The sequence below is a fragment of the Amphiura filiformis genome, chromosome 18 (assembly GCF_039555335.1).
Source record: "Amphiura filiformis chromosome 18, Afil_fr2py, whole genome shotgun sequence".
Taxonomy (NCBI): Eukaryota; Metazoa; Echinodermata; class Ophiuroidea; order Amphilepidida; family Amphiuridae; genus Amphiura; species Amphiura filiformis.
Genome location: NC_092645.1, coordinates 44,355,587 through 44,499,765, shown reverse-complemented (window position 1 = coordinate 44,499,765; position 144,179 = coordinate 44,355,587).

Here is a 144,179-nt window from a genome sequence, read left to right as displayed (position 1 = left end):
CGGTCCTGCTCTGACAATTGAGAACAAAATATGATTTTGGAGTGGTGCTGAGCGGTAAGAGTGGCTCTCAGAGTCATGCCGCTGCCGCTCAGCGGTGTGCCGCTCCGCTTGCAGTGCAAGCGGCATGATGAAGCGTCACGCCGCTCAGCGGCAAGCAGCCGAAAGTATGAAACCAGCATAAGTATTAACATACCATCTCAACTACTAAGCTAAGTGTGAACATACCATCTCAACCACTAAGCTAAGTGTGAACATACCATCATACATAATAGGAAATCTCATCTAACCACAAGCAAGGTTCAATTTAATGTGTACATATTTCCAGCAGGAATGTTTTATGACATTTTTTTTTTCATTTGAAGTAAGAATCAATTTTCAAAATGTTCTCATAATCTCTGGCGGGTATCTGCTTAAAGTGATGTCAATGACAGTCGGAAAGAAGGATGGAGAAATCGGATTAGGGAATTGAATCTTGTATCACATGAAATTGGTGCGCGGCATTGCTTGTAATACAACTGCCAGGCCATGTTTAATGCTCTGCGTGCTAGCCAAGCGCTTCAACGGAAAAAGTTGAAATTTTGAAATATTTTCTCAAAATATTAAGGGCTATCTTAAAAACTACTGGACCAATACTAGGCTTGTTTGTACTCATTTTAATGCATTTTTCATGCTTATTCCAAATATGGTCATGACAATTTACATTTCTGAAATTTTTGAATTTGAAATTTTTTTTGAAACTTGTCGTCTGCAGTCGACACCCGCATGAAGAGAGTTAAGATGTATTGGGCTATTCCATTTAAAATCCACACTTCTGTGGAAGATTTTGGAAATATCTTCCACAGGGGAGTATGAATTTCAAATGGAATAAGCACATTAGGTAGTTCCATTTGAAACTCACCCTCCCTCTGTGGAAGATTCAAGTTGAATCTTTCTCAGAGGGGGTATGAAGTTCAAAAGGAGATGCCTAATGTGCTAATTCCATTTGAAATTCATACTCCCCCTGTGGAAGATATTTCCAAAATCTTCCACACAGGGGGAGTGTTGATTTTATATGGCAAAGCCCAATTTAGTAGCTAGTCGGAGCGTGAGTCCTGTGGGCTCTAGTTATTGATAATAAACCACATTATGAAAGAGAGACGATTGCTTCATATGAAAGGAAATTGGAGATATATTTTTTTATTCCATGTTGTCATGGATGATCAAGTTAATAGAATATGTGTGATCCGATCAAGCAAAATCAGTTGGAACTCAGAAATATTAAAGTTTCAGTTTCTTATAGGATAATAAAAAACATTTACAAAGCTGCATTTTACAGAAAACTGCATTAAAATTGAACAAACAGTTCCAAAGACAGGAGGAAATATTTCCTTTGATTGGCTATATCTCAAAATCAATATTTCTGAGTTCCGACTTTATTTATTGCCAAACAATATTGCAAAATATTAATGCTCTGCGTGTTAGCCACAGGCTTCAACATAAAAAGTTTTGAGTTCTCAAAATATCAAGAGTTATCTTAAGAACCACTGAACCAATGCTAGGCTTGCTTGTACTCATTTTAATGCATTTTTCATGCTGATTCCAAATATGGTCATGAATATTTAGAGTTCTGAAATTTTTGAATTAAAAAAAAAATTGAAACTTGTCGTCTGCAGTCGACACCCACGTGGAGTGGGTTAAAAGATACTTTGCAAACAGAAAACAAACATTAAGATATATTTTTGCATGTCTTGGTTTTGTTTAATGAATAGGATACAGTTTGCTTATTGATAAACAGTGCTCCGACATTGTGTAAATAAATACAAAAATAATAAAGATAAATATAATACAAAAATAAATACAAAAATAATAAAGATCAATATTCTGAGTGAGTTTTCATTTTGCTTGTGTGAATTAGTTTAAAAGTTTCAAATAATAAAAATTTTGCATTTGTCTGGAAAATATTGAAATTGATTGATGGATTGATTTTATTGAATTTGATCAATAATCAACATTTAATTATACAGAAATAACAAAATAAATAAAATACAATTTTGATATAACATAATACAATTTTAAAGCTAACAAGAGCATTTGAAACAGTGAGTTGATAAGAACCGGGATAACTCATGAAGGCCATGTTACAGGCTTATTTCCAATGAAATGTCATATTTTGAATTCATATCGTAATGAATGAATGCGATTTGTGTGATCCAATCATATTTTATTAGGCTTATTTGTAAAGTGAAGCACAATTAAGTTATTGATATCTTATTAAATGACGGCGTTGTTTGATATAGTACAATAATACGCTTTATATAATAACCTCGTTATGGAGTATTATGCGCTTGAACAATTTCTGTGTACACTGGCAGCCGGATATGGACATTGCTTTCCAATCAGATGATTAAGACATATTTTTGTTATGTCTTGTTTTTGTTAATGTAGATATTGATAATATTGGTTGAAGAGAGCATGTGGGAAGGGAGAAGAGTTTTTTATTGCTCCTTTATGTGAAAAAATTATGTGCAAGAAACAGCCCCTAATTCATACCTTATAGTGTCAGAATCTATAACCTGTAATGGCTTCTTGAAAAGTGGGCACTTAAATATGAAATGGATGTAGGTGTAGGGTTGCACTTTCTCAGTAAGTGGTGTGCGGTGAGAGCAACACGGGGGGCACTTCAATATGAAATGGATGTAGGTGCAGGGTTGCACTTTCTCAGTAAATGGTGTGCGGTGAGAGCAATACGGGGGGGCACTTAAATATGAAATGGATGTAGGTGTAGGGTTGCACTTTCTCAGTAAGTGGTGTGCTGTGAGAGCAATACCGTGGGGGGGGGCACTTCAATATGAAATGGATGTAGGTGCAGGGTTGCACTTTCTCTGTAAATGGTGTGTGGTGAGAGCAATATGGGGGGGGCACTTAAATATGAAATGGATGTAGGTGCAGGGTTGCACTTTCTCAGTAAATGGTGTGCGGTGAGAGCAATACTGGGGGGGCACTTAAATATGAAATGGATGTAGGTGTAGGGTTGCACTTTCTCAGTAAATGGTGTGCGTGTGAGAGCAATCACGGGTGGGGGGGCACGTCAATATGAAATGGATGTAGGTGTAGGGTTGCACTTTCTCAGTAAATGGTGTGCGGTGAGAGCAATACGGGGAGGGGGCACTTAAATATGAAATGGATGTAGGTGTAGGGTTGCACTTTCACAGTAAATGGTGTGCGGTGAGAGCAATACCGGTGGGGGGCACTTCAATATGAAATGGATGTAGGTGCAGGGTTGCACTTTCTCAGTAAATGGTGTGCGGTGAGAGCAATATGGGGGGGGCACTTAAATATGAAATGGATGTAGGTGTAGGGTTGCACTTTCACAGTAAATGGTGTGCGGTGAGAGCAATACCGGTGGGGGGGGCACTTAAATATGAAATGGATGTAGTTGTAGGGTTGCACTTTCTCAGTAAATGGTGTGTGGTGAGAGCACACGGGGGGCACTTTCACAGTAAATGGTGTGCGGTGAGAGCAATACCGGGGGGGGGGGCACTTCAATATGAAATGGATGTAGGTGCAGGGTTGCACTTTCTCAGTAAATGGTGTGCGGTGAGAGCAATACAGGGGGGGGCACTTAAATATGAAATGGATGTAGGTGTAGGGTTGCACTTTCTCAGTACGTGGTGTGCGGTGAGAGCAATACCAGGGGTACTTCAATATGATATGGATGCAAGTTTAGGGTTGCACTTTCTCAGTTAGTGGTGTGCGGTGAGAGCTAAATATGAAAAACTTGTGTTCATTGGTTGAGAGCATGATTTTTGGCATTTGGTGAGAGCAAAATGTAAAAAATATGGGTCACTGGATGAGAGACTGTTTGGACTTTTGGCGATTGGGTGAGAATATGACCTTTTTTTTTTAAATGGGATCTTTGAGTGAAAGCCAAAACACACAGAAACATTGAACATCAAATTTCTAGTTCTAAGTGGCTTTGTTATTTCAAAATAAGTAACAAAATAAGTTATAAATGAAAGTTGCCGTTCAAGTTAAGAAATAAAGGTCTTTGGGTGACAGATCGAATTGAAAAAACAAGGGATCTTTGGGTGAAACAAGGGGTCTTTGGGTGACAGATCATGTGTTAAAAAAATATGGGGTCTTTGGGTGACAACAATGCTAAAACAGCCGTACATACATACTACCTCCAAAGTGGGAGTGCCCACAGAATATGCACCTTTAAGGTATGAAATGTTGAAATAGGGCGATGCTGGAAGGGTGAATATTTAACTCAAGTGTAACTAACTCGTAATGAAATAGGGCATTGCTGTAAGGGTGACTTAGTAACTGGCATGTAACCAGTGATGCCAACGCCGCGCCTTAGGCGCACAATTGGGCTACTTGGCAATCACTTGCCGCTACTCAAAAAAGCATGCTGCTACTTGTCTTAAATTGGGCTACTTTTGCCATTCTCAGGCCGCGTCAGTAATTTGATATATTTTCCTTTCAATTTAGCCGATTGTGTCTCTGAAGCTCCAAATTGCAATTACAATGGGTTTTGTGTCCATTTATTGATTGGTCAGTAACTTCCCAGCAAGTACCAGAAGTTTCAAAGTCAAGTGCTTTTCCGCCCAATTGGGTGTTTTGCGTTATAAATTTGGGTCAATCCGCCCAAATATCCGGTATTGGGCGCTTTTTTGGAAGCTTAAAAATTTGGGCGACTTGAGAATCCTTTACCGCGGCCTGGCGAGTCAATGCGCCGCGCCTTGACGCTGAAAAGGTTTGGCAACACTGCGTGTAACTAATGTATGAGACTACTTATCAATACCCTGCCTGACTTAAGAAGGAATATATACATATTGCACATATTAATATCTGGAATTGACACAGTGACAGCTTCTTTGGCTTATCACTGGTATTAGGCTAATGAAATGAAATGATTAGTTTCCCGTCACATTTTTTTCAGTGAAATATGAGGTCATGATTTCATTGTTCTGTCATTATTTTGGAAAATTTCATTATTGTCAAAACTTTCATTTACATGGCTATTTACCTATATTGTTGATGAAAGACCATCTCAAAACAGGTATTAATGCTTAGATTTGATTTGTATTACTTTTTTTTCCAAATATTTAAAAAAAAAAAATGGTACAATTTGCTTTACAATATGAAATGCACATGACATATGGGAAACAAACTTGTTTTTAAAAGCCTAAGGCCTGAGTACATAAACTCCTCAACAAAAGTTTGGAAAGTTTTTTCAAGCATCTGTATCTCAAATTATTTGTGACATACCGTAAAACCCCGTCTACAAGGATATACCCAAGAAACGCCCTCGATAAAATTGGTTGCTTGTTGTATTTGGAGTTTGAGCAAATATATACTGGCACTGGGTGGCTATGCATTCCATATAAGTATGTTGTAACACCAATCAATTGTATTGACATAATAACGACTGTTTCAGTATATCAGGATCGATAGCTCAATTGATAGAGCGTCAGACTTTGGAACTGAAGACATGCTGAAGAGAGCATGGTCCGGGCACCGGTTCCGCTTTTTTTCATTCTCGTTTAATTTTAACTTTTGACATGTTCTTTTATCTTTCTTCAAATCTACCTTTCTACTTTTAATTTTAGGTGCGTTTTTTTTTTTTTTTTTAATAGTTTTTTTATAGTTTTTTTAGTAATTTTGTGGTTTTATAGAAACTAGTAAAAGCATTTATTCTAAATAATAGCGAAACCCACGGTTAGACAGATGTGATGTAACTACTTGTCTGTCCTCGTCTTTGCAATAAAAACCTATGATGCACCTTTGTGCCATCCCAAGGGTGCGTTTTTTTTGGCTTAAGCACGATTTTGTTTCTACTTGAAATGAAATCAAAATAAATATTGTTCTGTTGCCACAATTGCAGTTTTTTCAATAAAAAAAAATAGATGAGGAATTATAATTATTCCATATTTGAATCTATTGTCCCATCAAGAATAGAGTGTCTTCAAAACTTCAATCAATTCATCTGACAAAAGAAACTATCCTGGTCATTCAATTTTGTTTCGCTTGCACCTGTTATATCACAGGCGTTGGTAGAGAAGGCACACTTCTCTTGTCTTCACCGAAGTAGTGATGTAAACAGTAAACACTAACATGATTAATTACCATAGCTAGCAATGGACATACACTATTTTTTGTTCCACTTGAACCCATACTATAGGCTATTCGCTGTCGATGTGACGTAATTAATCGGATTAACTACCATAGCAATTGATGAATACAAGTTCGAATATATAGCCCTGCACTTCATCGTTCACGTGGCACCTATGCATTAAACCATAGTTGTCAAAGAAATGCTAATCACTCGCCATGTAAGATTAGTATTTATGAAAAGAGTGGTATTCAATCTATGTTTGGTGACATACGCGGGTGATTAGTGCAATCTGCTTGATGGTAGTTATTGCGATTATTACGTCACTCGACAGCTTAATTGTAGTATAGACGAATCCAACAAGCCAAGTGATGGTCAGAATTTATTCAACGGCCATTATACGCTGGTGAAGTTGCGAATTAATCGGATTAATTACCATAGCAATAGGTGAAAACAATTTTGAACATATCGCTGCGCTACAAGCAGGTTACACTCATCACCTGTACTGTGTATGTCTGCAATCATAGATTGAATACAATACTGGTCTTTTCAAAGATCTTACAGGTGCAGCATGATATGGTTCAATGAAGAGGTACCGCCTGAACGTATCAGTGTATAACGCGGTATATTCAAAAATTGTGTTCACCTATTGCTATGGTAGTTAATCCGATTATTACGTAACTTCGCCAGCGTATTGGAATAAAACGGGAGGATGTGAGTTCATAAGGGCAATGTCGGGGATAGGTCACAATCGATGTGGAGAGATGAGAGGTCCGACCATGGACCAACAGCCATAGCGATTCAACTAATTCCAGCGGACGGTCTGTGGCTAGTAAGGAATCGTCTTTGACCACATGCGCAGATCTGTCTCGTCAGGAAGATATTTAATATCCCGAATTTATAATAGGCCTATGCCTACCAGTTCCATCGTATAACCGATCTGCTAGAGAATATTTGTTACCATGTTTAATAAATTCAGTATTTATCGTATAATAAAATGTAGCCAAATGTATATTATGTGTCACACGGTTTTCTGCTGAACCACTAGCAGGCTATGTTACCACATCTATGACAATGACAAAGGTGAATTTTGATGATTTTTACGATCGTCCGGATGAGCAAATCACTGAATGGGTCTTTAGTTCCTCCTCTCCTTATCCTGCCAATATTATATGAATCAAAGAAAAATAAAGAAAAATAAAATTAAACAAGAAAAAAAAGACAAAGAAAAGAAACAATAAAAGAAAAAACAATAGAATAAATTAAACTAAATATGAAAAAAAAAATGATCACGAAAGGAGTCTTTAGAAAATGCAAGAAAATATAAATGAAAAGTTTGAACAATATTTTGTTTATAAAAGTTTGTGTGACCGTGATGAGGCTCGAACTCACCATCTTCCGATCTAAAGAACCAAAGTCTTATGCCTTGCCAAGTGAGCTATGCAAGTGAGATGCGAAATAAAGATAAAATAATACATTGTATACCTGCTTGTGTCGGTAAATGATTTGCTCAAATTCCATAATGATATAATATTGTGGAGGGCGCTAGCGTGAAATATGCTATCATCACAGTCGCTTCTATTCCTTATAGACGGGTTTCTACGGTATTCATATTGTCTTGAGACATCAGGAAAACACAACAAAGCAAAGATTTAGACTCAGCATTGCCCCAACGATCATGAGGACCATTTAATAAGAGCTTATTATCTATACAACAATTGTATAGATATAAATATGATTAAGATAAATAATGATACAATTTCATAGCCATAAACATAAATTGAGATATTTAACGACAGCAAGCATTTTCAAATTATTTATCTTGCAACAAATTATTTAAATACGAATATTATTGGAAAAATGTGTACAAGCCAACCAACCATATAGAATGGACACACAAAAGTTGACTTCTGTATCACATTTAACCAAAATAATTTATATTAAGCCAAAACAGATCTTTGGATCAACCGAGAGGATTGGATTGAAAACCACATTTTAAATGCAATTAAATTTAATTAATTAAATAATTAGGCATCTCCAAAAGAAGAAATAATGCCAGCCCACATAATGAACATTAATTAGTATAATTAAGATATAAATAAGGCAAAATAATCCGCTGCCAAATACATCAAGTCACTATAGATACTCCAAACTCTAAAACTCTGAAACTCCATACAAAGCGCAGTAGAAAGTGGAGACAATCTACCTTACAAGTCTCATCAGGTATTGACCAGACTCCATACAAAGACTCCATACAAAGCGCAGAGAAAGTGGAGACAATCTACCTACAAGTCTCATCAGGTATTGATCAGACTCCATACAAAGCATTCATTCCCATTAAAAGCGCAGTAGAAAGTGGAGACAATCTACCTACAAGTCTCATCAGGTATTGACCAGACTCCATACAAGTCCATACAAAGCGCAGTAGAAAGTGGAGACAATCTACAGACAAGATTCTTCAGGATTTGAAGAAACTCCATACAAAGCAATCATTTCCCTTTAAAAGCGCAGTAGAAAGTGGAGACAATCTACCTTACAATTCTCATCAGGTATTGACCAGACTCCATACAAAGACTCCATATAAAGACTCCATACAAAGCGCAGTAGAAAGTGGAGACAATCTACCTACAAGTCTCATCAGGTATTGACCAGACTCCATACAAAGCATTCATTTCCCATTAAAAGCGCAGTAGAAAGTGGAGACAATCTACCTACGAGATTCCTCAGGATTTGAAGAAACTCCATACAAAGCATTCATTTCCCATTAAAAGCACAGTAGAAAGTGGAGACAATCTACCTTACAAGTCTCATCAGGTATTGACCAGACTCCATACAAAGACTCCATACAAAGACTCCATACAAAGCGCAGGAGAAAGTGGAGACAATCTACCTACAAGTCTCATCAGGTATTGACCAGACTCCATACAAAGCATTCATTTCCCATTAAAAGCGCAGTAGAAAGTGGAGACAATCTACCGACAAGTCTTGTCAGGTATTGACCAGACTCCATACAAGTCCATACAAAGCGCAGTAGAAAGTGGAGGCAATCTACCTACGAGATTCCTCAGGATTTGAAGAAACTCCATACAAAGCATTCATTCCCATTAAAAGCGCAGTAGAAAGTGGAGACAATCTACCGACAAGTCTCGGCAGGTATTGACCAGACTCCATACAAGTCCATACAAAGTGCAGTAGAAAGTGGAGACAATCTACAGACAAGATTCTTCAGGATTTGAAGAACCTCCATATATATCATACATATACATCATTAGCCCTCATACAGAGAGACTATACAACACATTTATCTAACGTATCTAAAGCGTGAGAGCGGGGAGTAATTTGACAAAATTGTATTGAAGCATCTATGACATTTTGACTTAACTGAAATGCCCTTCCCAACAATGGGAGGGAGGGTGGGATTTTTGGTCCTGCCTGATCGAATGGAGAAATGCAAGTGCATCACAAGAAAAGTATGGCCACAACAAAGGAATGGAAAATAGAACGGGAGACCTGATTGGTTGAATACCACTAAAGTGACAACTGAGTGATCAAAAATTGGTCTTGTTGCTAAACAACAATAACAACCTTAAACTATGATCTGAATCAATAGCTTGAAAGCTTGAAGGTAGGCCAGCAACTCTGAAGTGGGCTTGAGTGGACTCAAGTGGAAATTGGGGGGATAAGCCTCTGCACCCAGATGCACATGATTGCCCAAGAGCCCCTGATGCTAAGACAATCTAGTTTTTAAAAGATTTGCAACTTTTAAAAACGGAATTGTGTTGCATATCAATGGATAGCTACAATCCTCCCCTTTACAATGACACCCCATTTGAAACAATAACATTTTTCACGGCCGAGTATACACCTTGTGAATGTAGTGGGGTCTCAAACAGAATTTGCCAAATTTTTAAAGCCAAATTTTTGGAAGGTCATTTCGGGGTCATCCGTGGTCACCAAGGGGTCATCTGAGGTCAAATTAATAAAATTGGTCATATGGGCATGAAACTTGGTGGGTACAGTCAACATTTACAGCGTGTTTATACTGCGCGTACGGCTTTTTGACACGCTATTTTCCGGGCACAAAATACCGATCATAATCCACCACCGTTACCCAGCTTGTTTCTACTGAGACCAGAAAGCTGTGTCTCGCACGATGCACGGCATTTTTTCCTGTAAACCGGAAGGACGGAAAACAGATTTGACGGTTGTATCCTAAATTTAAATGTCCACGCATGGCAGCTCATGGCATATGACCTACAATCACAATAGTGTTTTCAGTAAAATCCAAATTGCATTAATTTACCAGTGGATCTAGTAATTGGCTATTATGATAATTAATTTACAGCCAGAATATAACCAACTCATTAACTATAAAGAAGTAGGCCTAGACTATATCCATTTTACTTCATCAAGTTCATGCGAGTCACACATGTGGCCAGTGTATATAATATCAGAAAGAAGGAACCTACTACATTATAGGCCTAGGCCTCTACTGTACAAGTAGAATATAAATCGCGTTATTTTTGCAACACGCATGACCTCGACCCGGCAACCGATGACACGGCTCGTTTTCTACTGCGCGGATTACACGCTTTGATTCGGCATGATCCACCTCAAGAGGTGGATCACGAAAAGGCGAGCACATGACCCGGCATGACACGGCAACCGATTACCCAGATCATTTCTACTGGGCTTGTTACCCGCCATGACCCGGCACGGCACGGCATGACACGGAATTTGGCCCTCAGTAGAAACACGCAGTTAGAGCCACATTTTTGGAAGGTCATTTTGGAGTCATCTATGGAATTCCCTGTACACTATTTCAACCTTATTTATGTGACTATTATTTTTGCCCATATTTTGTATGTTTGTTTGTTTACCACTCAGTTGACTTTTAGCATTATAAGATTTGTACACATTTAAATCGCCCATGGTGGAGGCATCCCATTCGACGCCTTGCGTCGAAAACCGCGACATTTCTAGTTTTAAGTTGAAGTTAAGATAAAATTGATTAGTTTCCATGCAGACAAACAAGTTACTTGTTCCATTGAACATGCATCTTTAATGGTTTGTTGTCTTATTTTGAATATTGCAAGGAATCCAAGCAACCTGAATTGGAGTTGGGACTAGTTTTAAGTTGAAGTTAAGATAAAGTTGTTTAGTTTCCGTGCAGACAAACAAGTAACTTGTTTCATTGAACATGCATCTTTAATGGTTCACCTTCTTATTTTGAATATTGTACGGGATCCAAACAACTTGAATTGTGTGATTCTCATGCATCATTACCAATACAGCTGACATGGCTAAGTAAAACTATACTATGATCAGCTCGTAATAGGCGAAAACTATTCAGTTTTTGTTACTGTGCGAATCGATAAAGTTCCAACTTACGCTCGCGTAAATTCACAAAAGCACGCGTCAGTCCGGAAATAAGCAAAGTGCAGTTCGCGTATGTGCTGCGCCCAGCTGTGTGTACGCCATTTTATATCAATCCATGATGTTATGAGTCCCGCCTGTTACGAGCTGATCAGAGTATAGAGCAGAATTTTAATTGAAAAATAAGTAAATAGCAAGTTGTCGTGCAGACAGGTAATATACTTGTTCGAGTGAACATGTATATATTAATGGTTTACCACCATGACTTTATGAATATTAAATGGAATTCAATCGACCAAAATTGTGTGTTACTTGCGCATCATCAGCAATACTGAGTTCACTGCTAAGTAGAACTAGAGCGAAAGTTTTAAGGCCAGAAATATATTGTTTGATAACTTTGATTGGCCTTATCCGGCGGACCCAAATCTTGAAAATCTGGAAACATGTTTTTTTTTTTTACTGTACTAAAGAATACCGACACTAATTTTGGAAATTCCAGAAAAAAATTTTCTTAAAAAATATATTGATATCATGAAAAGTTTTTAAACAGTTTCTTCACACTTCTAAACGTTTTAAAGAATATTAATATGAAGTGGAATACAGTAGAGAAATTTTCCAAGTCACACCGTTTTGGGCTATTTATTAAGCTAATTAGGCATATTTGTGTTTTGGCTATGACCTTTAATAAAAATAATTACACAAAACAAAACAAACACAAAAACCTACCCATTGGAGGGGATCTGTGAACAACCAAGCAATTTGTTGGCGTAATTTAAATAAAGCTAGAGCGGTTACAGCACCATAGCTGAACCATGGGGATTTGGCAGTATATTGTGGTATATGTATATATCACCCCTTTATAACCCCTTAATGCCCTTAAATGAATATTAAAATATTTTAAACATGTTTAGAATGTCATAAAGATCATTGCATTTAAATATCAGCTCAATTGGAGCATTTTTAGTTAAAATGACCTTTTTTTTTTTTTTTTACCCCTGTGACCCCTTGGATGACCTCTGACTTTACTTCTTTCTCTTTTATTTGACACCACTTGGGGGTTCATACCTTTGTGGCATTTAAAGATATGTCCATTTCAGACCAAATGGTTGGTAAGTAAGTAACATACACTCATAGGCTGATACCATTTCATGGTTTAGCAAAAATAGAAGGAATTAAGAACAAGTTGTCGTGCAGACAGGCAATTTCCATGTTCAATCGAACATGTATATTTTACTGGTTTACGTAAGCAGATTCCAAGTGACTTAAATTTTTTATGTAGTGCACCATCAGGCTGTTCCAGTTGAAATTCATAACCCCCTGTTGAAGACATGACCTTAATCTTCCACACAGGGAGTGTGAATTTCAAATGGGGTTACCTGAATGGGTGATTCCATTTGAAATCTACACCGCCTGTGTGGGAGATTAAGGTCATGTCTTCCATAGGGGGTGTATGGATTTCAACTGGAACTGCATATTCACAATACTGTTTTCACCTCTAAGCAAACTAAAGTGTGTCTCACGTCAAGTTTCAAATCTCAAAACTAATCTTGCGGGCATCCATACGCATAGAAAGGCATCCATACCAGTGGTGTAAATTTCTTTTTGACATTGGAGGGGATGGGGTTGGAAAAAATTTCTTTAAATATAGTGAATCCGGCTCCTTTTGGCAACAGAATAAGTTTATGGTACAAATGCATGTGAAGCACGCAAAAAAAAGGGCTTTGGAGGCTAATATGGCTAAATATGAGGTTGATTTGGTCAGAAACCCACATACAGGCACCAACATTGTGGGGATGATTGTATGGACCACCCCCTGGCAAAATATTGGGGGGATTTATCCCCCCATCCCCCGGGATCTACGCCTATAATCCATATGCTGACGACACAACCATGTAAACGTACCAATTTGTGACGTCATCAAGATCGGTCACAAAGATTGCTGATAGCATCTAGAAACACTACCACTCACCAAACCAGAGTGAACAAGATTCCTGGAATCAAAATATTTCTAGTGAGTATCTAATTTAGTTATTTTGGATCTGATTTGAGAACATTTGCTTACCAGTGACTTTTATGAATGATCCTGATGAATCTGTTCAGAACAGCAATTTGAATCTGCCACTGAGAAATCCAACATGGCGTCACTCTCAACTTGAGCCAGACACGCTATAGTATATAGAGCAGAGTTTTAATTAAACAAATAAATGAATTAATGAAAAGTAAGCTGGCGTGCAGACAGACAGTCGTGTTAGTGGTCTTTAAACTGGTTTTGAGACAAATTATTACAAGCATTCAAAGAATTTATAGATTGTGCCATGTTAAGGGATGGGGTATGAACGTTTGGACAGTATTTATTGTGGGACATTAGAGCACATCAGACATATCGAATTGCATTCTGAATACGAACAATGTCCTTCTGATATCAAATAATTTTGATTTTTTGAAATTCGCAATGTAATACACATTTTATGGCAAATAATTAAAAATTGATATTTTTAATATTTAACAGTACTCAAAGTAAACTTTATAAATCTGTTGATTTATACTTAAAGTGTATGAAGGTGGGATGAAAAGCCGACGATCAATTGAAAATTTTGACCTTTCGTATTGAAGATACGGATTTTTTCCCCAAAACACCAAAAAAAATAGGTCTTTTTGGGAAAAAAATCCATATCTTCAATATGAAAGGTCAAAATTTTCAATTGATCGTCGGCTTTTCATTCCACCTACATACACATTAAGTATAAATCAACAGATTTAAAAGTTTACTTTGAGTCCTTTTAAATATCAAAAATGTGAAAAATATCAAATTTTAATAATTTGTCATAAAATTTGTATTATATCGTGAATTTCAAAAAATGAAAATTATTTGATATCAGCAAGACATTCTTTGTATTCAGAATGCAATTCGATATGTCTGCTATGCTCTCATGTCCCACAAAAAATACTGTCGAAACGCTCAAAACGCTCATTCCAGATCCCTTAATGGACCATAAGCGGGGACCATAAGCAATACTGTCTTCACCTCTAAGCTGAACTAGAGCTGAGTTTTAATTAAAAAAGAAATAAGAAGTAAGTTACTCTGCAGACAAATTATAACATGGAAATTTTAATGGATTTGTGTCTGGTTTTGATTAGAATTATGCAGACTTCGAGCCCCTGTAATTGTGTTGTGTTCGAACATATTAGTCGCACTGATACTACCTCGAAAACAAATGTAGAGCACAGGTTTAAAGGGGCATTTTTTTGATCCACAGCCTCACCCCACCCACTTTTCTCAAAAAAGGTTTAGATTTTTATACCACTGCACTGGAAACCCCTGGCTACATAATGTACAAAAACTTTCTTGCAGATTAATTTGTTTGGCAAAAATATCATCAGAATTGATTTGTGTTTTGGTTAACACTTAACAGAACAAAATTACAACACAGTGGCTTACGGAGCAGTTACACATAATCATGCATAACTCTGAAATGCAAAATCAGAATCAACTGACATTTTGGGAATAAGTTTTTTGTGGATATCCACTAAAAGTGTCATAAAAAAGGATGCTAGAATAACAATATACTCCTTTAATTGAAAACTAATTAAAAGTTGTTTTGCAGACAGACAAACTATATGTATTCAGTTGAACTTGTATATTTTATAGTAATGGTTTTGATTATTTCCCTGTTTTGAGCAATGTTAACTCTCCATGCGAGCGTCGACTACAGATGACAAATAAAAATTCAAGAATTTCAGAATTATAAATTTGTATGACTTTCATGTTTGGATTGATTGAATCAGCATGAAAAATCCATTAAAATGAGTACAAACAAGCCTAGTATTGCACTGTTAAAATAAAATTAAACAAGTTGTTTAAAATTTTAAACAACCACAAGTTACCAGGTGAATCGCTCAATAGTTGTTTAAAATTAAACAACTCAAAATTGTTTAATTATTAAACAGTTTGTTGTTTAAAATGTTGACCAAGATTTAAACAACTGTTGTTTAGTGGTATAATTAAACAACTTAGTTGTGTAAGCCTAGATTAAACAACAGTGTTTAATTGTAAACGGTTGTTTAAGAAGGTTGTTTAAAAATATGTTTTTATTCACTGAATGTTGTTTACGTTTTATCAAACATTTTACTTGTATGTGTACACGTTTTACATTGAAATTGTTCGCTATTCTATGTATACATGCTGCTGCTAAAACTGAATGTGATTTTGTGATCTGTGTGGTAAAAAAACTGAGCATAATATTGCTGATGTAACCTATAAGCTTACCTGTACAAGCATACTGTATCTTACAACACAGTAAGCTTACAGGCATAGTATCAATTTTTTTAACCACATGTGGATCACAAAATTGCTTCCAGTTTGTGCACAGCAAACATTTACATAAATAGAGAGCGATACAGGCCTAAAACTTGTACACTTGCTGTATAAAGTTCAATAAAATTCCTTCGCTTCTCTCCACACATGCATGCTTGTCAAAGCGGCCATCTTGGATTATGCAAATAATATTAAACAACTCGATGTTTAAAATGCCGATTTGGCGGTAAATTAGCATTTTTTAAACAACTCTGTTTAAATTGATTATTTTGCCTTTTCATTTGTTGTTGTTTAAAACAATCAAGCTCCAATTTTTTGATTTTGAACAACTCTGTTTACTTTTCTGAACAACATTCTTTTAAACAGCAAAATTTTAAACAGTGTTCTAACGGTGTGGTTCAGTGGTTCTTAAGATAGCTCTTGATATTTTGAGAAAATATATCAAAACTTGGGACTTTTTTTTTTTTTTTCCTATGGCTAGCACACAGAGCATTGGGCTATTCCATTTAAAATCCACACTACCCCTGTGGAAGATTTGAGAAATATCTTCCACAGGGGGAGTATGAATTTCAAATGGAATGAACACATTTGGCAGCTCCATTTGTATTTCATACACACTCTGAGAAAGATACAACCTAAATCGTCAACAGAGGGAGGATAAGTTTTGGAATTAATACTCCCCTGTGGAAGACATTTCCAAATTCTTCCACAGGGGTAGTTTGGATTTTAAATGGAATAGCCCATTAAGCTGATTCCAAGTAACCTAAATTTGTTGGTGTCAAGATCAGGGTTTTAATTGAAACAACTAAAGTGAGTTACTCTGCAGACAAATTACAAAATATGAATTTTAATGGAGTCATGTCTGGTTTTTATTCGAATTTTGCAGAATACTTTGCTTCAAGTGGCTGTAATTGTGTTATGTTAGAACACATAAGCAATACTATAGTCTTTATTGAAGAGATTCATCAGGATTGTCTATATAAATTATTACTAGAGTTCTCATAACAAATCCAGGTACTCACAATTAGTAGTGACGTTTCGCAACCTTACTGGCTGGTTGCTTCTTCTTGACTGAGCTGTATCCAGTACTAGCACTTGGCCGTCTTAGCTGTAGTGTTGCCAGTTGATTTTTCTTGGATAAGCTGATTGTATGCATGACTGAGAAAATAAGCTGCGCCCCCTCATTGTTCATAGCTTGCTCGTTGCCCCTCCTGATCCAGATTGACTCTCTTATCCATCTTGGGAACTTATCACTTTCTCGATGAAGAATTTTGGCCCCCTCCCAGTCTATGATGTGGTTGTGCTCTGCGATGTGATCTGAAATGGCAGACTTGTGTTGTTCTGAAACCGATGATAACCGAGCAGCTCTGGTACATGTCCTTTGACTGATTTTATCTGATTCTTTCTGATGTTCTTTCATTCTTGTTCCAAACTGTCTTCCTGTTTCCCCAACATAAGTGTGGGTGCAGTTGCGACAAGGAATTTCATACACACACCCTGATGTTTCACTTATGTCCCTTTTATCTTTAGGGTGAACTAACATGTTCCTCAGTGTGGTGTGTGGCTTCACTGCTGCAGAGACACTGTGTTTCTTAAGAATCCGCTGAACTTTCTCTGAGACACCCTGCACATATGGTATAACTACCATACCCCGAGATTTTGTATCGTCCGAGTTCTTCTTAGGTTTGGACTTAACGGTTTTGTTGGTGCGCTGCTGTTTGACTCTCTCAAACGACCAGTCTGGATAACCACATTTGCTGAGTGCCTGCTTGATGTGTTCCTCCTCTTTGGATCAGGAGGCGCAACGAGCAACGAGGAGGCGTAACGAGCAAGCTATGAACAATGAGGGGGGCGCAGCTTATTTTCTCACAGTCATGCATACAATCAGCTTATCCAAGAAAAATCAACTGGCAACACTACAGCTAAGACAGCAAGTGCTAGTACTGGATACAGCTCAGTCAAGAAGAAGCAACCAGCCAGTAATGTTGCGAAACGTCACTACTAATTGTGAGTACCTGGATTTGTTATGAGAACTCTAGTAATAATACTATAGTCTGACCAGTGGCGTAGCCAGTGACGGGGGGCCAGGGGGCCGGTGCCCCCTCGCTCATAGTGGCCGTTGGTTCATGTAAGGCCGTCGGTAGACCGAAGGCTTTGGTGAAAAACAAATTGGGTGAACAAATTGACTATTTTTTACCGTGCTTAAGGGATCCAAAATGAGCGTTTATTGCATTTCGACAGTATTTTTTGTGGGACATGAGAGCACCTCAGACCTATCGAATTGTATTCTGAATCTGAAGCATGTCTTTCTGATATCAAATAATTTTCATTTTTTAAAATCACAATATAATACAAATTTTATGACAAATTATAAAAATTTGATATTTTTCAAATTTTTGATATATAACAGTCCTCGAAAGTAAATTATATAAATCTAATGATATATTCTTAAAGTGTATGTAGCAGGAGGAAAAGCCGACGGTCAATTGAAAATTTTGACCTTTCATATTGAAGATATGGATTTTTTCCCAAAAAGACCTAAATTTTTTTTGTGTTTTGGGAAAAAAATCCATATCTTCAATCTGAAAAGGTCAAAATTTTCAATTGATCGTCGGCTTTTCATCCCACCTACATACACTTTAAGTATAAATCATCAGATTTATAAAGTTTACTTCAAGTACTGTTAAATATCAAAAATATCAATTTTAATGATTTGCCATAAAATGTGTATTAAATTGCAATTTCAAAAATCAAAATTATTTGATATCAGAATGACATTCTTCGTATTCAGAATTAAATTCGATATGTCTGCTGTGCTCTAATGTCCCAAAATAAATACTGTCCAAACGTTCATACCCCAGCCCTTAAAAGAAAAAAGGTCAAAATTGTAACAAAAAATGTTAAATTGTTCATCAATTGGTTTTAGGTTCGTAGTGCCTATTCTGGCGGTCCAACATCTGGGCTATCTCTAGTCTCGCACCTTGGTCTGGGGCGGACATTTTAAAAATGAATTTAGAAGAGCAGCAACGACATCACTTGCATTACATTCCAGATGTTAAATCTGCATCATATGCAAAATTTGAGGAAATTCGTACGAGTCCGTTTTATTTTAGGGCCATTTGTCTATAACTGGTCTTTACATGTAACCCTATGGAGAGAGTGCCCGTTGAGGGCGCTATAACCCCCATTTTAGGAACAAAACTGTGATTTTAAAAAAACGGACTCGTGCGAATTTTCTAAAATTTTCAGAGTATGTAGTATGAACACGTAGAAATATAATCAAGTAGTTGCCTTACCTGCTCTTCTCCTAAAAAATAAAAAGTCCTATACCTCAATGATAATGAAACCTAGGTGCGGGCCCAAACTGCATGTGGCTCACGGTTTGTTATGAACAACAGAAACCGGCTGTGAAGGAGGCTACATAGCGATGTTGTTGGAGTGACATTCAATTTCGGAAAAAGCGACACTTTCGACCATGGAATTTAATTTTAAGTTTGTCAGTATATAAACGGTAAATCAAGTAAGTTTCTTCCACTCTGAAGACTTAGAAACGGTTGTTTCACTGACTATTTGCGATCGAAATTTACATAACACCAATGACAGAAATCATCAACAAAAATCAAATCTTGTTTTCACTCGACCGTGAGTCGCATCATCAACCGGAAGTGACGTGGCACGGACCGACAGAATAATCTTTTTTTTTTATTTATTTATTTTTTGCTCTTCACTTTTTCAAACCATCGAAAAAAAAATAGGGGTCTACAATTCTAAAAATATTTCCATCGGTACATTTACAAGTTGTGCCCCTCCGGTTTCGAAATCCTCGCTTCACGCCGCTGAGTCTGACCAGTATAAGGTGAAATATGACCCCATTAATTAACCTTTGCTATCTCATACACTCTGTCCGAAGTCATGTTCAATCTTTCTCTAAATGATCTCGAGCAACTAATGTATGTTCTACCATAAGTTGGTAACATGACTTTTGCCCCATTTGTATACAATCCAGGCAATTTGGTGAAGGTCATGTTCCCCTTATACTAAACAGACCATAGTCTACTTCTAAACAAAACCAGAGAAGGAATTTCCAAAAAATTCGGTATACGGGTAACATTTAAACCTACACAGACACTGCGCCAATTTTTAGTGGCGCTAAAAGACAAAACTGAGAAAAAGGACGTAACTGGTCCAGTGTACTTGATTCCATGCCAGGGGCAGACTACAAGAGCCACCTGCAAAGAATCGTACATTGGAGAGACTGAACGTTCTCTCAAGACCAGATTTCTCGAACACAGATGTCCTAGCATAACTTCGTCTGAGGTTTCCAAACATATCCACATAGAGTCACCGGGCCATCACGTCGACCTGGACAAAGTCCAAATCTTGGATAGGGAACCTCGCTGGTTTGAGAGAGGAGTCAAGGAGGCCATCCACATCAGGGCCAACCAACCATCTCTGCACAAAGACAGAGGGCGCTACAAGTTACCAAAGGTCTACGACCCGGTCATTACGTCACACTTCAAGAGCCTAGTGCACGATCGGGTCATTCCGCTGACGAAGGCTGTAGTAGCAACAGCTGAAAATTACAGAAGTAAGCTTCTCTGCAAACAAGTGACAAAATGTCAATTAAATGAAACTAAGGCAGAGTTGTAATTGAAAAATAACAAACAAGTTGTCGTGCAGACGGACATGTTCAAGTGATCATGTATATTTTAATGGTTTGTTTTTCTGTTGCCAGAAGTGGTATTACAAGGATTTCAAGTGATCTTAATTGTGTGTTTATGGCAGTCTTTTGCTCTGATTGAAGTAAGCACCCTGTTAACCCTAACCGTACCAAACATCAAAAAACATCAATTCAGAAAGTGTAGGCACAAGCAGGTATCCCATGTGATGCTATTGCGTCATCATGCGAACAGTCATATGGCGACGGTAAGCTTGGCCGGGCAAGCTACACCCCCGTGGCAAGGTAGGCCTGTGCACGGGCGTGGCACCCGAAGAGTGTGGGGTTCAAAACTGCACCCGAGAAAATAAGTTTTCTGTTCTTCTTTCTTTCTTTTCTCCTTCTTTCCTTCCCCCTTGCCAAAAAGCAACTGGGGCGTTAGGGCTAATTAGCAACATTCGCTGTGCTTTGTGTTCCACTCAAGAGTAATACTCTGTGTTGACCAGCGCTTTGTCGTGTAATTGTCTGCTAACTTTAACAAAATTAGATCAGGATTCTAATTGAAAAATAAATAAAAGTTACTGTGCAGACCGACATTTATCTATACATTCAGGCGAACAAATGTGAAAGGTTCACTGCTTTGACTTGAGGAATATTAAGCCAATTCCAAATTATCTAAATTGTATGTATCATTAACAACACAGCTGCCAACTTTTAACAAAACTAGATCAGAATTTTAATTTAAAAAAAGAAAGAAAAAAAGCAATTGGCGTGCAGACAGGCAATTGTAAATTCAATTGAACATGTATATATTAACTCTCTGCACGCGGGTGTCGACTGCAGATGACATGTTTCAGAAATTTTTTAAAAATTCAAAAATTTCAGAAATTTAAATTTTCATGACCATATTTGGAATCAGCATGAAAAATGCATTAAAATGAGTACAAACAAGCCTAGTATTGGTTCAGTAGTTCTTAAGATAGCTCTTGATATTTTGAGAAAATATTTCAAAACTTCAACTTTTACCGTTGAAGCTTATGGCTAGCACGCAGAGTATTAATGGTTTGTTTCCTTGACTTACAGATTATTGAATGGAATTGAAGCGACCCAAATAAGGTAGTGCTAGTGCATCTTCATCAATACAGCTGCCATGCACCACCTCTAAGCAAAACAAGAACTTTTAACTAGAATATTAAGCTGATTCTTAATGATCTAAATCGGATGATGTTTGTGCATCATTAACAACACAGCTGACACCTTTAACAAAAATAGATCAGAATTTTAATTGAAAAATAAATAAAAGTTAGTTACTGTGCACACCAACAATTTACATGTTCAGGGGAACAAATGTGAAAGGTTCTCTGCCTTGACTTGAGGAATATTAAGCCAATTCCAAGTGATCTAAATTGTGTGCATCATTAACAACAAAGCTGCTTACTTAAGCGGGTACTACACCCCTGCCCAATTTTGTGCCTATTTTTGCATTTTTCTCAAAAACTATAGCTCATTGGTGACAAGTAAGATATGTATATTATAGGGGCAAGGATTACAACTACTGCACTGGAAATTTTATTTCAGCACAGACAACAGTTGTGGAGTTACAGTCAAAAATGAGGGAAAACCAATATTTGACCAATAAATCAATCAATAAATGCAGTAGTTGTAGTCCTTGCTCCTATAATATACATATCTGACTTGTCACCAATGTGCTATAATTTTTGAGAAAAATGCAAAAATAGGAACAAAATTGGCCAGGGGTGTAGTACCCCCTTAAACAAAACTAGATCAGGATTTTAATTTAGAAAAAAAAAGCAAGTTGCCATGTAGACAGGTAATATACACATTTAATTGAACATGTATATATTAATGGTTCGTTTCCTTGACTTATGGATTATTGAATAAAATACAAAGCGACCCAAATAGGGCAGTGCTAGTGCATTTGTTACATTAGACCTTATTAAACTAGAATTTTAAGCTGATTCCTAATGATCTAAATTGTGTGCATCATTAACAGCACAGCTGCTAACAAAACTCGATCAGAATTTTAATTGAAAAATAAATAAAAAGTTTGTTTCTTGACATGAGGAATATAAAGCCAATTCCAAGCGATCTAAATTTGGTGCTGCATCATTAACAATTCAGCTGCCACGTGTAACAAAACCAGATCAGAATTTTAATTTAAACAAACAAAAAATAAGACTAAAAAGCATGCTGCTGTGTAGATAGGCAATATACACATCAATTGAAAATGTATAAATGGTTTGTTTCTTTGACTTAAGGGATGTAGAATGAGCATTTCAACAGTATGTTTTGTGGGACATGAGAGCACATCAGACATATCAAATTGCATTCTGAATATGCAGAAAGTCCTTCTGATATCAAATAATTTCATTTTTTGAAATTCGGGATATAATACAAATTTTATGATAAAATTTGATATTTTGTAAATTTTTGATATATAACAGTCCTAAAAGTAAACTTTAAAAATCTAATGATATGTTCTTAAAGTGTATGTAGCTGGGAGGAAAAGCCGACGATCAATTGAAAATGTTGACCTTTCATATTGAAGATATACATTTTTTCCCAAAAGACCTAATTTTTTTGGGTGTTTTTGGGAAAAAATCCATATCTTCCAAACGAAAGGTCAACATTTTCAATTGATCATCTGCTTTTCTTCCCAGCTGCATACACTTTAAGTACATATCATCAGATTTATAAAATTTACTTCGAGGACTGTTAAATATCAAAAATATCAATTTTTAATTTATATTTACCATAAAATGTGTATTACATTGCAAATTTCAAAAAATTATTTGATATCAGAAAGACATTCGTCATATTCAGAATGCAATTCGATGTCTCTGGTGTGCTCTCATTCCCCACAAAAAATACTGTCCAAACGCTCATACCCCATCCCTTAAGGATTATTGAACAGAATTCAAGCGACCCAAATATTGGTTACCAATACAGCTGCCATGCACCACCTCTAAGCAAAACTAGAACTTAACTACAGGGTGTCCCAAAAAAAAGAGGCCCCACATTGCACCCTCTTTTTCTCCTATTTCTGAAAAGTTGATCAAATATATTTTGGTATGTAAAGAAACCTTAAATCGTTAGCTTTAATAAACCAAAACAATTATTTCAATCGGCTCATAACTTTTGAAGATGTGTCCTTTTAAAGAAATGTATCCGTTTTTTTCTTTGAGGAGGAGGTTTGGCTACTTCAAATATTGAAAGGTGCATATGCCATGCATGAATATAAAACATTCCTCGATGATAACTTTATAAAATAACAACTTTATTTTAGGGAATGGGCTTTACAGGTGGGCTTATGGGTTATGGATTTTGTTAAGTGTCATTAATTTGGACGAAATTGATGTGGGGTGGGACTTCTTTTCCTATACTTATGTTTTTCTCGTTTCTTGCTTTCTTTTTATTGACAACATAAGTCATTTCTCTTTTTGGAATAAAAGGTAGCCCTGAAAAGGGCTGTTTAGTTTGTCTTTGGTTCTTTTGAAGTGAGTTTACGGTGCTGCTCTGCCCTCTACCTGGTTGCCTCCATGGCGAATACAGGTTTCAGCCCTAGTTCTCATTGCATTAATTTGCGTTATGCATCATCCTTGTGCGCCGGATACTTATGTAATGCAGCAGAAATACGGGTTGCGAAGATGTTTGAAGCTATGGTGATCCTCGCTTATAGTGAATGCTTTCCCAAGCCTAATGCTATTATCTATCCATGTCATTAACCGTGTGTTTCGTTTAAATCTTTGATGTAGCCAAACCTCATCCGTGGACAGAGTGAAAAACGGGTACATTTCTTAAAGAGGGCATATCTTCAAAAATTGTGAGCGGATTGAAAGAATTGTTTTGGTTTATTAAAGCTAACGACTTAAGGTTTCTTTACATACCAAAATATATTTGATCAACTTTTCAGAAATAGGAGAAAAAGAGGGCGCAATGTGGGGCCTCTTTTTTTTTGGACACCCTGTAGAATATTAAGCCAATTCCAAGTGATCTAAATTGGGTTATGCTTGTGCATCAATAACAAAACTGAAAAATAAAGAAAAGTTGATTACAGTGCAGACCGACAATCTGTATGTTCAAGCGAACAAATTTGAATGGTTCACTGCCTTGACTTGAGGAATATTAAGCCAATTCCAAGTGATCTCAATTTTGTGTGCATCATTAACGACACAGCTGCTTACTTAAACAAAACTAGATCAGAATTTTAATTTAAACAAACAAAAAAAAAGGATAAAAAGCAAGTTGTCGTGCAGACAGGCAATACACACATTCAATTAAACATATATATTTGAATGGTTTGTTTCCTTGACTTGAGGATTATTGGACAGTGGCGTAGCCCCCCTTTCGTCATGGCCGTCGGTTCATGTAAGGTCGCTATTGTCGGTAGACGGAAGGTATTAGTGAAAAAAAAATTAGGTTAACAATAGACTATTTTTCACCCAGGGTGACAGAAAAAAGGGTAGAAATGTAAAAAATTATGAAAAATTGTGAATTATACATAAAAATTATGTGTTTTTATGTTAGTAGCGCCTATTACCCTTTTTTTTTTTTTTTTTGCTCTTCACTTTTTCAAACCATGCAAAAAAATTTTGGGTCAACAAATCACAACTTCCATCGGTAAAAAATATTTCCGTCGGTACATTTACAAGTTGTGCTCCCTCGGTTCCAAAATCCTGGCTATGCCACTGTTATTGGATAGAATACAAAGTGACCTGTATAGGATAGTGCTATTCCAATTGAAATCCATACACCCCCATCATCATAAACCACCATCAATAAAGTTTCTCCAAGTAGGTCTCTCTTTCGAAAGTTCAGTCGCTTTCTTTATAATGGTTAAGTTTATTCTTCTTTGATTTCTTTCAGCTCTTTTTGAATTGCTGATATCCACATAGTTTTTGGTTTCCCTCTTGGTCGTTTTACGTGTCGTTTGTATTCTTGAAGAGCTTGCTTTGCTGGGGTATCATCAGATAGTCTCAGGAGGTGTGATAACCAAAGGAGCAGCCTCTTCTTGATTTTATTACTCCACTTTGTTTCCTTGGTTTTCTCGTAAATTTCTTGATTTGAGGTTATCTTTGGAAGGCATGACCTTAAAATCTCCCACATAGGAGGTGTAGCTTTCAAATGGAGTCACTGATTCTGAGGTAACTCCATTTAAAATGCACACTCCCTCTTGGCAAAAGTGACTATCCCAGGAATGTTTTTTTGAGTAAAAAAAATGTACCTATCTTGTAAAATATATCTTCTTATTGCCTGTTAATCCAAAAATAAATGTTTGGGACTTTTGGTTGTTTTTGCTAAAACTTGATACATTTACTAACCGGTGTATTTCATGGACTACTATACACGCACAGAAGCAGTATGTACGTCCAAGCCTGGGTCACAGAGGTCAAAGGTTTATATGAATAGACCTAGTGTCTTCAAACAGAGGTGTAATATGCGATGCAGGTGACAAATTGTATCATGCTAGTGCATCAACAACACTGCTCTCACCTTGTAAACAAAAGTAGAGAAGACTTAATGTTCTGCATGCTAGCCAAAGCCTTCAACATAAAAAGTCCAAATTCTGAGACATTTTATCAAAATATCAAGAGCCATGTCAAGAATCTTTGAAACAATACTAGGCTTGTTTGTACTCATTTCAATGCATTTTTCATGCTGATTCCAAATATGTTCATGAAAATGTACACATCTGAAATTTTTGGAATAAAAAATAAATATTGAAACTTGTCGTCTTGGAGAGAGTTAATTAAGAATAACATAGGTGAAGGGTTCCCTCTTAAACCATACTGAGACACATTCAATTATACTTCAGATACATTAGACAGAATAACAACTCATCTGTAATAACATGTCTAATGTTTGTTAGTTTAAGGGCTGGGGTATGAACGTTTGAACAGTATTTATTGTGGGACATTAGAGCACATCAGACATATCAAATTGCATTCTGAACACAAAGAATGTCCTTCTGATATCAAATAATTTTGATTTTTTGAAATTCTTTCAAATTCGCAATGTAATACACAATTTATGGCAAATCATTAAAAATTGATATTTTTGATATTTAACAGTACTTGAAGTAAACTTTATAAATCTGATGATTGGTACTTAAAGTGTATGTAGGTGGGATGAAAAGCCGACGATCAATTGAAACTTTTGACCTTTCGTATTGAAGATATGGATTTTTTCCCCAAAACACAAAAAAATAGGTCTTTTTGGGAAAAAATCCATATCTTCAATATGAAAGGTTAAAATTTTCAATTGATCGTCGGCTTTTCCTCCCAGCTACATACACTTTAAGAATACATCATTAGATTTATAAAATTTACTTCTTAGGACTGTTATATATCAAAAATGTGAAACATATCAAATTTAATAATTTGTCATAAAATTTGTATTATATTGTAAATTTCAAAAATGAAAATTATTTGATATCAGAAAGACATTCTTCGTATTCAGAATGCAATTCGATATGTCTGAGGTGCTCTCATGTCCCACAAAAAATACTGTCGAAACGCAATAAACGCTCATTTTAGATCCCTTAATACCCAGCTGGAAAAAGAAAACTCTTTGGGGTTCAGGTTGTTACACATAAATGTGTGAGAAGAATCAGAAGTGGGTGTGTACTTCATGTGGTATACAGCATTTTAATGTTGTTGACTGTAGATGATACTTGAATTTGATACCATAGCTCTCTCCTGATAGCATTTTAATTTGGTGATATTTGGTGATTTTATTGTGGTGATATCAAATGTTATATTTTGTAGATATCATTTCACTTTCCTGTGGTGATATCATAGCTGTTTACGGATGAAGGCAGTTTAATTGGGTGATATCATAACCGTTTAAGTTAGTATAACCAGCTATACCTTTTAAGTTGGTATATCATATAGCTGTGTAACTCTCTGTCACATTTTAATTGGTTGACATTAGCTATCTACTGTAGATAGCATTATGGTGGCTATCTTCTGTAGATAGCATTTTAAGTTAGTATGTCATAGCTTAGTACTCTGTCACATTTTAATTGGATGACATAGCTATCTACTGTAGATAGCATTATGGTGGCTATCTTCTGTAGATAGCATTTTAAGTTAGTATATCATAGCTGAGTACTCAGTCACATTTTAATTGGATGACATAGTTATCTACTGTAGATATCAATATGACGCTATCTTCTATAGATAGCATTTTAAGTTAGTATGTCATAGCTGAGTACTCTGTCACATTTTAATTGGATGACATACCTATCTACTGTAGATAGCATTATGATGGCTATCTTCTGTAGATAGCATTTTAAGTTAGTATATCATAGCTGTGTACTCTGTCACATTTTAATTGGTTGACATAGCTATCTACTGTAGATATCAATATGATGGCTATCTTCTGTAGATAGCATTTTAAGTTAGTATATCATAGCTGTGTACTCTGTCACATTTTAATTGGATGACATAGCTATCTACTGTAGATAGCATAGCTAAGTTAGTATATCATAGCTGTGTACTCAGTCACATTTAAATTGGTTGACATAGCTATCTACTCTAGATAGCAATATGATGGCTATCTTCTGTAGATAGCATTTTAAGTTAGTATATCATAGCTGAGTACTCTGTCACATTTTAATTGATTGACATAGCTATCTACTGTAGATAGCATTATGATGGCTATCTTCTGTAGATAGCATTTTAAGTTAGTATGTCATAGCTGAGTACTCTGTGACATTTTAATTGGATGACATAGCTATCTACTGTAGATATCAATATGACGGCTATCTTCTGTAGATAGCATTTTAAGTTAGTATATCATAGCTGTGTACTCAGTCACATTTTAATTGGTTGACATAGCTATCTACTCTAGATAGCATTATGATAGCTATCTTCTGTAGATAGCATTTTAAGTTAGTATATCATAGCTGAGTACTCTGTGACATTTTAATTGGTTGACATAGCTATCTACTGTAGATAGCAATATGATGGCTATCTTCTGTAGATAGCATTTTAAGTTAGTATATCATAGCTGAGTACTCTGTCACATTTTAATTGATTGACATAGCTATCTACTGTAGATAGCATTATGATGGCTATCTTCTGTGGATAGCATTTTAAGTTGATATATCATAGCTGTGTACTCTGTCACATTTTAATTGGTTGACATAGCTATCTACTGTAGATAGCATTATGATGGCTATCTTCTGTGGATAGCATTTTAAGTTAATATATAATAGCTGTGTACTCTGTCACATTTTAATTGGTTGACATAGCTATCTACTGTAGATAGCATTATGATGGCTATCTTCTGTGGATAGCATTTTAAGTTAATATATAATAGCTGTGTACTCTGTCACATTTTAATTGGATGACATAGCTATCTACTGTAGATATCAATATGATGGCTATCTTCTGTAGATAGCATTTTAAGTTAGTATATCATAGCTGTGTACTCAGTCACATTTTAATTGGTTGACATAGCTATCTACTCTAGATAGCATTATGATAGCTATCTTCTGTAGATAGCATTTTAAGTTAGTATATCATAGCTGAGTACTCTGTGACATTTTAATTGGTTGACATAGCTATCTACTGTAGATAGCAATATGATGGCTATCTTCTGTAGATAGCATTTTAAGTTAGTATATCATAGCTGAGTACTCTGTCACATTTTAATTGGTTGACATAGCTATCTACTGTAGATAGCATTATGATGGCTATCTTCTGTAGATAGCATTTTAAGTTGATATATCATAGCTGTGTACTCTGTCACATTTTAATTGGTTGACATAGCTATCTACTGTAGATAGCATTATGATGGCTATCTTCTGTGGATAGCATTTTAAGTTAATATATAATAGCTGTGTACTCTGTCACATTTTAATTGGTTGACATAGCTATCTACTGTAGATAGCATTATGATGGCTATCTTCTGTGGATAGCATTTTAAGTTAATATATATAGCTGTGTACTCTGTCACATTTTAATTGGCCCTATAGATATCAATATGATGGCTATCTTCTGTAGATAGCATTTTAAGTTAGTATATCATAGCTGTGTACTCTGTCACATTTTAATTGGATGACATAGCTATCTACTGTAGATAGCATTATGATGGCTACCGTATCTTCTGTATATAACATTTTAAGTTAGTATATCATAGCTGTGTACTCAGTCACATTTTAATTGGATGACATAGCTATCTACTGTAGATAGCATTATGATGGCTATCTTCTGTAGATAACATTTTAAGTTAGTATATAATAGCTGTGTACTCAGTCACATTTTAATTGGATGACATAGCTATCTACTCTAGATAGCATTATGATAGCTATCTTCTGTAGATAGCATTTTAAGTTAGTATATCATAGCTGAGTACTCTGTGACATTTTAATTGGATGACATAGCTATCTACTGTAGATAGCAATATGATGGCTATCTTCTGTAGATAGCATTTTAAGTTAGTATATCATAGCTGTGTACTCTGTCACATTTTAATTGGATGACATAGCTATCTACTGTAGATAGCATTATGATGGCTACCGTATCTTCTGTATATAACATTTTAAGTTAGTATATCATAGCTGTGTACTCAGTCACATTTTAATTGGATGACATAGCTATCTACTGTAGATAGCATTATGATGGCTATCTTCTGTAGATAACATTTTAAGTTAGTATATCATAGCTGTGTACTCTGTCACATTTTAATTGGTTGACATACCTATCTACTGTAGATATCAATATGACGGCTATCTTCTGTAGATAGCATTTTAAGTTAGTATATCATAGCTGTGTACTCTGTCACATTTTAATTGGATGACATAGCTATCTACTGTAGATAGCATAGCTAAGTTAGTATATCATAGCTGTGTACTCAGTCACATTTTAATTGGTTGACATAGCTATCTACTCTAGATAGCAATATGATGGCTATCTTCTGTAGATAGCATTTTAAGTTAGTATATCATAGCTGAGTACTCTGTCACATTTTAATTGATTGACATAGCTATCTACTGTAGATAGCATTATGATGGCTATCTTCTGTAGATAGCATTTTAAGTTAGTATATCATAGCTGAGTACTCTGTGACATTTTAATTGGATGACATAGCTATCTACTGTAGATAGCAATATGATGGCTATCTTCTGTAGATAGCATTTTAAGTTAGTATATCATAGCTGTGTACTCTGTCACATTTTAATTGGTTGACATGATAGCTATCTACTGCAGATAGCATTATGATGGCTATCTTCTGTAGATAGCATTTTAAGTTAGTATATCATAGCTGTGTTATCTACGTCATAGATTGTGCACAGATTGTGATAAACACGTTTCTTATTGGTTGTTTTAGCCTGTTCGATTTTTGATAAGGGAAAATGTAAAAAATGCTTATTTACAAACTGTGTGTGTTGTAAAATATGAAATATTCTTGAAATGTTTTTAAATTTATGTAATATTAACTATTTGTATAATGGTGGAAATATAATCACTTGGTGAAAGATGTATTATTCCATTCCACTCACCCAATCCATCTTACACCACACGATTATATTTCCACCATCAACTCATAGACAGCTAATATTTGTATACAGACCTCAAAACAATTAAGATACCAGATGACAGATATGTCATAATTGGGCCTAAAAAAAATTGTTTGATTGGCGTAACCCGACCTACCCTAAAATTAGGCCCGACCCTAACTATTTTATTCTTTTTTGCCAAAAAAAATAATAAAATTTGGAAAAACAAATAAAAATAAATAAATTTTTAAAAAAAGGAGAAAAAAAGTTCCAAAGCAAACAAAATTTACAGCTTAAAAAGTAAAAAAAAAAAAAAAAAAAAAATCCTGACCTACCTACCCTAAATTTTTATTTTTTATGTTACGCCAATCAAACAATTTTTTTAGGCCTTAGAACCAGCAGCCAATAGCTGCATCTTTTAACTTGGAATTAAGACCTCATTTGTTGAAATTGGTCAAGAAATAAAGAGACGGTAATCCAAAAACCCAAGGAAGATGCAAATTCTAAAGTTGCAGTTTGCTCCATTACATGCCCTATTGATTTGTAAAGTGTTGTCGAACAAGAGAACTTGCGTCATGCTTTCCATTGATTAGTACATTAAAACTAGCGCTGTGCTTTCCATCAGACTTACTGCAGAAGTGCAGTATAGATAAACATTCTATATTTATTTTTGTCCATTATTAATAGGAAACCTCTAAATAGCCATAGATCTGTTATACCCATTGTATCAACAGGCGTCTGCGATCGGCTCAGGTTGATCTCACGGACATCAACCTTTTAATATTCGTCTTCACATTACAATGTTTATCCATCGTGAATACAAGATGCAATCATGGACAGTTGAGCTGGTCTCAAGGGCCCATCTAGAACATGAGTCGTGCATCGCCATAATTGCATTTTAGAATGAAACCACAGGTATGCTCTGTGCTGGCCATTTATAATAGGCTTCAACATAAAAAGTTTTAAGATTATTTTTTTTTCAAAATATCAAGAGCTATCTTAAGAACCACTGAGCTAATACTAGGCTTGTTTGTACTCATTTTAATGCATTTTTCATGCTGATTCTAAATATGGTCATGAAAAAATATATACAATTTTGAAATTTTCTGAATGTTCAATTTTTAAAACTTGTTGTCTGCGGTCTCAAGGGCCCATCTAGAACATGAGTCGTGCATCGCCATAATTGCATTTTAGAATGAAACCACAGGTATGCTCTGTGCTGGCCATTTATAATAGGCTTCAACATAAAAAGTTTTAAGATTATTTTTTTTTCAAAATATCAAGAGCTATCTTAAGAACCACTGAGCTAATACTAGGCTTGTTTGTACTCATTTTAATGCATTTTTCATGCTGATTCTAAATATGGTCATGAAAAAATATATACAATTTTGAAATTTTCTGAATGTTCAATTTTTAAAAACTTGTTGTCTGCGGTCTCAAGGGCCCATCTAGAACATGAGTCGTGCATCGCCATAATTGCATTTTAGAATGAAACCACAGGTATGCTCTGTGCTGGCCATTTATAATAGGCTTCAACATAAAAAGTTTTAAGATTTTTTTTTTTCAAAATATCAAGAGCTATGTAAAGAACCACTGAGCTAATACTAGGCTTGTTTGTAAAAAATTTAATGCATTTTTCATGCTGATTCTAAATATGGTCATGAAAAAATATATACAATTTTGAAATTTTCTGAATGTTCAATTTTTAAAAACTTGTTGTCTGCGGTCTCAAGGGCCCATCTAGAACATGAGTCGTGCATCGCCATAATTGCATTTTAGAATGAAACCACAGGTATGCTCTGTGCTGGCCATTTATAATAGGCTTCAACATATAAAAAGTTTTAAGATTTTTTTTTTCAAAATATCAAGAGCTATCTTAAGAACCACTGAGCTAATACTAGGCTTGTTTGTACTCATTTTAATGCATTTTTCATGCTGATTCTAAATATGGTCATGAAAAAAAATATACAATTTTGAAATTTTCTGAATGTTCAATTTTTAAAAAACTTGTTGTCTGCAGTCGACACCAGAGTGGGGAGAGTTAAAATTGAAAATTTTGAGGCAGTACTTTTTTTGTGCATCATCACTGTTAAACTGTTTGGTTTTCAGTTCATGATTTTAAAAATTTAATTAAGCTTTAACAGGTTTGTTATAATTATATAGACCTAAAAGAAATACATTTATATGTTATTTTTTTATTAGAAGCTGCTTGGAGTGTGGTGAAAATACAAAAATAGAATTTGTCGTCTGCATCACATACCGGTGTATCACAAAAGGCTGCCTTTTATGATTTTTATTATCATTGTTGTATTTTGTATTGTTATTGTTTATTTCAGCATGCTGCTTTCTTTTATGAATGGGCATGATGTTGTAATATAGTGATAATATCTCAAAATTAATATATAAAGTTAATTTTTACAGTGTATCATATCACAATTAGATGACAATAAAAAAAATCACACAAGGCAGCCTTTTGAGATACGGCAGTATGTGATGTGGATAACGATATGTAGCAGGCAAATTTCCTCTTCTACGGTATTAAATTTTTTCTGTATTTTTAGAAGCAGACAATTGCATATTTCAGAATCGCTATTTTAATTTGGTTTTGTAGTGTATGAAATTCTTAAAAAGATACAAGCAGTTATTGATCACCGCCTGCTATACAGACCTGCTTCATTTGCTTGCCTATATGGTAAAGTGGCAAGTTTTCCGTGATTTAAAACACAGAATTCCGTGATTTTTCGTGCGTGATTTTAAATACTTAATTCCGTGATTTTCCGTGATGTAATTTCAATTCCGTGTTCACATTCGGGGTAAAAAGAAGTTACTTGCATTATCTTTTGAGTTGTTTTAAGCCTGATATTTTCATTATTTTATCCTCACATCTAATTATTTTTTCTTCATTTTTATTTTTCTCAAGGAAAAAAACATGTTTTCCGAGAATTTCTGTGTTTTTGTCCGTTTTTCCGTGACACGGAAAACTTGCCACTCTACTATATGGTAACCAATATGCCCTTACGTGTTCACCTTGGCAATACATACATGCATAAACATACATACAAGCATTTAAATTGCATTGCTCTTTAAAAAAACTGCATATTAAGTACAAGAACAAAGAAAAAACCCAATAAATTAAATACGGTAGAATTCCATTTGCAAACATATATGCCTCAAAATTAGGGTTTTTTTTGGACAAAGAGATAATTATTTGGAGTTTGAGAAACTATATTACTGATACAGGCTGCTGAAAATGTGTATTAGTGTAAGACCAATCTATTGTAATGTTTTGTGGAGGGTGTGTAGGCCTACCTTTTGATTCTTTCATAAAAAACCCCACTCCTTTAGAGCCATGCTTGTAGAAGGATTTCTATGGTTATATGTGAATAGTCAAATTCAGAAACCATGCGTAAAATACAGGAAAAAGCATACTCTATCAAATGATTGGGCTATTCCATTTAAATTCCACACTACCCCTGTGGAAGATTTTGGAAATATCTGCCACAGGGGGAATATGAATTTCAAATGGAATGAGCACATTAGGCAGCTCCATTTGAAACTCACCCTCCCTCTGTAGAAGATTCAGGTTAAATCTTTATCAGAGGATGTAAGAGATTCAAATGGCTGCCATTTGAAATTCATACTCCCCCTGTGGAAGATATTTCCAAAATCTTCCACAGGGGTAGTGTGGATTTTAAATGGAATAGCCCGATTTGACTGCATTTGAAATTGAGAGACATATGCAATGGTTGTTGGAATCTCCTCTGCTTCTAAGTATGGCCATGCCAGCCAGTATTTGCAAGAACTTCACTGGCTCCCTTTGAAGCAGAGCATTTGATATAAAATCTTGCTTTACTTGTTCAAATGTTTCTGCATGGATATGGACCAAATTATCTTGTTGAAGCAATTTCATTGTACAACCAAACCCGACCAGGCTTGCGTTCTTGGAATCATTTTCATTGTACAACCAAACCAGACCAGGCTTGCGTTCTGCAATGGACACTACACGTCTCTCTGTACCAAAATTCAACCCTAAAGGCCTGAAATCAGCTTTCGACAAGAGTTTTTCTCTCACCGCACCTGTACTTTGGAACTCGCTTCCATCTGAACTCCCTTCTGCTGATTCTCTGCCAAGTTTCCAGAAAGGTCTCAAAACCTTGCTATTCCCACAATAATCTGGTTGCCAGGTGGTGTATGACATGCATTCCCTAAATTCAGTAAATTTTCATCGTCAACCGTGTAATTGAATGGGATTATTTTGAAATTTTAAAACGCTTGAAATATCACAAACAAATAGGCCTATGTTGATAAATAATATAAATACAAGCTAAAACCGTTGGGGTTCGATAATGAACCCCACAAAACTAACCGAGTATATGGAAAATGCGATACGGCCGGGCGATTTCACGAGTTGCCGGCTCGATCATGTCATCCGCCGCCTGCTGGTTGCTTTGGTTCAGGTTGCTGTTTTGTTTTGCCTTTCAAATGTTTTGTTTTCCATCTTGGTGCTGTAATCTGCAATGGGCTATCCCATTTGAAATCCACACTACCCTTGTGGAAGATTTTGGGAATATCTTCCACTGAGGGAGTATGTCTTTCAAATGTAATTGGTCATGGTTAATAATTTTGAAACCCATACTCCTCCAAGATTATAGCTTTACCTATATCTCCTCCCTCTGAAGTGAGTATTTTAAATTGAAGCTACTCAATTGTCTATTTTATTCAGAACTCGTACTCTGTGGAAGACTTTAGCTAAATCTTCCACAGGGGTAGTGGTAGTGTGGATTTTAAATGGAATGGCCCGTTTTGTGTATGTATATTTTATGGATGTCATAGACACTTGCAATCAGGGTAATGACTGGCTGTTCATACACCCTGCCCTGGGCATTTAATATGGGAGACCAGTTTCTAAACTGAACACTGAATTATTCATAAGAAGAAAACCTGATTCAATTAAGCATGGGCCACATTGAGCAAGGAAGGAAGGACAGAAATCAAAAGTTGCACTTTTATGATCAATGAACAGGGCATAATTTAGTGATCAGATTTTGCGTAGCAAAAGTGCTATGCAAAATTCTACTTGTATAGCAGTTTCTCAAGTTTGAGTAGCAGATTTAATTCCCTCCCGATTTTAGGAATATTTAAAAAGTTTTCCTAAAAAATATATCTAGAAACACATCGGCAAAATTCAAGAACAAAGATGGCCGTTTTCATAGCGATCCTGTGTGCACACACGGCAAAATACAAGGCAAAATACTGCCAAAATTATGACCCCTGAAGGCAAATAACAAGAAAACATGGTAAATAAGTAACACAAACTTAATTTTGTTGCATGCATATATCAATTTATTAGCTCTTATTGACAACAAGGTGAGTTTATAGTATGTCATGTTTTGTAAGTGGTAAAATTTTGCATCGCAAAATATGCGATGCATCGAAAATAATGAATCGCAAGTGACCTAGATTGAGTAGCAAACTGCGATGCGATACCGACTAAATTATGCCCTGTCAATGAAAGCATGGTGCTAGTTTTAATGTGCTAATCAATGGAAGCACAATGCTAGTTCTCTTGTTTCGAGAACACTGTGTGTACAAATCAATATGGCATGCAATGGAGCAAACAACAACTTTTGAATTTTCATCTTCTTTAGGTTTTAGGATCATTGTGTCTTTATTTCTTGAATGATTTTAATAAATGAGGTGTTAAATCCAAGCTAAATGATGCAGCTATTGGTTGCCGATTCTAATTATGACATATCTGTCTTTGTGTAGGATATACAGTGGTGAACATAACTGGTATCGTAATTCTTTTGCACACTATGTAGTAGGTTATTTTACATTTAGTACTCTAGAAATCTATGCTGTCAGCAAATCTTTGCGAAGACTTGTTCATTTCAGTGCTTTTGAATTGGTCTTACCTCACAATGATTCCAGGCTTTTCCAGTTGAAATCCACACTACCCCTGTGGAAGATTTTGGAAATATCTTCTACAGGGGGATTATCTTTTTCAAATGTAATTAGTCAGAGTTAATCATTTTGAAACTCATACTCCCCCTGTATTATGGGTTTACCTATATCTTCTACAATTGGAGTGAGTATTTCAAATGGAAGTTACCCAATTTTCTATTTTATTCAAAACTCATACTCCCTCTTCATTCTTCATTGAAGAGATTCATGGAAAGCAGATGGATCGGTCAAACTGTTGGTGTACAGAAAGAAAACACACACCGATCAATACCTCAATTTTCAATCCCATCACCCACTTCATCATAAGCTAGGGGTCATCAGAACCCTTTTGGACAGAGCAGATCGCATTGTTACCGAGCAAGAAGACAGAGATAAAGAGGAGGAATACATCAAGCAGGCACTCAGCAAATGTGGTTATCCAGACTGGTCGTTTGAGAGAGTCAAACAGCAGCGCACCAACAAAACCGTTAAGTCCAAACCTAAGAAGAACTCGGACGATACAAAATCTCGAGGTATGGTAGTTATACCATATGTGCAGGGTGTCTCAGAGAAAGTTCAGCGGATTCTTAAGAAACACAGTGTCTCTGCAGCAGTGAAGCCACACACCACACTGAGGAACATGTTAGTTCACCCTAAAGATAAAAGGGACATAAGTGAAACATCAGGGTGTGTGTATGAAATTCCTTGTCGCAACTGCACCCACACTTATGTTGGGGAAACAGGAAGACAGTTTGGAACAAGAATGAAAGAACATCAGAAAGAATCAGATAAAATCAGCCAAAGGGCGTGTACCAGAGCCGCTCGGTTATCATCAGTTTCAGAACAACACAAGTCTGCCATTTCAGATCACGTCGCAGAGCACAACCACATCATAGACTGGGAGGGGGGCCAAAATTCTTCATCGAGAAAGTGATAAGTTCCCAAGATGGATAAGAGAGTCAATCTGGATCAGGAGGCTTAACGAGCAAGCTATGAACAATGAGGGGGCGCAGCTTATTTTCTCAGTCATGCTTACAATCAGCTTATCCAAGAAAAATCAACTGGCAACACTACAGCTAAGACAGCAAGTGCTAGCATTGGATACAGCTCAGTCAAGAAGAAGCAACCAGCCAGTAAGGTTGCGAAACGTCACTACTAATTGTGAGTACCTGGATTTGTTATGAGAACTCTAGTAATAATTCATACTCCCTCTGTGGAAGACTTGAGCTAAATCTTCCACAGGGGTAGTGTGGATTTTAAATGGAATAGCCCATTTCATATAGAAGTAGGACAATATGTGACCATCCAGCACAACTGAGTCCTGAAGTCGCCAATCATCATTTTTGAGATATTCAACCAAAATATTCTGCTTGAAATTAGCTTTATCATGTCTATAGTACTTGACATTTAAGTAGTAAAAATCAATAAAACAGTCAATAAATCCTTTGTTTCCTATTGTTTATTGTTAAGTTCAATGGAGCATATCTCAATAGTGGCACTGGCGACATCCGGGCTCAGTTGTGGTGGATGGTCACATATCTTTATGCTCTGTGTACTAGCCATAGGCTTCACCATGAGAGGTTTTGACTTGTTTGTATTCATTTTAATTCATTTTTCATGAAAATTCCAAATATGGTCATGCAAATGTACAATTCTGAAATATTGATATTTTTAAGAGATTTTGGAACGTGTCATCTGCAGTCAACACCAGTTTGAAGAGGGTTAAAATCTTCTTGGCACTACCTGCCCTCAGTATATACCACCATGATTTCAATTTTCAAATTCAAATTGATTGATCCTATTGAACCAGGTTAGGTAATTGTCCTGTTTAATTCAGTATGTCCACCCTGATGATTTCAATTTCAATTAGAGTTAAAGGACATGTTTTTATTGAGGGTAGGTAAGGCAGGTGGGTGGTTGCAGGGGACACCATTGAACCAGTTTACAACCGTGATGCAAACTGTTGATGGGGACATTGCCACTGGCTTAAGGCATTGTCCTGCTCAAATCTGCATGTCCACCCTAATGACTTCAATTTCAATAGTTGTGTTCACATTTTGAGTTACACCTGGCATAAACCATAGATTTTAAAATCTATGCATAAACTTACGCTGACTTTGATAAAAATTCCACAAATATTTTTTGCTACTCCTACCTCGTGTCCACACATAGCCTATATACTCCTAGCATTACGACCAGTTCCACCAAGCATTCACTTCTGGTCGGCGTAAACATCGGCTCCACTTCCGGTGTTTCCGTGACCTTTTTCAACCACGCGATATGTAATTTCTTAGTTCCAACCAACAAAAGGTCAAACTTACACCGGGTGCTAGGCGTAGCAGCATTCACATTACAACTTTCGCCTGGCGGAGGTTACACCCAGCTTGCTTCTCCTGACGCCGACCATCGTTCACACTGCCACTACTCCTGGCAGCGCCTACCGCTACTCCTAGCAACTTTCGCCGACCATGATCCGACGGGCGTCCGTCCTTCAATGTGAACACAGCTATTTAGAGTTAAAGGACATGTTTTTATTGAGGGCAATATGGTAGGCAGGTATTGTGGGTGGTTGTAGGTGAGATCATTGAACCAGTTTACTACCATGATGCAAACGGTTGATGGGGTCAGTGCCGTCTCAAGATATTGTCTCGGATTCCCGCTCAAATCTGCATACGTGTCCATTGTAATGACTTCAATTTCAATTAAGAGTTGAAGGACACGTTTTTGTTGAAGGCCCTATGTCACATGGGAAAACGTGGTTAATTGACCAAAATTGACAATTGCTGGAAATTACTGGAATTTGCCAGAAATTATGCTAAATTGTGACAGAGCACTATGAATCGCGTTAAATTTTGATAAATCACAGCAAATTGAGGTAAATTTTACAAAATTGTTTCAAATTTTGGTCAAACGCCAAAAATCATCATAAAATCTTATTAAAAAGCTTAAAATCTGCAAAATGGCTGGAAATCACAGTAAATTGCTGAAAATGAAGCTAAATTGTGCTAAATGTTGATCAACCACAGCAAACTGAGGTAAATTTTACAAAATTGTTTCAAATCTTGACCAATCGGCTAAAATTGCCGAAAATCACCAAAAAATTTACTAAAAAGCTTGAATTCCACAAAATGGCGATAAATTTAGCAAAAAATAATGTGCGATTTACCGCCTTTTCCCATGTGACATGTGGCCTTGTTGATATGACGGTAATAAGGTAGGCAGGTATGGTGGGTGGGTGCAGGTGAGGCCATTGAACCAATTTACTACTGTGAATCCGTGATACAAACTCTTGATTGGAACATTGCCACTGGCCTAAGGTATTGCTCCTGCTCAAATCTGCATGTCCATCGTAATTACTTCAATTTCAATTAGACTTAAAGGACATTTCTATGGAACAAGGGATTTGTGCATTTGGTGGATGGGTGATGCGAGGGATGACATTGAACCAGTTTACTACCATGATGCAAACTGTTGATGGGGACATTGCCACTGGCTTAAGGTAATTGTCCTGCTCAAATCTGCATGTCCGTTTGCACAGTATTTTTTGTGGGACATGAGAGCACATCAGACATCAAATTGTATTATGAATACGAGGAATGTCCTTCTGATATCAAATAATTTTAATTTTTTTTTAAATTGGAGATAGAATACAAATTTTATGACAAATTATTAACATTTGATATTTTTTATATTTTTTATATTTAAAAATAAAAAAATGTAGATATTTATATAGCGCTTTATGCTGTAAACAGCCTCAAAGCGCTTTACATTTATTCCGCCGTTATTAGAATATGTCGGAACCATGTTTGCTGCCTACAAATGGCGCAGGGTTCATCAGTACAACGACTGTGACTACCCCTAACAGCTTCCCATTGCACCTGGGTGGGGGTGAAGCAAGCAAGACAAAGCGCCTTGCCCAAGGGCGCAACACGGTGGCGTGACGGGGACTCGAACTCTCGCACGTAAAGCAAGCTCTCAGATTATGAGTCCAAGGCTGTAACCACTGAGCCACCGTGCCCTCAATATTTAACACTCCTCAAAATAAACTTTATAAATCTAATGATATGTACTTAAAATGTATGTAGCTGGGATGAAAAGCCGACGATCAATTGAAATTTTGACCTTTCGTATTGAAGATATGGATTTTTTCCCCACAGCACCAAAAATATTAGGTCTTTGGGGGGAAAATCCATTTTTAATCATTTGCCATAAAATGTGTATAATCGCGAATTTCAAAAAAATTGATATCCAAAGGACATTCTTAGTATTCAGAATGCAATTCGATATGTCTAATGTGCTCTCATGTCCCACAAAAATACTATTCAAACGTTCATACCCCAGCCCTTTTAAATAAGTAGTTATCCTGCTCAAATCTGCATGTCCATCATAATTACTTCAATTTCAATTAAGAGTTAAAGGACATGTTTCTACTGAACAAAGAATTGGTGCATTTGGTGGGTGGGTGATGCGAGGTAATGCAGTCAAACTAGTTTTCCACCATGATGCAAACTGTTAACTGTTGATTGGGACATTGCCACTGGCCTAAGGTATTGTCCAGCTCAAATCTGCATGTCCATCGTAATTACTTCAATTTCAATTAGAGTTATAGGACATGTTTCTACTGAACAAGGGATTAGTGCATTTGATGGGTGGGTGATGGGAGGTGATTCAATCATGATTGGGTCAGTGCCGTCTTAAGGCAGTTGTCCCACTCAAATTGGTATGTCCATCCTAATTCCATCCAATTTGGATTAGAGTTAAACGACATGGTTTTATTAAGGGCTGGGGTATGAGCGTTTGGACAGTATTTATTTTGGGACATTAGAGCACATCAGACATATCGAATTGCATTCTGAATCTGAACAATGTCATTCTGATATCAAATAATTTTGATTTTTGAAATTGCAATTTAATACACATTTTATGGCAAATCATTAAAATTGATATTTTTGATATTTAACAGTACTTGAAGTAAACTTTATAAATCTGATGATTTATACTTAAAGTGTATGTAGGTGGGATAAAAAGCCGACGATCAATTGAAAATTTTGACCTTTCGTATTGAAGATATGGATTTTTTTTCCCAAAACACCAAAAAAATTAGGTCTTTTGGGAAAAAAATCCATATCTTCAATATGAAAGGTCAAAATTTTCAATTGACCGTCGGCTTTTCCTCCCTGCTACATACACTTTAAGAATATGTCATTAGATTTATATAATATACTTCGAGGACTGTTATATATCAAAAATTTGAAAAATATCAATTTTTTATAATTTGTCATAAAATTTGTATCATATTGTGATTTTCAAAAATGAAAATTATTTGATATCAGAAAGACATGCTTCAGTATTCAGAATGCAATTCGATAGGTCTGAGGTGCTCTCATGTCCCACACAAAAAATACTGTCGAAACGCAATAAACGCTCATTCTAGATCCCTTAAGCATAATAGTATTGGCGGTCAATTAATGCTAAGTGGTGTCATTGAACCAGTTTTTTACCAAGATTAGGTCAGTGCTGTTTTCACCGCCTGCTCAAATCAATATATCCATCCCAATTTAATTTCAATTCCAGTCATTGACAAGTTCAACCCTCTATTAAGGTAGTGATGAACAGATCAACATCATTTTGTGGCATCTGCAAGTTATAAATGGTAATGCCCAAGCAGGCCCGTATGCAGGATTTCATTGGGGGTGCTGATTTTGAAAAAAGTGGACTTGTTTCCAAGGGGGGGGGGGGCGATTTTGTGAAAAGTGGACAAAATTTGGACATTTTTTGTTCAAAAAAAGCGTAAAAAACCTGATTTTTTTTGCTCGCTACGCTCGTAAATTCTGAAATTTTTGCACTTTTTGTATACTTTTCCAAATTGGGGGGGTGCATCTTTTCAGAGCCACCAAAACATTTACATTAGCAGATAGACAAGATCTGCTTGTTCTCTATTGGCAAGAGGCAGTCTTCAGTGAACAACTCTTTTCAGAGCCACCAAAACATTTACATTAGCAGATAGACAAGGTCTGCTTGTTCTCTATTGGCAAGAGGCAGTCTTCAATTAATGGCTCTTTTTAGAGCCCACCACTTATTTACTTTTCTTTGCTGATGAGAGGCAGTCTTCATTGAACGAAGGGGCAGTCTACAATGTTATCAACCACCGTGTGAATGTAACTAAAGATACAATTAATGTGATTAATTTTTTATTGCCTTTCTTGAGATTTGGATGATAAAATGAATTTTGGTAAAGGGGCCTTTGCTTTTTTGGTCATTCGCAGGATGTATACCTTCTGGCAGCATGATGTATGTGTTATTATTTTGTAAGGCATTGAGTTAAAATTTGGTCTCTTGTGAACAATTCAAATACAGTTGCAACCCAACTTTGTCATAGCTGCACTATGAATGGGAACCTTAAATAATGCCCTGCATGCTGGCCATCGGCTTCAACATAAGAAACCCAAGTTTTGAGATAATTTCTCAAAATATCAAGAACCACTGAACCAATACTGTGCTTGTTTGTACTCATTTTAATGCATTTTTCATGCTGATTCCAAATATGGTCATGCAAATTTATAATTCTGAATATTTGAAATTAAAAAAGTATTTGAAACTTGTCTGCAATTGACACCCACATGTAGAGAGTAGACTGTGCCATAGTCGAATTTTATTAAAAATAATTATGTTATTATTAGACATGATGAACCAATTTCGTTGAACTCAAAATTATACTGATGATGTTTATTAAAATTAAAGTATTCAATAGTAAAATGGGCATAAAGAGTTAAAAATATCAGATAATTAGTGACAATAAAAGTAACTGAATGCAACATTATCTTGCATAATTATAATGGCTCACTTTAATACTGAACAATTCTGATTTTGGAATCTACCAGTTTATTGATAGCGAACTCCGAAAATCCAACTGTGGACTTTGAATTTTAAGCAGAACTTTACCCCCGGGACTTTGCTCTCTAAAAACACACAGTCAAGCATACTTGTTTATACAGTCCATTAACCACAAGTACTAAGCATGGTATATACAAGACGCGCTAGATGTTTGATGAGAGATTAACGTTCGCGTCAACACAAAAGCGCCGCAAATATCACAGATAGTTGTGTACGGTGTAGTTAATGGTAATGGCGCGGGCCCGGAAGATTTAAACAATAGCGAGATATGGGAGACCAATCACACGGCAGATCCATTTAAAGATGCATTACATCATGGCCAATTTTAGTTAGGCCAGAAATTGGCCTAACTCTCCATAGAGTCCCGTGTTAAAAATCTTAACCACAAGGCAAAGTCAGTAGTCCACTTGGGAAGCTAACAAACAGAGGGAGTGCGGTGACTGAAAAGATCAGATACAGATGTGAGAATCTATCAGTTGCACACAAATCAATATAAATCAGAGTTTTATGCTTAAATGTAATGACCAGAGTATGCAAAATGGCCAAGTGGACTACGGAGAAGTCTAGTGTAGAGAGTAGAGATGTGTAATGGTGGTACATGGGTTGACCTATTTTTGAAAGACACCAATTTCCCATACTTTACAAACTGATTGGCAATGCATAGAGACACCTACATAATGCCCACGTATTGTAAAAGAACTACTTATTAGATTAAATCTAAAAGAATATGTTTCAATTTGATTTGAGAGGTAAAACCCACAGCAGTTGAAGGGAGTACCCCATCATGCATTGCAGTCTATCTGCTTGCTCCATAGCAAATACATACAAAACACAAGCAAGAGCCGCATAAATATTGAGAGCTATGGATAGTTTCACAATAGAGGCCGTCAGCCTTTTCCGCGGGATCCGCCATCTTGTGGGTACTGCCGTTCGTTAGACATTACACCCCTGATCATACGGAAGTCGCAGCGTGTGACGCACCTCTACAGTCAAGCGTCAACGCAGTGATCTTAGCTACCTCTATTAGAGATCATATTTTTTTGAACAAAAGTATAAGCTCCCCTGATATACGGGAGTATAAATTGAAAGTTGAAGTGATGGATTTTGTGTACACTTTCTATAGCATAATGTGCAGTTCTACTGTGGTACCGCATAGCATGATGGGATGCACCTATCAGCTGATGTGGGTAAAATCTGTCAGAAAATAAAATGTATGTCACAGAATTGAAATTGTTGTATAATTTTTGGGTAATTAGATTAAATAAAAATTTTTGGATTTATAAGGACTCAAAGCGCTGTAATTTCGCTGTAATGGTGAATCATCACAATCAGATCACATCAACTAGGTTGCTGCCGAACGGCGCACACCTATCCGCATTTAGATTGTAACATCCCACAATGTCCATGAATGAGGGTTTAAAGGGGCGTTTCGGGATCCATAGCCACATGCCCACCTTTTCTATAAAAAAAAGTTGTGATTTTTGGGAATAAACTTTTTTCGTGGATATCTACTTAAACATACCATAAAAAGAGGATGCTAGAGTCACAAAATACTCCTTTAAGATAAAGATCAAGAAGACGTTTTATGTAGGTTATATCGCTCATTCTACAAAATCCGGTGCCAATAGCCTTTTTTCCATTCTTTGGTCCACAAAAACTTTGTCGAGCATTTAGGGCATCAAATATGTTGTTTTTCTGGTAGAACTCAACGAGATCTACACGGACATATATAGTTTTCCATACTTTAAATGCTTTCTTCAGCCTGATTAACCCTTGCAAAGGCTCAAAAATCGCTAAAAATGCGTTTCCACAGCTCAAGTGTCACATCTAACCCTGAATATTTTCTTTGAATAAATGCGATTTCTTTACATATTTGTTGTTTTTAATTAGATAACGCACCATCATATTGTTTATCAACATTATTTTTTAGTGATTAAAATGTCTTTGTGTAATTCTAAAATAAATTGCACTTTCCACCAAAACGCTGGAAAGAAGTAAAACAGAGGTATCAATGTAATTTGCGGTTTTTGAAAGGAAACACTCATAGGTTTTTTAAAATCACAGTAAAAATCGTGATGCTGTAGCATTTTTGGCATAGAAATGTTGTAAAGATTGAAATTTCGACCGACCATGTTAAGATTGGTGAGCTACGTTACCAGGATTCTATAGTATGCACTTGTATTACATGTACTTCCTAATAATATGTGAAAGCTACCAATGGTCGAACCCCATTTATATTAGAATTAACCGACATAACGGTCTAACGCTCGCAAATCACATTAAAAACATTAAAAACCAGTGAACTACGTTACTGTGAGCTACGTTACACACTCATTTAAGCATCTTCAAAACTTCTATGAAATGGTGAAATCTGTTTTACATTTCACTCAAGTGATCTTTAATTTGCTTTTTATGACCTTGGATTGAGTAAAACCAGCCCATTTTATAGTCGGTAACGTAGCTCACATTACATTGAGTTTTAGTGTTAAAAAACATCATGACTTCCTGAAAGAAAAATATGGAAGTGGTGTTGGCAATTTTTTACATCTGAAAGTAGTGATACATTTACTTTTAAAAAACATAAAAAAGCAGGTCTTTTTGAACAACTTTAATTTTTTCTATTTTTTTAGTGGATTGGCACCAGATTTTGTAGAATGAGCGATATGTTCTTGCAATAATATGTAGGTTAATTTTGTACACATTTCCCACTGCAATAGATATGCCTTTCATTTTATAATCATTGATTGTTTACTTCTGTTTACAATTATTTCAAAGAAGAAAATTGCATCCAAACAGGTGCTTGTCGGCATATCACAAGCAAATTCGTGTTGGGCATGCCATTCCTTTTCTAAAGGAATATTTTTTATGTAGGTTAGGATAATGAAAGCAAATGTTATGTTTAGGGTAACCGCCTTCGTTTAGAAAATCAACTTATTCCAAAATAATAAAAAAAGAACGAATAAAAACAAGATTCTGTCATCAAATTGAACTATAATTGGCCATTACCCCCAAGGTTTGGACCAATAATGTGGACAGCAATTTATGGCCTTTTCCCTAGTAAGAGGCTAGTATAAATACCTGGATGGTGAAAAATATTTTAATACGAATTTGTGAAGGCCCTTCCTTTATAAGTTGGTTCATATGCCTTCAAAAAAGGCCTATGGTTGATTAGGGTTTTGTTTCAACAGAATATGGATGGCATATAGTGTGCCAAGTGTTGATGAAATGCCACCTATTTTGTAAATAATGAAACCCTGCAAAATAATGAGTAATGAAGATTGAAGAAGTTGCCTGATTGTGGTTTGAAAAAAAAATGTTACGCTAAACATAACATTGACTTTCATTGGCCTGTACGTTCTTGCCATAATATATAGGTTAATTAGAAATATATGTATAGGCCTATTTACAAAAATCAATGTACTGGAATGTTCACTATCATGTTATTATTGGCTCAAAGGCTCCAAGATGAAACTTGATATGAGTTCATGATTGATTTTGTGAAATAATTGAAAGATATTGAAATTAAGTCATCATCTTTGTGAAATTGATATGCGCGTTGAGCTCACCTGAAAGCAGATGATTTTCTAACACGGCTTTTGTAGTACTGCTCACATTGTGATTTGTTTGATGCGTGTGGGTATGAGAATGTGTGTCACTTTGATTAAGGGACGCACCATTAGACTTCCGGGGTGAGGAGGAAGTTTAAAAAAACTTCTCCCACTACATGAGCAAAAACAAAAACAAAAAAAAACTTTCCCCACTAACACTAAAAAACTCCCCACCTAAATGTGTATAAATGGCATGAATTTTTTTTTAAATAACTCCTAGGCAACATCCAGTGCAAAAAAAAAATCTTGCCCCTTGAAGTCTAATGGTGCGCCCCTTTAGAGGTTATAAACCATTCAGAAAATTTTGTGTCACAAAGTTGAAATTGCTTTATAATAATTAGGTGAAACATGTTAAATGAGGGGTTGAAGCTAGTACAAGGATCAAAAAACCCTTTTTAGTAAGGGAGCGGTCATTGTGCCTGGGGTGGAGGGATTTTAGGGAAGAATATGAATTTTTTGTGAAATTTTTAATGGAGAAATTTAATAAAATAAGGTGGAAGCGAAGAGGGAACACAAAATATTTTGTTGAAAAAATTTGAATTCCCCCATTCGGAATCCGCCTGTGTAAATAGTGACCATTCCCTTGATATGTGGGTTAATAATATATTGTAAGTTCTAGCCACAATATATAGGCTAAATCACTTTATTTACTAATATTTTATTACCAATATCAATGCAATATAGCATGTTCAATTTCAAGTAAATATTGTCTTAAGCTCTTCAAAGATGAAACTTGGTATGAGTTTCACAAACAGTTTGTTGAATGGATTTTGTAAAAGAATTGAAAGATATTGAAATCAATACCCTTACGGGTGCACAATAATAATAAATTTCCTTTTGTGTACAAAATGGGCTCTATTCAAATTGGCTCTACTATATATTTATTGAATACCTAATTTTTCAGAAAGAGAAAGAACAGGGAAACTGGTGCAAATATCAGCAATTGCATGTCTTTCCTAGTCTGTGTTACAGACCGTGTACCTATATCTCGTGTCAGTCTTTGACAAAGACTAGTCTTTCCAGACCCTGTAAAAGTGGAAATTTTCACGCTACATTTATTTTCGCGCTTTTTGCGTTCCAAGCTGCTACCGCGAAAATAACAACGTGCCAATATATTCCTTTTGTGTATAGGTCAATGTAAGGAAACTTAGAATTGCAAATTTAAGAACAACGGAAACAGTTGTTTTCCTTAGGAAAAAAATTGCGTAAATTTAATCGCGGGAAAGTTTCCACTTTTACAGTAGCTTTATTAGTTCACCCAGCGTTAGTAGCCACCTGTCCACCTGTCATTTTGGATAGGCAGTGTACTCATGGGACAGGCAAGATTAATGCCTGTGACATGCTAACAGTCAAGTTTGCTCAATCGATAAGGCGTTCGACTATGGTGCGAGAGGTTGCGGGTTCAAACCCTGGTGGTGTCTAGTACGCTCTCGTGGAAAAATTGAGTTAGCTTGAAATTCCCCTGGACAAGGAACTGTTAATTTGTCTCGTCAGAACCTGCACGTAAATTCGGGAGCTGATCCTGGTTGCGAAGGTTCTTTGTGAAATGTCTAGATGTCTAGGGTGTGCGCTCTTGAAGCAGCAAAGTCCCTGAATTGCTGTAAAATGGTTTATGGAATGATGTGGGCCGTAGTGGTCAGCGACAACCTGTAAAGTGTGCTGAGGCTTGTGGATCAACGTCTAGGCGTTGTGCCTGTGTGTAGCGCACTATAAATCACTGCGCTTTTTTTTTTTTTAATCCGAAAAATAATATGCTTGTTCAGACGATCGCTTGTAAAGTCCCTTGTAAGTACATTCAAATGTAAACTTACATGTAGTGCCCGTCTAAACGTACTCACATCTTAGCTACATACAAGTTACTTTCGACAATTTTACATGTAAGATATCTTACATGGGCAAAGAACAATGGAAAATGCCATAATTTGCGCGCTACTGCCGGGCAATGATGTCACATGTCAAGTGGTCTATAGAGACGGTAAGACACTGCTTATTTTATTGTCCCCCCAACAATATCGGATTTTTTTTCTGTTTGGTCATTACTATAACAATTATAGTGTAGTTATCATTGATTAGAGCAAATAGAAATGTCAACTCTATTTTGAAAATTGTGGTATAGCGACGTGGTAGCAGATACATGTGTATTGATTTAGTTTCCCACCTGTACAATATAATAATTTACCTGGTGTTGACGCTGTGCACTATCCTGCATATACATATCATTGTATAACCTTTTTACTTTGTTTTTCTTTTCTCTTTCATGTTATTTGCGGACTGCTACTTAGCAGATACATGTGTATTGATTTAGTTTCCCACCTGTACAATATAATAATTTACCTGGTGTTGACGCTGTGCACTATCCTGCATATACATATCATTGTATAACCTTTTTACTTTGTTTTTCTTTTCTCTTTCATGTTATTTGCGGACTGCTACTTAGCAGATGCTTGTGTATTGATTTAGTTTCCCACCTGTACAATATAATAATTTACCTGGTGTTGACGCTGTGCACTATCCTGCATATACATATCATTGTATAACCTTTTTACTTTGTTTTTCTTTTCTCTTTCATGTTATTTGCGGACTGCTACTTAGCAGATACATGTGTATTGATTTAGTTTCCCACCTGTACAATATAATAATTTACCTGGTGTTGACACTGTGCACTATCCTGCATATACATATCATTGTATAACCTTTTTACTTTGTTTTTCTTTTCTCTTTCATGTTATTTGCGGACTGCTACTTTGCAGATACATGTGTATTGATTTAGTTTCCCACCTGTACAATATAATAATTTACCTGGTGTTGATGCTGTGCACTATCCTGCATATACATATCATTGTATAACCTTTTTACTTTGTTTTTCTTTTCTCTATCATGTTATTTGCGGACTGCTACTTTGCAGATACATGTGTATTGATTTAGTTTCCCACCTGTACAATATAATAATTTACCTGGTGTTGATGCTGTGCACTATCCTGCATATACATATCATTGTATAACCTTTTTACTTTGTTTTTCTTTTCTCTTTCATGTTATTTGCGGACTGCTACTTTGCAGATACATGTGTATTGATTTAGTTTCCCACCTGTACAATATAATAATTTACCTGGTGTTGACGCTTGTGCACTATCCTGCATATACATATCATTGTATAACCTTTTTGCTTTGTTTTTTTTTCTCTTTCATGTTATTTATGGACTGCTACTTTGCAGATACATGTGTATTGATTTAGTTTCCCACCTGTACAATATAATAATTTACCTGGTGTTGATGCTGTGCACTATCCTGCATATACATATCATTGTATAACCTTTTTACTTTGTTTTTCTTTACTCTTTCATGTTATTTGCGGACTGCTACTTTGCCGTTACCAACCTTAAATATAAACAGGTAAGCTTTTTGGACATTTTCATTGTGATATTCAATTCAGAAAAGAAAATGGGTTTTAAGGTAGCCCTATCAGATATAGATTTTTTTCTAATTTAAGTATGTAAAAGTCCATGTTCTCCTGATTACAAAACTGAAAATTTTATTTTAATCGGACATTCGGTTCTCGAGATATGGCCTGCCAAAATGGCGCGAAACCAACAAATTGGCAACAACTTTCTTTTTATTTTCTTTATTTTTGGCATGCAGTGTTGCCAGGTAATTTTCTAATTATATATGCATGAATTATGCAAAGTAAAGTTTTCAGATACAATTAGAAGAGGTATGGTACTGAAACTTGGTACATGGGTAGTACACATGTAATGCAACAAACCTACGGTTGCGTTTGGCAAATTTCCATTTGCATAATTAATTAGGGCCCTAATCAACTTATCTAATTAGTGGCCCTAATTAATTATGCAAATTGAAATTTGCCAAACGCAACCATAATTTTGTAGCACCTTGTGTGTACTACCCATGTACCATGCCTCAGTTCCATAGCTCTTTTAATTCTATCTGAAAACTTTACTTTGCATAATTCATGCATATATAATTAGAAAATTACCTGGCAACTGGACTTGTCAAAAATATAGAAAATGAAAAGAAAGTTGTTGCCAATTTGTTGGTTTCGCGCCATTTTGACAGACCATATCTCGAGAAGCGAATGTCCGATTGAAACAAAATTTTCAGTTTTGTAATCTACAATGCAAGAGCTTTAACATATTTAAATTGAAAGAAAATCTAAATTTTTGCATTAGCCGATAGGGCCACCTTAAACACATATTACTTGGATGAATAAAGCTTGGAAAAATTGTCATAAAAATAACCCAATTTTGCCTCACTGTCGCCAAACGTTTGGAAATTTCCCCAAAATTTTGGAGAAAAGTTGTAAAAACTAAGACAATTTGTGTTGCAATTTGGTAGTTCACAGCATCTTGCGAATGGCAGTCAGCTTTAGCAAAAATCGCATTGCTCATTTCATAGCGAGTGTGTAGAAGAATTCAAATATCACAGATATACTTTTGTAGGTCCTGTGGTTCTTGAGTTATGTTGTAGGAAGGCTGAAACACCTGCAACACTTACATAAATGTACATAACTCATTAACAATGATAAATCAAGCAAGGTTTGAAAGTATATGGTTTGTAGAATGAACTTTTGCAAAACATCAAAGTGTTATTTTTCAGTAATATATTGATACAATATAACAATACCTTGTCTACCCTTAAGTACCCCAGACTTAAAATCTAGGGGGTATTTCACTCCCATATCCCCCTTTAGCTATAATGGCCCTGCTCTGAAGATACACTTTATTGCAACATTCTCACCTGTCGTCGCATATCATATTACCAATATGTTACCGATGCTATTTAACAGTCTATTGGCATAAGTCATATCCTCCCAGTCATTATTACTTTCAATCAAGAACATAATAGATAAAGACAACCTGATATGCTATGAATGTATAACACATTATAACATCATCTGTTGCTGTAATGTAATTTGCATTCCTCTATCCTAGTATCGTCATGGTAAGAGATCTAATATATCAAAACATATGATTCAATTTGCTCAATTTATCTTATGAAAACATTGACACATTTTTGAGAAGTTTTCCATTGGCATATATAACCAAATATTCTATCACAAGTAATAAACTGGAAAAATAGCACAAATGGTACCTAATACATGTCTGTGGTCTTTGAAGCAGGCCGTCACTAGACCAGTGGGACTGGGGTGGAAATATTTTTTTTGCAAACTATACAACTCCCTAAGTCATATTACTAAGTTCAATCAAAAACATAATAGAAAACCTAATATGCTATGAATGTACAACGCATTATAGCATCATCTGTTGCTGTAATGTAATTTGTGTTCCCCAATCCTATCATCATAGTAAGAGAGCTAATGGATCAAAACACATGTCATGATTCAATTTACTCAATTTATCTGATGAAAGCAAGAATAACAATATTAATTAGTGGCAAATGGTGGTCGTAGACCACAAACTTAGCTGGGGCATGTTGGTGTTGTGGAGATATCTGACCCCTGCAAATGTTCCCAAAATGTTCCTCTGGTCATAAGGTTTGCATTTGTTGTCACCAAGTTTGAGTCCCATACTCCTTACTCCGGTCACCGACATATTCATAACCCCCCTTCCAAAGAAAATGACATCCCCCTAGGGGGTATCTCACTGCCATATCACCCTCTAGCTATGGCCCCGCTCTGAAGATACGCTTTATTGCAACATATTACCAATATGTTACCAATGCTATTTTACAGTCTATTGGCATAATTCATATGCTCTCAGTCATTATTACTTGGTTCAATCAAAAACATAATAGATAAAGACAACCTGATATGCTATGAATGTATAACACATTACACCATCATCTGTTGGTATAATACAATTTGCATTCCTCCATCCTAGTATCGTCATGGTAAGAGATCTAATACTAGTAATAGATCAAAACACATGTCTTGATTCAATTTAGTCAATTTATCTTATATTGGCAAGAATAACAATATCAGTTCAACTGGATTGGACTCCATTCAAAGTGGCACATTTTTTAGATTTAAGTTTTCCATTCATGAGCATGTAACCAAATATTCTGTCAGCAGTGGTGGCGCCACGGAGGGGGGGGCAAGGGGCATTTGCCCCCCAATATTTTTTCTTGCCCCCAGTTTGCTCCCCCCCACACTTTTGAGGAAAAAACCCAAAATAACATAAATTTCCACTTTTTGCGGCAATTTTTGTAAAATTTGTCGATTTTGCCCCCTGAAATTTACTATGCCCCCCTAAAAAAGAATTCCTGGTGCTGCCACTGTCTGTCAGAAGCAATGAACTGGAAAAATATCACAAATTGCACCTAATATGTGTCTCCTGTCTTTGAAGCAGGCCTGTCTCTAGACCAGTGGGACTGCGGGTGTACAGCCTTTTTTGCTGATGGAATTTTTTTGCAGACTATACAAATCTGAATTGTTTGAGAGCATTATTTTGCAGACAATACTTTAAACCCAGGGGGTACTCAGTTCAAATGACCATACGAGGACGTGCCGCAAACATGGGTAGTACTTTCAGCCTTTTTTGTACATTGATAAGAATTTCACAAATATTTTCCCTACTCCTACCGCGTCTCCACACCTAGCCTGCGCCTAGCACTATGCTGACCAGTTCCACTAAGCATTAACTGCTGGTCGGTGTAAACATCAGCTACCACTTCCGGTGTTTCTGCAACCTTTTTCAACCATGCGATGTGTAATTTCTTAGTTCTGACCAACAAAAGGTCAAACTTACACAGGGTGCCAGGCATAGCAGCATTCACATTGCAACTTACACCCAGCTCGCCAGTCGCCACTCCCGACCTTTGTCAGGAGTAAATCGTCCGACAAACGCATGGCGGAACTTACACTGACCATCGTTCGCACTCCTGGCAGCACCTACCACTACTCCTAGCAACTTGCGGCGACCTAGTTCCGCCAGGCATACGTCCGACAATGTGAACACAACTACAGTCTGTTGGCATAATTCATATCCCCAGTCATATTACTTAGTTCAATCAGGAACATAATAGATTCATAACAAATATGCTATGAATGTATAACACATTACACCATCATCTGTTGACTGTAATGTAATTTGTATTCTTCATGGTAAGAGCTCTAATGGATCAAAACATATGTCTTGATTCAATTTACTCAATTTATCTGATGAAAATATTGGCAAGAATAACAATATCAATGCAATTGGATTGGACACAAGTCAAAATGCCACATTTCTGAGAAGTTTTCCATTCATGAGCATTTAACTGGAGCAATGAACTGGAAAAATAGCGCAACTGGTAGCTAATGCATGTCTCTGGTCTTTGAAGCAGGCCCTTCGCTAGACCAGTCCAGACTGGGGGTCTCCAACGAATTCAAAATTGTGCGGTCCGTCTTATTGTCAAAAAAAGAAAGCACGAGCATATTACACCAATCCTCATCGAACTTGTTGTTCTGGCTTTCCGTCACTTCGATGGCACTTTACCACCATACGTGTCGTCTGCGCTTTGTACTTCCTTTCAAACTTCCTGCTCCCTTTGATCATCCTCTGAAAAGTTACTCAAAACTCCTTGTGTTAACCTTAAATCAGCCGGTGAACGCTCATTTCATTTTGCTGCTCCAACTGTTTGGAACTCGCTTCCAAACAGCCTTCGTAGCATCCCCACACTTTCTCAATTTAAACGTCAGCTTAAAACAGAATTAATTGCTTCTTTGTTTGTTTGTCTTTTTCATGTGTTTGCGTGCTCTGAGTTCCACAGAAGATTTTGCGCCTTAAAAGAACCATTCATTATTATTATTATTATTATTATTATTATTATTATTATTATTATAATGCATGTCTTTCTCACCTGCCAGCCTGTATCATGTTATTAATATGTTTGCAATGCTATTTACATTCTATTGGTTTCATTTATATCACATAATCAGATCACTTAACTCAATCAAGATAAATCATGGATCAAAACATATTAAATATGCTATGAATGCAGTCGTCATCATGTGTAGCTTTAATGTAATTTGTATTCTATCGTCAACGTATGAAGATATTTAATAAATCAAAACACATGTCATGATGTAATTTACTAAATTTATCTTAAGAAAATATTGTCAAGAATGCCAATATCTCAATTCAATTGTATTGGACCCCTGTCAGGTTATAATAAAGACTTCACATAAAGTAACACAGCCATTATAAATATGCCTACAATATTTTAGCATAGAAACCCAGTGGGTTCAGTTTGTATTTAAAGGTAGGACGTATGACCGTTCCAGGCATACCACGGAAACATGGCATGTTGCCTCAGGGGATCGACGCTAAGTTAGGTACCGCATGAACAAACTCAAAAATAGTGCAAACAGCGCGAGCGTACACAAAAGAAACTTTGCGCGTAAGAGAAGCGATGTTGCCAGGTCTGTACACTGTACCGGCGTCAGCTGAATTCGAGTACGCTTAGAGGGCACAGGCATGGAAAATTCCAATCTATAATCTAAGGTTCCAGGATTTGAAAATGACATCCATTTCATGGGGAATCAAGGGCATTTGTAGCAATATTACCCCCTATTTTGGGCAAAATCAAGGACAATTTACCCCCAAATAACCCTCCTAATTTTATTATTTTGAGGACGCATTTTCATTTCACCCCCTTATCACCGGGAATCAAGGACAGTTTTTCTGAAAAAAGTACCCCTATTTTTACCCTTTCAAGGACGCTTTTGAATTCCCCCCTATATCACGGCGTAAGTGAGGACCATTTTTAAAGAAAAACACCCTATCAATTTTGTGTGGAACTATTAAAAAAACGGAAAAAACAAAAACTGTAGCGGTAAAATGCGAATGAAAGCCCTAGAAATACACCCCTATTTTTCATTTCAAGGACAATTTTGCTCCAAAACACCCCTAATTTGCAGAGGCGTAGCAAGAGCATCAGGGGCCCATGGACAAGGAACAGTTCGGGCCCTTTTAACCAGGGCGGGATTTAGCCTACCAAAATTTGGAGGCCCCGAACTCACGTGCCGAGGAAGGCATGTGCACTCAAGTCAGTGGCCAAGTTTTGGTTTAACTAAAGGGGGACTAACATATTTTGTTCAATTCAATTTCAGACTACTTTGGCCCCAGATCAACATAAATTTTGGCATTTGAACGTGCGCGAAGCGCGGAAATTTTTAACATTTTGCCCAAAAAACATGCTGTTATTGGGGTATAAAAATCCGGCCCTGCTCTCCATTATCAGCCCTTATTTAATTTTTCGCTTTTGTGCTTGGGGCCCCTGAACCCTCGGGGCCCATGGATTTCGTCCACCCTGTCCCCCCGCTTGCTACGCGCCTGCTAATTTGGACAATCACGAACAATTTTGTCCTCTGACATTTCTTGAAAAGCACCCCTAATTGGAACCATCATGCGTACACATCGCCAGTGGAGACTGAACCCACCGGGCATAGAAAGGAGGATGGTTTATTTACGCGCATGTTGATACCCCATTTGGCCAATGTTGTTCAATAACAACACTGTTTACTTAGCATTTTTAAAGTGTTCAGGTACTTTTTATGTGCAGTATAATTAGCAGAGCTAACTTCAGTGCATGTCTTCTAAGTTAGGTATGGAAAAGTAGAGCAATATCAGAAAGGCAGTGCTTGAAATATATCACACCTGAAGTATGATATTCCCCTGTACCCAGCCCTACATATCCAATTGATCTCGTAAACAGATATTAGGAGCGGAAGTTGATTGAGGACAAAATATTGATCTTGTAAGAGGAGAAATGTGGATCTTGTAAACCGAGAATTAGAATGTAAATAAAGAGAGATGTGATTGCCAGGCATGGTATTATTTACTGTGCTTTCCTGTGGGACGGACATATTTTTCTTACATCTTAACAAATGCAGCTAGACCAGACACAACAAGACAGGAGAAGTGCAGCTGCTAATCTGAAGGAGTACATGCTATTCCAGTTCGGGGGTCACTTGTTTGTTTGGGTTTGTTTGTCCATAGAGGCTTATGAAACAGTTGGGTCGGTAGGTCGGATTTTTTTTTTATACAGATATTGCACTTGAAACTGACAATTTGAAGACTGGTAAATAAGTTAAAACACACAGCACTTTACTGGTTTAACTCTTGAGATGGTTCTGCATGTTATACTGTTCATTTTCTTTACATTTTCTTTCTTTAAATTTATACTAACCACTGTTTTACTAGCACATTCAACGCAAATTTCAAAAAAAGAAGAAAAAAAAGACACGGTCGGGACCAGTGTAAACGGTCGGTCGGACGTGGATAAACAAACAATTTTTTTTTTGCCTAATCAACTTTTGTAAAGCACCCTAAACAAGGATTTTAACCCTTGGCTAAAATGATACCCTAAACAGGTAACACGCGCCTGTATTCACACCCTAATTCACACACTTGCATGAAATTTCATATACCCTAAATTTCATTTCCGCGTATTAGCAATTGCAATTTTGCTACCTTTTTTTCCAATTTTTCATGTTTTTGACACCCTAAACACGATATGCACGTATCGTGCCTACCCACGATAAACTACCCTTTTTACGCGTTTTTATTAGCACGGATGGTGTACAGGCCATAATGGGAGTGAACCCCCTTCGGTCCAGTTTGGACACGTCTAAACATTACAAATATGCCAAAAAATCCAGTTTGGAAAACAAATTGTTTTAAAAGATCGTACATTGTGGCTTTAATATTTACAGCAAACTTTCAAGATATTAAAAAGCATGAACATATGTGACGTGATCAAGCAAAATCAGTCGGAACTCAGAAATATTAAATTTTCAGTTTCTTATAAGATAGTAAAAAGCATATACAAAGCTGGATTTTGCAGAAAACCCCATTGAAATTGAACAACCAGTTCCAAAGATATGAGCAATTAAAGAGTTTCCAATACAATAGGAAACAAAAGGAAATGTTTTCTTTGTTTGGCTATATCTCAAAATCAATATTTCTGTGTTTCGATTGATTTTGCTTGATCGCATCACATATATGTTGTGTAAAAAATATGCACTTTGTCAGTATATGGGTTTTTTACCAATGTCAAGATCATAGGGTTGGCAGAAATTATCGCCCTATTATAGGGTTATGCAACCAATATTTCCCTTAATGCCTTGAAGGTGTAAATCTGCAACACACCAGAACAACATGGCATCCCATGATGCATTGTTGAATGTCACACACAGAACTTTGCTATACGTTGCTAAATATAGGGTCCACAACTTATAAGTTCCCCCTAATACTTTTTAAAATAAGTCGAAAAATATTTTACAAAATGTAAAAATGTAAAAAGGAATGTGTAGTCCTATTTGTTTGGGTTTGTAAACAGATGGTTGACAAAACACACATACTAATTGTTTTACACATGTGGACCAATTTATAGCGTCACACATCATTTCGTTCAGCCACAATGGTTAATTGTGTAAGAAAATAGGCCGTTTTAAAAGTTGCACCTGAGTCCATAGCAGCCAGATTTTCTTTAACAAACACATGAATAGACCTGGCCTACTGTATTGTTTGAGAGTTGACTCCTATGGACTCAGATGCAACGTTTAACACAGTTTAAAACAGTCTATTTTTTAACATAAATGAACAGTTGTGGCTGAAGGCAATGATGTGTGATGCTATAATTCGGTCCATATATGTGAAACAAATAACGCTACCCAAGGTTTGCATTTCGTCAAATATTTTTCGATTTATTTAAAAAAAGTATTCAGGGGGAACGTATAAGTTGTGGAACCTATAGGATGGCAATTTCTCACCTCGCCTCACCTCACAGGCTGTGTTACCCATTGCCTGGTGTAACCCTCAAGTAGCTTCCATTTACTTTTGTTCTGTGCTTCCCTTGCCCAGGTTGTACTCATATAGGATGTGAGATCATCACGCTATCTTTGTTTTTGTCTTCTTGGCTGCCATTCAGTAAACCTCTGTCCATCTATTGTCTTCTCTATGAGCTATGTGACCCGCCCATCGCCAGTTTGCCTCTTTGATCTTTTCAATGATGGTTTGCCCTTTATTTCAACATTCTTTACTTTGTTGCATATGGTGATATGTAGCATTTTTCTTACCAATTGTGCTACATGTATCTTGAGTCATTGGGGGATATTTTGATTAATCGAAAATAATCAATAATTTTTTTTAATTGGGTACTCGATTATTTAAAAACACTGCAATCTAAATATCAACATTTAGATTTTATCGGAAATAATCTACTGTTTTTCTAAGCAAATAGATTATTAAAGCAATTTTTTCAACTGACAGGTGGTTTTTAAAATAGTAATATCTTTATAGGTGATTATTAGCTGAAACTAAAACCAGAATAACAAGTGAAACAACTGTTTTAACAACTGTTTAAAAACACATCTTTCTCTAATTAAAATGCACAGCAATGTTTAATAGTGGGATTCTATGCAACAAATGATGCTCAACCTATTACAGTCACGCGATGTTCAATACATCGAAAATAATTGATTAAATAAATAATTAATAAAAATCAATTATTTTAACAATCGCCTGAGCCTACCTTGAGTTTTTGTTCCAAAAATTTTATTGTTGTCCAGGTTTCACAACCATAGGTCATTATAGGTAACACAAACCGGTTGTAGTCTCTTGTACCCAGTGTCATTTGCAAGCTTTTGTGATATAGGAGTTGTTTGTGTATGCCAAAAACATCTCCAGCCAACTTTTATTCTTAACATGACTTTGTCTCTCATGTTGTCTCATGGTTGATCAAAAAAGTCAATTATGTATATTGCAAGTTGCAATCATATCTCAAACCCCAGCCAAAGTAATTGCTGTAATATTGTCAACATTTAAAGGGGCATTGTCAGATTCCATCAAACTTAAGTTTACAAGGCACAGCAAAAGTAAAACCCCCGGCATATACCCATGCTAAGAAAATTGATGATTCCATTGTTCCTGGTTGAGTCATTGCTGGGCAGTTATTGTTATGGGGGCGTGATCGGGTTCTGATAACATGTCAAAAAGTTTGTCAGGTGATTTTGATTTACGAGAGTTGTAAATCGAGACATTTAACATGAATAATCATAAGACTTTGCTCAAGATAGCCAATCATGACATGACACCATCCCTTATTTATCATTATGGTCTAAATTGCTGTGAATTTTGTGCGGGTTGAAGAAAATTGCATCGGCATTCTGCTTCCAGACATCGCAAGTTTCAGGCGTACCAGACTTGGTCAAGTAAGCTTACAGTTGCACGACTCTGATATCTGACACTACTCACAACTCATTACCATGGTGATGTGCTGGTTATAAACCTCATGAGAACTACCTGCCTATTGGTCAAAAAGACATTTTCATTATCAATTGGACCAATCGGCAACATTGTTAGAATAATTTCACCACACAAAAAAATTGGGGTGGATTACTTGCAAAACTCCATTCTGATTGGTATTTAAAATGATGATATCATGTCATTGACCAATCAGAGGCAATGTTAGATCAGCAGGTAGTGCTCATCAGGGGGTTTAAGAGAGACTTGAATGGTGCATGATGGGATTGCATAATTGTCTGCTGTGAGTTTGCAGGTGTGCAGTTGTAATGGAAATATGCTATTCCAGTTGAAATCCATACACCCCCTGTGGAAGACATGGCCTTAATCTAATCTCCCACACAGGGAGTGTGAATTTCAAATGGTGTTACCTGAATGGATGACTCCATTTACAATTTACACCCCCTATGTCTTTGATTTAATTTCATGTCTTCCATAAGGGTGTATGGATTTCAAATGGAATAGCTTGATGTGACGCAATCTTGGGCAACCAGACTTCTTTGTTATGGGGTAAAATCAATTTCTCGTTTTCTGCGCTATTAAATTGCCCATTTTAACAACTATACTACATGTTGAAAACCCCTATTATTGATGTTTTACAGTGGAGGTAAATGACCCTGTAGGATGTAGGATGATGGCATTAAAGGAAAAATCACAGATTTGTGGTTTAAAATATGTTGCTTAAAATCCAATGCATACGATTCAATTTACTGTGCAGGCGCGTATCCAAAATAGAGGGAGATAAAGGGAAGGGGAAAGATGGGAAGAGAAGGAGAAAAGAGGAGAGAGAGAAGGAGGGGGGGGGGCAAACATTGTGAGTACACAAAGGCTATGATGGTTATTTTTCAGCATATATTATAGTATGCTACTGCATGTGATTTTATAGAGGATTTATTATGCATAATGCAGGCGCAGATGGGGGCAAAAAAGGAGAGAAGAGAAGAGAGGAGAGGAGAGAAAGGGATGATGAAAGAAAGAAAGGAGAGAAGAGAAAAGGTTAAATTGCACGTGGTGAGTAAACCCATGCCTAAAAAGCACAGTCGGGTCGATCGGAAGTATAGGCTGTAATTAGTTAGGCATTGTTTAAAGGCGAGTCCTCGGTCCAAAAGCATGTGTAAATTAGTACTGCGGGCCCGTCGATATGCAGGGCCCGCCACACTTTTTCACCAAAGTCAGTAATTAAGATGGACTCATTGATGCTCAACATCAACATGATCTATCCATGCATGATTTAGTAATTGCGAGTCTCACGTCTTAAAGGCCTAAAGTGTCAGTGGACAAAAATTCAAAATGTTGAAAATATTGAGTTCGGGCCCTTTTTTTGTTGAAAGCAATAATGTAAATAGTGTAAAAATGATGCACCAAAATGGCTTCAATTCGACCTTTATTTTGCAAAATTTCCCAACTTCTGAGGAGGGAACACCCCCCTCAAATGGATAAACAACTCATTGGCCGTTTTCTCTACTGTATTAGACGCTCGTATGTTTTAGGCAATAACTTAATAATTAGTCCTACGAGTAATATTAAATAATGTAACTTTTTCTAACTAAAATTGTACACAATAATATTGTCAAAATCGCTCACCAACTTGATGGCTTCAATTGGGCCTTCATTTTGCAAAATTTATAAAGCAAATAATTTATACAATAGTGAAAACTTGACCATGAATTGGGCCGTTATTTCACAAATTTTCGACTTTTTCAAACTAAAATTTTACTTGATTATAGTGCCAAAATGGTCCACCGAATGGCTTCAATTAGGTCTTCATTTTGTAAAAGTTTCTCACTTCTCAGGGGCAAATCCCCCCTCAGACACCCCCTGCTTCGCGCAAGCGCTCCGGGATGTCCACTTCGCGGCCATATTGTATTTGACAAAGATCGAATTTGCGCCCCCCGGTCTACGAATTACTGGATACGTGCCTGCTGTGAGTAGCGAACCAAGTTTGGTAGTAACTCACATGCATATTTTGCTGGTGTCAGAATCGAATTGCGCACATAAAGTTAATCTTGCAGAGCACACACATGTACAAGGGCAATTTGTTGTCACGCTTGGGCCGAAACATGAAAAAGCAGCATTGACGTCACAACTGAACTGAGGTGAACCACCAAAGTACAGATACTATGTGACATGATCAAGGGGGAATGAGTCGCATGTCGACCCTGGTCAAAAATGAGTTTTAAATGTGTTTCTACAGTGAACATTTAGAGCTTTCAGAAATTTAAATCCCCATATTGATACGACCTTTCATTGCAAAGTTACGTCAATTTATCAGTCGTTGAAAACAATATAAAACAAAAGAATTTGAACACTTTTTTTGCCAATATCTCAAAATCAATATTAGCAACATCCGATTCATTTCCCTCGATCGTGTCACATATAAAGAATGTTGGTTTATGGGTAGCCGAGACACTGGGCTCTTCCATTTAAAATCCACACTATCCCTGTGGAAGATTTTGGAAACACCCTTCACAGGGGGAGTATGTTTTTCAGATGTAATTGGTCAGGGTTAATCATTTTGATACCCATACTCCCCCTGTATTATGGCTTTACACCTATCTTCCACAACTGGAGTGAGTATTTTTATGGAAGTTACCCATATTCATACTCCCTCTGTGGAAGACTTTAGCTAAACCTTCCACAGGGGTAGGGTGGATTTTAAATGGAATAGCCCATTTTGAGATAAAAGCTCTTTCAAATACGGAGATCAGGACAAAGGTGTAAAATAGGGGAGGCATTTGTATACAAAGCTTTATATGAAACACGTTGCTTAACTGATGAACTAACGAAGTACAGTGACACGCGACGAAGCGTGATCTTACCAATTTGCTCAGTAAATTAGTTTGCTATTTGGGATGTGTTGGAGTGTCTCATGTTTATTCATGTCTGGAGATGTGATACAATTATTGAAGAACTTGAATAAGCTATCTTCCTGTGAGTATTAAATCTGACGGCAATAAAACCAACTATCACCAGGGTTGCTAGGTATTTTAACTTTAAGCCCAAAATGCTAGTTACATTACCAAAAAGGAGCCCAATTTTACTCGTACCGTTGGCGTTGGTCTGTTGTCCTACAACCACAGAATTAGAGGAGGAGGATCCGGACTCCCTATACCGCCTCATACAATAGCACCATCAGCTGTACTGTGGGGAGAAAATTGCGGGTATACGGGACTTCGTCGACGGTGCGCAGAGAGTGGAGACAGACGCAAATAATTCTACATCACATCTGAAGTGTCTTGGTATCGCGTGCAGGTCGCATCAAGTACGTCTCTCAAATGCGCCCATCATCCATGTCGTGCTTGATTGCCTCAAGCGCATTCCGAGGGAAAACGAATACCCCAATTTTTGCTCCATACTGCCTGTATCAGGATGGTGGTCAAGTCCTGGTTCTCATCAAAATCATGTTTTAAAACGGGGTGATAAAGTTGTGGTGAAAATCTTTAAAAGCTCACCCAATTGTGCTACTAAATGCCAGATTTGGCAACACTGTCAATAACTTAATGCTTTGCGTGCTGGCCATAAGTTTCAACAAAGTCCCAAGTTTGACATATTTTCTCAAAATATCACAACCAATCTTAAGAACCACTGAACCAATACTGGGCTTATTTGTACTCATTTTGATGTGTTTTTCTTGTTCATTCCAAATATAGCCATGAAAATGTACAATTCTGAAATTTTTGGACTTAAAAAAATTTGAAACTTGTCATCGGCAGTCGACACCTGCGTGGATATGATGAGGTAACTTGAAGCAGAAAGTGATGAAAGTAACAAATTGGTTCGTTTCTCAGACCAAATTATTCATGTGTTGAACTTGAGGCAATACTTAATTGATATCTGATGCGTGAGATCTCAAGAGTAAGGCGTCATTGAAGACAAGTCAATGACATCTGACTATAAACCATATTGGTTACCTCATTGCTAACGGCACAGTTCAATAACCTATATTCAACAATTTAGTTCTCAGAAATTGACCTCAAGGTGTGGAGTATGAGTTTTTGTACCCAATATATTCAAAGGTCATTTGATGAGTGTACAAGTATATTGGGGTCAAAGAACTGAGTACTGATGGATGAGCATGTTTAGTTCCACTTTGCTAAACATACTTGATACCGTATGTGTTACATTTCAAAACAAAGTTGGCCAAAAGCAATTTGATCACACCTTTGTGTTATTTTGGAACACTATGACATTTATGTTAAAATTGGATATTTTTGATATTAGAGAACAAACCAGAAGTTAGACGAGGTCCTATAAACCAAAGTCCTTTGATTAGGCTGAACAAGAATGTCCTAGTTTCATGTTACTTTTTTTTTTTCAATTGAGTAGATTCATTATTCATTATTTTCTAATTGTTTTTGAGCAGGCTACTTGGTGAAATATGGTATTTTGTACCTTAAGGGTATACGAGGTATTGTTGGTCGAAGCAGCCAAAAAAAAAAAAATCGTTTTACATTATCTGAATCAATATATTATTGAAATATAACACTTTGGTGTTTTGCAAAAGTTCATTCTACAAATCATATACGTTAATAACTTGCTTAATTTATTGTTGTTAATGAGTTATGTACGTTTTACAAAAGTGTTGTTGTTTCAGCCCTCTTTACAACATAACTCAAGAACCACAGGACTTGCAAAAGTATATGTGATATTTGAATTCTTCTACTCGCTCGCTATGAATTGAGCAATGCAATTTTTGCTAAAGCTCACTACCATTTGCAAGATTCTGTGAACTACATTTTGTTGTTGCTGCTTCGACCAACAATACGTCGTATACCCTTAAAGGAGCATTTTGTGATCCACAGCCTCATCTTTCCACTTTTCACCAAAAAAGTAAAGATTTTTAATTTGAAATCATTGGAAACATCTGGCTACATACTGTTTATGTACCAAAAAATTCTTGCAGATTATTTCATTTAGTAGAAATATCATCCAATTTGTATTAACTTTTCGTAATGGTGTAAAGGAAATTACAACAAGGTGGCCTATAGAGCAGTGTAAATACACATAATCATGCCTAACTCGCAAACACAATCTCTTAGCATGTATTCAAGATTTTGAATGGTAAGACTAATGCCAAGTCTTAGAATTTTGTGACTATAGTTGTAAGAAAACTTGCAAAATTGGCCCTTTTCTCTTAAATTACAAAAATATTAAAATTTTACTTTCATTGGCAGTTAGAACTAATGGATTAAGATTTAGCTATGTTTCGTTTGGCAAAACAAGTTAATATTTTCCAAAAAAATTATGCTTTATTTTTCTGGAATGGGGATTAGAATTTCAACCTGCGCATATGAGCAGAGAAGATGTAATTAATTTATTACATCTTCTCTGGATTTGAGCTGCTGTAAAACTGGAAAATTTCACGCTTCATTTATTTTTGCGCTTTTCGCGTTCCAAGCTGCTACCGCGAAAATAACATCACACGAATATATTCCTTTTGTGTATAGGCCAATGTAAGAAAACTTAGAATCACAAATTTAAAAACAAGGGAAAGAGTTCAAAATTGGCAAAGTGCAAAAAAATAATTGCCCGAAAATTACCACTTTTTACAGTATATACCTTAAAATATTTTATGCTTGTGCAGGTATCACTGGTAGTACCTTTAAATCAGATAATTGAATTGTTGCGAGCTGTTGTCGTCATGGGAGCATCCTGCTTCTTGCGGTCAGTCGACATATAGTCTGGTCGCATATTACCTCAGAGGCCGGACCTTTCTTTGATGTCAATACTAAAGGATTATTGACGATATAATTGACAGGATTTTAAAGGAAATAAAAAAGTAAAGTATCTCTTGGTAGATTTTACAATCCTGATTCAAGTTTCGGAGCGGCTATCAGATAATCAAAATTTACTGTCTGATAGATAAATTGTGACGCCTCATTCCAGACTTGTGAATGATTAATCCTCTTCAGCGCAGGTGTCGACTGCAGGCGACAAGTTTCAATTTTTTTTTGTTAATTCAAAATTTCAGAATTGTAAATTTTCATGACCATATTTGGAATCAGCATGAAAAATGTATTAAAATGAGTACAAACAAGCCTAGTAGTGGTTCAGTGGTTCTTAAGATAGCTCGTGATATTTTGGGAAAATATCTCAAAATTTGTATACTTTTATGTTGAAGCCACTGGCTAGCATGCAGAGCATTAAAGGATGGTTTTCAAATATTGCGCTGTTCTAGTTGAAATTTATACACCCCCTGTGAAAGACATGAACGAATGAATGAACAGCATGCTTATAAAGCGCATTCCACCAAATGACCCCAACTTGCTGAACAGAATCTTAAACTACAAATTAATCCTCTGTGTGCTAGCCATAGGCTTCAACATAAAACGTCCCAGTTTTGAGATATTTTCTCAAAATATCAAGAGCTAGAACCAATGAACCAATACAAGGCTTGTTTGTACTCATTTTAGTGCATTTGTCATGCTGGTTCCAAATATGGTCGTGACAATGTACAATTCTGAAATTTTGAATTTTTAAACGAAATTGGAATCTAGTCGTCTGCAGCAGACACCCGTGTGAAGGGAGTTAAAGGATTGTTTTCAAATATTGGGCTATTCCAGTTGAAATCCATACCCCCTTATGGAAGACATGATTGGATGACATGCTTATAAAGTGCATTCCATTAAATAATAATAATAATACTTTATTTTTAAATAGCGCAATAGTATCAAGCGATCACAAAGCGCTTTACAGCGATAAAACAAAGATATAAATGTATATGTGATTTATAGCAGTCAAGTTAGCTCAATCGTAAGGCGTTCGACTATGGTGCGAGAGGTTGCGGGTTCGAACCCTGGCGGTGCTCACATGGAAAAATTGAGTTAGCTTGAAATTCCCCTGGACAAGGAACTCACTGCTAATTTGTCTCGTTGTAACCCGTACGAAACTCTGGGAGCTGATCCTGGTTGCGATGGTTATTAGTGGAATGTCTAGGGTGTGCGCTATTGAAGCAGCAAAGTCCCTGAATTGTTGTTTAATGGTTTGTGGAATGATGTGGGCCGAAGTGGTCAGCGACAACGTGTAAAGTGTGCTGAGGCTTGTGGATCAACGTCTAGGCGTTGTGCCTGTGCGTAGCGCACTATAAATCGCTTTGCTTTGCTTTGCTTTTATGGTATCAAACGCCGCCGAGTAGTCCAACAAAATTTAACGTTTGTTTATCTACCGCCCGCAGGAGATCATTCTGGACCCTGAGCAAAGCTGTTTCAGTGCCATGAAACTGGCGGTAGGCCAACTGTTTTGGTCCATTAACCCTAACACTGACCCATGCTTTTTGATATCGGAAGTCAAAGAAGATCCGAATTTTTCAAGAAGAAGAAGAATGTTTGACTTGGCACCCCCGGGATTCGAACCTTTGACCCCCCGCATGCCAACCACACGATCGCGGACCGGTAGCTGCACGGGTTATTGCTGCCTGGCCAGCAATTCCGTGAGCATATCACACTGGGATGCATGCATGCGCAGAATTTTTCATCATGGTATTTTGTGGTTTTTACTGGTGTTAGGGTTAGAAGACACTCTAATCTGAAAAAATACATCTCACCTAACCCTAACATTGACCCATGCTTTTTGATATCGGAAGTCAAAGAAGATCCGAATTTTTCAAGAAAAAGAAGAATTTTTGACTTGGAACCCGGGATTTGAACCTTTGACCCCCCACATGCCAACCACACGATCGCGGACCGGTTATTGCTGCCCGGCCAGCAATTCCGTGAGCATATCACACTTAGGGTGATTGCGTCATCGCAGACCCTGGGATGCATGCATGCGCAGAATTTTTCATTGTGGTATTTTGTGGTTGTTACTGATGTTAAGGTTAGAAAACACTCTAATCTGGAAAAATACATCTTACCTAACCCTAACATGCTTTTTGATATCTGAAGTCAAAGAAGATCCAAATTTTTCAAGAAGAAGAAGAATTTTGACTTGGCACCCCGGATTCGAACCTTTGACCCCAAGATGCCAACCACACGATCGCGGACCGGTAGCTGCACGGGTTATTGCTGCACGGCCAGCAATTCCGTGAGCATATCACACTTCGGGTGATTGCGTCATCGCAGACCCTGGGATGCATGCATGCGCAGAATTTTTCATTGTGGTATTTTGTGGTTTTTACTGATGTTAGGGTTAAGATTGTTAGCCTGCATGTATGTTGTAAGCTGAGCAGAGGCAACATGCTCAATTGTCTTGCTGATAAACTTGTTAAGTTGGAGATCGGCCAATAGTTTTTGAAGTCGATCCAATCAAGTTTGGGATTTTTGAGAGTCGGTGTGACTTGAGCAACTTTGAGATTCTGCGACCTATATCTGAAGCAAGCTATGTATTGACAATATGAGTTATATGTAGAAGCAGAGGATCAAGACACTGATCCAGAAGAGTAGACAGGATTGGATCCAAAGCGCAAGACTTGGTAGAGGATCTGGTGAAGATCTTACGAACATCTTCACTAGAAACTTGACCAAACGATGTAAAGGAACTGTCACATGATTCCAGCGTGTTCACTGAAACAGTAGGAAGTGTGATGTTGTCAAGTTTATCAAGCAGCGAATGGGCGCATCCAGATATTTTTGGCTCTCCCCCTAAAGAAGACATGGGAAAATCTTAATCTTTTTTAAGATCTGACCTCGTAAACAATGAGGTCAGATCATAGCCAGTAGTAGTACATAGAGTATCATGCCTACGGATTTCATCACAGTCTTACCTTAGCACGCTGGTAAGCAGCGTTTGAGATGGTGTTAATCGATAGTCGATAACCGATAATCAATGATCAATCAGCTATGAATATTTAATTGGATTCTAAAAATAATGATCACAGACTCTCATGTTCAAATGTGTGTGTGTGGGTGGGGGTGTATACCCCCTCGCATGTTGGTGCTCTAATTGCTGAGGATTTGAGCTTTTACCCCTAAAGAAGACATGGGAAAACATAAACTTATTGGGAATCCCATGTCTTCTTTAGGGTAGGTGCCGTTAATTTCTGGAATAGCCCAATGCACCTTGCCATGAAAATAGCCTGAGAAGTCATTTGCAAGAGTCTTTTTACATTCATGGTCAGGCAAAGCAGGTGATGATGAGGGCTTACACATGTGGTCAACAAGTTTAAGTAACTGCCGGTCATCACAATCTGCAATTTTTTTCTGTGGTATGCACACTTGGCATGCTCAAGCATATGTGACACGATCAAGGGAAATGAGTCGGATGTCGCTAATATTGATTTTGAGATATTGGCAAAGAAAGTGTTAAAATTCTTTTGTTTTATATTGTTTTCAGCAATTGATAAATTGACGTAATTTTGCAACGAAAAGTCATATCAGCATGAGGTTTTCAGTTTCTGAAAGCTCTAAATGTTCTCTTTAGAAACATGCAAATGTCGACATGTGACTCATTCCCCTTGATCATGTCACATATTATGATAGTTTTTGCACTGATCAGTATAACACTGTTTGTCCACCACCAGTCCGCTGTTTAACACTTTTTTTCCACCACCATGACACCATTTGCTCTGAACAAAATCTGAAACTACAACTTTAACTATACACAAAATATATGGGTCATTCCATATGAAATCAAGGAGTCGCCCCACCTGACCCCCTCAGATTTGCTTTATATTTTGGTCATATGTTGTACCTGTAAAAATATTAAAAACCTGCAAATTTGAGGTCTGTAGCTCTTACGGATTTTCTGTGGCAGCCATTATAAGACATTTAATGACCCCGTGACACAACACGCAATTACAGATTTTTTTTTTTTTTTTTTGACAAATTGGGCATGCAGTTAGTGTGTACACAAAGTTTCAGACCTCTCTCTCTTTTTATAAAGAAGGCACAGACTCCCAAAGATGAAATTTATTTAAAGGGCAACTTTTGGGTCCAAATTTAGACCCCCCTACTCCAACTTTAAATGGCTGCCACAGAAAATCCAGAAGAGATACAGACCTCAAATTTGCAGGTTTTAATAGTTTTACAGGTACAACATATGACTAAAATATAAAGCAAATCTGAGGGGGTCAGGTGGGGCGACTCCTTGATTTCATATGGAGTGACCCATATGCAAAGAAACAAAATACACAATCAAATGTTGACAAGATGGGTTTTAGTGAACTCTTGAATATTGATTGCGAGACTTAGAATTCCTGACATGAATTGGGAGTTGATTCCACAATTGGGGTGCTGATTCGAGATATATCTACCTCGAGTCACCGGCATTAGCTTTGAGGTTCAGCGTGTGCTGCTTTGGCTTAGCGTAGTTTCTTAAAAAGTTTCTGATAATTAGAGGACAATGATTGGGCATCAGTTGTTTTTCGGGTATGAAAAATCTTTGTATTTTGCTTTAACAGAGATGTAATTTTTGTATTTCCGGAATTTGATGATGATAATTCATAAAAAAACAGCCAAAAAACTTTTTTGGAGGGGGTAAATCCCTGCCGGGGGCTCTCCCCCATGGACCCCTCATTGCACGCTTCGCCTTCAGCTTGCATGATTTCCAGGGAGTGTAACACCTCTGCTTTTAAATAACCATTTTAAATATGACACAAACTTATAATTTACTTTTTTATTTAATATTCACTTATGTATTTTGTAGTTTGTTAGTGTTTATTTTCTTATATTAAATTGACTGCAATTTGCATTGGAAGTGTTTATATAGACATAACTGAATTGTTAACATGGTGTATTTATGATATTATATATTGGCTGATCGAGTTATTGATATTAATATTTATGCCAAAGAGGCTCTAGGAATTATGAGCTACGTGTGAAACGTGGCATGCGTGTCGCATGACATTAGAAAAAGTTTGAGGACATCTCCCATTCACCCATGTGTTGTGAATTGACTACGTAAAAATCAGACACTCATCGGTATAGGCTAACTGCACGTATCCACTCTTTTGAAAGCCGTATCTTGCTAAACAAATGTATGTAGGCCAAAATATCACTATATTAATTTGAATATGTTATCTTCATATTACATACAAAAAAATTAAAAAACTTGAAAAAACAACACAGGTAGGCCTACCTGATGTAATTTCAACCAAGAATTTCACTTGTTTCGTAGTGAATTAAGGCCCAATAATGCCATTGACAATACATGGTACCATGCGTTCAGCGCTGACATGTACAGAAGGCTGTGTGCTACCATTAATACTACAGTCCATTCATAAAAATATCAAACTCACTCGATATTATGAACCATAACGTATATTTGAGCCAAATTTGGACATCATTCAGGTATTTTTCCTTCATGTACCATGCAATATTCATAAATATTGGTCGTAAACCACCCAGTCGAGCCAACTTTATGCAAATTGATCATGCATTCAACAACTCTTCCTATACCTTTGTACAGGAGCCAAGCGTTGTTAATCCGTGATGAATCCACACTTCCAGTAGCATATACGCGAACGCAAGGTTACGCGTGAGCGCGTAAAATTCGTCATGCCTGAAACCTATGCGTAAAAACTTTCTTAATATGTTATTAATGTAAGCTAAACATTACCGCTTTATTCTTTAGTTTTATTGCTAATATCAACAGAGAAATCATCGATCTTCTTGTGAGGTTGAGCGGCAATGACAAACGGATATTCCGAATGAAAGAATCATGTGAATTAGACGATCTTTATATAGCTTGTTTTCGTTGTTGAAAGGGATTCAATTATGGTTCACTGTTATTCATCACCGATTAACAATTATTTTGAAAACAATATTTGCACATGAACAAATGATAATGATGCAAATTAAAAAGGAATAATCAGAAATGGTTAAGGTGATTATGTAACTTATGCATGCTGGAACCATATTTTGTACTTTTTCTCAAAATTACAAAATATGAGTTAAGCAATTATCGTAGCATGGTGATGTTATGGAGATAAGGCTTTGTGGTAATTGAAAAATGAAATTTCTTTCCGAAAAATGTTGATACCAAGATTTCATTTTTTGAATAAATTGGGTATGAGGCTTTGTGTTTCTGACTTTCTGAGATCTCAATACTTTAAATGCTCATTGCCTTAAATTGAGTGAGATGTCACCTTAATCTTCTACACAGGCTATACTCAATGTGTGGGAGATTAAGGTCATACCTTCCATAGGCATGATAGGGGGTGTTTGGATTTCAACTGGAATAGCACATCTTTTAAAACGGTCTTCTAAAAATTTCTTTTCTTTAAACTTTAATTGGTTTCACCTTCAACATGACGTCAGCAATTAGTTTTACACGGTGATGCCGCAAACGTGCTGACACACCACCCTTGCACATATACATGATTAGGTTGGCTTGTGGGATTCAATACTTGGATCAGTGAAACTTGCACCCAGAGGTGATATCCTACACTTCCCACAATGCATTTCTTTTTTTATCTTCATGTATTTTTATTATCAAAACAAAGAAATCGCAGAGAAATCACATGGAAAAAACAAAAAACCCACAATGCATTTCTTCCCTGTATTGATTTGCTATTCGCCACTTGCACGGTTCCGCCATTATGCACTATATGCGGGAGAGCCTCGAACTGGCAGCATACATGAAAGGAAGAATTACGTAACCTTACACAGAATGTTATATGACTGGTTCAATTCCCATTCATGTATGCTGCCAGTTCGAGGCTCTCCCCGCACATAGTGCATAATGGCGGAACCTGCAAGTGGCTAAATTCAGTGCAGTATCAAATATAGCAAATCAGTACAGGGAAGAAATGCATTGTGGGAAGTGTAAGATAGCTGCTCTGATTCGCACCTACATCACTACCAAACTCATGGCAAAACTTATAAACATCTCAAAAAAAGTAACTAACCCCCCTTAAATAATGGCCATTATTCAAAAAGGATCTATTGTATTGCAAATCTGTAAAATGCGTTGGAAGCAGAATTTGTTTCTGCACATTTTGACACCTCAATTGATACGATAGCCCAGAAAACAATAAAACACCGGTCAATTTAATGTAGTGAGGTCCAGTTTTGAAAGTTGCACTTACATACAAATTTTTACAATACAAAAACACTCGGATATCATTACACAGATTTCCTTCCATTACACTGAATGCAAAATTAATAGAATTTACTGCAACTTTCAAATCTTGGGCTACATTGACTTAAATGTACGCTGTGACATCAATATTTAGTCAATTGCTACAAATGAGGTGTCAAAATGTGCAGAAATAAATTCTGCTTCCAACACATTTTACAGATTTGTAATACAATCACCCGTTTTTGAATAATGATCATTATTTAAGGGGGGTTAGTTACTTTTTTTGAGATGTTTATATATTGCCAGTGAGTTGGTGCATGTGTGAAGAACATAGGTGATGCGATCAATCAAAATCAGTCGGAACTCAGAAATATTATATTTTCAGTTTCTTATAGGATAGTAAAAAGCATTTACAAAGCTGCATTTTGCAGAAAGCCCTATTGAAATTGAACAACCAGTTCCAAAGATGTGAGTAATTAAAGAGTTTCCAAAACAATAGAAAACAATAGGAAATATTTACTTTGTTTGGCTATATCTCAAAATCAATACTTCCGGGTTCCGACTGATTTTGCTTGATTGAATCACATATTTTTCCGTCCTTCCTCACAGATTGAATGTCAAGGTTAGTCGCATTGATTTCAATACATTTTTATGCAAAAACAGAGTTAGTCTTATATTAATTTAAATGTTGAGAGGGTATCAGGCTTTCAAAATATGAAACTTGAACTTGTAAGACAAAATAGATTTCTAGGGATAATTAATGGATAAAAATACCTGGAGAAATCAATTTCCACAAATTGAGCATTTCGTATCTGCAATAGCTGCCAGGTGTCATATTTCTAAATTGTATTTTGCATACTACTGTCACACAGAAGTGAACCAAAGTGACAAGAGGGAATACATTTCAGACTTCCATTTTGAGTGGCAAGAAGGCCCTATCTGCAATAGCTGCTAGGTGTCATATTTCTAAATGTGTACAACATTTTGTGTACTACTGTCACACAGAAGTGAACCAAAATGACAAGAGGGAATACATTTGAGTTGCTGGCTGGGGCAAGAAGGTCCTATCAGCAATAGCTGCCAGGTGTCATATTTTTGATGTGTAGGCCTACAATGCAGCATGCAGAAATTATCAAATGTGTATAGGGCAGCTATTGCAGATAGCCTTCTTGCACTTACACCTCAATGTAATAGAATAGCTGCCAGATGTCATATGTACAATATAGAATGCAGATATTGTCAAATGTCTATAGAGCAGCTATTGCAAATCCCTCAAAAGATATCAAGATGTATATGAAAAGTGCAAACACAAGCATGTAAGTACCAGAAAGCTTAATAACAGTAATACAATATTCTTCTAAAACCTTCCATTTATTAATTACTGCATAATATTTGCTCTGGGTAGTGCTTGGAAATAATCTTGATAAGATTTGCAAGTTACTGATGAAATATCTCAAGTTGTTGAACTCCCATGTTTAAAATGGAGTTATTTTGAATGTGTTTGATATTTGCAAGGATAAACTTTGCGTTATTGGGAAGCGATTTAAGGTGATTGTGAGATTTTATCATAGTCATGTTCAAATGGTCATAGAATTCTTGGCGTGCTCGAGAATTACGATTTCTAAGTCAATCCCCGAGTGTGTGTCCACACAACTCCATTGAAGACTGGAATCCATGAGTTTTGCAATGTCTGATGACATCAGCCCTGGTTTTACAACCGGGAGCTTAATATGACCCTTCTAGTGGTGCACTGAATTGAGCTGTATTAAATGTAATTAAATCAAAGTCATAGGCTAAGCTCAGCTCTCGAGAATCGCAAAATGTATCGTTCATATGGCGGTAACACTCGAGGATCACGTAGAGAACCACTTGGTGAAATCCCCTAAATTTGGGGGCAAACTTAGGTATTGGAATCCACAAGAGCATTCACATGGCAGATTTCCCCAAGTTTTTGCTTGAGAACCGCGTTGCTTAAGCAAAAAAGCCCTCCATATGCGAATGTTGTCTCATTTGCTCTCGATGCATGAAAATGGCATTGGCTACATAGAGAAATATCTAATCAAAACCCCACTCCGATTTTGAAATTATATACATTCTTCTTACAAAATCCATTCTTAAAATGTGTTTTGAAGCTTTCCTTTCTCCGGACAGGTCGTGTAAAGGTTCAAAATCACCTTTTTCTTACAGGGCAGGGACAAGGGGCAAAAATTAGCGTAAATCCAGCAGAATCCGAAATTCAAACTCCTCTCGTGGTCGCTGATGATAAGATACGTTTCCCAAAAAGCATTGCGAAATTTTGTATTGTGTATACTCATTTTTAGTCAGTTACATATTACTGTATAAGTGGTAATTTTCGCGTACAGTTATTTTCGCGATTTGGAGTGAGAGACACATTTTCACGAATGTTATTTTCGCGATTGCCCAGTCCTTCTCTATACTTGTAATACATTATTGCATACATTCGCGAGGTGGTATTTTCGCGGTTGGAGCTCTAATCGTGAAATTCGCGAAAATAAAACCCTCGCGAAAATTACCACTTATACAGTATTTTAATGAGTTTCTTTCTTAATGCTTATATTCAGTTTCCTCTTAGCGAGCAATCATTCCCCCATTGTGTTTGTTTGTTCTTGTGCAGGATGCGTATCCCCATTACCTACTTTACTTAATGACTATAAACTACTTTATAGAGCAAACCTCCCTTATTCCAAAATGAACGAAACTTGTTTACATCTTCAATTGCATGTAACGTGTGCGAGTATTAAAGGCCCATTCAGTGATTTCCTCTTCCGGGCAATAGTAAAAATCATCAAAATTCAGATTTTGGTACCTTGGTAATTGTCATAGTGGTTCAACGGAAAGCCATGTATTTAAGACAAAATAAGGCATTTTACTTGAATCTGTAATTTATATACTGACAGTATTAGCTACATGTATTTGAATGGGGCTTCAACTTCGTCAATACTGCTGTTTTCTTTGTTTTTTTTGCCAAATTTTCATTTCAAAAATACCATATGACAATTTGAATGACTTATCCTTCACTTTAAAGCAATTTATAAACAATTTAAATTGTTTTACACTTGTGCTGGGATCACTGAATGGACCTTTAAGCACTAGATCTATGCATACAACTTGTTACTTACGTCCACCTCTACAAGTGTGTTATGCGTTATCAATACTTGTGATGAAGTAGTGTCATCTACGGCCTGATAGACGATACCCAAAATTGTGCGATTATCCAATCAGATTAAGCATCTTCAAACAAGACCACTCCCACTGAATAGGAGTTGTAGGAGTAATAGGTCATTCCAGTTGAAATCCACACACCCCCTATGGAAGACATGACCTTAATCGTCCACACAGGGAGTGTGATTTTCAAATGGGATTACCGGAATGAATGACTCCATTTGAAATCTACACCCCTTGTGTGGGAGATTAAGTTCATGGGGGGGGGGGGATAGGGATGTAATGGATTTTAATTGGAATAGCCCAAGTTTAGCCTGACCTATGAAAACAAACACTTTAGGTTAAATTTAAAAGACAGGCTTGACCAGATGGGCTATCCCATTTAAAATCCACACTCCCCCTGTGGAAGATTTAGCTAAAGTCTTCAACAGAGGGAGTATGAGTTTTGAATAGAATAGCCGCTGAACGAAAATTACTACTTTGACAGTATATAAACAATAATATCAATCAATTACTAGAGTAAGTACTTGCGTGATACGACATTTGTGGGGTAAAAGGTTTGCTAATGAACAAATTTACAAGTGTTATTGAAATTAGAAAAAAACACAGGTTTAACTGCGTGTGGAAAGTGGAACAAGTGTTCAGATGGTCATAGATTCCTTGAGGATTTGCGTACTCAAGAATTGCAATTCTTCAGCAAATTCCCGGCTGCATGTCCAACTCCATTAGGCTGTAAGTTTCGAGATACCTGATGACGTCAGCTTGGAATTATAACCAAAAGTAGCGCTGTGAATTAAAACGTATTCAATGTAATTAAACCAAGGTCAAAGGTTAATATCAGCACTTGAAAATCAGAAAATGGCTAGATCACATGGTGTTAGCACTAAATGACCACTTTGGGTTCCCTTGGGTGCAATATCCTCTATAGTGTGTCCTGTGTAAAGTTGAGAGTAACTCCCATGTTGGATTTTGCAGCGACAGGTTCTAATTGGTGCATTTACATGGTTGCATCACCAGCGTACAGCCAAATTCGAGTATATGTGGGTATATTTGTCACATTGGATTAGGTTTTTAAAAGCACACACGAATCAAATCTGCCACTGCAAAATTAAACGTGGCGTTACTCTCTACTTCAGATGAGACAGAATAAAGATTTCTTGGGAATAAATTTGGGGATAAATTTGAGGACACAATTTAATAAGGATCAGAATACTCAAAGTAGTTCACATGGTAAACTTCTCTGTAGTCCACTTGCCCATTGTGCATACTCTTAAAACTCTGATTTAATTAATTTGTGCACAATTGATAGATTTTCACATCTGATCTTTTTAGTCACTGTACTCCCTCTGTTTGTTGGCTTCCCAAGTGGACTACTTAGTTTCGATTGCGGTTAACAAGTTTAACACGGTTGTCTATGGATGAGATTGTCGCATTTCTCAAGTTTCTCAAGAACTCAAGTTTGTACAGGGGTGTGCCACTGAGAATTTAAAAGTGGACCCATCAATAAACCCATTTTTCAAGAAATTTGGATCCATCAATATGCTGTACTCTGTATTCAATTCTGTCCCATTCACAAAGGACATACCACTGCAGGTGTCTTCAAACAAAGGACATACCACTGCAGGTGTCTTCAAACAAAGGACATCACCACCGATCTCAAAACTCCCAACTTGCAACTTTACACTCATTTTGTGGGAGATTCAGATTCAGATTAAATTTATTTCAAATTCGTGGCCCGTAGGCCAAATTTACATGAAATATTACATTTGCATTGTTTACATTAAAAGACATAAAAGACATACATATACATAAAAAAAATATACATAAAAACACCATAAAATTACTCAAAGAAATTAATTGCACTTGTTGAGGCAAAATCTCACACTCACTCATACAGCTCATACACCCCTATATCTCCACATACACCTTACATACACCCACACCCAAACTATCAGCCTTCCATATACACACACCCCCACACACCACAGATGCTCAAATGAATTTAATTTTATAAAGCAGTAATTAATAAATAACATAACAAAATATTGCACATAAATTGGACCAGCCAAATTATAAGGGACAAATTGAATACATCAAGATAAAAATGCTGTCATAAAATCACAATTAAACACACCAGCTGAATATGAACATGATGAGATGCACTAATTAAGTAGATGAGTGAGATAGGGTATTGGGCTGTTCCCATATATCTTTTTGTTTTGGTTCTGGGGACCCGATACTTATTGCACTGTCTAAGGGTCATATTGTGGGTCCTCATATTGTGTGGAAACCATTCTGAGTACCTGTCAGATTCGACACATTTTTAAGCAAACTGGGTACAGAGATGTAGTCTTCTATCATTCAAGGTTTGGAGTTCCAACTGATCAAGGGAATCTGTGTAGCAGTTCAATTAGCACTACTTTCGGGCTCTGTTGCTTTTATATACTATCCAGAGAGGTTGCGTCGGCAACCGAAGCGCTTTAGTTGAACGCCTCACGCTACGCGCTCTCTAAGTCCGTGAGGGCCACAAACTGCGGCTACAGTTCAATATGAGCTTCCTTCTGATGCCAAAATCTCTATTCTGACAGGAAAAAGTGGGGGATGAGGCTGTCGATGGGGTCACACATCTTTAACTTAATTGAATACCTAAGTACAAGAAGTGCCCAACTCCACCATTTTACAAAATGAGTTTTATCATATGTGATGTGTCATGTCAAAAGGAGACACTTTTGGGCAGGTTATCAACTTTGAGGTTTTTACATATCTTATGTGGTGAGGTGAAAGACTTCAAATATCTAGGAGCATGGATGGCTAGCAATGAGCATGATGTCAAAACACGCAAGGCAGCCGCTTGGAGAGCATGCAACAGCCTAAGTAAGATCTGGAAGTCTGCTCTACTAAAGAATTTCAAACTGCGGGTCTTCAGTGCAACAGTGGAGTCTGTGTTAACGTACGGATGTGAAGCCTGGACCATAACTCTCAAACTAGCCAAAGAGCTGGATGGCTGTTACACCCGTATGCTAAGGGCAGTGTACAACATCCATTGGAAACAGCACATAACCAACAAAGAGTTGTATGGAGACCTGCCATGGCTCTCAGAGAAGATCAGAGAAAGGAGAACACACTTCGCTGGCCACTGCTTCAGGAGCAAGAGTGAACCTGTCGCCAACCTGATAAACTGGGCACCCAAACATGGTACAAGAAACCCTGGTAGACCACCCCTTACATATGTAGATGTACTCAAGCAAGACACTGGACTGGAAGCATCTGACTTGGGAACGGCGATGCAGGACAGGAGGATATGGAGAGCTATCGTGGTTCGGGAAAACCACCCGAAATAAGCAAGTAAGTAAGCAACATATCTTAAATATAGAGATATTTTGCTCCACAACTCTGTTTTCCCCAATGAAATCGGACATTCAGAGAAGATTATTGAGTTTGTAAGTTATGGTATTATAATTGAAATTGAGATATCGGCCTTTAAAAATATTATTGACAGTGTTGTCTTTTTGAGAGTAGGATTTACCTTGAAAAATATCTCAAAAAATACAAGATGCCAGTTATATTCCCTTAACATTAATAACATCACAAATTCGCAACAAACCCAAATTGTGAAAAAATCACCCCTGGGTAGATTTTTGGCTATATCTCCATTCACGATCCTGCCCCAAAGTGTCTCCTTTTGACATGACATGTCACATTCTGCGTGTTTCTACTGAGGGTCAAATTCCGTGCCGTGCCGTGCCGTGCCGGGTCATGGCGGGTAACAAGCCCAGTAGAAACGATCTGGGTAATTGGTTGCCGTGTCATGCCGGGTCATGTGCTCGCCTTTCGTGATCCTCCTTTTGAGATGGATCATGCCGGGTCAAAGCGTGTAATCTGCGCAGTAGAAACGAGCTGTGTGATCGGTTGCCGGGTCGAGGTCATGCGTGGTGCAAAAATAACGCAATTTATATTCTACTTGTTTAGTAGGGCCTAGGCCTATAATGTAGGTTCCTTCTTTCTGATGTAATATTCTCTGGCCACATGTGTGACTCGCATGAACTTGATGAAGTAAAATGGATATAAATTTACTTAGTCCTTCTTCTTTATAGTTCATGAGTTGGTTATATTTTGGCTGTAAATTAATTATCATAATAGCCAATTACTAGATCCACTGGTAAATTAATGCAATGTGGATTAACGAAAACACTAAATTGTGATTGTAGGTCCTATGCCATGAGCTGCCATGCATAGCTACATTTAAATTTAGGATAGGCCTACAACCGTCCTGCCTTGCGCTCGCTGAAATCTGTTTACCGTACTTCCGGTTTACAGGAAAAAAATGCAGTGCATCGTGCGAGACACGGCTTTATGGTCTCAGTAGAAACAAGCTGGGTAACGGTGGCCGGATTATGATGGGTATTTTGTGCCCGGAAAATAGCGGGTCAAAAAGTCGCATGCTCAGTATAAACACGCGGATATTAAGACCTGTACCGTTGCCATTGAAACATATTATTTCACAAATTCACATGTACATGTATGTTACCGGTACTGAATGAAAACAGTTTGTCTCTTAAAACTTTTCCATATATTAAAATTTTTGTTAATATCTCAAAAAAGTGTTGATGGAGTTGGGCCCTTCTTCTTCCACTTAGGTATTCAATTGTTTATGTTGTAAATGGACTGGGATATTGAAATAATATCACAATACATGAGAATTTTGACATTAGAGGCTTGTTAGTGGATAAGCTTAACCCCATGAGAACTACCTGCCGATTGGCCAAAAAGCAGTTTTCATTATCGACTGGACCAATCAGCAACATTGTTAGAATAATTTCACCACAAAAAAAAATGGGGTGAATTATTTGCAAAGCTCCATTCTGATTGGTGATTAAAGTGAAGATACTACATAATTGACCAATCAGAGGCAATGTTAAATTGGCAGGTAGTGCTCAGGGAGTTAACCAGATATTTATTTACGATATCTCGGATTGCATAACACAAGCTGCCATCAGCCGGAATGAGTTGCAAAATGGGTCAGTTTAGTTCTTTTTTTTTGTTGTTGAAAAAGATAGTCAAGATTTTAAGTCAAGATATTGTAAGACAGTAATAAAATCAATATAAGTTGGTCTAGAATAGCACTACTTTGCGGCTCTGTCGCTTGATGTACTATCCAGAGAGGCACAGATGCAAAAGGACTCAAAAGGACAAAAAGAACACAACAACTTAGTTGAGTAAAATATTGGACTAAACTCTGCATATATATTTAAATATTTTCAATCATCTGAAAGTCTCTCCATGAAAGTACTCTGTCTTTCAGAGGGGATGTAAGTCTGTCTGTCGTGTATTAAGTTTTACTGTGTTTACCTCTCTCCAAGCGGGGCTGTCAAAAGCAGACGACTAGTTTCAACAAAAATTTAAAAATTTCAGAATTGTCCATTTTCATGACTATATTTGGAATCAGTATGAAAAATGCATTAAAATGAGTACAAACAAGCCTAGTGTTGGTTCAGTGGTTCTTAAGATAGCTAGGTTTTGAAATTTTGAAAAACTTTTTATGTTGATGCCTATGCAGGCAGAGCATTAAGCAATCGATCAAAAACTAAGACCTGTCAAAGATGCTTGGGGATGTTCCTTTTGATGTATTTACGCTATAGTTGTTTACCGCTATAGGAGGTCAATATCCATCATATAGACTATGGACTACAATGGCCTCATCCCAATGGCATAGTTCAATAACCTCAATTAAACAATCATAGTGCAAAATTTGACCTCAAGTTGCAGAGTATGAGTTTTTGTACCCACATTTTCAAAGGTCTTTCAATGAATGTACAAATGTATTGGGGTTAAAGAACTGTGCCCTGATAGACGAGCATGGTGTGGATCCTCAGTGATATTCATCTTGGTATGACAAACAGACGATAACAGGATTTAATATGCCATAAATTTGTGAAACTATCATCATTTAGGTGCATAAGATGTAAGAAAATGTAAGACAGAGAATTTTGATTTTCTGAAATGATAAACTAGAAACCGACATAAGAAAATGTAAGACATGAAAGGATTTTGATTTTTGGAAATGATAAACTAGAAACCGACGTGGGCTTTCAATGGGCGCATTCAGACGGTCATCACTAGCCATGAGACTAGCGTCAAATTTGAGTAAGATGCGGTTTTAGCGTTTTCCCCCGAATGCCCAACAAAAGTGGGGGGCACGTGCCCCCCTGTCCCCCCCCCCCTTTGCACACGCCACTGTCCTTGAGATCTTATTTTCACTTTGAATCATTTTCTTACAGACCATAATTTTAGAGAAAAAAATGCCGCTGCATAGTGCACACACCTTTACGAAAATGAAAGTTGAATACCCTTCCCCTATCCTGCAGTTAATAATTATATATTATATAGAAATTTAAATTACGATATGTGATTTATGAAGTATTCCTCTTGTGTAAAATATCTCTTAGAGCCCTATAGTGTGGATTATATAGATTTTAATTTTATTTTGTGGCTTCCCCTTGGTGTTCTCGGAGGTACATGGGGTGTTCCGTTTGTAATGCATACACCGCTGTTTAAGATATGATTAATCTCCCACACAGGGGATGTGAATTTCAAATGGGGCTACCTGAATGGGTGACTCCATTTGAAATCTACACCCTCTGTGTGGGAGGTTAAGGTCATGTCTTCCATAGGGGGTGTATGGATTTCAACAGGAATAGCACATTTGGCTCTTAATGCTTTGCATGCTAGCCATGCGCTTCAACAGAAAAAGTTTTGAAATATTTTCTCAAAATATCAAGAGCTATCTTAAGAATCACTGAACCAATTCTTGTTTGTACTCATTTTAATGCATTTTTCATGCTGTTTCCAAATATGGTCATGAAAATTTACATTTCTGAAATTTTTGAATTTGAATTTTTTTTTTTTTAAACATGTCGTCTGCAGTCGACACCCGCGTGTAGAGAGTTAAAGGATTTATCTCAGTTATCCAGTATACTTTATAGTTTCCATACGCCCCTCTACTTCAGAATAAATAAAACTGTCTTCAAATGAACTCTCAGATGCTCCTTTCAAATTAAGAAATATTCAGTTTCAAGTAGAACTACACGTTTTGTGTAATTTCTAGATGTATGCAGGCAAAATTTCTTTTTAGAAGAATTATAAATTTGATCACGTCTTATTTTGTCTTTTCAAAACATAAGTGGTAATATAGATTTGAAAGAGCTATCATTATAGTCATTTTGCCGGCAGATAAGTTTTCAATTTTGACATCCTTGCATGAAAACTTAACCATAGCTTTTCACGCCAACAGTTTCTCAAGTTCAATGGGCTGTTCCATTTAAAATCAACACTCCCCCTGTGGAATATTTTGGAAATATCATCCACAGGGGGAGTATGAATTTAAAAATTGAATGAACACATTAGCAGCTCCATTTGTAACTCACCCACCCTCTGTGGAAGATTCGGGTTGAATCTTTCTCAGAGGGTGTATGATATTCCGATGGAATGCCCTAATGTGTTATTCCATTTGAAATTCATACTCCACCTGTGGATGATATTTCCAAAATCTTCCACAGAGGGAGTGTGTATTTTAAATGAATAGCCCAACTGATGAGCGATATTCAATAAAGAATTGCATGTGTACGAAGGTAGTCATATATACTTATACAAAATGCACAGAGGAATTTCTATTTAACTGACATAAACATCTCAAAAAAAGTAACTTACCTCCCTTAAATAATAGTCATTATTCAAAAACGGGCTATTGTATTACAAATCTGTAAAATGGATTGGAAACAGAATTTATTTCTGCACATTTTGACACCTAATTTGATACGATAGCCTAGAAACAATAAAACACCGGTCAATATAATGTAGTGAGGTCCCGATTTGAAAGTTGCACTTACAACAATACAAAAACACTCAATAGAATTTACTGCAACTTTCAAATCTTGGGTTACATTGATTTAATGTACGCTGTGACGTCAATATTTAGTCGATTGCTACAAATGAGGCTTCAAAATGTGCAGAAATAAATTCTGCTTCCAACGCATTATACAGATTTGTAATACAATCGCCCATTTTTGAATAATGGCCATTATTTAAGGGGGGTTAGTTACTTTTTTTGAGGTGTTTACTATAATTATGATGAAATCAGTGTAAGAGGAGTGGGATCACAGGAGCCATATGTTTTCTAATTTTAGCCATTTTAAGTACAAAACTGCAGTGTACTTCTTATTCTATTACCCCACGACCCATTATTCAAAATCGCGCACTGTGATTTGTTGAAACGCGTCATGTGAAAGACCATTAATTAGCAATAAAGTGGTCAGGGCAACAAACTTTATGTTCTTCTCGCATCACAGCGCACAGCAAAGCGCGATGCTGTATATTAGCGTCGTTACGCATTCTACGCAAAGCATTACGCTTGGTTACGCGTTCTGCAATACTCGCTATCACTTACGCTTTGGCTACGCGTAGGCGCTCCACCTTGAGGTAAACAACTTGAAATATTTGGGCAAAAAACGGTGATATTTTCTCTTTAAATCGCACTATTTTGTGGTAATAGAATAGAAATAAAAGGTGCAGCATTATCCTTTACACGCAAATAATGTGTCCTCGGCAGTAAGAACGTTTAAATAATGGGTTCGGCTGCGCCTCACCCATTATTTACGTTTTTACTGCCTCGGACACATTATTTTCGTGTAAAGGATAATGCATTACCCTTTATTTCTTAAATATTAATCCATTGATCTTATAGGAAATGATATATATTGCATTTAGGTCTTATAGTTCTTGAGATTTATTTGTCTCAATTCCGGTTCCGGCACTCCCGGTATCCTCGGGTACTCATGCTCGTTGGCAAACTTTGAAAACACCCCCTTTTGGATCGCATTTCGCGAGGTTTTCAGGATAAAACACCCTTATTTTTAGCAATTTCGTCAATGCGAACTATATTTCTAATATGCCTCTTACTGACGGAAACATGGCACCGCTGTTGTATGCATCGTATCATTGATGTGATGAACAATTACAAGAGAGATAGCAGCATAACCAGTATGCTGAACACTTTGGAGTGGGTCTCGCTGCAAGAAAGGCATAGAAAAGCACGCCTAGCCATGATGTTCAAGATCCAGAATGGACTTGTGGGTATCGACCGAGACACATACCTCACAGACTGTAACGACACCAGGACAAGGACATACTCAAGAACCAAACTGCAAAGGGGCAACGCAACCAAAGATGTTTATAAATACTCCTACTTCCCACGCACGACTATACTGACTGGAACACCCTGACTGAAGACATCACGACAGCACCAACACTACCCAGTTTCAAGTGGCGGCTCGCAAAATATTTTTTCGCACACTCTCACATTATTTGCGCGCACATTCGACCTGACCTAAAGTATTTCCACCAAAGTTGGCGATAGTACGACTTTTACTAGTTGAAGCTGCCGACTCAACCATATCCAGATCCAGATGTCATATGATGTGCATCAAATGGAATAATGATACTGAGATGATTTGTGCATGAGATTTGTATATATGAAGAATAATGAAACTACAATGATCTAAATAAATATGATTCGTAAAGCACCTTTTTATCAATTTCGCAAAAGTGGAACTAAAAATGACCCCTTTTTTGTGTTTCATGAATCGTGTTTCTTTTTTCCGGAGAAACCGGAAATTGACACAGTTATATATGATCGCAACGTGTGTTTTGTTTATCATTTCAGCAGCTATGGTTCGAAGCACGACATACAATTTTCGCTCAGAAAAATTGTATAAAGCAATAATGTGTGATTTGCATAAAGAATAGATTCCTATTTAAATGTTTGTTTTCACTGATCACATTATTCCCTTTTAATTTCGAGCCAAACAAATGAGGTATAACGAAGAAAATTTCGATTTCATTCCAGCGCTCGCCAATCGTAACATATACATGTAATACTACACGGAGCATCGCGCTCGATGTGTGTACACATAAGCTGACATCCACAGGACATGTTAGCAAGCAGTCGATCGATAAACTCTGAATAAAACTGGGTTGACCCGGTTTTAATATAAAAAGTTACTGTTATTAAAGCACTTCAGGCTTAGTCTTTTATGTGGTATTTTAGTACACCACTGGGCATTATAATTATGCAAAAAGTAGAAATCCAAGTAAAATTGAGGGCGTCGCTGTGAAGCAAATCACACATTATGGCTTTAAACATAGTAAAAAGAGGCATGATTATTTAATAAATCAGAAATCACAGCTGTAAATCCTCCTTTCGCATGGACAACTGAAGGAATAAAGGGGATTGTGTAGAGTTTGATTGCGGTGCAGGGGGGCGGTATAGGCCTACACTGTATTCAGTGCCGCCGAGAGCCATTACAGGCCCGGGGTAAACAGTGCCCCTTTCAGTTAACGGGCCCCTAAGGTCTCTTTTCTTTGCTTTTATGGACCCACTAAGGTATGTTTTCTATATTTTTACGGGCCCCCTAGGACCATTGTCCTAACCCCCCTTGTCTGCGGCACTGACTGTATTTGCTACATCACATTATTGTAGTCACGTCTCCGAACTGAGCAACAAACTTAAAAATATCTCCGTAGGTTTTTGTGTAGTATGGACAGATTAATCTTCCAAATTCATTTGAAGGTAGCAATGAATTTATTAAAAGTTAAACTTACGATCGTAGTGGGTCCCGCCAAGGTAGCTCAAGGTCAACCTACAATAATTTGCAATGACCCGAGGTATGACCTTTCGCCGGCAAGTGTGATGATCGGGTTATGGCTGATTGTATTTTCCGGATAACATCCCCCAATAGAAATTACCTGTTAGCCGTCATTCTCCGCAATTACCGGGTGAAAAATTCCGGATGGTCAATAGCAGGCCTGGAAATAAGTCAGTCTGAACCAGGAGCCAAACATTTGGAAAAGCGGCTCCTGGTCCTGTAATTTTCTAGTGAACCAGGAGCCGTTTTTAAAGAGCCAGGAGTCACATTTCTGAAAGTATCAAAATGCTTATTTTTGTTATTTCTACAGCTTTCGATACTCACCTAGTCACCTGAGACGTTTAGATCCATGTTATTTGTTTTAATCTTATTATATTTTAACAAATAACAAGTTATAACAATGTTATTATATCTGAACAGACCAGTTAAAAAACCATGAGTCTTATTTATTTTATTTTGTTTGAGTCTCATTTATTTTATTTATTTTTATTTTATTTTGTTTTGTTTTGTTCTATTCTATTCTATTCTATTCTATTCTAGATATTTTAATATAATTTTATTCTATTAATATCTGTGAATCTAATGACTAAAATCAGGGCTCAATTTGGCCTTACCTGGGTTTTTTTCATGATTTTAGGAAAATTGTAAAAAAAAAATCTAGAAACAACCATCGGCAAAATTCAAGATGGCCGCCTTCATGATCGCGATCATCGTGATCACCTAACCAGAAAACAAGGCAAAATACTGCCAAAATCATGAGCCCTGAAGGCAAATATCAAGGAAAATTGGCAAAATATTAGGTAAAAGATAAGATTTGGCACTGCATTTTGTTGAAAATACATTGGAAATGGCCACTATTTTGAGTGGAAATGAGCTTGCCTGACTAAGTTTTACTGGGCCATTTCCTGAGCACTGAACTTGACAAAATGGAGCAATACTGGTCATATATACCAGGCGCAAAATACAGATTTTCTCTGGCGTCTGGGCGTGTAATTCTGTGCTGGTCATGTAACCTCTGGTCCGATAAATTGTTAAACTTTAGAGACTAATGTTATTTTTCTAATGCAAGGGTCAACAACAGAAACTTCAAATGTAAGTGTAATGTGATAAACTGATATTGTTTCCCGATGTATACATATATCGACTGCTGAGTGCCAGAAATGGGTATGTGCAATAGTTGCAATGTGTAGATGAGTAAAATCAGGGGAGTAGCCAGCTTTCTTGGTCGGGGGGCAAAATAAAATTTTTGGGGCACAGACAAAAAAAATTGCAGTTGCATCAAACAATACATAGAGACTGTATGTCTTCGAGCTTCCCGAAAAGGGCCTTATTGGGATGATGTGCGCGCGTAGCACGAAAATAATGGTGTTTTACACTATTTTCGCCCATTATCCGGCTAAAAAAGGACTTTATTGTTACAATGTGCGCGCATAGCGAGGGACTCCTTGCCCTTTTTCTTTTCCTTTGCCCTCCTAATTTTCTCTTTCATTTTTTGTCAGATGGGCACTTTTTCTTTAATTTTTTTGTCAGGGGGGGCACTCTGCCCCCCGCTGGCTACGCTTCTGAGTACAATATACTGTGTGTAAATTGCCAAATGTTCACATGGCAGCTATTGCTCTTACCCCCCACTTCTGGCACTGTGCAGTCAATATTATGTGACCCATCACGTCAAAGCGTACCATGTGTCTTTAGAAATGTGAAATTAGATTTCTTAACCATGTCAAAGAACTTAACAAGCTTGATAGCATTTCGGAAGTCGCAGTCTGACGTGACTTATTTTTGTATTGAAGGGGGTCATCATCATGATATATCCGACGTGACTCAATTTGCTTACATCCCAGTATCTTTCTTTGTTTTATCTTCTTTCTCTCCCCTTTCCTTTTCTCTACGAAAAAGGAATAATTATCAAAACCACTAATCCCTCCAATTATCCCCTGCTGATAATCAGTGGCGGTGCCACGGGGGGGGGGGGGGCAGAACTCTTGCCCTCCCCCACTGTTGCCCCCAAGTGAACGAATAAATGAAGGGAGGGACATCTCACTAAAATTGTAGAGGCCGAAAAATGGTTTGTCAAACCTGTATGCATAAAGTTTATGAAAGCAATTTTAGCATGTCGGGCTCGCCTTGCACGCTGGAGAGTTTTGTTCTTATAACATATAGCACACAACTTTTTTGCTAAGTTTTTCAGAGAAAAATCCTTGCTTCTGCTTAATGTGACAAATATAATGTTCCTTAATATTTTCATATTTTTTATGTCAATTAAAAAATATTGGAAGTAAACATTATTTTTTAGACTAATGTTGGTTTTCCTTCCACAATGTGTCCAATATAGAAAGCCATAGGCGACTAATACTAATATGTGACACGATCAGGGGAAATGAGTCAGATGTCGCTAATATTGATTTTGAGATATTGGCAAAGAAAGCGTTGAAATTCTTTTGTTTTCTATTGTTTTCAGCGATAGATAAATTGACGTAACATTGTAAAGAAAAGGCATATCAACCAACATGTGGTTTTCAATTTCTGAATGCTCTAAATGTCCTCTTTAGAAATACATGTAAAACACATTTTCGACCAGGGTCGACATGCGACTTATTCCCCTTGATCATGTCACATATTGTTTTTCCAGACATCTCCATCTTCATCTTCATCTTCATCTTTGTAGGTTGTAGCTATGGATGCGGGCATCTCTCCATGGCTGTTGCTGAGAAGATACTACCCTCCCCCCCATTTTTTTCTTGAATGCCTATTCAATTCATGATTTTGTGCGACAAAGATTTTGGCAAATGTAGGTCATCTACATCATACAAATAACCAGTTATTAAGTGTGCAATATTTACTATTCAGATGTTGATTCTCACAGACTTAGAAAGCGTGTAGCATGAGCAGCCAAGCGCTTTGCGTCTAGGCGTTGTGCCTGTGCGTAGCGCACTATAAATCACTGCGCTTTTTTTTTTTTTTGATTAGCCCTATGAGAACTGCAGCTAATAAAGCCCAGTCTTCAGTGGGTGGCTTCCGGTAACAGCTCGTTGAGCTAAACTGGAAGTGGGTTGTTGTGACCTCACAGTCGGTGCGGTGCTAAAACATAAATTTGGTGCTGTACATCAGGAAGGTGCAAGTAAAAAGTAGGCTGGCTGGTTTAGAGTGTCTTCAGGCTGGCTGGTGGCGTCATAGCGCTGATTGAACTCAGTGACTTCACTGCTACATGGCGAAAGTGTTTTTCTGAGCATACTAAGGGTGCGACTTGCTGTGGCTGCAGTCTTTTCGCAATGGGCTGTCGGAAATGGTGATGCTGAGATAATCGTGCTGTGAAACTCTCTGCAGCTCTTCTCCATTAATGGAATATTGGAAGCGGCTGGGTTTTTTTCTGACATCACTGACATGATGGCACATAACCCAACATTGAAGGACATATAAGTCATGTATCCGCCCATGTAGCCGGGGTTTCAAGATCTTGCTGGAGGATATTATGATCAGACAGAGAGGCGTTTTCTTTAAACACAATGCTGTCATCAGCAAAAAGGCTTCTCACTGAGAGACCCCTTTTTTTGGTGTCTAGGCTCTCGCCAAAAGACCCCTAGTTTTGAACTGCTGTCCGCACATCCCTGTCACTTCCAAAGTCAAGTGCGCCCCCTCGGTCCCAATATTCACAACAAAAGTTTTATACTGAATATACAGTGTATATGGTCAATTCCAGCGTAAAGCGGACAAAATTCTCTCTATGTTAACTTTCCACTTTAAAATGTCATTAATAAAGGAAATCACGTTATTGATGGAGCATATCATGTCACGTCAAATGTGCTCTCTTTGTGCATATAGGCCTTTACTAGCAAGTCATACCAGGGGACAAGTTATGATGGCTTAAATGAATTGGCGTTACCCACGCATTCAAAGATAAAGCACCATATAGAGGAATCCAAATTCACGCCTTCCTACACCTGACTAGCAGCCTTTAGTTGGGTCCCCGCCGGCTACAATGCATCCAAAATGTGTAATGATTCGCCTTGGCGGAAATTTTAAACTGCATTCCATCACCCGTTTTACACCTTCGCGAAAACTCAGGTAGACAAAAGATTGATTTAAGTTTACAACACAATACAGTTCCAACAGTTGTGCAAATAAAAACGGCCTTACACCTAGATAAGGTCGAAGAGGGTTAATAGAATAATACAATAGAGATAATTCCGCAGGTAATCCCGTCGCATGTATTCATAGATGTACAAATGGATGAACAAAAGGATAATGTATGAATAGATGCGACAGAATTACCTCTATTGTATATATTATTCTATTAACCCTCCTCGTCTTTGCATCTTCTCCAGGTGTTAGGTGGCTTTTATTTGCACAATCTGGCGCTCAATACCCCAGGTTGGTGCTTAAGCGGGAAACCAAAGATGGCCGACCAAATCCTGACCATGACTTGGCTCGTTGGATTCGTCTATATGTCATTGAATGTTCTTCAATCAAAATGAAATTATTCCCGTGAGAAAGATGTTTGCATGATCTCTCATCATATGTAAAACGATTGAATTCCACCAAAGTTTGTGGACTCTAGAGGCCATTAAGTCAATTTGGCTAATAATTTTGTTACCTGCGTATCAAAAATAAAATGATCGTTCTGAAAAATGTTAAGTGAATATGCCATAAATGAGTATATCATGAAACGAAGTTTCGTTCTATAATTCTGAGGTCCAAGTGATTATTTTATGCAAATACGTTTTACCCATAAAAATCCATAAAATCTAATTTGACGTTACCCATGTATCAACTGTTACCCACGAGTCCAGCAAATATAATTGCCATAACTTAAATTAACATTTAATGACTTTGGACACTGAATTTAGTTTGACAAGCGCTTAAAATTGTAAATCGTAAAAATCGTTCACCGCTTTAAAAAAGAATCTCGACGGTTTAAACTTTTGTTACCCACGAATCCCGAATAGATGCTAACCTTGAAAAACAAGGAGATTCTTTATTTTAAGTTTAAATCAGCACATATTCAAGCCATGGGTATGCTATAATTTTTACAGTACTTACAGTTTATGCACCTAAGAAACGCAAACCCCAAACGGTACTATAGTACTTATAGCTTTACCCACAATTGGCGTTACCCACGAATCCAAGGATTTACTCAGTAAATTATATGTTTCATATGCATCTTAACATTTTGAAAACATGCGAAATAGGTTCCAAAACAGTCCTGCCTAATAGCGTCCTCTTGAAGGTATACTGAAGCTGTATCATGAAGTTTTGATTGATTATCCTAAATTACCATTTTGTGAGTAAATGCAATTGGTTAGAGAAACGGGAATCATTGAAATACAATGGAGGAATAACCGCATGATGGTTTCCAACCTTCTGTAATATTTTCTATTTTGCTGCTTACCAATATACATACCTTCAAATATGTGTTACCCACGAACATTTTGGTTACTCACGAATCCCTACTTAAATTATAGTTAACAATGTATTGATAGTGTTTTAGTTCATAGGAACTGTCAAACACGAGTTAATAGAATACTGCTGCATGAAAATATGGAATGATTTGACTAAAATAATAATATGAAACTGTTTGCTCTGTCTATTTGAATTTGGCAACTTCCATTATTCTCAATATTTTTATACCCAAAATGCCATAATGATCCATTCTAAACATTCCATGTAGTTTGTATTTTGATTACTATTCATTTTAGTGCCATTGCAGCCTGAATTATTGACATACGGAATAGGAATTGCTATTTTCCAGACGCTGTTACCCACGAATCCATCCGAGATCCTCATCCTGCGACGAGATACAAAATCTAATTTTATATTTATATGAAGCATTTATTCTAATCTTTCGAAATAATACAGTAATGTTAAATGACAGCCACTTTGGAAAGAATTCGAAGAATTGATACAATCTTAACTGTACACCTGGTTCTTTCTTTAAATTTGTAATAACCAAAATATTTCTTTGTAGATATATGTAATAAAATTCTATTTTACGTTCAAAGTCTTCACCGATTTCTAGTATATATGAGTCACACATAAAATATTGAAAGATATTAAAGAAAGTGAAATTTTATGGCGTACAACAGGTGAAAAATGCTTGAATTCGTGGGTAACATGCATATGCGCATTTAACACTTTATTTGGTCTAGCAAGAAAAGTTATTGTTCAATCCGATGGCACTTCCACCTATTGATTCACTAGATATGATCGTCTCATTTGATAAGTCTAGAGTTGAAAAGGAAAACATTTTCAAAATGGCCCCCAGAGAGAATTTTGTCCCGCTTTGGCTGGAATTGACCATATACACTGTATATTATACAGTGTATATCCAGTGTATGTACACCCATGGTAGATCACTTTGGTTGTAATATCCATTCATTTTTGGTTGATCATTCATGAGGAAAACTTTGACAAATGAAGAGCTTTGTTTCAAAACCCCTTACATCCACTTTAGGCTGAAATTGAGCTATTGGTATGACGTTATAGTGTGGGTAAAAATACACATTTTGGTGGTTGTTTGACCTTCATACTACATTCGCTTCCGGAATTATCGTATAATTCACGTTTGGGAAATCTTAGGGAATTTCCGGAAATCTGAACTTAAAATGAATATAGAATTATTTTGTTTTAATTTTTTTGATGTATAATAGTAGCCTGGAATGTTCTTTACCTATTAAAACCAAAAGGAACTCTTTTGGGGTCAGTGTGTTTGAAAAAATCATTTTAATTAACCAAAGGTGTAGCTTCGGAAATACCCCAAAAATGCCATTTTCCCAAATTTAATTAAAAAATCATAATTAAAAAAGTAAATGAGATATTTCAATTTTTCTTTTTGATCTTGAAAGCATTAGTCAAGTTACATAAAGTAGTGCAAACAAATGGGCTCAAATTTGATTGCAAAGGTGGTTTCTAGAAAAGGGGTAAATCTATTTTGTTGCAAAACCCCTTACATCCACAAAAGGTGGGCTATAAAATAAATAATAAAATAAACAGGAAGGCTTGAAAATTGTACCAAACATATTCTTTTAGTTTCTATTCATCAACACTTTATCCAAACCCAATTTGAATCAAATCGAACAAGTAATACTTGCACAATTAAAAAAAGGTGTTTTTCTCAAAAAGTCAAAAGTGGATGTAAGGGGTTTTGAAACAAAGCTCTTCAAATGCAGGTCACATATTCATCGTACAGAATTTAAGCATCTTTAACTATTCTTATATTGATATCACTTTACATTGTTCATATAGTGGGCATGTAACATAATGGGCCCATTTAGTAAACTGGAGCAAGTTCACAAATTGAGAATAAGTCAATCATAAATCCTTCCAATTATTTCATATGTAATATTCATTCCGATATTGATATCAATTTTCGGTGTTTGGAGGTATTGTATATAATTTGATTGATCATATTATAGTGGGTGTCCATTCTTGAATGTGCAGCATATAGGTCCATTAGTAAACTGGAGCAAGTTCACAAAGTGAGAATAAGTCTGTCATAAATCCTTCCAATTATTTCATATTGGGTATGCAATATTCACTATTCTGATATTGATATCAATTTGGAGTGTATGATTGATCACATTATAGTGGATGTCCAGTCTAATGGGTCCATTAGCAAAGCGGAGCAAGTTCACATATGACTATGAATCTATGATGAATCCTTTCAACCATTCAGGATATGGGCTGATCCATTGGGCTATTCCATTTAAAATCCACACCACCCCTGTGGAAGATTTTTTGTTGAAATATCTAGAACTACTTTGATATAAAATTGGATGGTTTGAACCTAATACACAAATTTATTGGTCGAGCTATGAGTTTTAAAATATTGGACGAGACAGTCAAGTCCAATATTTTAAAACTCATAGCGAGACCAATAAACTTTGTATTGGGTGAAAAAAACCATCAATTTTATCATTAATATGTTTTCAGAATCTTTTCTTGGTCAAAAATGTGATTTTTTGGTAAAAAATGTGATTTTTGGTCAAAAATGTGAAGTTTTGAGTCCAAGTATTGATTATATTGGACTCTTTAACGCTGTACAAAGTATAGAAAGGAAGATTCTGAGAACATAATAATGAAACAAGTAGCCCTTGGATGTATTATCACAACTTTGATCTGATGGGATCCAATCTGATCCAATCAGATCAAAGTTGATACTGAAATTGAGATTTGGGCAAAAATAAGGAGCAAATACATACATACATAATACAGATTAAATAAATTTCGTTTGCACAAAACCAGAAATTTACTCACGATTGACGGTTTCGTCTATCATGGGCGATAGACATCTTCAGAATGATGATGGTAGATCCTCACCACTTCGGTTTGCGGATCCCGACCGTAGATGGTGTATCAGCCAGGAGAGGATCATAAGTCGTATGATCCCATGATAGACTTAAACCATCATTAATCGTGAGTAAATTTCTGGTTTTGTGCAAACGAAATTTATTTAATCTGTATATCTACAAACCTGATGAATCTATTCAGTGATACATAATACATTAATAGAGCTTATAAGCACTAAGTGAAACACTGCAAAAACAAGAGAATGAACAAAAAGCAAAAAGTTAAAAAGGATAATAATGAGTATAATGAATAATAACAAGAATTTTTTTAAATGTTGCCACGAGGTTCCCTCCCTGATGGAAAAGCGAGTCAGTTTCACAATGCTGGACTTGTCACCGCTGCGATTTTTACCGATATGTGTGTTCAGAAGACTGGTCCAGATGAGCATGTTCTGTATGAGAGTAATTCAGTGGCGTAACTTTGGGTCAGGGTGCCCGGGGGCGAAAGTAGTTCGGGTGCCCCTGACCAACATGGTGCAGAGCTAATCAATTTTAGTATTGAAAGCCATAGACCTACCGAATAACTTACGAAGTGTTTCAGATTAAATTTATATCATGTTTCAATGCAGTTCATGTTAATAAAACAAAATGTTTTCATATTCTCTAATGTCTTTACTTTGGAGACTCGTCACTAGCTGCAGTGACGTAGCATATAAGCGCCCAGGGCAAGAATACAAAATACCCCCTCTTCCTAAAACAATTGCGTGCGGGCTTGCGAAAATGTGCATAAATACCACTAATTTGGTATTTAATCAAGTTGAATTTAGGTCTTTAAAATGGCAATTTATATGTTTTGCAATGCCTTGTGGCCTTGCGAAAATTTTGTGTTGAAGGGCACCCAAATGAAGAGTAATTCAATGCATGGTGGGTAAAGGTTTCCACTTCTTTCCTATAACAAAGTATCGTGTCAAAGGCTATCCAGGCTTGGGTGCCCCTTAGCCCGGGTGCCCGGGGGCACGCCCCCCAGAGCCCATAGGAGTTACGCCACTGGAGTAATTCACTGAGGTATGAAGGAGCAGATTGATGTGAACTTTTGATTCACTCTCTTACTGGCTACCAGTGAAGATAATGCACAATGGTGGTGTGAATAAAGAGTAAAAAACATAAGAAATGGACATAGAAAAAGTTCATATCTTTGCAACCAAGCAAGCCTTTTTGAAAAAAGGGGAGGGTGTATTTTTGATTTGGGTAATCATTTGTATGCTTTCTCAGCTCACAAAAGATTACCCAAATCAAAGTACACCCTCTCCGTTTGTGGAGAGCAAGGGTGTAATGGTAACAGACTAATCCAGTTGAAATCCACACTCCCCCATGTGGAAGATTTTGGAAATATCTTCCACAGGGGGAGTATGTTTTTCAAATGTAATTGGTTGGGGATAATCATTTTGAAACCCATTCTCCCTCTATTATGGCTTTACCTATATCTTCCACAACTGGAGTGAGTATTTCAAATAGAAGTTACCCAACTGTCTATTCTATTCAAAACTTATACTCCCCCTGTGGAAGACTTTGGAAATATCTTCCGCAGGGGGAGTATGTTTTTCAAATGTAATTGGTTGGGGATAATCATTTTGAAACCCATTCTCCCTCTATTATGGCTTTACCTATATCTTCCACAACTGGAGTGAGTATTTCAAATAGAAGTTACCCAACTGTCTATTCTATTCAAAACTTATACTCCCCCTGTGGAAGACTTTGGAAATATCTTCCACAGGGGGGGTATGTTTTTCAAATGTAATTGGTTGGGGATAATCATTTTGAAACCCATTCTCCCTCTATTATGGCTTTACCTATATCTTCCACAACTGGAGTCCGGGGAACTGGAGTGGGTATTTCAAATAGAAGTTACCCAACTGTCTATTCTATTCAAAATTCATACCCTTCTGTGGAAGACTTTGACTAAATCTTCTACAGGGGGAGTGTGGATTTTAAATGGAATAGCCCAATAACTTCATTTTCAAAATGTCCAACTTTGGTCTGATCGAATCTGACCGTGTCACAGTTATTAGAGAACCCCAATTTGCTAAAAGCTTAGAAGACCATGTTTGTCTATTAACTCAAATGCATTTAGTGCGATGCGAAGTCGCACACAAATAACAGAAATAGTCCTTAAAGACTCAAAAGTCAACTGTTAGAAGTGTGTGACCCATTTCCTATGTTTGCTTGGAATTATATTACCTGTGCATCTATCATTATTAAGGCAATAGCCTTATTTCAACCTATTTTTCTTTCATTTTTCAAAGCCATAACCAGGCACATGAATAAATATGATATGCAATTTACCTAATACTAATAGGCTTGAATGCAGTGGCTATTTACTTAGATAAGTCTAGGTATCCGCCCCCATATTAGGAAAAACTTTGTTAGCATCAGACTAGAGCTGGTTCAGTTCCCTCTGATCATGATACCCTGAGGCGCACGCCACAAAGCGGCGGTGCGCGCGAGACCGACCGCGAGTTAGGAGTTGGCTTGTCATCATGGTATACTGAGCACGGAGCTAGTGCTAGCATCAGACCTAATTATATTCGGTGCCCTGGTGTACTCAAGTTTGGTTTGGCTAGGGGAGCGCTGCTGAGAATTTGAAAGTGGACCCATCAAAATACAAAATTTTCACGAAAATTTGACCCATCGATATACTAAAAGTCAAAATTTGTGGCTAAATTTAACACAAATTGTCTAGTTTTTACAACTTCCCCCCCCCAAAGTTTTTGGCTACAGTGAGTCAAAATTGGGCTAGTTTCTGGCAAAAATTAAGAAAATTTTGAAGAAGGGACCCATCCATACACCAAACTTGGGCTAGAAAATGGGTCATTGATATACCAAAAGGCTGAAAATGCTACCCATGTTTGCAGCACATCCCTGTATGGTCATTTGTACTGAGTACCACCTGGGCTTTGTTGCTATGTTTTACTTATGCTTACAATCACTGGTAGATTTTCTTCCTTCTGGTGAGATGCATCATTTCAATTCCTTGATTGAAAAAGCAGTTTAGCTTCCAGCCAGCACCATTGTCCATCAATATGAAATTTGGGGAATAGATCCTGGCTGTGATGGTAATTCAATATTTAGGCAGATTAGGGTACTGTGAAGAGAGTTTCATCCCTGCATGGTGCTCTATGGTGTATAAGGTCTCGAATTCACATTAGCGTACGCAAGTCATGCATCATGCAAATGGCCAAAAACTAGACCCATTTCTGTGGCACATCCCCATACATGGTCATTTGTACTCAGTGAGTACATTCCGGGATATAAATCTAGTTAATTTTTATGCCTCCACTGAAAGGCATACTGTTTTGCAATGTACGTCCTTCCGGATCTCGTGAATGGATATGCGGATTGAATTAAGATTTTCAGGATAGGTGGGTCATGGTCAGAAACTCTGGCTACTTTTTTGTGTACTGAGGTCAAAGGTCATTTGAGGTCAACAAGTTTGTAAATTAAAATGTGGTTGCATGTGAACAGTGTAAATCCTATTGCAACCATTGTCATAGCTGCACTAGGGAACCCTCATCTACTGGTGGTATTCAAGGTCATATACTGAGGTCAAAGGTCATTTGAGGTCAATTTGTAAAATACCATTATTTAAGACTTGGTTTTCATAATTATGAACAGTTCAAACCCTATTGCATCCATTATCATGTTTTGATGGATCCAAGTTGTGATAATATTGGATCCAAAACATAATAATGATAAAATTGGATGCTACGCCCAATATTTATTGGTCTCGCTATGAGTTGTAAAATATTGGACTCGACTACGTCTCATCCAATATTTTAAAACTCATAGCTCGACCAATAAATATGGGCTCAACTGATCCAATTTTATATCAAACTTGGGTCATAGCTGCACTATGGGAACCCTCATCTATTGGTGGTGTTCAAGGTCATATACTGAGGTCAAAGGTCAATTTGTAAAATACCATTATTTAAGACTTGGATAAAATCTGGTCTCACATGACCAGTTTAAATCCTATTAAATGCAACCAAATTTGGGTCGTACATGTACCTATATTATGGGCACCTTCATGTATTGATGGTATCCAAGGTCACATGGAGGTCAAAGGTCATTTGAGGCTGTGTTTGTTTGTTTACCACTCATACCTGTGTGACATTTTAATCTTAATTTAAATCGCCCCATGCTTGCATCGAAAACTGCGACATTTCTAATTGCAAATTATTCTACGACAAATTTTAACTTCAGTGTCAATCTGCCTACGACTAACAAAATCAATCAAAGTTGTTATGAAAAATGAATTAATGTCTTAGCACATAAGTAAACAAAGAAGGCATCTTTATATCCCGGGCTTTATATATCACCTACCCACGTCCCACACAGTCTCAAATGTACTGACTATTTAAACAGTGCTGACAAATGCAAATTTGCTATCTGCTGGGATAAAGTCACTTGATGGTGAAAGTTTTGCTAAGATTAGTCCCATAACCCAGGTCATTGACTACCTTGTAGGTTTTGAACTTGAAAATGAGGCCAAAAAATTAAAATGTTGAGTTGCCCTCAAGTGGGAAAAATAGAAAGTTGGCTTGGTCGGTAAATTATTTGTTTTTTATTTGTTTTAAAACCTTCTTTTAAAAAAAAAATCCCCACAAAATAATATTAAATAATGCTTCTTCCATTAGGGATATTTGTCAATTTTGACTACTGGATACTTGTTAGATAATCAATTTAAAACTAGTCTTTCAATAAAATATTAATTTTAAGTGCAAAACATTATCAGAACATATCTGTATAAACCGTCATTAAAAAATAAAATTGCGACCGTAATTTTTCGATCACTGAGAGCAACACATCAATTTTTTTTTGCCTGATATTAGGCATACAGCAGACATTGGGTTATTCCAGTTGAAATCCATACACCCCTGTGGAGGACACAGCTTTAATCTTACACACAGGGAGTGCCAATTTCAAATGGAGTTACCTGAATGGGTGCCTCCATTTGAAATATACACCTTGGAGGCCAAAGGTGGCAAATTTGAAATTGAGATAAAGGCAAAAATATGGAGTAAAAAAACCAATAAAATAGGCCTACATAAGAAAATAGACATCACAAAACTTTATAGAACCAAGTATGCTAGATCTTTGGTGTTTTCAGTATATGATAGTCCATTGTCCATATGGAAACATAGTCTCTTTTGCTATCGAGAATTGTCCACTGACTCCTACTACAGGAAATCCCTACGTCGATTTCTGCCGGAAAGCATCCCTGGTCAAATTTTGATATCTAAAAAAATCCAAAAAAGATACCAACACCGGTCATTCAACATTTAATAGGTTATAGTTTTTCCTAATTAAGTTGTAAAGTTCATAAATGTAGGTTATTGTCGCACTGCAGACGGAAATTAAAAGCCCACCTTTCTAGTCTCATAAATGCCTGATTTTCAGCGGCCGCACACAGAGATTTCATGTCAAGTCTTTGTCATTCTAAAAATGTATACTTTTATATTCTTTCGACCAACAATTTAGCAGTTATGAGGCCTGAAAGTTTCCATAATTCCAGAGTTAAGACCACCCTTAAGATGTGGTCTTAAGGATCGACCTACCCACCCTCCAAATTTTTGTCTCGGAAGGGCAACCAAACAATTTTTTTTTTGCCTTACCAATGGACAAGTGCCAAATTTGAGCCATTAAGGGGTACTACACCCCTCGATAAATTTGTGTCTATTTTTGCATATTTCTCAAAAACTAATAACACAGTGGTAACAAAATTTATGTATATTATAGGGGCAAGGAATCCAATTACTACACTGGAATTTCAGTGACCCAAGACGGTTCGTTATTTATGATAAGAAATAAGGTACAATTAGGATGTACCTCATTTCTTATCATAAATAACAAACCGCTTGTCTTGAATCACTGAAATATCAGTGTAGTAATTGGATTCACTGCCCCAATAATATACATAACTTTTGTTACCAGTGTGTTATTATTTTTGAGAAAAATGCAAAAATAGTCACAAATTTACCACATAGTGTAGTACCCCTTAATAAATTCCCATTAATTCCTGTTTTGAGTGGCCCTTATACAAATACACCAGATAGCAGAAAAAAACTACTAGAGTAATTTTGACCTGTATATATCAGTTAAGAAGTTGGATTTAGTATAAACCTAGCTGATCGATCCAGAGTGGACAAGCGGCTATCAAAATATCCGGATGCATCAGAATTTGTCCACTTGATATCTTAAAATCATCACTAGCCAACATATAACCCTCTTCATGCGGGTGTCGATTGCAGATGACAAGTTTCAAATTTTGTTTAAAAATTTGACAAATTTCAGAAATGTACAATGTTATGACCATATTTGGAATCAGCATGAAAAATGCTTTAAAATGAGTACAAACAAGCTTAGTATTGGTTCAGTGGTTCTTTAGATAGCTCTTGATATTTTGATATTTTATCTCGAAACATGTGACTTTTTATGTTGAAGCCTATGCCTAGCAGGCAAAGCATTATAAGCTTCCTTATCTTGATTTCAGCACATTACCAATGTATTCCTTACCACCTCTCAAAAAGCAAAGTTAAGCCACTCATCTAAAGCAATCCAGAAGTAGACATATAACGATTACGGCGAATCTTCACCCCGTGCGTGCAATATCGCAAAATCAACAATGCACAGCAACTTATTTTTTCTCTCGTCCTAGCACACATGCTATGTGACCTGAATTTGATGTTGCCGTGTTAGCGGAAGAGGATTCGCCATGAAATGAGAAGCGATTTATTGTGAATATCAACATTGGAATTGGTTTTGGTAGGAGGAAGTTCTTGATTGTCTCTTGTAGAGGGGTCAGGTGTATTCTTAAGTTGTAAAGTAAACTAATCAAGACTAGTAGGATATAAGATATGCTAGCTAGAGTTTCACTCTTTACTTTAGAGTCGTCTCTGAGTGCAAAAAAAGATGTATTGACTGATAGAAAGAAAAGTTGTCATAGTTCCCATTTGACCTTGATAGACATGTGTATTTTGGGGGAACATTGGGGTGCAAGCCCCTGGGTAAAAAGCAGGGGAGGCAAAAAGAAGGGACAGGAAGAAGAATTATTAAAGAAAAAAGGGCGGTGCAGAAGGGGCATCAAGAAAAATTACAAAATGAAAAAGGGCGTAAAATTATGGAAAATGTTCACAAAAGTTGTGCAAAAAATGAAAATATACCTTTATGGTTGCCCGAGGGCCACTGCTCGAGTTGGCCGGAATTATTGGGGTTGTAACGCCTCTAATTATTGAATATTAAAAAAAAAACATTTGAGAGGAAAATTCTCGATCAGAGGTCATTACAGAGGGTTTAAATTTAAAACTTTGTCTGATCTGGCTTAAACTTCATATGAGGTCATTCCATATGAAATCAAGGAGGCGCTCCACCTGTCCCGTCAGATTTGCTTTATATTTTAGTTATATGTTGTTCCTGTTTTATTATTACATACCTGCAAATTTGAGGTCTGTAGCTCTTACGGATTTTCTGTGGCAGCCATTTAAAGTTGGAGTAGGGGGGTCTAAATTTGGACCCAAAAGTTGCCCTTTAAATAAATTTCATCTTTGGGAGTCTGTGCCTTCTTTATAAAATGAGAGAGAGGTCTGAAACTTTGTATACACACTAACTGCATGCCCAATTTGTCAAAAATAAAAAAATATAACATTTCTGTAATTGGCGTTGTGTCACGGGGTCATTAAATATGCAAGAAAAATGTAATGTTTTGTAAACTGGCAAGTTTAGCCCCCCTAAATTCACGTTTTTTGTCAGATTAATTATTTTTTGTTATCACTGATGCTTTATATAGGATAAATACAATGCATATCCAAAAAATTGAGGTCACAACTCATTTACATTTTGAACAGCGCCCTCACGAAGATGAAATTTATTGCAAATTCAACATTTTCAGGGGGCCCAAAGTCGATGTGGTCCACCTTCAAAATTTATAAAACATCACTTTTATATAACTACTAGTCTTAAATTACAACTTTGCTAAGTCCCAGTAATTGTATAGGTTGACTTCATATAAAATGACAAGCCCAAAGTTGACCATTTTCTTATGATTGCATGTAGTGCAAATGTGCCGAATTCGGAAGGCTTGAAAGTCAAATTGGAATCCTGAATATGATGGGAACATGTCAGAAAGTCAAGAGGGTCATCAGAGGTCAAACAGCATCGCTATCAACTACTCTCACAGCTAAAGGTGAACTCTGTCTGTCTGTCTGGATATGCGTTTTGCTGCGCTTCGACACATCGATGCGATATTTCGGAAATAGATCGATACCGGGCGTTCCATGTTGACCAGGTGGTATTAAAGGTCATCAGAGGTCAAAGGTCGCTATTGTGTTGCTGGTGCTCTCACACTCATAGATGCACTAGTATACAAAGGTCTATGAGGGCATACTTCTCAAAATGTCCAAAATGAAAATGAGTAATTGTTGCACCTGTAAGACTCATTGTACTGAGCCCTCTATGTGCTTTGTGTCATCACAGATTACTGAAAATATTTAGCTATATTGGACTTTTAATCTCTAATTGGGGCTACTGATAACCACACCCAGTGCCAGTGTTTTTGCTGGTATTAATGCTGGTCCTCAATTTCACAAAATAGATGAATGATTTGAGAATGGGAAGAGCAAAACTTTTGCAAAACAGCAAATTAAAGGGTAATTTTTAAAAATGAGAATCTATTTTTATATTTAAAAAAAATAGTTTGATAATAAAATAGAGTTAATAAAATGTGCATTGGGATATTCACAGGTGATAAGAATGATATATCCACATACACATTAGTAATACCTCTCCCCCTTCCACATATGTAATGAAACTGGAAGTAGGTCAATATCATGTCAATTGTTGTTAAAGAGAGTACATGAGAACATAATTAAAAAATTTAACCCCCTGTCTTCCATGGAGAGATGATTTGAATGTCAAAAGAGACGAATAAGGTTTTTTAAGTAGATGGATATATTTCGGATTCTCTTTAAAATTTAAATGTTAAATGCGACAAGTATATCAAAAGCGAAGAAGAATTTGAATCGATCATTAGCCAAACTACCCTCTCCTACCAGAACGAGTGTTCGGTTAAGAACAACCCTGATTGCAGGCCCGTACGCAGGATTTCATTTGGGGTGGTGCTGATTTTGAAAAAGTGGACTTTTTTCCAAAGGGGGAGGGGCGATTTTGTGAAAAGTGGACAAAATTTGGACTTTTTGTCCCAAAAAGCGTAAAAACCGCACCCCCCTGCGTGCACGGGCCTGCCTGATTGTAACATGATGAGACATTTTTGGAAACCAAATTCTTCTATTCTGGTTATCAGCAGTTTCAATATAGGTTGGGAAGGTCAAGAAGCTACTGGCTCTATGCTGACCAGTTTGACGTACCGTACTTATGAATGCATGTCATCAATTTATAATCAACAACCTCTTGCAGACCGATGCTATCAAGATAAAATTTGATTTTTTTTGGGTCAAAAAAACCCATTTAAAGTGGGTCACTAAACAGTATTATGATATCTACACGCTACATGTATGGACAGTAAGCTGATGCAGAGACCTCCGGTATCGGGTGAAATTGGTCGCCAATTTCAGTTTGAGAGCGTTTTTAAGAGTCTTAAAAGACTCCAGCGGGTGCCAGATATCCAGAATAATTGGTTTTTAAAAATGTGTATAAAGTATAGAATGGAAGATTCTCAAAGCTTAATAATGAATGAAATTGAACTCTTTCTCAGTGTAAACCCAATAGCAAATGGCAGCTATTTGCCCACTGTGTCTTGTATAAATTGATGTTTTTCATGATGTAAATATAATCTGCCCTGCAGCCTACAAAGTAAGACAGCTCTGGGTCTCAGACATACTCATCTAGCAAGACACAGTTATATACTCGCTATATGTTTGTACATGCATAGAATGAACTTTGAAAGTCTTGGGTACAAAAACATATACTCCACTACCTGAGGTCAACTTCTGAGCCATGTAGTTAAGGACCTCTACCCAGTGGCGTAGCGTCATAGGGGCACGGGGCACGTGCCCCCCCAATCAATCTGAAATTTTAAAAAATCCCATCGGAAAATTGCCTAAAAATGGCTTGTGCCTCCCAATCAGATCCGGTGCCCCCCCCCAATCATGGTCAGTGTCCCCCCCCCCAATGTGATGACCCACGCTACGCCACAGCCTCTACCATTGGATATGACAAGGTTGGCCACTACAGACTAACCACAAACAGTCATCCAATATTGAGGGCCAATCGTTCCACGAAGCGCGACAGACAAAACTGCTATGCACATACCGCATATTTTTATTGTCTTTCGCATTAAAGACATGCAGTGCTCTATTGCATATACATGGCGGCATGTAATGCTGGCGTAATTGTTAGACATGCACAAACAAACAATCTGCCCTCATGAATATGCGAGAATTCACAGCATACAAAGCACTGGACTTTGACTGTTGATGGATAGTTAGTAGTATTCTGTGAGTTTGGCTCATAATGCAGGCTGTCTATATGTGATGGGATCAGGGAACATGACCTACCTGCTCTGAGCTAACTCTAGATGTGCCAGTGAATCTGAGCCTTGATATTATAGTCCTCAATAAAGTTGTTTTATATATTAAAAACAAAATATGAAAACTGCTAATGTGCCAGTGAGTTTTTGGAAAACACATACCGTTTTTCGTCAAATAGTCGCCCCCCCCTCAAATAAACTCCCCCACCACTTTTTCAACCAAGATGTTTCAAAAATGCCGATATTTCCATGCTATCTTGTGTAGTAGCTTACCAAGTTGCGCACATGGTCGATAATAGCGTCAATAATTGGCGAACATCTGGATCAGAAACCCGGAAGTGAGCCAGAAGTCAGTGTTTCTAGTTCGTCATTTTAGCGTGTGTTTTTAGTTTACCTAATGATTTTAATGGGAATTATTGTTCTAAAATTGACCTTGAATAAACGCCCCCCCCCCCCTTGGGAAAATGTAACGCCCCGGGGGCATTTTTTTGACGAAATACGGTATTTAAACATATTAAAATTACGAGCAATCACTTGGCCTATACTCAAGATTTTGAATGCTTAGACTTGTTCCAAGTCTTTGCATCTGATAATACCTAAAGAAGTATTGTTGTTAGCTCTGCTTCAATCTGTGTTGTTTTCAATTGTGATACAACACCGGCAAGACGTTATTTTTGCACTCAAGTTTTTGCCCTGTTGGACTCATTGTTCTACTTAAAGTAAAGTAGCTGCAATGGGCTATTCCATTTTAAATCCACACTACCCCTGCGGAAGATTTAGCTAAAGTCTTCTACAGAGGGAGTATGAGTTTCAAATAGAATAAACAATTGAGTAACTTCCTTTTGAAATACTCACTCCATTTGTTGAAGACATAGGTAAAGCCATAATACAGGTGCAGTATGGGTTACAAAATGATAAACTCTGACCAATTACATTTGAAAAACTTACTCCTCTTGTGGAAGATATTTCCAAAAACTTCCACAGGGGGAATGTGGATTTTAAATGGAATAGCCCAATTGTTTAAGGATTGGGTATGTTCCCAGGGTATGTGTCAGGCGATATGCACTTCTATATATAAAAAAAACAAGTGACACATATTTGTTTTTAGGTCTGTGTACATCATGCTATTCCAGTTGAAATCCATACACCCCCTATGGAAAACATGACTTAAATCTCCCGCACAGGGGTGTAGATTTCAAATGGAATCACTCAAACCTGTAACCCTATTGAAACTTGCACTATGGAAGCTAATAAGGATAGGACCTTTTGACTGTGGTTATCCAAAACCATGCTATATCATAAAACCTGGCTATATCCAGAGATGACTGCTAAACCCAATGACTGCTTCCCCAGAAAAAAAGTGTGGAGCGGTAAGTGAGTTTGAGCGGTAGCACGCTTCTCGGATATAGTGTGTTTAAAAGGCCCTATAGTAGGGGGCTAATAAGGATCATGTCTTCCATAGGGTCTTTATATAAACATCTACCAAAAAGTAATCACCCCCTCACCCCCGAGATAATTATTCAAAATTTTGGCATCAAAATTTAAAATTGAAATAGCAAAAAGAAACCAAGTTTTGTTTTGCAAATTTTGATGCCTCATTGTCTTATTACCCCAAAATTGGTAGCCAATAGGTGACCCTTTGAATGAAAAGATCCTCATTCAAAAGTTGCAACTAAACCCATTGAAAATGTTGCTTTTGTTGCTAGAGTGCCTGATCATCACTGGTCACCGCGGATCATCCTTGAATGTAATGTAATGGTACACTGACTTGAGTAGGTTTTTAGTGCACCTTTTGAAAATCCATCTTTTTCATTAAAAGAGTCACCATGGCTACAAACTTAAGCTATCCAGACAAATGCGGTATCAAAATTTGCAGAATTAATCTGGGTTTGTTTTTGCTATTTCAGTTTAATGCATAGATTTTGAGGGGGGTAATTCCTTTTTGGCAGATGTTTATCTCAACTGGAATAGCACATTTCATTTGTGCTAAGATACCGGGAGCCGTTATTTTCACACACAAGATGTTTCTTATTGGCCTACATAAGGTAGCTGCAATTGTATAAGGCATGGGTAAATGCATCAAGTGGAATCAGGGCTAAAATATCAATACTATTTTCTATTTCTATATATTTGTCGTAGCACGGTGGTTTGTATTACAGATTATATTGTTTGCATTGTATACAGTGTTTCTACAAAGAGCGAAAGAAAAGAATAGAAAAATCGATAACACCTGAATTTGCACTTGTTTTTAACAGGATAATACTATTATTTTTCATTACGAAAGTGTATCAGGTGGAATTAGGACGATATCGTATAAATAGGGCTAAAACAATACTATCGTCTACTTCTTAATAGTGTAAGTAGCTCAGTGGAGTGGTTTACTTACAGATTACATTGTTTTCATTGAATAAAGTTACAAAGAGCGAAAGAAAAGGAAAGGAATAAGAATAATACCTGAATAGTGTTTGTTTTAAGATGGTTAATACTATTATTTTTCACTAAGGAAGGAGGTTTAAGTTAGAGTCCGAAGTTTACCGTTTTCTAAAATCCATTTTCCGTGTTGTAATCTGTGTTGTAAAATTTGTAAATCCATGTTTTATGAATAAAGCTAAAAATGTATAAACAATGATTATGAATGATATTAATGTCACAATAAAGTGTTCAATATCGCGATCAATATGCTCTGATTGGAATATTTTCTCGATAATAGGCCAACTGTTACAATGTTTGGATGGATGGCGGGTTCATGCCTTGGTAATATACCTTTATTTCGGTATTATTAAACAGTATTTTTATGATAAAAATTGAAAAACACAACTCAAGATTGTTTTTAGCATTTATTTCTCTTATAGTTTTTGTCACGTCATACAAAATTTTTCCGTGTTGTACCTCCGATTCCGTGATTTTTTCCGTAAAACGGAAAACTTCGGACTCTAGTTTAAGTAACATATCCAGAAGCAAAAACAAACATGTTTTGGATCAGCTTCATATAACTCTTGTTTCCAATATTGGTCGTGTTCACACAGCAGATACTCATAGACATAACCCTGTACTTACGACAATAAAAATTACCCGCATAATTTACTTGGACTGTGTGTCCACACACCGGGGGGTCTCAAGTTTGGTTTGGGAATGGGTGTGCTGCTGAGAATTTGACAGTGGGCGCATCAATTTTTCAAGAAATTTTGACCCATCGATATACCATTTGTGTCCAAATTTAAGGGCTCTGATAGCAACGTTTGCACAGTTTTTTTATGGGACATGAGAACATATCAGACATAGAATTACATTCTGAATACTTCTGGTATCAAATAATTTGGATTTTTTTTTAATTTGTGATATAATACCAATTTTATGACAAATTATTAAAATTTGATGTTTTCTTATTTTTGATATTTAACAGTCCTCAAAGTAAACTTAATCTTAATTTATCTAATGAGTGTATGTAGCTGGGAGGAAAAGCCGACAATCATTCAAGAATTTTTGTATTGAAGATACACATTTTTTTCCCTAAAAGACCTAAAAATACTCCTGCCAGTAAAACGTACTTGTTAACTCCACCCTTGACACCACCCTGCTACTCCAACCAGCAGTGGTGGTGCTTGGGGGGGTTCATGAGTGGGCAATGCCCCCCCCCCGTGAGAACTCTTGCCCCCTGTTGCCCCCCAGTAAAAAACCCAAATTACTGAAAATTACAAAATTACCACTTTTGCTGCAATTTTGTGCAAAATCTGCCCCCCTGAAATTCACTTTGCCCTCAATATCCCCCGAAAAAAAAAATTCCTGGCACCGCCACTGCCGACCAGAGCTACTCCAACACTTATACCTGCCTTACTTTCAACCATGTGAATGTGACTATTATTAGATATTGGATACAGAGGGGTATTACTGGTGTGGGTATCAGGCTATAGTTTACATACCACAATATTAGCTTGCCAGTGGCGATGTGTTTAGACAAGGCGTTTAACATCCCTCCCTTAAACATCCAAGTATTTAGATTCTTACTTAAGCATCAAGCATTTAGGCCTACATTCCAAATGTTGCATTTAAGGTGATACGGGGGATAACCAGGGGTAGAGGGTGCATCCCGGGGTGCATGCGCACACACATGGGTGTATGCCTTAAAACATGTATAATCAACCTATTTTAGGGCATTTTGGGGCTTGTCTTGCTGCTGGGCACCTGTTTGTTGTTGTTGTTGTTGTTGTTGTTGTTGTTGTTGTTGTTGTTGTTGTTGTTGTTGTTGTTGTTGTTGTTGTTGTTGTTGTTGTTAGTATGGTACATCAAAAATTTTTGATCTTTTTCAAAAATTGGTGACTTTTTTTTTTAAATTTGGAAGATACAGTTGAATTCTTACTCATATTCTTGCCATTGTTGCTTTAAAATTATAGTCAATATAAAGTTTAAACCTCCAGCTCAACAAAGTCCTGTATGTACGCTTACATGTCATTGTAATACATTTCTAATAACCTTATGTTCTCTTTGTTTTTCTTTTCTTTTTCATGTTGTTTGTTGACTGCTTCTTCACCATATACCAACCTTATAAACAGGTAAGCTATCTTGATATTCAATTCTGAAAGTAAATGCGTTAAACATAAGGCAAAAAAAAAAAAGCTCAAAGCTCACGAGAAATTTAAAAACAAATGCGAAATGCGATTTTTTTTTTATCCCGACTTTTTTCATGGTATTTTTTTTCTGGAAAAACTATAAAAATATTTTTTTGAAATAAAAAAATTTCGCATTTGTTTTTTTGTCAAATCGTGGGATTTTACAAACGCATACGCATAAGCTTTAAGACAAACCTTTTTTTTTTTGGCCTTATCAAATAGACATCTTACACTTCCCACAATGCATTTCTTCCATTTTAATTTTCTGTACTGATTTGCAATCTAATTGCAACATGGGCCAATAGTGACGAAAAATACTTCAATGAACAGTGCACGTCCAGATCTTGCAAAATATGTTTATTTCATGACTATCGACCCATTCTCATCAAGAAAACAAAGGGAACCTGCACAAAGTAGCAATAGTGTCATGAGGTGATGTGTGATGTTGCAAAGGATTCTGGGAAGGGTAAGATAATCTTATCAGCTATGAGCCTGGTTCAAGCTGGTGGACAGAAACCAGGAGGCGTTTTCAGTTTTATATGAACCAAATCTTCGGCAGAGTGCTACACTATCGTAAGTGCAGTAGAATGTAATAGCTGCCTTTTGTAAAACACATATTGTTTGTAGCACAATCCCCTCATTGTAAAGTGCTGATGTTCTGTATTACTTGCCTGATGGCCACAAAGCTAACCCCAAGATATCACCTTTACATGTAGTTGGGTGTTTTTGCTAGTGTTATTGGTTAAAAGTAAGTACATTTATTGAAATGTTGCAAATGGCAGCTATTACATTCTACTGCACTTACGATAGTGTAGCACTCTGCCGACAAAATGGGCTCCCGCTTACTTTCATCCTTGTTCTTGACTTTTTTGTTTTTTCGTAATACAACACTGATATGCAACATAATTATGTCGTAGCAATGTGGCGAACGTAATATAGAAGCCGCTTTGATATTTTAACATTTATCTGAATGTCAATACCAGTTTGGTTGATAGCTAACAAGGGAAATTGCAATATAAATGTCAAACATACTCTCAAAGTTTTCTTTTTCTCTATTTATACACTAAACAGTACTCAAATATCAGTACAAGATACTCCTCGTAGAGGTTTTCATACTGTAAATGCTATTTCTGATCATCGCACCCTTTGTAGTGTTGCCGGTGAAAATTATGTGTAAGCTTATAGTTGTCCCATCGGAGAACTCATTTACTCTTGAAATATTTCAGCTGTGTTATTTTTATCGGGTTTTATGAACTATTTATTTCTTCTGCACATCATTTTGGCATACTATAAGCTTTCATTCTCTTGTTCATATATATATATTCAAAATATTGTGTAGTACAGGCAATGTGGCGCACCACAGGTTCCTGAGTGGCGTGCGGCACCCTTTGATTAAAAAGTAAATAAAAATAAAGAACAAATAAAATTAATAATTATGAAGTGTATTTATCTGTATTAACCCTAACACTGGACCCTGCTTTTTAGGATCGGAAGTCAAAGAAGATCCGAAAAAGTCAAGGAGAAGAAGAATTTTGACTTGGCACCCCCGGGATTTGAACCTTTGACCCCTCGCATGCCAACCACACGATCACGGACCGGTAGCTACATCGGTTATTGCTGCCCGGCCAGCAATTCCGTCGCATATAACACTTTACACTTAGGCTGATTGCGTCATCGCAGACCCTGGGATTCATGCATGCGCAGAATTTTTCATCGTAAGATTTTTGGGTGTTAGGGTTAATATTATGTCTGTTGAAATAGTTAAAAACATGAACAAAAACATGCCAGGAGATCCCTCCTACCAGGGAAGTGCCACCCTGCTCCTACACTTATACCACTTTCAATGGCCAAAACCCACAAGCATCCAGGGGGTCTCCTGAGGCCCTGAGGTGGCACCATGGACCCCCGGGCATGGAGCCCACCCATGAGATGTAGACACTCTATTGGTTAATGGCACTTTAAGTTATTTTGTTTTAATGTGGTACTTCATAGAATCTATTTGAGAATGCCTGGTCTAGTTATTGGGTTCTTGGTGTTTAGAGTTATGAGTTGCACTAGGTTCACCGTCACTCAAGTACATAACTGTCAAGGTTTTATCTGAGGTTTTATCAAAATGATCTTTTCACTTCTTCTATATTTGTGGCAATGAAAATCAGCTCAGAAATATTGAAAACATTATATTAGGCCAAAAAAAAAAGTTTGTCTCAAAGCTCACGAGAAATTTAAAAACAAATGCGAAATGCGATTTAAAAAAAAATTTTATTCCCGACTTTTTTCATGGTATTTTGAGAAAAAAGTCTGATTTTCGCCGATTTTTTTCTGGAAAAAACTAAAAAAAAATTTTTTTTTTAAATAAAAAATTTCCGCATTTCTTTTTTTCAATCAAATCGATGCGATTTTACAAACGTAGCAAGCTTTGAGACGAACTTTTTTTTTTGGCCTTAAGGCACCATTGCTGCCTGGAGTTGAATCTTTAAAAAGTCAATGTCTATGGAGGCTCTGAAAAGAGCTGTGCAAAGTACGTATCAATTCTCTACTGATTACACTGAAAAAGGTCAATCAATGAAAACATCTATCTATAAGAGATTTTTGTGACTCTGAATGTTAAACTGCCGTTATCTACAAGACATTGAATACAACAAATCATTCAACACACGTGCATGCACTTCCTTACATGTTAACATGACCATATTTGAATGCTCATCAAAACCATTATGAATTTTTTTCCCCTGAAACTGATGGTCTATTCTCCATCTTAACTCTCTTCACGTGGGTGTCGACTGCAGACGACAAGTTTCAATTTTTTTTTAAACTTCAAAAATTTCAGAAATGTAAATTTTCATGACCATATTTGGAATCAGCATGAAAAATGCATTAAAATGAGTACAAAAATGCCTAGTATTGATCCAGTAGTTCTTAAGATAGCTCTTGATATTTTGAGAAAATATTTCAAAACTTGAACTTTTTCCATTGAAGCGCATGGCTAGCATGCAGAGCATTAAGATAACTCTGCTCGTATGGAGGTAACTGAACTCAATTGCAACTATGTGATCTGATTATTCAAAGCGAACCATTTGTGTACCGTGCACATTGGCAATATAATTCCATTTTGTCGTTGTTTAATATTCATGCCCATTTGAAAGATTTTAATATCCTGAAAGCCCCATTAAATTTGAACTTATGGATATTTAAGAAGTTGCAACATGCCCAGGGGGTTCTCCATACTTGATAGTATACGTATATGGGTCACAGTTTTTGGGTGCATTTTCTGGAAATTTGTTATAGCGATGCTCCCTCAGATGAGTTTCAGGCGCTAGCGCCCTAAAAGCAATGTGTATAGTTCAATTTTTTATGCTTTTTCAAATTTTTTCACCCTTTTTACTTTACTAATTGTTTTTGCCGCCCCTTCTTCTTCCGCCGCCCTTCTTTTTGCCGCCCCCTTCTTCTTCCGCCACCCCTTCTTTTTTGCCGCCCCCGTCTTTGACCCTGGGGGGCTGGCGCCCCCAAAGCCCCCCCAAAATATGCGCATGGTATTATTGGTCATTAAGTTATAGAGACCGTCAGAATACCCCCAGTCCATGTGACACATTGGTCATAAAGTTATAGAGATAGTCAGAATACCCCAGCCCATGTGGCACATCCCTGTACAAAACATGCCCCAAACTCCAAATGTAATTAGACTTACTGATGGTTTTCTTGTTGCAGAATATGCAGATAATAAAAAAGTTAGGTTCTCTCAAATTTTTGCAAATAGAAGTTGATTTTAGAGACGAGCGATTTAGTTTTCCTGATCACATAAATAAGAGAATGACCCAATAACCTATAGATATTTGTGTTAATCCTTTAATTCTTGTAAGATTAAAGTCTTAATTCATATGATTATAGGTTTTAATCCTATTTTAGATTCATCACAGAATTATTAATTGAATGCATTAGGAAAATTAGGTCAGCTCCTTTAATGTAATTAATATATGGGATTTTTCAGTTGATATCCATACACCTTGTATTGTCCTTAACTCTCTCCACGCGGGTATCGACAAGACGACAAGTTTCAATTTTTTTTTTAATTCAAAAATTTCAGAATTGTTAATATTCAATTTGTAAAGAATAAGAAATTGCATGACTAATGATGAATTTATGACTTTGCGATTTATCGTGATTTAATTAGTCATTTACATGCATTACTAATTGATTACTAATTGAATGACTAATTAAAGGCCCATGCAGTGATCCCAGTGAAAGTGTAAGTCATTCAAATTCTCATTTGGTATATTTGAAATGAAAGATTTAGCAAAAACAAAGAAAACAGCAGTATTGATGAAGTTGAAGTGCCATTCAAATATATGTAGCTAATACTGTTAGTATATAAATTACAGATTCATTTTGTCTTAAATACACAGATTTTGGCTGAACCACTAGCAGGCTATGTTAGCACATCTATGACATTGGTATCAAATTTGAATTTTGATGATTTTTTCGATCGTTCGGGTGAGCAAATCACTGAATGGTCCTTTAAATGACTACAAATGTAATTATTTATCAAAAATTTCGATAAATAATTGACATGTCATGAAAATATGTTGAAGTAATGTAAATTAATGTAAAATGATATTACTGTTCTTTTAGCATATTTACATAATTTCAGCATTATTTTCCTTGAATAAAATATTTTTATCTTGTATGACTAATTTTAGTTGGTCGAAAATTAGTCTGAATTAGACCTTTTTTGACTAAATTATGTTTACAGTGTATATTTCGAATGGACAAAACAAGTCTGAATACTGCGCAAGACTACATGTGACACATAAATTACATTTTGAATGCTTTAGCAGAGAATATGCCTTGTGCTTTTCTGTTTGTTTGTGCCTATGATGGCATAATATGAAATCTGTGAAAAAGGAGATTTATCACAAATAGTCCATTGGGCTATTCCATTTAAAACCCACACTACCCCTGTGGAAGATTTAGCTAAAGTCTTCTTCGGAGGAAGTGCAAGTTTCAAATAGAATATAGAATTGGGTAACTTCTATTTGAAATACTCACTCCAGTTGTGGAAGATATAGGTAAAGCCATAATACAGAAGGAGTATGGGTTTCAAACTGATTATTTTTTTAACCCTCCAATTACGAAAAACATACTCCCACTGTGGAAGATATTTCCAAAATCTTCCACAGGGGAGTGTGGATTTTAACTGGAATGGCCCAGTGATATAAAAAGCTTTGATATGATCCTAGCTTGTGAAAAATTTAGGTTATAGCCCTGGAGTTATGATAAAGTGAGACAATATTTTTGTTTTTTCTTCATTATATTCTGTGTTTGAGGGTTTTGAAATTGGATGTGAAGCTAATATTAGGTATCAGTGTGTGCTCTTTCAATGTTTAGTCAAAGAATATATCTTGCACTTCCCACAATGCATTTCTCACATTTTAATTTCCCGTACTAATTAACTATCTAGTGCAACAAGGGTTGATATGTACCTTGATTAACACAGCAAAATTTTTGGACTATCAACCCATGATTAACTAGTCTATTCTCAACAAGAAAACAAAGGGAACCTGTACAAAGTAAATTGGAGTGTCGTTTGATGAAATGAGGTGATACATCATGTTGCAAAGGATTCTGGGAAGGGTAAGCTATCTTCTCTGATGTTTAGTTTAGTTTCCTGATGGTACATCGCCTTTTTGAGACAGGGACTTTGTTTGCTTTGTTTATATATGTTCATATTGAGGGCACATAGAGCTACTTTCTGAGAAATAAATGGGACAAGGGTGTATTTGGTTTTTGACGAAGAAGAAGAAAAATCGCATCCCTAAATCCAAGTATAGTCAAGTGCGTATAAATGACCTTTTGTCAATCACATCACACACATGTACAGAGCTTTAAGTTTAATTTAGGGATTCATCATGTTTCACCATTGTTAATCGGTCCGTGTCGTCTGAGTGGTTTACTTCGCGAGGGCAGCTTTAGCTGCCCGAGCTGCCCTTTCAACAACGAAACAAGCTAAAGATGTCTAATTCACATGATTCTTTCATTCGGAATGTCCGTTTGTCATTGCCACTCAACCTTACAAGAAGATCGCTGTATTTCTCTGTTGATATCAGCAATAAAACTAAAGAATAAAGCGGTAATATATAGTTGCTACCGCCAACACAAGAGAGTTCATGTTTACGCATACGTTCCAGGCATGAAGAATTTTACGCGCTCATGCATAACGCGTACGCGTAACCTTGCGTTCGCGTATATGCTACTGGACTGTGGATTCATCACCGATTAACAATGCTTCGCTCCTGTACAAAGGTATAGGAAGAGTTGTTGAAACCATGTTATACAATGTTACTCAAAAGATTAGAACACTCCAAAACCGAAAAAACACCTCTCCTGTGGTGCCAGATGTGCTTCGCCCCCTTGACCCCCGACCCCCGGCCATGAAGCACAAGAGCTATGTTTGCTATGCTTCGCAATTTTAGTCCCAGCCAGGATTTTCTTACAACCATCAATCACAGCCCTGTACCACACTGGAGGCATTTTAACTTTATAAAATCTAATGATATGTACTTAAAGTGTACGTAGCTGGGATGGAAAGCCGAGGATCAAATTTTTGTATTGAAGATATGGATTTTTCCCCAAAACACCAAAAAAAAAAAAAAAATAGGTCTTTTGAGAAAAAAGTACATATCATTAGGTTTAGAAAGTTTACTTCAAGGACTGTTAAATATCAAAAATTGTAAAAATATCAAATTTTAATAATTCTGCATAAAATTTGTATTATATCGCAAATTAAAAAAAAAATTATATTAAAAGGACATTCGTCGTATTCAGAATTCAATTTGATATGTCTGATGTGCTCTCATGTCCAGTGGCGTGTCCAGAGGGGCTTTGGGGGCTGAAGCCCCCCCGCACTTTGTTAAAAATAATGTAAAATCAGCCGTTTTTTGGGCGATTTTAGCCATTAACGTGGCTGTGTACTCAAGACATTGTTTCTTTCGCGAAATTGAGCTTTTTTGAAATGTATTTACTTTGTTATGTTTTTTATAAATACAAGGAAAGAAAATCCAGATTAGTTAACTCCAACTGTTCTATTTTATGGATTTTATTTCACTTTTTCACTCATTTCCGCAATTTAAAAGGAAAGAAAATCTTTGTTGTACCATCGGGGTACACGCGCGCAACAACGCATCACATTTTGTAGTCGGCAATGTGTTAACGCACAGATACGCTACTCATACGCAACTCTTATCTGCATGCGCGGCACATCTTACGGAAGCACTGATTTCACAAAAACCTAGCGGTCAAATGGCTCCGTTTTAGCTGATAAAATGTGAATTTTTTAAAGTTCTTTCCCCCGATTTAAACATCAAGATATGAATAGATTTCGCCCAAACTTCTCAAGGAGCTGTGGATTTACCCGATGTTCACGTACTGTAAGGTAGAAAACCGAGAACTGCCGCATTCTCCTGTGAGCTTCGATCAAAGTGCAAAATGTGACCACTTTAAACTTTCACGGCCTTTATTTCAATGTTCATTTTCTCGGTAAAATGACGATTTAGGTACACGATAACTCAATGAATACAGCATCTGTAGGTAAACAATTATGCTCATCATAAAAAGCATGATCGACTTAAGAAACGGTTTTCTCATTTTTTTATATTTTGGTCTATATCCGATTTTAGGCATCATTTTGTGCAAATAGGCGTTTGTGAATTTTTAAAAGTTCATTTTGATGCCTTATATGGTCAATATCTCAACAAATAAGGCCAATATCAAAAAACTGAAAAAAAAAAACGTTTTTGGAATGGTGCCTTAAGATTAAGAAGAAAACAAAACAAAAGTTTTTGGAAAGAGTGTTTTTTTGTTATGATGTACCGAACAAAAGATTTTCTTCATAATTGTTGTTTTTACACTAAATCTGTATTTATATTGAGATTCATTGATGTCTTGCCTTTATAAAAATGTATACTTTTATATGTCTTGTGAATAATTACAAAGTTATGGCACTTTTACTACATGCATGTCTGAGAGTACACAGCCTCCTTAAGCCCCCCCCCCATAACTCTGAAAGCCCTCTGAGCCACCCACAGGAAATGATCTTGGACACACTGGTGATGTCCCACATAAAATACTGTCAAAACGTTCATACCAGAGCCCTTAACTCTCTTCACGCTGGGTGTCGACTGCAGGCGACATGTTTCAAAATTTTTTAAAAATTCAAAATTTCAGAAATGTAAATTTTCATGACCATATTTGGAATCAGCATGAAAAATGCATTAAAATGAGTACAATCAAGCCTAGTATTGGTTCAGTGGTTCTTGAGATAGCTCTTAATATTTTGAGAAAATATCTCAAAACTTGGGACTTCTTATGTTGAAACGCATGGCTAGCACGCAGAGCATTAAGATAGTGTCTGTTACAGTCTGGTACAGGGAAATCAGGACATCTCACTTTATTCCTGAGCTGCAGGATTCCAGTAAATTGGATCAGATATGTAACAAAAAAAAGGAAACTCAATCCGCATGATCCAATATTTGAATATCAAAAATTACGGAGACGTTGCGCTAAGATGTTTTCACAAAATTAACGAATAGAGTTGTAATATTTGAATTATTTCTGCTAAAATTGACTCTTCAAAATTAATGTTGACTTTCCTTGTTTTGCAGGTAAATTGCTGTTCTCATTTCAGTATTTCCTGCATTATTTAGAATCCCTAAGGACCGTCGGCCTGGTTCAGTAATGCCCTTTTTTTTAATCCCTAAGGAATGGTGTCCTGGTTTATGCCATACACTGTGGACCACAATGGCCTCATCCCAGTGGCATAGTTCAATAACCTCAATTAAACACTGGTAGTGCAAAATTGGACCTCAAGTTTTTGTACCCAAATTTTCAAAGGTCATTACATGAATGTACAAATGTATTGGGGTTAAAGAACTGTGTCTGATAGATGAGCATGTTGTGGATCCTAGTGGTACACATGCTATTTACGGAATTCCCCTTGTTGTTGATATGCACTGAATCTTGTGTTTCAAATAAAAAAAGTTGCTAAATTCATGGATTTGTTCCTAAAATGTTAACTAATATTAACTAATGTTCATTTAGGCTCTACAGTAATTAAAGTGGACAATACAGGTCTTTGGGTGACAGAGCATGTGTTCAAGGGAAAAGATGGGGTCTTTGGCTGACAGGGATGCGGAAACAGCAATACATATGTGTCATCTCCAAGGTGGGAGTAACCCCCTAAAAGAGCACAATGTCATTTTACTCACCAATTTTCTCAAAGAACTAAAAAAAAAATGTGAATAGATTAGTATGTGATTCACCCCGACGATATGCATATTTATTTGTACTAAAATTAATGGGATATTAACATTTGTACAGTATTTTTTGTGGATGCTGAGAGTACACCAGACATATCAAATTACATTCTGAATACAAGGAATGTCCTTCTGATATCAAATAATTTTGATTTTTTTTTTTAAATTTGTGATATAATACAAATTTTATGACAAATTAAAATTTGATATTTTTCAAATTTTCGATATTTAACAGTCAGTGAAGTAAACTTTATAAATCTGTATTGAATCAGCATGGAATAATTTGTTTCTTCTAATTCTATGTAAATCTAATGATATGTGTATGTAGCTGGGATGAAAAACTGATGATCAATTGAATATTTAGACCTTTCATATTGAATATATCAGTTCGGGGGCACTGCTAATTCAAAGACGTCTCTGATATCAAATACTCTTGAAGCGTCATGTCACATAACAGTATCATATTTCAGAGACGTCTCATAAATCACATACTCCCTAGTTTTAAAACCCAGTCGCAAACGATATAAGTAATTTTGATGAGCGTGCCAGCGCAGTGGGAATAATTTTGTGTATAGGCCTTATCAGGGTTGTAGCTAGCCCAAGTTGAGCATGTTGAGTGCCTGCTAATTTTACTATCCAATTCATGAATTGGATGGATAGTAAAATTGGGATTTTTTTTTACTTCAAAACATTTGATTTTAGCCATTGCAATCTAAGTGTGTTCTGGGACCATTTGTCAGAATTTGCACAGATAGATATAATTTTTGCACAGGTAGATATTTGCTAAACATAGGAAAGCTTATTGTAATACACTCAGCTTCGTTCCGATGTGCTGCATCGGCGCCGAACTGTCAACAAAGCTCGACGTCACGTGATATCACAGACCCCCGTATGTGAAATCACTGACCCGTCTTTGAAATCAGAGACGTCCGGTTATTACGAGTGCCCCCGAACTGATATACATTGTTTTTCCAACAAGACCTAAATTTGTTGGTGTTTTGGGGGAAAAAATCCAAATCTTCAATACGAAAGGTCAACATTTTATGTACATATCATTAGATTTATAAAGTTTACTTCAAGGACTGTTAAATATCAAAAATTTAAATTTTAACTGATCAATTGCCATAAAATGTGTATTATGTTGAGAATTAAAAAAAAAAAATCAAAATTATTTGACATCAGAAGGACATTCTTCGTATTCAGAATGCAATTTGATATGTCTGATGTGCTCTCATGTCCCACAAAAATACTGTCCAAACATTGCTACCAGAGCCCTTAAAAAACAACAATTTTGCAAGGCTCACATTTACTGCACGTTTTACTTAAAGGAGTATTTTGTGATCCTAGCATCCTCTTTTTATAACACTTTACAGTAGATATCCACGAAAAAAGCTTATTCCCAAAATTTCAGTTGATTCCGATTTTGCGTTTGCGAGTTATGCTCCATAGACAATGTGTTGTAATTTCGTTCTGGTATACCAGAACAAAATTCAAATTTCACGATATCTTTATCAAACAAATTAATCTGCAAGAAATTTTTTGTACATAAACATTATGTAGCCAGAGGTTTCCAGTGATATAAAAATCTCAACTCTGTTTGTTTGATTATGGATATAACTGATATTTGATATAAAATATTGAATTAGTTTCATAAAATTAGGTTTTGATAACCCAATTTCGATCAAGCTTAATTTTTTTCCGCAAAAACAACATTTGAAACTGCTCCGGATTTTCTTTTGAAATAAATGTATAGCTTTTCTTACGTATTTAAAAAAAGTTAATTACTCTGTCTTCTGTATAGTTTGTTCCACTTTAATAGATAATGAGATTTGATGACTGCATAATTTGATTGAATCCATTAATTTTGAATCAAGTACAAGCATATTAAATCACAGTAATTATGCCTTTCTAAGTGGTATTATATACAGCTCTCTATATATATTTAATATGGTTAAAACACAGTATCTTTACTGCGCACAAAAAGTATCCAAACACTTAAAAAACAAAAGCAATATCTTAAAGACACTCAACCTAAAGTACCAAATACAGTTATCCAGGGCTTGAAATAAGCAGCAGCAAGGGGCAAATTTACCCCTGCTAAAAGGCAAAATGCCTCTGGTTCTGAAACAGAACTGTGTGTATTTGTATAGACCAGGGGCAATATTTACACAAAAACACCCAAAATTGCTCCTGGATCTGAAATCCTTATTTCAAGCCCCGCAGTTATCATTAGATGGGTAATTTTGTATTTTGATACCTCATTTGGCATGATGCAACTTTATTTCCACAAGCAGTCTGCTTTGACTAAATTTAAAAATATATATTTATAAATATGCTTGTGACATTACCTCCGTGCTGCCATAACAGCTTGTAGACAGTGGCTTTCTGTTATTTATCTGTAAATGGGCAATTCCATTTGAATCTACACACTGCTAACAGGTGGCGAGTGGCATGATGGTCAGAGAGAGCCGGCAAAACCGCCCGGCTGTATGGCATTTTCCATATACTCAGTTAGTTTTGTGGGGTTCATTATTGAACCCCAACGGTTTTAGCTTGTATTTACATTATTTATTAACATAGGCCTATTTGTTTGTGATATTTCAAGCATTTTAAAATGTCAAAATAATCCCATTCAATTACACGGTTGACGATGGAAATTTACTGAATTTAGAGAATGCACGGCGCATTCCACCCGCACCGCTATTGAGCTTAATGCTCTGTGTCAGCCATATAGGCTACAAAATTAAAAGTCCATGTTTTGAGATATTTTCACAAAATATCGAGCTATCTTAAGGGATGGGGTATGAACATTTGGACAGTATTTATTGTGGGACATTAGAGCACATCAGACATATCGAATTGCATTCTGAATACGAAGAATGTCCTTCTGATATCAAATGATTTTTTGAAATTCACAATGTAATACACATTTTATGGCAAATGATTAAATATTGATATTTACCCCAAGACAGAGAAATTGAAAACACTCGGACGCAAAATTTGCATGCATGTTGGCAATCAGACACGACAACCATTTATTGACTTTTGTTTAAGACCCGCACCAGTACCTACAACAATTAAACAAACAAACAAACAAACAAATTCTCAGCGTATAATTGCCAAATATATAATAGGAGATTCTCTAATCGGCGAATTACCCAACCCAAGACTCTAGCTAAACAACGACCAAAGGCGCAGAAAATCTCGTTATAGCAAAACCAAATGTGATCCAAACTTGCACTCTGGTGGCCGCCACCCGAGGCTAAATTCTGCGCGTTTGACCCCGAACCCGTGGATTATTCATCAAATATCATGGCTGGAAACTCAACAATAAATTATGGTACTGGTGCATACAGATCCCACGCTCCCAAGTGGAATTCCTGAGACTCTTCAACAGGTGGTCTACCTGAAGTTACAAGGGATCAAGTCTTAATGTTAGCATTCTATGACATATACATATATCATAATAAATAAATACAGAAAAGATAATTCAAAACCCAGCATTATTTTCTTTTGCTTACTGTGTGAAGTCTTTGACCTTATAAAAGACTACTTAACTGTTTTTGATGACACCGGACCTGTGCCTGCATGTAACAATACGATTGTCAATTCCTGTACATATATATAGTTTTGACGACTTACTTTCCCTCTTGAACTATCATTCTAAAAAGTTTGATACAGAACAATTATATAAATTTTATGTAGCAACATATTGAACACATGATCTAATTAAACAGTGTACATTGTAAATATGAAGATCTGAGAAAGGAAATTAATTGCAAGTCACATGTAATTTTAATGATCGGCGTCAACTCTTTATTCCTCCCTCCTTATCTACAGGGACCATAATTCTTGATTTTTCTTTTAAACTTACAGACAGTTAAATGCTTTAATTAGCTATTATTTAACACACTACCATGTAGTAGATAAAATATATCTGTATTTATACAGGTCATTATCTCATTACTGTCACACATAATTATATTTTACTTCCTTCTCACATGTCCACACAGGGCGCGGTGGGTGGGAAGATTTTTGTTGTTGTCGTGTCCAATACAAAACCAACAGTGAATAAATAACCACCTAATCACGCCTGAAACCCGCTGAAGGCGGTAAATCCCATTGGTTCCCGGTCGAGCCAAACAATACAAATTTATCTGCATGACAATGATTGACATCTGACCCGGTAAACAATAACATGGATTGGTCCATTTCTCAGCAAGGGTAAATTGAGTTTAACTTGTTGCACTGTGTTAAACTTTATTTTGATATTTAACAGTATTCGAAGTAAACTTTATAAATCTGATGATTTATACTTAAAGTGTATGTAGGTGGGATGAATAATGCTATGTCTCAAAGCCCATAGCAGTTTCAAAAACGAATGCGGAATGAATTTTTTTAAAGATTTTTTTTTAAAGATTTTTTAAAACAAAATTTTGAATTAAAGGTATCATTTTTTTTTTTGAAATTGTGGTTGTATTACACAATCGATGTACAAATATCAATTGTTTTATACCTAAACAATGCGAGTATCGAATCAAGTAAATTTGTCTCCGAATTTCATGATTTTACGTCAAAAAAACTAAAAAAATAAAAACTGAATTCGCTGTTTCAGCTGACATGAACGCGCTAAGAAAAACGAACATGTGTGTGGGCTTTGAGACATAACAATTTTTTTAGCCTTAGTTGGGAATGCATATAAACTACTGTAAAAGTCAATATTTTCGCGAGAAGATATTTTCGCTATTTTGAAGATTTTGTCAATTGCGCGAGAATCAAATTTCACGGTTTTGATATTGATACAATAGAAACCTAATGCAAAAGGTTATTTTCAGCGAGTTTTTATTTTTCGCGATTTTATGTCCACTCATAAAATTCGCGAAAATAAAAACCCGCGAACATTTCAACTTTTACAGTACTTGAGCTGTCATCTTGGCTGATTGATGAAGTAGTTGAAAGCCATATTTATTTTACATGCATTTGTTGAAGTGGTCTGGTGTAAATAAATAACATAAAGTCTTTTGTGGTTTGTCAGTTTTACCAAACAGAACAGCAGATCATAGACTGTAAATTCTATGTATTTTAGAGGCAACCTTTTTCCAAAAAACCAGTGGTGGCACCAGGGGGGGAGGGCATGGGGCATCATGCGAGGGGTCTCGGTCCCGGGGTCTCGGTTTTGAATCCCACAACCAGAGCCAACAACTTCTTTGTTTATTTTCTCTCTTTATTTCTCCCTTCTTTCCCTTCCAGTCGCCAAAAAGCCCTTAGGCCATTAGGGTTAGGTTACCACTATCAAAACTCGATAGGCTTTATTAACCCTAACAGTACCAGGTGTTAGGGTTAGGCCTAAAAAAAAATTGTTTGTTTGGCGTAACCAGACCTACCCTAAAATTAGGCCCGACCCTAACTTTTTTTTTTTTGCAAAATAAAATTTAAAAAATAAATAAAAATTAATTAATTTTAAAAAAAAGCAGAAAAAAAGTTCCAAAGCCTTTATCAAATGAAATTTACAGCTTAAAAAGTAAAAAAAAAAAAAAAAGAATCCCGACCTACCTACCTTAAAAATTTTTTTATGTTACGTAATCAAACAATTTTTTTTTTAGGCCTTAATGAACTATGTCCGGACATGGAAACGAACTATTGACCGATGTGCACCGGTGTGGTAATTCTGACTGAGGAAGATGTGGGGGGGGGCATAGTCCAAGTTTGAGATGCCAAGCAGTAGGCTGCCGACACTTAGCCACGGGTCTTACGCTAGCCGGGCCAGCGAATTCGTGCCCATATATCACTTCTATGGTGATTGCGTCATCACATCCTGTGGGATGCACACACACACACCATGAAGTTGTTTGCAGTGATTTGTAGTACTCAGGCTTGCTAAAATGATGGGCACGTGTGGCTAGCTGAGGCACTGCCTGTATGGAAGATCTTTGGTGGAAGATTATACGTTCATGTCTTCCATATTGGAGGTGTATGGATTTTAACTGGCCTATTAACCAGAGTGATGTAGTGTACATAAAGTTGAAAAATAACCCATCAAATACTCATCAAATGAAGTTTGAACTTTTCAAATTTCAACTGTCATCCCAATAAAGTTTTAATTAACCCCCTGAGCACTACCGGTACCTGCCGATCTAACATTGTCTCTGATTGGTCAATTATGTGATATCTTCACTTTAATCACCAATCAGAATGGAGCTTTTCAAATAATTCACCCCATTTTTTTTGCGTGGTGAAATTATTCTAACAATGTTGCTGATTGGTCCAGTCGATAATGAAAATTTCTTTTTGGCCAATCGGCAGGTAGTTCTCACGGGGTTAAGGGATTAATCAATCAGTAGCGGCAAGGTTTTATTTTTTCATCTGCACTTGGTGAAATAAATAGCAACAGATATTGAAGCTCTGTCAATGATGATGTCTATATCGCATATGGACCAACCACATCGATGCAACTGTCTGACCTGCTGATCTTCATCATACTCATATAATGTATTTCTATCATATGTGGCTTATCAAATTATATGAAGTTTGTTTTATTGCATAGACTATAACGAAAATAGAAGTTTGATGAAAAGGATGTTGATTATTTTTTTGGCTGCTAAATTCTTGCGCAATATGTGACATGATCAAGGGGAATGAGTCACATGTCGACCCTGGTCGAAAATGAGTTTTACATTTGTTTCTAAAGAGGACATTTAGAGCTTTCAGAAACTGAAAACCCCATGTTGATACGACTTTTCTTTGTGAAGTTACCTCAATTTATCAATCGCTGAAAACAATATAAAACAAAATAATTTTAATACTTTCTTTGCCAATATCTCAAAATCAATATTAGCGACATCCGACTCATTTCCCTTGATCGTGTCACATATTAGTCTGCTTGCCTGTCAGACAAAATCCATATATTAGGCCACAAAAAAACATAAACATAAACCTGTTCTACGGGCCCGGCTGACCCAGAATTTGCGTTTTGGAGAATTTTTTTTAATATTGTTCAAATCATGTAAAATCAGAATTGTCAGATTTTGGTGAAATTTTAGGGGAAAAAAACGCCTGACCCACCGATTGACCTTATTTGAAAGGTCCGTTGGCCTGTAGAATTGGGGTTTTTTTTCGTCGCCTTGTAATGGCTTATCCAATTAAAGAAAGTAGGCCTATGCTATGCTTTATTGTGTATTTTACTTTATTTTATTTTTCTCAATAATCATGAAAAAGAAGTTGATTCTTTTTTGTCTGCTAAATTCCCTGCACAATCCAATATAAGTCTGTTGTCAGCTGAAATCCATTTTGCCCATCATAAAAGCTTATCCAATTCAATATGGTTCAGTAAAGTGTGAGATTTTTGCAGTATTATTTTTTCGCATTTTCAAACGTTGAGAGTAGTTTTGCAGTTTCTAAACAGTTATACATTAATGTTCTGCGTGCTAAGCCATATAGGCTTCAACATAAAAAGTTCAAATTTTGAGATATTTTCTCAAAATATCAAGAGCTACCGTAAAAGGCCGTCTACAAGCATATATATACCTCTAAACAAGGTTTTTTTGACACAAGAGACAAGAGGCAGACACTCTCAACAAAAACGTTATTTGGAGTTTGAACAACTATATTACTGATAAAGGCGGCTGTACAAACATGTATATTTGTAAGAACAATCTATTGCAATGTTTTTGAGAAGGGTATTGGCCTTTCATATCTTTCGTTAAAAAAACCCCTCGTTTAGAGGCATATATGCTTCTAGACGGAATTCTACGGTATCTTAAGAACTGCTGAACTACTCCCCATTCCAGAAAAATAGAGCACAAATTTTTTGGGATTAAAAAAATATTATCCTGTTTTGCCAAATGAAACATAGCTAAATCTTAATCATTTAGTTTGTTCTAATTGGCAATAAAAGTTAAATTTCACAATTTGGCCAAATTCATGAATTTAAGGGCCCAAAACATGCATTTTTAGGCTCTTTTTCACAAGCTGTGACAATCAAGCCTAAAGACTTGTAATAAGTCTAATTTCAATGTATGCATTGTAATTTTTGGAAAAGACATGTTTCATTCTTATAACCCATCATTAATTAAAATAACACACAAAAAAGCGAAAATTAGAGCAAAATTTCGGAATATACTCAAGATTTTGAACGCTTAGACTTGTTCTAAGTCTTTGATTTTTGTGACTCAATTGTGGCTCCTTTTTCAAGGAATTGGTAAATTAATGAACTTTATTTCCAGTTAGTGCTAACTGAATGATTAGGATTGAGCTGTTTCATTTGGAAGAACTTGAAAATATTTTTTTAATCCTAAAAAAAAAATTAGTGTCGTATTTGTTGGGAATGGAGTGTTCCAAAGGAGCTGTACACGATAAGACCAAAATGTTACCTTAATTTTCTATAATGAATCTGTTAGCTTGAACAATAAAAGGAAAATATGCATGAAAATGAACACAGCAATCAAACAACCCATGTTTTCAAATGTGATCATCTTGATTCCTGCAATTTGCGCAGCTCATAGTCATAATTAAGATACAACTTCCGCACACGTTTTACGAGAATCCAAGCAATATTTTCCATAAAAAAGAGGATTAATTGTTCGTCAAGCCATATGAAATTCCCGGCCGGCCATATCTTCGGTCATATCAGAGAATTGTTCGTCAAGCCGTATAAAATTCCCGGCCGGCCATATCTTCGGTCATGTCAGAGAAGTTGTTGTGAAGACTCTGTGCGAGATACAGGGTGAAGCGCACGGGGAAACACAGTCAGGCTTGTTGCGTTTTGTATCTGGCACGAGGCAAAATACGCACATCGTTCACAACAAGATTGGCAAGATTTCCCGCCATTGACCATGCGGACGATTTCAGATGGAGAAGGGTGAAATACCATATTTAAAATTAATAGAAATTTGGTAACAAAATTAAAAACCTAAAATTTTTCAGTTCAAACTTCAAGTACAGCTAGACTAATGAATATAGAATTCAAGAAAACTGGAATTCGGCATTTTTAAAACATGCCATGGTTCAGACCAACATTGAGTAGAGAAATTACAGATTCATGTAAAATGTCCTATTTTGTCTTTAATACACAGCTTTCGGCTAAACTAACATCTATAACACTAACAAAGATGCCAAAATCTGAATTTGGATGATTTTCGATCCTCTGGATGAGCAAATCACTGCATGAATTAAGCCTTTAAGGCTACATTCTTAAGACTCGTATATGTGTGACAAAATCAGATTTAATCAGGCCGTAGGAGCTAATTTGAAAATTGTAAATCAACATTATCAACTTAATAACCGAGCATACTACTCGCAGATATTATCTTACACTTCCCATAATGCATTTCTTCCATTTCAACTTTCTGTACTGATTTGCTACGACGAAATATACCTCAGTGAACAGAGCACATCCATATCTTGCAAAATATGTTCATTTTTTGACTAGCAACCCTTGTTCAGCCAGTCTATTTTCAACATAAAAACAAAGGGAACATGTACAAAGTAATAGGAGTGTCATTTGTTGAAATGAGGGGATGTATTATACTGAAAAAATAAAGGATTCTGGGAAGGGTAAGTTATCTTCTCTGCATACTGCTGATGTCACACAAGGATACGCATCTATCAGGGCGCAGTTCATTAAGTCTCTCCACGTGGGTGTCGACTGCAGACGACAAGTTTCAAATTTTGTTACAATTTGTTAAAATTTATCAGAATTGTAAATTGTCATGACCATATTTGGAATCAGCATGAAAAATGCATTAAAACAAGTACAAACAAGCCTAGTATTGGTTCTGTGGTTCTTAAGAGAGCTCTTGATATTTTGAGAAAATATCTCAAAACTGTTTTATTTTGAAGCCTAATGGCTAGCACACAGCATTAACCATGATATGCTTATACAGGGTGTCCCAGAATGATTTGTACCGTGTTTGCAAAAATAACTAAAAATAGAAGACGGGCAGTGTATCTATTTTTGATACCTGTATTATAATGTTGGACATGTCTCCTACCTTTTCTGTTAATTTCAGCACGCTACCTTTATTTGTTTTGGCGTGGCATGGAATAATGTAAAATCGATGAAAAACCTGCTTTTCATTTTCAGTGCAAACGACTCGCATACCCTTGACAAATGGCACAACACACTTGATCAACTCATGGATCTTTTTTTGTACATTTAATGTCAATCAAACAACTTTTCATTCTTTAACTGATTCGTAACGTCATAAATAATAGATGGATATCAGATATTTAGTGGAAATATGAACGGGCACAACTAAAATACCTGCATAACTTTTTCCAAATAACTTTGTGCTGAACGGTTAGTAATTTTACAGATTTTCAAAATAGGTTGCATTGTCAAAACTTAGAGTTCACCATTTTTACGCAATCTTCTATAACTTCTACTAAAAACGTCCAATCTTTAAAATCTAAAAAATCTAAGAAAGCTAAATAAATGTAAAACTTAAAATGCAAAACAATTTGACCAATAAACATGCCCTTCATACCTAAACAATTCAATCTTTTCCAGTATAGATCATTCTGGGACACCCTGTAGAATGATCTTTGAAAATGTGGGTACAAAAACTCATACTCTGCAACTTGAGGTCAAATTTGGATCTAGGGTTGTTAAATGAGGTTATTGAACTATGCCACTGGAAGTGAGAGCTTTGGGCTGTTCCAGTTGAAATCCATACACCCAAACATGACCTTAATCCTTCACACAGGGAGTTTGAATTTCAAATGGGGTTACCTGAATGGGTGACTCCATTTCAAATGGGGTTACCTGAATGGGTGACTCCATTTAAAAAATCTACACCCCCTGTGAGGGAGGTTAACGTCATGTCTTCCATAGGGGGGGTATGCGTGTCACCTGGAATAGCCAATTTGCTGGTTCATATAGTGTCGTGATATCCCCGGCATTCTTGATTGTGAAGTATTGATTTCCATTGTTTTGTGCTCCTAATTTTGCCTGCATCTAATTTTGTGATTGCTGCCTTTGGCCTGATTACATCACATCACAAATTGCATTTTGCATCTCAACTCCCCAAATATGCCTTTATTAGGACTCAGTCAAAGTCGCACAGTTTGTTTTGTGGTGCATATTTGTGTCAATTTTTATTTTTTTTTACAAAAAAATACCGGTAGTAATATGTTACATGCATTTGGGAATTGTGTGACTATAGTATTCCACAAGGTTCTTCAGCGGTGTCCGACTGCTCTTCCTGATTATCGCGTAAAAAGAACCAAGTCATGCCGGGGTCATGCGATGCTAACCGTTGCTACGGCAAATGAGGTGTAGATATGTGATGATGCTGTGATTTAATTAGCCAAAAAAATCAGAACCCTACTTCTGTGTTTACGTTGTAAACAGTGCCAAATTTAGCCTCTGGTTTATCCCTGTTTTTCTAAACAATGACCGGCAGGGCCACTAGCTATGTGATATACTAACAGCAGCAGTAGGTGGACAAGACTTACAGAGATCAGAATAAAAATAAATTGAGAAGCAGAAAAAAAGAAAAGAAAAAAAAAACTTATCCCAGGCGCCCTAACGCCTCGAACCGAGGCTATGCCAAATTGGCAGACTGCTGAATGACATTGCCAAAAAGTATAACACTTTATATTAGTGAAAATATTTCATAGTTAGAGGTTAATAACTGCGATCGGTTATTTGGAGGCATTGTGAAAAATCTAAACATTTTACCTTTGAAACTGAGGAATAGGATATTCCGAGGTCCAAAGCAAAATGTTTAGATTTTTCACAATGCCCGGCATTATGCCCGGTTATTAACCTCATTCATACCCGTCACTTTGATCTCTTCACTTTGCAAAATGACACAAAATCTTCCTCAAACGTTTGTAAAAATAACAAATTTTTACATTTTCCCTTTCCAAAAATCGAACAGGCTAAAACAGGACGACCAATAACAAAAGTGCGAATCACAATCTGTACAGATAATGGTAGCGCACAATCCAAATACATGTACAGCGGCCAGGGCCTGTGCAGTTTGTTCCATGCACAACACGCCGCACGTGGAGGTTACTATTATTTACACTGGAACAATTACGCATTTTGCGGTCAATTGTGAGATATTAATGACCTCGATTTTCATTCACGTTTTTACAAATAATAAAACATGATTGGATCTCATGCATCACATATTCATGAGGTTATGAATGTGTATATAAATAATTGCAAGTATTAAACCACAGATAAACTGTTGAGCAACTCAAAAACATTTTGAGTTTGAGTTAGACCACAGTGTTCCAATATCTGTGATTAGACTATGCCATAGTCAATTTTTGATAAATAAAAGCATGTTATTAATGTTAATCATGATGAAAGCATTCAGTTGAACTCGAAATTATACTGATATTTATTACATCAAAATACTAGTATAAAATTGTTATGAAAAAGTTTATATAATTATATTAGTGACAGTAAAAGTAAAGTGTACGTAGGCTAATATTATTGAATGCAACATATCATAATGTCATAATTGTATTGGCACTTTAATCTGCCAGTTTAATAATCGCGAAATTCCAGGTTAAAAATCGACTATGGACTTTCAATTTTAAACGGGATCATACTTGTTTATCAATCAAATTTAACCGCAAGCAAATACAAGACGCGCTCATGCACTTACTGACGCGTTCATGCAATTGCACAACACAAAGGCCGCATACTTGTGTACCATGTAGTTATTAACAGAGGATTTAAACCATAACGAGATCTGGGCAACCAATCACAAGCCAGATCCATTTAAAGATGCATTACATCATGGCCAATTTTATTAGGACCAGATTTCCGACAATCTCATCCATAGAAGCTCATAGACTGCCGTGTTAAGCATGTAAACCGCAATCCAAAGTCAGTAGTCCACTTGGGAAGCTAACAAACAGAGGGAGTAGGGTGACTGAAAAGATCAGATGTGAAAATCTATCAATTGTGCACACATTAATTAAATCAGAGTTTTAAGCTTAAATACAATATCCAGAGTATGCACAATGGGCAAGTGATTGTCACATTACGACCAAATTACGACCAAATGCTGTAATACAAGTTGGAAGCTTGTGGGTCAATATAAAATTTTCAGGATTTTTGTCAGCTTTTCTGGGTCAAGTGTTGTATATATGTGACATGATCAAGGGAATGAGTCACATGTCGACCCTGGTCGAAAATGAGTTTTACATATGTTTCTAAATAAGACATTTAGAGCTTTCAGAAACTGAAACCCCAAGTTGATATGACTTTTTTCTTTGGTTACATCATTTTATCAATCGCTTAAAACAATAGAAAACAAAAGAATTTTAACACTTTCTTTGCCAATATCTCAAAATCAATGTTAGCGACATCTGACTCATTCCCCTTGATCGTGTCACATAAGCACAAACATAATCTTTTTCACTTAAATGAATTGGCATAAGTTTTTTGGAAGCTTGTGGCTGTGGCTCAATAAAAGTTTCAGGATTTTTGTCAGCTTTTCTGGATCAAGTGTTGTTAACAACATTTAGGATTGCTTATAGTCTTTCTAGCTCTTTTTTAACAAGATATTTACCTATAAAATCACTACAACATGTTTTGCACAAGTGAAGGAGTGTGAGGGCTTACACAAGCTTACAGATTTCAGAAATATACATAAGGCAAAAAAAAAAAAGGTTTGTCTCAAAGCTCGCGTGTGCATTTGTAAAATTGTGAGATTTGGAAAAAAAGAAATGCAGAATTTTTTTTTTTTTTTATTTCAAAAACAAATTTTTTTAAAGGTGAACCTCATTGAAAATAAAGTTATATATCAATGGAAAGCTTATGATGTCAGGATATTAAAATTATTTTTCCGATTTTTTGATTGCTAATCAAGCTGAAAAATTAAAAAATGATTGAATTTTTGGTCTTTTTAGGCGCCTAAAAAGCACCCAAATCAATCGTCTATGACCTTGGGAATGCTCGTGGCGTAAGCTCAGGGTTCGTGAGTCACGTGATCCTACTCGGAAACATGTAAACAAGACTTGCTTCCTGTACTTTGCAAGCTGCCCGGCAAGTCTGATTTTCACAATAAAGCTTGAAATTAGAGGAATCTTCAAATTGCTGGTTCCTTCTATATATATTAGAAATAATAGAATTATTGTCAACACATAAATTTTCCGTACATTTTTGACAAAATCGGTCATAACTGGCTGGGTATAACTGGGTAATTGAGTTTGAATTTCGCGCTGGGATCAATCCCATGCGCAAATGCTGCTACCGTTCATGTCATGGACTGAATAAACATGATCGAATAACAGTTGTTTGTGACATTCCCTATATATTCTTGATTCATTTTAAAATGTCTGATTAAAAAAAATATCGTCTTCAGTAATTAAAAAATTAATAAAAAAACGCCGATTTCATCAAATCCAGCCCATAAAAGGTTTTCATATTTAGCGTATTGCGGTAATACATTCTTTCCACACAATCGCGATTGAAAGAAACAGATACTCGGGCAGATACTTTATTATAAAATAAATACAATTTAGGCTTAGTATGCCGTTATTTGATGGAATTCTGAAATCTGAATAAAATTAAAATATTGTCACTTGTGTCATGATTCTTTAATGATAGTACAATCAGTGTACGGTACTGAAAAAGTGAAACATTCATGTTTTATGGATTACCGAACACGATGCGTAAATTGCTGCTGAATTGCAGGGCGGATATGCACAAACACAGCGACTCGCTTCGGGCTTCGTCCTCCGTGTTTCATGGGGTGTTTCAGCAGATTTGATCAATCGTTCCCTTATATTTGGAACATTTACAGGAATAAATTTTGCTGATGAAGTAGCAATAAGTTGGAAATATCAGAATGTGAATATCAAATCGGTCATTTTGTCTGCAAGTTCAGTACAGTCGCGGATACTGAACACTCGGCGTAGTGAGACTCAGTCAGTCACTGAGCTCATCCCGTATGTATCTATACGAGTTCGCCTATCATACATGACCGGCCATGACTGGTTGTAAAGCTAAGAAATAATTAATCCTGTACATGTACCTTATTCTATTCCTTCATTTTCTCATTGTGATAAGTTCATCTCAACTTGGTGTGACGATCTGTACTGGTAGCACTAGCAGTTATTTTTTTGTAATCTGTTTTCATTCCGGTTCTTCAGCGAATCTTCGCTCTTCGTGCTTTACTGTAATATTCCCTGCATATCGTGGATGGCTTGGCCTATCCCAAATCACCCCGGCCAGCACTTTTCCCATTTTTAAATCCACACACTTTATTCAGGAACTTCATTCTTAATTTGATCATGATATTTCCTTCATGTTATTCTTATTTTATTGAAGATATTTTTCATGTAAAGTAATTTGACAATGACTGAATTCGTGCATTGGCCCGATGCATGCCACAGTAATACACGGACATTGTGTTTACAATCAAACCCGGAAGTAACTGTGTGTCCCTGGGCTGGCGTCATCAACTAAAGCGCCTAATTTGAACGATTTCGCTTTTGTAATTTAGGGGGTGCCAATATCCAATCTTTGCATGGAGATTATGTCTAGCCTGGTATGCTATGCAAATAAAAAATATTCTTTTCTGATTCCTGACATCATAAGCTTTCCATTGATATATAACTTTATTTTCAATGAGGTTCACCTTTAAATACTTTTTCCAGAAAAATTCGGCGAAAATCAGATTTTTTTCTCCAAATACCATGAAAAAAGTCGGGGGAAAAAAAATCGCATTTCGCATTTGTTTTCAAACAACTCGTGAGCTTTGAGACAAACCATTTTTTTTTTTTTGCCTAACTTATTATATATATATATATACAAGAAGCGCTCATTTCACTCTGTAAAATGGAAAGGGGACAACACTTGTTTTGTAATCACATATTTTGCTAAATCCTGGGTCATAATCTCTTTTGCATAAAGGAAGGGGCTTGGGGAGCTATGAGCAAATAGGTTATGGATCAAGAAGTATACATAATTTATACAACTTTTCACTTGAACCAGAGAAAAAAATGGGGACGCATGTTTTGTTGCCACATATTTTTGGTATAAAAAACTAACAAAAATAAGGCAATTATTAGGAAGAAAGCTTGGGGAGCTATGAGCAAATAGGTTATGGATCAAGAAGTATACATAATTTATACACCTTTTTACTTGAACCAGAGAAAAAAATGGGGACACGTGTTTTGTTACCACAGATATGGTCCGTGGCAACGTGGCAGCTACTGATAGCTTACGGCTTCTACGTGAGTTAGGAAACAGACATCCAGTTCAAATATTGCAACTAAAAATTTAAAAAAAACACCTTTTTGGCCTTACCATTAAATATCTCATTTGTTAAGACCCAGATCTTGGGAAAAAATCACTGTCCTTATTAAGTAGCATTTTTGCAATAAAATAAGTCAAAAAACCAGATTTATGCAGTGGGTATAAAGGAGAGAAAATCACATTTGTGACACGATCAAGGGAAATGAGTCGCATGTCGCTAATATTGATTTTGAGATATTGGCAAAGAAAGTGTTCAAATTCTTTTGTTTTACATTGTTTTCAGTGATTGATAAATTGACGTAACTTCGCAAAGGAAAGCCGTATCAACATGGGATTTTCAGTTTCAGAAAGCTCTAAATGTCTTCTTTAGGAACCTATGTAATACTCATTTTCGACCAGGGTCGACATGTGACTCATTCCCCTTGATCATGTCACATTTAACGGGTTAGGCCATTTTAAATCGACTTTCGAAAAGTTTTTTGATACATTCATTGATTTCTCAAAAAGTAAAAATCGCAGTTTAACAAATAACGGTTCAAATGAAAGCCATTATTGGGGCTAATTGTTGTATCACTATGAAAGGCCTGACACCAATATAAACACTTATTTCGGTGACCCAAGTTCATGGTCATTTCTGCTCACGCACTTTTTTACAGATGGCCTAGAATTTCATATTTCGGTTTCAGCGATTGCCCGAACAAGGTGGTATGTTTTTGAAAAGCGTTTCCGCTTGGAATGTAGATAGTTGTTGTTGCTATTACTGTTCGCGATTTTAATTTATGCACTTTTTAGCCGACAATTTTCAATGCATTTTACATAATAGAAATGTCGCTGGCATAAATACCGATATTTTTAACAGTATCGTTTTTTAAAATCAAAATACCATCCAAAAGAGTTCCCAATACTTTTATGAAACCGTAGATACCAAATCGGACTGCAGGTGATGAACAGATTTTGAACTAGAATTAAAAGAACCAGCGTAGGCCTTCTCAAAATGTACTTTTTTAAAATATCGAGTTGTTTAATTTTGGACTGCTTTTTCCTTGTTTTTATAACAAGAAAATGCTTTACATACCCCAAACTTCTCACATTGTCTTGGCTAAGTGTCCGTTACTGGTTGATATTATTAGAATTAAACGATTTTCATGATTAACTTACTTTTACCGCAATGTTTTCCCTCGCAATGTTCAAATATATCCCCAAAATGGCGTTGCTTTCTGTCTCACATTAATGACAAGGTTATCCCAAGATGTGTGAGAGTTTCTGACACTATATTCATGGGTATTCTATAGCTATTCAAACATATACAAATTTGGCTGGTTTGCGATAAGCTATACCATTTTCACCCTGATGTGGTAGGCTGGATCCTTCAGTTTTTCAACAACTACGCACGGTCATCGGGTTGTGCTGTTGGTGAATAAGGCAAAGTGACGGATTGTGGGTAAATAAAAGACGCGGTCATTAGAGGCCAGAAGGATTCAGGCTACTGATATGGCAGTGACATCAGCACTGTATGAATTTCATTACACTCCCTAGCGTTCGATCAAAGCGCTGGTGTACACTCGCACGCGCTTAAAGACACCGCATAGATGCGCGAGCGAAACAGCTGCTTCAACGCGTTGACATCACTGCCACATCGGGTGAAAACTGGTATAGGTCAGGCTTCCTCAAATAGGTTTGTTGAAGCGCCACATGAAATAAAAGACTGAAAAGCGCCACTCAATGGCTGCTTGAAGCAGCCAGCGGTGCTTTAGCACGGCGGGGAGTCAGAGGGTGCCCCCTGTGAAGTTAACGTGGTTTTTTTTAAGTTGAGGTGCAAATGACGCCATTTGGTGCAATATTTTGCACTATTTTAGCCTGTCTTTACACGGAGAACATGGGAATTTATTTATTTATTTATTTATTTATTTATTTATTTATTTATTTATTTATTTATTTATTTATTTATTTATTTATTTATTTATATTTATTTATTTATTTATTTATTTATTTATTTATTTATTTATTTATTTATTTATTTATTTATTTATTTATTTATTTATTTATTTATTTATTTATTTATTTATTTATTTATTTATTTATTTATTTATTTTAAATCTAAACGGCGCCTCGCGCCACTCTCGGGAAGCCACGCTATTTGCGGACCCCTGGTATAGGTAATAGATGACTATGAAAACTTTCCGCATACCGAATATGGGTTTAGCCCATATTTAATTGCCTTTAGGCCCTATGATTTATTTTTAGAAAAGAAAGCCTAAGACTGGAGCCTAATCAATTGAGAAGGAATGGATTTTGTCACAGTAATATCAAAATTAATATCGTCCATAACAAGAAGGAATGCATCACGATTTTTTTGATATCCAGCTATAGTATTTTAATTGATTTACACTGAACATGAAGCTATAATATCTCTACTATATAGCTTCATGCATGGACATTTGCAGACCGACCTTCTCCATGTAGCGAGTACCACATTAGATTGTGTTTACAAGAAATATATAATAAGCGCCACTTCCACGAAATGTCCTATATGCCAGCAACTTTGATGATAATATATTATCTACAACATCACACCTGTTTTTCAAGAACTCTCTTTTATCTATTCACCTCAAAGAAAGGATTAGAATTATTATAATAGAATCCCTGACCTGATGCAACGCATTTTTAATGAGTTGCTGAGGGACTAGAAATTTTTGATGGTCGAATGAACAACGTATGACCACTACACAGGTCAATGGCCTTATTGTGTTCTGGCGGGTTATTTAAAAGCACGGTCCCTGAATTTTTCCAGACAAGGAACAATAGGAACAAATTGCCTGGCAATGGGGTCACATATAATCCCAGTCTATAGTGTGATCAGAACATTATAGGCAGGTAATCATTATAGTATAATCAGTACCAAAAGTCCAATGCGATTTTTAATGTATTTTAAAAAATTCAAAGAACCACTTTTTAGCGGGAATTTTTGCAAGTTACACAGCTGAAGTTGTAAAATGGTTGAAATACTACAATATTACGGCGTAAACAAGAATATGTTTGTTTGGTCTTTGTTCCTACAGCCACATCCCTTAAACAAATTATCTGTTTTCGTAAATTAAGCTGATTTGATGTACAAAGTCAAAAATGCTCTTTTGGAAAAATTGGCAGGTGAGTTTTTTTCTCCAATCTACACATTCTGTATAATTTTCAAGCAATTCTTTGCATGACACGATAGCCGTAAAACCACCTTAAATGTTCAATCACTGATGTGTGTAAATGACTTCAATGTTCAAATTAACCTTTTTCTGTCAGATTCACACTAACTGAAATCACCACTAATCTAAACTTTTCCAAAACCTTATATTCAACCTGTGTGTGGATATACTGAACTTAGATGTAGTGCTAATTAAAATCACTCAACTAGAACATTCTCTGTACATTTCACGAGCTTCAATGACAGCAGATGGTTTACGGTACGTCAAGCTCTCATCTATTCCGTACAAAACAAGGTTATTGATTCGTGAAATGGAGAAAATTACGCATCAAAGTAGTAGACTGTACATTACTTCCATAAACGATGCATCAAAATAGCCTCATTAGGAAGCCAAATTACAGTGACCTCCATTCAACATTCATAGCACAAAAGTTGACCTCAGTTGAGGAGTATATACCCAGTTTTGTTAGAGGTCATTTTATAAGTGTGCACACATATTGGGGTTAATGAACTTAGTCCGGATAGATGGGGTTGATGAGATCTTATTGAGAAGAGGAGGATGGGGTTAACACACTCTAAATACACTCTTGTATAAAGTGCACACATTAATTACTGTCTTATATAAAGTGCACATAGTGATTTATTCATTTAATGCTCTGCGTGCTAGCCATGCGCTTCATCAACGGAAAAAGTTCAAGTTTTGAAATATTTTTTCAAAATATCAAGAGCTATCTTAAGAACTAATAAACCAATACTAGGCTTGTTTGTACTCATTTTAATGCAATTTACATGCTGATTCCAAATATGGTCATGAAAATTTACATTTCTGAAATTTTTGAATTTTTAAATTTTTTTTGAAACATGTCGTCTGCAGTCGACACCCGCGTGAAGAGAGTTAAAACATGCAAAACTATATGTAAATCAATATTGGAGCGTTTCAGAACATGAGAACATAAATATATATAAATGTACTATAGAAGTACAAATGACAGTGCTAAAGTAGATGAAATGGCCCGAAATGGGACATTTAAGCTTAAGTTAGATTTAAAAGCATATGTATACTTTAATTCTCACTTGGTTTTGAAGGCAATCTTTAATTTTCTGCACAGAAGGGGTGCATTGCAAATATTGCAAGAAAATACCGAGGTATGGAGAAACTTTTTATGTGTGGATCGAAAGTTGTAAATTTCAGTCAATGCAAGTATGTGTGTGACCAATCGGCACGCTCGAATGACAGGATTTTTAAGTCACTTATTACTACAAAAATTTGTATATTAGGATATGTGTTGAAATCTACACCCTTAGCTGTCTTTCTTTCTTTCTTTCTTTCTGAATATTAAAAGGGCATTTTGCGATCCACAGCCTCATCCCCCCACTTTTCTCAAAAAAGTTGAGATTTTGATACCACTGGAAACCTCTGGCTCCATAATGTTTATGTGCCAAAAATTTCTTGCAGATTAATTTGTTTAGCAAAAATATTGTCAAATTTGAATTTTGTTCTGGTATACGAGAACAAAATTACAACAGTGGCCTATGGAGCAGTGTAATACACATAATCATACATAACTCGCAAATGCAAAATCGGAATCAACTGACATTTTGGGAATAGGCTTTTTTTTTGTTGTTTATTTACTGAAAAATGTCATAAAAAGAGGATGCTAGGATCACGAAATCCTCCTTTAATGACTTATTTCCATATTTTTACCTAAAATGTCATTACTCCACTTCAAGCTTGCATGCAATTTTACCAATGAATTTCAAACTCTAGTTTGTGTCATGAATGCTATTTGCATTTTATGAATATTAATGACTTCAATTGCATATTATTTGTATTTGCAAATCTTTGTTCTTTACAAACTTTTGTTGTGGGGGCTACCTTAATTACAAACCGTGTAATTCTAGTTGATGGTCGTTAAAGATTTTCTGATTTGGGGATTCACTGATAGTGCCTTAGCCAAAAGCTAGATTATCTTATCAAGGCATAGAAAACCTTGTGGCCCTTGAACATGTTTAAAACAAAATTGCCCAGATGTTACATAGAGGAGGTTTTGCTTTAAGCATGTTCAGGGCTAGTAACTGGTGGTTTTTCCTGCCCAACGACAATTTCTAACTTAAGCTAACAGTCCTTCCACTTTAAGTAGCTTCCCACGTATTAAATCTTGTTGTGCAAAGCTTGATTTATTGCTTTTTATTTAAATATATTTTAACCATTTTAAGTCACAAGCAAGCCGACTACAGATGTATTCCATTCCATTCATATTCATCTATTATATTTATGTATGTCAACTTTTCAAAGAAAATTTCTGAATTTACAACTTAAGCTAACAGTCCTTCCCCTTTAAATAGCTTCGCACGTATGAAATCTTGTTTTTCATATTTATATATTGCACACTTTCACACTTGATATTCCCCTTTTTCAATATATTTTAACCATTTTAAGTCACAAACAAGCCGACTACAGATGTATTTACATTCCATTCATATTCATCAATTAGATTTATGTATGTCAACTTTTCAAAGAAAATTTCTGAAATTGCAACTTAAAAGGGCATTTCGTGATCCACAACATCATCCCCCCACTTTTCTCAAAAAAAGTAGAGATTTTTATATCACTGGAAGCCTCTGGGTACATAATGTTTATGTACAAAAAATTTCTTGCAGATTAATTCGTTTAGTAAAGATATCGTGAAATTTGAATTTCGTTCTGGTTACAACACATTGTCTATGGAGCAGTGTAATACACATAATCATGCATAACTCTCAAACGCAAAATTGGAATCAACTTAAATTTTGAGAATAAGCTTTTTTCATGGATATCTACTGAAAATTTTCCTCGCCCCTATAATATACATAACGTTTGTTACCAGTGTGTAGTTATTTTTTGAGAAAAATGCAAAATTAGTCACACATTTTATCAGGGGGTGTAGTACCACCTTAAGCTAACAGTCCTTCCCCTTTAAATAGCTTCGCACGTATGAAATCTTGTTTTTCCTATTTATATATTGCATTTTTGTTTTTCAATATACTTCAACAAATTGAATGCCCTACAGGTGTGTTGAATTCCCGGGGAGGTCACTCCCATTGTGGCCTGTACACCATCCGCGATAATGAAAAGCGTAAAAAGGGTCGATTTTTTTTTTAGGTGGGTAGGCACGATACTGCTGGCGTATCGCGTTTAGGGTGTCAAAAACATGAAAAATTGGAAAAAGGGTAGCAAAATTGCAATTGCTAAATCTGCGGAAATGAAATTTAGGGTATGAAATTTGATACTATGAATGAAATCCCTGTTTAGGGTGTCGTTTTAGCCAAGGGTTAAATCCTTGTTTAGGGTGCTTTTCAAAAGTTGATTATCGCGGATGGTGTACAGGCCACAATGGGAGTGACCCCGGGTTGAATTCCTTTTAGATTGATTGAATATTCCTATTTAAAGCCTTAATGTACAATCTTTTTTCAGAATATACCTTTATTTTTTTCAAAACCGAGTTTTTGGCATATTTGTAATACTTACACATGTTCCAACTTAAATCTATGAGCAAACTGTCAAATTCGCCCTATTTGTAGTAAAACAGGATGATTTTCTGTTGGTCTGACAATTATCATAATTTTTAGATTATGATAATATGTCGGAACGACTCACAAATCGTAGTCTCCTACGAAACCAGTTTGGTTATGCTCCCTCCACGTTTGGAGGGAGCATAACCAAACTGGCTGCGTAGGAGACTAACTCTGAGGCCGTCCTAATCCAAATAGTGCGAGATATTTCGAGTGATAGAGGTGAAGTTAATGATGTTGTTTCTTTGCAAATTCCCAATTTTTTTCGCATCCAAATGTATTGGGAACTTTCATAATGATTGCATATTATCATTTTGGAAGAAAAGATCGTACATTAAGGCTTTAAGTCAATTTTATACATCTCTTTATAATTTCGATTTTGAGAGATTTTACAATATTTTACCAATAAGAACAGTTTAAACTTAAAGGAATAAAGCTTTTTTGAACATATTTGTGACATGATCAAGGCAGTTTACAAATGCTACATATTGATTAGTCTACTGTAGGGTAAATACGCCTAAAAAAAATCTATCCATGAACATCACTGGGCAGGGCAGTCACTGGGGATGTGGATGTGTTGTGTTTTATGCATGGAATGATATGAATTGTTTACAAAAGGAATGCAAAGCAGTCTACATGTTGATGCAAACCCCATCAAAATTGGACATCTTGTTATCGAGTTATGAGCAATTTATCAATGGCTGAAAACAATATAAAACAAAAGAATTTGAACATTGTTTTTGCCAATATCTCAAAAACAATATTAGCGACATACGACTCATTCCCCTTGATCATGTCACGTTTGTAGATGAAAATTGTCTAATATAGACAGGTAGCTTATTCCACTCTTTTGATGCAGAAATTGTGAGGAACTAGCTCAAGTATATATTTATGGACACAGGAGTGACCAAAGAAACATGTGAAAAAGGGTGGTTTGTTTTGTTTTTAC